This window comes from Pinus tabuliformis, chromosome 9 (genome assembly GCF_031772625.1).
Source record: "Pinus tabuliformis cultivar Carrire ecotype Pingquan chromosome 9, CPIR1, whole genome shotgun sequence".
NCBI lineage: Eukaryota > Viridiplantae > Streptophyta > Pinopsida > Pinales > Pinaceae > Pinus > Pinus tabuliformis.
In genome coordinates this window covers 1,952,241,344-1,952,385,522 of record NC_142307.1, presented here as the reverse complement: position 1 = coordinate 1,952,385,522, position 144,179 = coordinate 1,952,241,344, and positions in this window count along the sequence as shown.

Sequence of the window (144,179 nt, the reverse complement as noted above, 5' to 3'; positions counted from 1 at the left end):
GAATCTTGTCTGATATGTAGGTGGCATAGTCATAGCAGATTGGTGACTTGCCAGGAGCAAACATAAGCATCATTACCAGCACAGTTGAATCAATATGCTCAATTGAACTGTATCCCAAGATGGGAGAAATCATATCTGCAAGGTCTCTGCCTAGTTCATTGAGATATACATGAAGAATTGGGGGGCCCATCACAATCTTAGTTTTGATGTATAATTGATTAAATTTAACAATTTTAGCATCTGTGAGTTTATCCCCTTGTTTTATCAGGTTTACCAGTGACAGAGGAACCAACTTCTTCTGAGGGTTGAAGCAAAGCATGTCTCTGATAGCTTGAGGGGTAACATAAAAAAGTACTGAACCAGATGGGTCAGCAACAGCCCTCTGAGAGACATCATATTGTTCAGCACAGAGGTGGATTAGCTCAGGGAACTGGTTGACCTGTGGGAGTTTGAATGTAGGGAGGGAAGACTCCCATAAGCCCAATACATCTGTCCCATTTTCATGCTTGGTTTTCAACTCATTCAACAGATGAAGGTGGAATTTGCTGCCCATAAGCTTCTCTTCTGTAATTTGGTAATCCATGTCTGCCAAGGCTTGCCATTTCAAGTTCTTTTGAGGGGCATTCAGAGGTTGAACATTTAGTACTACAGGTGTCTCCATTGCACAGGAGGATTTTGAATCAGGTACAAAGTGATTTTGATTGAGCAGAGCAGTACAGAGGAATGCCTCTGAACCAGGGAGGTGAAATTATCAGGAACAGAGAGTGGTTCTAGGAAATAGCAGTTGAAATACTATTTATAGTGCAACTAGGACCAATGTTTGGCCTTTCCTTATCTCTCTCAGTGGTTGAATTTGGTTTAAATGAGTCTGCCGCGATTGCGCAGACAGAACTTAGTTTTTTAATGAAATGTAGGTAAAACAAGGCTCGGCTAGTGTTTTTGGAATTCACAATTGTAAATGGGGTGCTTGCAGAGGGAAATTGCCGGTGAAATTGTGAGTTTCCTCGTTCCTTAAGCTCTCTGAGTAATCTTATAGACAACTGCAGGCATACGGAGGACAGAAGATGAAAAATACCTGGTAAACAGCGAGCAGAGGTCGCGTATGCGGGCAGGATTGGTACTCTGGAGGTCTCCTTGGTCGTTTTTAGCAGGTTGGCGGAGTTCAGAACGTAAATATCATGCAGCAGAGAGAATAGAAAATAAACGTAAAGGACGTAAAAACCGGTATTTTGGCCAAAATATGGACCTTTTGGGCAATTTGGCGCCTTTTTGTGATGACGTCAGCATGACGTCATTGGTGGGGTCAAGGTTGGATGACGTGGGTGACGTGGCGGGATGCTATTGGTCCATGGGGGACGGTGCGGTGGCAGCCACGTCGGCGGATGGTCGGGCGCAAGGGTTGACGTGTAGGCATGGTGGCAGTGACGTGAGGTGACGGGGAGCTGACGCAATATAGGTGGGATGAGGGAAACCGGAAACCGTCGGCGGTTTCATATCGCACCGGTTACGGTACGGGGGAGGTATGTGTCAGGCGTACCTCCGATGAATGGTGGTGGAGACGCGTGGCTACCGAATGACGTACCCAAAATACGGCCATCGGAAGATAACTTTCGGATGGGAGATCCGCTCCGATGCAACGATGGTCGTCAGATCTGGGGGGTCTGATCGGACGGCTATCGGGGAACTGATGTGACTGGGGAATAAGGCGGGTAAACAGTGGACGTCGGAACAGCTCCGCTGCGAATAGAGCCGTTGGATCTTCAATCTTTTAATCGGACGGCTGTCGGGAGGATGAAATAGTCAACGGATATGGTGGGGGGCGGGGATTATTTAATGATTATTTTCGGCATATGTGCATAAGCGGAGAACATTGGACTTATGGGTTTTGTGAAATTTTTGTGACTACGCGCCCGATCTTTGAACTTTGGGTAAGGGGGAATAGGTGGGTTTTGGTGTATTTTAGCAATTTTGAGCGGGTAAAGGTAGAAACAAGGTTTTATAGGTTTTATGTGTAAATGGGGGCCAAAAGTGAGAAAATGGATTTAAAAGGGGAAAGAGGGTTTGGCTTAGGTTTGTCAAAATGACCAGATGTCATTTGATCCCTAACATAGGACTTATTGGCTATAATGCCAAGGGGGGGGTATTTATACAGAATTTGGGGTTTATACACCATGGTGTTTAATACTAGTAGGGGAAAGGTGATATAGGGATTTACATAGTAAAGTTAGAGTTAATATGGATGGGGGGTGATCAAAGGGGGAAAGCATTGAATTTGTTTGCAAAACACTTGGTTTAAAGAGTAGATCAAAATGAAAAGATTTTTACACAAGAAATGTGGATTTTGAATGAACAAGAACCACCATGAAAACATGATCTTCCTCCATGAATCTCAGCTCATAAGGGGATGTTAGCAATGAAAAGAAAGGGGGGAGGAGGGAGGTTAGTCATGCTTCTTGCTGTAACTTGATGAAGATGAAAACCTTGTCAATTGATAGACTTTGCCTTGGTAAGCACAGTTAACACATCTGCAATGGTAAAGATAACCTTTCTGCAACCCCAACTACTTACCCAACTACTTGCCTAGCATTTTTTATTTCTTCTTAGAGGGTGCACTTGGACTTGCAGACCCTTACTTGCCTTTTCTTTTCTTTGGCTTTTTCTTTGTTATTTCTATCTACTTCTACCCTTATCTCATCAAAGGTCCCAGATTAAGCTGTTGGGAGCCTTTTCTTCTCTACCTGAACTACTTGTCTGCCAAGATTAAACAGTTTGGACAGACTCCTTTCTCTATTCTACAACTGCAAATTTAAACCATGGAATGATCCAGATTAAGCAGTTGAATCATCCATCAAAATTTGAAGCTCACACCAAGCTATAAGCATAGATTGAGTTCTCTTGGAAATATGTGATCTTTGAGTCATCAAAGCAGAACAAATTTGGACCTTCCATAGCTAATCATGAAATATGAAACCTATTGGTATAGGTATCTAACAGACTTCATGCTTGTTAAAAAATAAACATAAGCAAGTGAGCAAGCTTCCCCCCAGAGTTCAAGCTCATCCAGAAAAAATGAACCGGTAAATAACCATTTGAGACCGTAAATTCATCAGCCATAAAAGCCTTGGTTGTGTTTGTGCATCGTCACCTCCACTTTTCATTTGGCCGATCATTCACATCCACTTGATTGTTTACCTATTTTGAGGAACAACTGCGAAGAATGATCTCACCTAGCCATCCTCGTAATACTGCCGTGATTGGAAAATTCCAACCTGTACCTGGAATCTGCAGCTATCCCTGTTTATCACTCGTTCCTCAAAATACGAGTCTTCTTTGAGCTCTTTTCACTGACTCGTAAAATATGAAAAGTTTGCCGAGTTTTGGCCTTCCAGCTCGTTAAAAGGACTGGAAGAGATATCCCTCCTCTAGATTTTAATCTTTTTGGACCTGAGGGATTATTGCACAAAAAGAACGAGCCCTTGTCTAGTTCGGCTCGATAAAGCTATCGAACATTCATCCCTTCTGTATTGTTTTATACTTTTTCGGACTTAAGGGATTAGATGACGAAAAATGGCCTTTGGAGTTAACTTTATGTACCTTTTTAGACTCTCTAAAAATGAAAAGGACCGAGTTGTCTTTGTCGCTAGACTCGTTAAAAACATTAAATAGCGACAAACTTGTCTTTAGACGAGAACGAGTTTCCCTATCGCTAGGCTCGTTAAAACATAGCGATGGGTTTGCCCGAAGGGCAGGTTATAGAACAAGCATATGTTATCCTCCTCAAGCTTGACAAAAATAAAGAGGTACTGGTCAGAAATGACTGGGGAAAAATTGGGAGAACCTCAAAGCTTAATGGTAGCAGGTCGCTCTTGAACATGACACTTTTGCCTCCGTAAAAATCGGGTTGGGTTATTATCATTCACCGGTCCCTTCACCATGGTCTCGCCATACCATCCATACATGGGGTAATGCTACCGATCCATCACATCAGTGTCGTTATATGTTCAAGAGATGTCATTCAGAAAGTGTCAACCAGGTCCCATCCACTACCATACATCATCTTTCATCCTTCCATGACCGCCACCCTGAATCATATTTCACAGATCGTTTTCACCATCATCACTAGCTCCGTTACGTGTCACTGATGTGGGATTCATTAAGGCCCTCCTTTGACGGATCACTTCTTGTCGACATCAGCTCACTATCCAAGAAGTTGATCTAGGAACACCCCCTCAGTACTTTGAAGCTTGCATGCCTCAATGGCAAGTTTCTCACTTCCGGCGATAGGTATACATTAATGACCTTCGACCAGGAGACTTTGCGTGGTGTTCGACGTCAGATCCTATATTCACACCACGTGAATTGTGCTGCAGTACCTTGAGGGTCATCATCATTATCGGTGATTCCTCTCGCGCTTGTTAACAGTTTACATTATTGACTGGTAATCAAGCGATGTCTTTCCATGTTCGACTTCAAGAAATTCTCACATGGATCGACTTGTACTTAGTGTGAAGATCGAAAGTTTGAAGACCCCGGATCTAGTTTCATCCATCCGGGCTGCGATATATATTCAGGAGATAAAGACATAGACATGTGCAGCAGATGATCATCCTACTAAAAGGATGATAATTAAAAGCAGAGAATTATCAGTCTACTATCAGACGATCGTCTGTTTATGTACAACAAATGTATTTATAAAGCTGAGCATGGGAAATGCCCGCATCAGCTAGATCATGAAAAGAAAGTATGAAAAGATAATGTATTGTATTGTATTTTGTTACAGGTCACCTCCCGACGGTTGAATGAACTTTGGATCCTCCTAATAAAGCATTTCACCCGATAAATGACCTCATACTTTAGGGGGCAACTGTTATAGACATTTTTGTGCCTTACAGCATGGAGCATGCAATGTCAATAATCTAAGGGATCCAAAGTCCCTAAACATGTTGTTCTTACCCTTGGAGGAACAAGGTCAGCAAACCACAGCATTGCAAATCAGTTCTCCACTGAAAAACACTCAAAAACAGGTCAATTTTGGATCAAAGCAGCTGCTCCACTAAGCATTTGTGCTGCATAGCAGGTGCAACAAAGGCTACCTGCGTTGCATAGCAAGTACAACAAGGGCTACCTGCGTTGGGCATACTTTGACATGTGGAGGAATCTTTTCTCAATGTGCCAGTGCCCAGGAAGCTTCCAAAATGACACTTGGATCAAAAGATTCGCCTAATGATGAGTTAAGAGCTTCTAAAACTTCAAATGAAAGGTAGAAACTCCGAGTGGACTCAAGGACTGAAGAACAACTGGAGTTGAAGAGGACAACAAGTCACACATCAAGATGACTTACCTTCACTCCAAAACTCTATATAAGGATCTCATCCCATGGGATCTGGAGGCCGGAATTTGGTGCAAAGAATCGCTGTTGGTTTACAGCTGAAGAGTATTGGGTGATTGCTTGAGGGAGGTGAAGAAGAGATTTCTCTCCGTCGGGAAGGTGATGCTGGATTGGACCTCTCATGGTTGTATCACCGCCTGAACCTTACTTCCATATATTAATAAAGCATTTGAGGTTCTTCTATTCGCATGTGTTTCAATAGTGTATTGTCTTACTTGCGTCTTTGATTTATGCTAATCCTTGAATCGATTATGAATGCATGCTTCTTGTAGTTTCCTTTTCTTGTCTTATTTGCAGGATCTCGTGTAGCTGGGCCCGTGAAAAGACTTGGAGCTGGGAGCAAGCGGCAAACAAAAGAGATTGGATCGACCATTTGCGCAAGACATCGGTAAGTGGATCTCTCCCTTTTATCTCTTGCATGTCATAAAGAAGAAACTTTAGATAGCTTTGCTTTCAGCTGTTGCTAAGGAACTGTCACCCTTAGAGTGGGTTAGGGTCATTCCGAGTTGGATACTTTCCCCCGCAACACCTACCACTCTTTGGAGAATGTGATCCATCTTGGGCAAGGGAAAATTGTCTTCGAGGGATACTTGATTCAGATTTCTTAGATCTACACAAAGCCTTATTTCACCAGTTTTCTTTCTTGTAGGGACCAAATTTGAAATCGAATCAGAAAACCTGATTGGTGCTATGATTCCTGCTTTATACATTTTTTGCAATTCCTTTTCAATTGAAGGGAGGAGCATGGGATTAATCCTTCTCAATTTTTGTTTGAATGGCTTTTGATTAGGCTTGAGAGGGATAGTATGCTGGATGACAGAGGTGTCATAGGATTTTAAATCCTCATAACCCCATGCAAAGACATCCTGAAACTCTTTGAAAAGGTCAATGTATTTGGGTTTTTGATCGGGCGGCAAAGATGCAGATAGCTTTATTATCTTGGGCTGGTCAACAGTGCCAATGTTGCATTCTTCAATGGCTGCATTTAGGGGCTGCAATTTTGGTTTTCTAGGGATGTCATTTGAGTCAAAGATGTCTTCCAATGGAGTTAGTCCTGTTGGTAGAAAATTGTGTTTCAGCTCTATGATTTCATCCTCTACAACGGCTACTTCTTCATGATTGGTTTGTTGAATTTGTTGTATGTTCTCCTTGTTGAAAATAGTTGGATTTAGCATTTGTTTTGTTGTTTTGGGTGATATTGGGTGGTTAGTCTGTTCAAACTATATTTGTGATTGACTTGCTCTTTTAGGTATTTGTGATTGACTTGCTCTTTCTGTGTCAATATTTAATCCTGCAAATTCTTGTTGCAGGGTCAAGAAGTTGTTTATTTGTGCATCATCTTCAAATACCTGCCAGTCTTTGACATTGTTTGGAACAGAAGGTCTGTGTTTTACCTCAGCTGTAAAACAGTGGTGGGGCTCAAAAGGTAGCTTACAGGTACTTGCAAATGTGGCTAAACTGTGGGCATGCAAGTTATGGGTTCTGGGAATCTTAGTAATTTGAAATTCAGTGAAGAAGCTTAGTGTTTCAGCCACAGCAGACCTATAAGACCTCAGTCTCTTGTCATTGGTGACAAAATTTCCCTTCACTTGTTGGATGACTAAATCTGAATCCCCCATAATTGAGACTTTTGTGGCTTGTAAGAACTTTACTAGCTTGAGGCCTAGTAAAAGGGCTTCATATTCTGCCATATTATTAGTACACTTGAAATTCAGTCTATAGGCTCGGCCTTCTGCATGACTGTCTTGTTTATTATGTATCCAAACTCCAGCTCCTGCCCCTAATTTGTTGACTGACCCATCAAATTCAAGAAACCATAGGATCTCTTGTTCCGGGGAGAGCTTAATGACCTCCTCGTGTGCTGGAATTGTAAGTTGAAGCTGTGGTTTACCATCTGGTTGGTTTTCTAGGGCAGTTTGCTCACTTGATGGCACCTGTTCGCTTTCTTGAACAGCAGCTGTGTTTAATGTTTGCTTAGTCATTGTTTCTTGGGTAGCAGTTTGCTCATTGGTGTCTTCCTCTTGTATGAGTGTCTTGGGTTCAACCTCATTATCTGAGAGAGTTGTATTATTATTGAAGAGAATGTATGAGTCTATGTCTGAATGGACAGCATAAATGGGAAAGTTTTGAGGCTTTTCTTCACTGCTGACCATGTATTTCATTAATGTTTCCCTGTATAATCTCTTTGGCTGCCCAAAAATAGTGATGGTGGCATATGACATATCTAACTACAGGGAACCTTGAAGTTTAGCTCCCCATGATCTTGATAACAGCATCCCATACTTGGCTGGGATTGATGAGCCCCAATTTTTGGTATAATTCGGGCTCATTTGGCCTACTCGTTTTGCTCAAACCATTCACTTTTTACTGCTTATGCATGCATTTCTTAGATTATTCGTGTTGTTTGTAGGAAGAAGGGTAGACACTTTATCTACGTGACTAATGCATTATGATTTCAGGTTTTTGCATTAAAAGGGAGAAAAGACCATGTGAAAAGGAGACAAGGAGACAATGAGGTGGCACTGCTGGTTTTTAGGAGAGGATGTCCACAGTCTTGGGACCCTCCTCGTGATTCCCACCATAGCTCTGAGCTCCAATCCATCTCCCCACCGAGCTTAGAAGCAGCCAGCTGTTCTACAGGAACAACAGTTACAACTGTTCTACAGGAACAACAATTATGACTGTCCTACAGGATCAGCAAGTTAAACTTCAGTTGGACAGCCGAGCTCCTAAAATCAAGGACACTTGTTGGATGATCGTTTTGCATAAGTATGGAGGCCGTAGCCTTTGTTAGGTTGTTGAAACTCTCGCATTACTATTGTAATTTTTGAGCATAGCTCGGTCTTTGTTCCTTTTTGTAAGCCAATTTGGCATGATATCAGATTATGAATAAAGAAGGCAGATTTTGATCTAGTTCTGAGTTTTCTCAAGGAGCTATAGCTCTCAGGTTAGGGCCCAACCTGAGAGCAATAGATCTCCTCAGTGTTGTAATGTGATTGCATTTCGTTCCAGCACTTTGAGTTTGGTTATTTTTACATGCAATTCGAATTCACAATTTGGTAATTTAGTCGTTTTCATGAGCATAGATAGGACTAGTTTATGGTTGAATTGCTTTCGGTTGTTTAGTTAGATTAGCAGGTTGATAATACATTGGAGCTCCAGAAAAAAAGGTTGAGAAAGTCTCCACTGCCATCTCTATTTGGAGATTGGAGTGCAACCTATACCAGCCACAAAAATACGCAGTTCTTCACGTTATACATGCTGCAACATAGTCTTGTTTATGATAGATCTTTCCATGCACTTCACTCTTGCACCATACACCTTCATCACCACTTCATGCACATTCCTCTACACGCTTTATCTTGTTGTTCATTGAGTTCAGGTAGTTTAGGTTAATGAATTTTCATCTTGGTGACAGTCATAAGCATTTGTTTCATTTACACTGCTTTTCATCATCCTATTACCTCCTTCTTCGTCTTGATCACGCATACAACCACATCCTCGACCTCTGCTCCGCTCTGTTATCTCCTAAACTCCTCCACTCCTCACGTAACTTCATTCTTTAGACATTTTGTTATTATCACCTTTCATCCATCAACCCACTTCATACACTCGTTCTCCATCCTACTTCTCCACTCCTGAGCCATCACCAGCCTTATTCCTACCTTACACATCTCCCCCTACCATTCCATCACTCCACCATCACTTCAAACACCCACGGTAGGCCATCCTGTAGCAATTTGTAGACTTCCTGTAGAAACCCCTGCGTTTCCTGTAGAATCCCCTGCAGACATCCTGTAGGAGGCCACTCACTCGGTTGCTGAGCCTCTGAACGTGAGGAACCTCTGTGGACTGATGCTAAGGATCTCTGGGGACCTCTCCTAGCCTCTCCAACCTTTCCCAAGCTTTCCTTCCTTCCGCATCACATCTGCACAACCAAACCCTAATAAGCACAAAATCACAATCACTCCATCCACTTAAAGAAAAAATACAAAAACATGTCTTTTAAGATGCAAGTAGATTAGATTCATGCATTTTCACTTATTAGAGGTAATGGCATCATTGGTAGAAGTTTCCTTCATATTCTTTGCATCATAGAGGTTAGACTAGTTAAATTAGGGTTTCCTAGGGCTTCCATGTTTTGATTTGCTTTCAGTTCATTTTTTCCAAGTAGAGTAGTCTTCTTTGAGCTAGCTTTCATCCATCATTGATAAAGCTTCTTCTGTGAGCCTATAGAAGTTGGCTTGAGCCCTAGCGGACTTGTGCCAGCTGACCAAGTGACAGCTGCGACAAGAGCTAGTACTTGTGCATACAACACCGTCGCTTCCAAGTTTGTACGAACTACCGGGTTGATATAATTAAGAGACAGGAAGCCCCAGGAGTTGTAGCATTATTGCTACAATATTGGAGCTCACCATCTTTTTGGCGCCGTTGCCGGGGAAGCGGCAGAGTATTGGTAATTGTTGCTATTCTTCTATTTTCTACTACAACCTTCTGCTAAGTAGTTTATTTCATTTCCATTATGCAATTTCATTTATGCAAAAGTAGATTAGCATTTCTTGCTTTCGTAGATTAGCATTTCCTGCTTTCATAGACTAGCATTTCCTTTCTGCAATTTCATTTAGCAAAGTAGATTAGTTCTTTCCTGCTTTCAGTTAATTTTGCATCTTTCATAGTTAGTTGTAGATCAATCTGTCTCAGTTTTGCAGGTACCAAAAGAAAAGCAAAGCAAAAGCAAGCAAAAAGAAAAAGAAAGTCTTTTCCATTTCATGCCTCGTAGGAACCGAGATAGATCAGGAAAATTCCTACCAAACACCCCCACCACATCACTGAGTCACCCTTCTCTCTTCTTTGGTGACAGTGACCCAGAGGAACCTATAGGTGAACAACCTGAGATATCCAAAGACCCTATAGTAGAAGAAGAGTTAAAGACCAATCCATCTAAAGCTATGGCTGACAATAGAAGAGAAGACGAGAGAATAGAAGGTGCCTTCCCCATCCGAGAGACCAATGGAGAGATGAAAATGAAAAACATTAGCCCCTCTGCCTTACCTCACTTCCATGGGTTGACCACTGAAGATCCAGATACCTTCCTATTTGAGTTTGCTGTCCTTTGTAGAACCTATGACTATACTAAAGACGAGCAAAAGTTGAAACTTTTCCCTTCCACTCTCAAGGATGCAGCACTACGCTGGTTCATGGGTTTACCTGGGAATAGTATCACTACTTGGGCTTAGATGCAGCAAGCTTTCAACACCAAGTACCGGGATTACTGTAGGTCCAAGGAGACAAAGGGGGAAATCTTTCGGATGTCCATGGGAAATGATGAGTCCTTAGAGGATTATGAGGAGAGGTTCCAACTAAGCTATAAGCGGGCCAGGTGCACACTTGACCCTGAATCCCTCAAGTTGGTCCTACTCCGAGGAGTTCCTGAAGACCTCTTAGATACCCTTCACATGTTAGCTCGGGGGGACATTTACCAACTGCCTAATGAGGACATCAAGACTGTATTTAGAAACCACTCCAGGGCAGCTCGGAAACGAGGTAGAGGAAACCACCTCTCCACTAGTGTCCCTTTCTCCAAACATGAGCTTGCGAACCAATTAGAAGATCTTAAGAGTGAGGTGAGACAAACCATTGCGATGCAGCTTGATACATTCAGGATTCAGCAAAAGAAAGAAGAGGCTGAGAGAGCCTTGGCTGTCTTCTGTCCTAGGTGCACAACGAGGCACCCTAAGAACAAATGTCCATTACATTCGGTTGAAGTGTGTTTCGTTTGTGAGGAGGACCATCCCACAAATCAGTGTCCAACCTTACCAAGGTTTAAAGCCATGTACCAAGGGACTGAAGCTCCCATAGAGCCTCTCTATTACCTCAACCAAAGGAGGCCATAAGGATCTAGACCTTATCAGCAGGGGATGCAAGGGGCATCTCAAGCTTATTACAACCCCAACCAGTCAACTCCTATGCCTTCCTGGGGTCCCCCTGCTCATCCTTCATGGTCCATGCCTCCTCCATGGTCTTATCCACCTCAGTACCCCACTCAACCTACTTCTCATCCATATCACTCACATACCCAGCCACAACCTCAGTGGAATGCACCACAGTCGGGGTGGAGGCCCCAATACAACACTCCTCCTGCCATTTTTCCTCCACCACTAGTGCAACCTCAACCATTACCTCCTGCTCCTCCAAGGCAACCTCAAATGCCTGCTCAACCGAACCCGAACCCCAACAATAGACAGGCCCAGCAGGTATACACTGGGAAACCTCATGCCCTACCTATGCTGTGGAGATCCAGGAGATCAACCTTAGATCTGGAAAGACTCTTCCAGATCGCCAGCCTCCTCCCCCAGAGGATGAGGAAAACCATCAGGAGAGTGAACCAAAGCCTATTCCACCCTTTCCTGAGAGACTAACAGCCACCACACAACCTAACCTAGAAGAAGATGAGCTTTTGGGTGAGCTCAAGCAGTTGTGTGTAAAAATCCCACTTCTCCAAGCCATCAAGGATGTGCCCATATATAACAAGCTGGTTAAGGAGAAGTGTTTCAAACACCCAGGCAGACGGAAGAAAGATGCCTCAACTATCAATGTCATAGGACAACTGTCTGACCTTATGCTAGGACAAGTCATCTGCCCAAAGTACCTAGATCCTGGAAGTCCTGTAATAGATGTTCACATCAATGGCACCATTATCCCCCACACCTTGATTGATCTGGGGGCGGCCATCAATGTGATGACCAGGGATACCATGCTTAAACTCAATCTTCAGGGTTCCTTGAGGAAGACCTCGACAGTACTGCAATTAGCAGATCGCTCCACCGTGACTCCCGAAGGGATTGTGGAGGATGTCATGGTCTCCATTGATTCTTGGGAATACCCTGCAGACTTCCTGGTTCTGCAACCAAAGGCCAAGCTTACTAGATATCCTCTCATTTTGGGAAGGCCTTGGTTAGCTACTGCAGATGCTTACATCAGTTGTCGGGCAGGAAACATGACCATCAAAAATGGTCCCATGTCCAAGCAACTAGTCCTATACCCTCCTGCCCAACCTTCTTTAGAGCATGACTTACCACTCTGGTTGGAGGAAGGAGAAGAAGATGAGGTGTATTCAGCACCTCTGTGTACCCTAGATACCACTAGAAGAAACCCCCCAACCGAGGATGACTTGATCGAGGACTTGATCCAAAACCCACCTACCAGTGCACTACCCTTAGAGGAATTGGTGGAGGATGCCCAAGCTAGCACCTTAGTGGATCTCTGTACAACCAACCCTGTTACTCCCAGAGTCAAGAACGTGGAGTTCGGCCCTGAGAGAGCATTGAAAATCAGCTCCTCCTTATCTCCTTCCCAGGAAAAGGAGCTGTGTAGTCTGTTGGCCAACCACCTAGATGCTTTTGCTTGGAGCTATAAGGAGATGAAAGGAGTCCATCCTTCGGTCTGTACTCATCACATATATATCAAAGAGGACTGTAAACCGGTTAGGCAATCGCAGAGGAGAATGAATCCTGCCCTTAAGGACATTGTCAAGGAAGAATTGCAAAAACTGTTGGATGCCGGATTCATCTACCCCATCTCAGATAGTGAATGGGTGTCCCCTCTAGTGTTGGTTCCCAAGAAGAATGGGAAGTGGAGAATCTGTGTGGATTACCGTGAGCTGAACAAAGCTACCAAGAAAGACCATTTCCCTCTACCTTTCATAGATCAAGTGTTGGATGGACTGGCTGGAAAGAAGTTCTTCTCTTTCCTGGGTGGGTTTAGTGGGTACAATCAAATCCAAATCAGCCCGGAAGACCAAGATAAGACCACCTTCACTTGTCCTTGGGGTACCTTTGCCTATCGAGTCCTTCCCTTTGGGCTATGCAATGCTCCTGCTACCTTTCAGAGAGTTGTCTTAAGCATCTTCTCGGAGATGGTCCATGATGCAGTGGAAATATACATGGATGACTTTACTCCATATGGGGCCAACTTCCAGGAAGCATTGTCCAACCTGGGGAAAGTCCTAACCAAATGCACCGAGATGAACCTGTCCCTCAGTCCTGAAAAATGTGAATTCCTGATGACTGAAGGGACCGTGCTAGACCATACCATTTCTTCCCAAGGATTGCAGGTGGATCCTAACAAAATTGCTCTCATCAAGAGGGTTCCACCTCCTCAAAAGGTAAGGGATGTCCGGAGTTTCTTGGGATTAGCAGGATACTACCGGAGATTCATTAAAGATTTCAGCAAGCTAGCCTCGCCATTGTTTGGTTTGTTGGCAAAAGATGTGGAGTTTAAATGGACTCACGATTGTCAGAGGGCTTTAAATGAGTTGAAGGACAAGTTGGTGTCAGCACCAATCTTGAGAGGTCCAAACTGGGCCCTACCTTTCCACATCCACACTGATGCCTCGAACAAAGCCATAGGTGCAGCTTTAGGACAAGTTGAGCAGAAACTTCCATATGCCATTCACTTTGTTAGCAAAAACTTGTCCAAAGCTGAGCTGAATTACACTGTAACCGAGAAGGAATTATTGGCTGTGGTCCATGCATTGAACAAGTTCCGACATTATATTACTGGTTACCAGACCTTTGTACATACTGACCATGCTGCTATTAGATATTTAATGAATAAACCAGATGTGAATGCTCGTATCATTAGATGGTTACTTTTATTGCAGCAGTTTGATCTAACCATTGTTGATAAACCAGGTAGAGAAAATGTTGTTGCTGACTTCTTGTCTAGATTGGATTTGTCTGCAGATGAAGATGGGACGGTGGATGACCAGATGCCTGATGAGCATCTGTTTGCTATCTCAGTACTCTCTCCATGGTTTGTTGATATAGCAAACTATCTTGTTTCAGCACAGTTCCCTCCGCACCTCTCTTCAAAAGAGAAGAGCAGAATCATCAGAAAAAGTGCCTCATTTACTTGGATCGGGGGCAACCTGTTCAAGCTTGGCCCCGATCAGATCCTAAGGCGTTGTGTAAGGGAGGAGGAAGTCTTTGATATCCTCCTCACTTGTCATGATGGGCCTTGTGGAGGGCATTTTGCAGCAAAGAGAACTACCTTCAAGATCCTGCAGGCAGGCTACTATTGGCCCACACTTCATCAATATGTCAGAAGATATGTCAGTCAGTGTGACCAATGCCAAAGAATGGGGAAATCGACCCAAAGGGATGAGATGCCTCTCCAACCTCAAGTGACTCTTGAGCCATTTGAGAAGTGGGGCATGGACTTTGTGGGTCCAATCAATCCCTCTTCGAGGCAAAGATCCTACATCATTGTGTGTACTGACTATTTGACAAAGTGGGCAGAGACCAAAGCAATAAAAGCAGCAACAGAAGAGAAGGTGGCCGAGTTCCTAAGAGAGAACATCTTCTATAAGTTTGGCTACCCAAGAGAGCTGGTCGCCGATCAAGGGAGCCAGTTCACATCCAACTTGGTTGAAGATATCCTAGCTCATCACAAGATCAAGCATAGGACTTCCACTCCCTATCATCCTCAAGCAAATGGGCAGGTGGAAGTCACCAATAGAGCATTAGAAGGGATCTTGACCAAAGTGGTGAGCAGCAGCAGAAAAGATTGGGCAAATCGCCTGGTTGAGGCCACACGGGCCTACAACACCACTTGGAAGACCACCACCGGTTTCACACCATATGAGCTGGTCTATGGGAAGAAAGCTTTGCTGTCCATTGAGTTTGAATACAACACCTTGAGGATGGCAGCTCAGCTGGACCTAGATCTTAGCCATGCACAACAAGAGAGGCTGCTACAGCTGAATGTCCTGGACGAGCACCGCATGTAGGCCCTCCTTCACTCAGAAGTGGTTCAACTTCAGAGGAAGGTGTGGCATGACCAACATCTCCATGACAAGCAATTTCAGCCGGGAGATTGGGCCTTGTTGTATGACTTCAGGTTCAAAGACTTTAAGGGGAAGTTGAGAACCAGATGGCTAGGACCGTATGTAGTGGAACAATGCCATGACAATGGATCTGTCCTCATTCGAACCATTGATGAGGAAGCCATTCCCATGCTTGTCAATGGGCATCGATTGAAGATCTACAGGAGACCTCTCTCAAGACAAGAGTTGATCAAAACTATGGAGAAATCTGTATTGGTCATAGAGAAGGGTTCTGCCTCTGCCTCTGGCACACCCTGAAAGAAGATCTGAAAAAAAGAAAGAAAAAATAACGATCCTTGGGTGAAAACCTCTCTGAGGCGCCCAAGGCAGGTAGTAGGGGTGAAAACCTCATTGAGGCGCTCCTATTGCTTTTTCAAAAAAAAATAAAAAATAAAAAATAAAAAAAGAGAAAAGGTTGAAAAAGATCCTTGAGTGAAAACCTCTCTGAGGCGCTCAGGGCAGGTAGCAAGGGTGAAAACCTCTTTGGGGGCGCCCCTGTTATCTTTCAAAAAAAAAAGAGAGAAGAAAAAAAAAAAAAAAAAATAATAAGCACAATATGAAAAGTGCATGCAGGTTGCAGATGTTCTATGGAGGAGAAGAAGCCTCTCCAATCACAGCCAAGGGTCCTTATCATGTTGTCGAGGAACCTCATCAGTACCTCCTCCAAGAGCACCCATGTTTTTCAAGGTATGTGCAATTTTATCATGGTTTGAATCTTCTACAGGAAGCTGCTGTCTTTCTACAGGAAGGCACAGTCTTTCTACAGGAAGACGCGGATTTTCTACAGGAAAGTGCAGAATTTCTACAGGAAGGCCGAACTTTCTACAGGAAGCTCTGTGTCTATAGGAAACTTCCTGTAGAAGTTTGGGACGGCCAAAAATTTGTTTCAAACGGAGATCTAGCGGCTGAGGAATGGGTAGGATGCATGCATGCCACTATTGGCACCCCTGAACATTGCTGTTACCTCGCTCCACCATCCTCGTCGCCATGCAACCAAGATCCCTGCACCAGCAAACCAGATCAATGAGTTCTCGTGGTAAAGCCATGTGTCAAAGAAAAACAAGCACCGAGAGCTCATACCACATCCATGTCGAGCATCAGAAGCTCCGGGAGCGTGATCAGAAGATTGTATCCATCGTCGTGCAGCATGCACCCAAGGAGGCGAGACTGTTACAAGGCACCCCGCGGGAATCCTGTAACAGTCAAACCCGCATGAGTGGATACCATTCACAACACCGCCCTCTGCAAGCAAAACACGGGCGCAGGCAACCAGAGCATCCACTCCATCGCCAGTATCCTGTAACCATGAGCCTCCGGGACTGTGTAAGCCGCATGCAGCAGGTAGATCCGCTCCCCGTCGTCCAAAAACCGAAAAATCGTGTGCAGCCGCGCGCAGGTAAGTGTCTCCACCCTTCCTTCCACCAAATCGCATGAGTATTACTTTGATTTGTTTGCATGGCGTAGAAATGAATGGTTGAGCGGCCGTATGGCCAGTTGACTGGCCACGTCAGCCAGTTATGGTATAGTCGGATGCTTGGGTGGTAGCCACGACAAAGAAAATACGCAGCACGCACGTGAGGATAGTCCCGTCAACCGAGAAACGAGTTTAACCGAAAAGGGCGGCGGCAGATCTGTGGGAATGAATGCGGCAGTGAGTGAATATGCAGGTGAATGATGGGTGACGTCGCCCAACGGTCCAGCGGGGGACAGCTCACCCCCCGCGCCACGAGCTGCGCCGATTCAAAATCTAATCGGCTAGATTATGCGCATGTATTCATCAACCTCCACTTCAAAACTCGAGTGGCTCTTTTGATTTCCTCTGCACGTTGATACGCCGAGCTTTCAGCTACCAGAACGCCGGTGAAGCACATCTCGACCGCTGGCCAACTACAGTCCTCCCCGAAGTTTGCACACTGCTCCTACAGGAACAGTTTCTAGAGGAACGCAGTCCTACAAGAAGCAGTTTCTATAGGAACGCAGTTCTACAGGAAGGTGAATTCCTCACGTAAGAAAAGGTGGCAGAAAAAAGGTAACCCTGAAACTCCCTCCGCAATTGGCTTTCAAAGGTGGCAAGATAATTATTCACAGTCTGGTCATAAAAATATCGGATTGCTGTGCCTATACTATCGCTTCTACAGGATAGCAATATAATTAGACTGTGTTTTGTGAATTGCATGCATGCTCTGCCTAAAATAGACCGAATCTCCTTTGCATTTGTCACCTTTAGTCAAAACCCCCATGTTCATCATGCCGGGCGGGTTTATCAGGCGGGAACCCACAGATTCCACCAAATTAAGGAGAAACCCGGCAGTGGTAGAGCTCTTCACCAGAGCACAATGGATGCCTTTCTGTGATAAGCTGCAGGGCTACGATGATGAAGTAGCCGAGGAATTCTTGCAGGTTTTGAAGCCTAAATCCCATACACTGGCCACAATAAGCTTCAGAGGTCTAAGCCTCAAACTCACCCCAGAACATATCAGTCGGATCACAGAACTTCCTATGGGTTTGCCGTGGGACAAGGAAGAACGGAAGCAGAGCCAGCAAGCAAAGAAAGAATTCTTTCCACCTGAGGAAGAATTCTCGGAGGATAAGAATGGAGTACGAAGGACCAGTTTGTTACCACCTTGGAATGAAGTCAGTTTGCAAATCATGAAATATATTACTTGTGAAGGCCGGTTCAGCATCATATATGCATATCACTTTCGGCTACTCACTGAGTTGAGGCATCGAATTGACCTTCCTGTAGAGCAAAAACTGAGCATCCCTTATTATCTCCTGCAGTCCCTAATGGAGTGTGCTACAAAGCTAAGAGAGGGCATACCTGATCAGATAGCCCACCATGGGTTAATAAAACTGCTTGTGGAAGATGCATTGCGCTCATATAAAATCCCCCTCTCCTGGGAGTCATTTAGGAATCTAACACGAGATGGGGACATAAAAATGCTAATAGAAGATAGTGGCTCCTCCAGCAGTGAAGACAAGCAAACAGTGGCTGAGGAAAAGAAGGACAAAGAAAAGGGTGGCACACCTATTCTGTCAGCAAGGGAAAAGAGGATGAAGAGCAGAATGGACAAAGCAGAGGCGGCCCACGTCAGCCCAAGTACCTCAACAGCACCTGCACCCAAAGCAAAAAGCAAAAATCAAATAGGCCAGCAAGCGGAAGTGGAGACACCTGTGTCTACAGGAAAGCAAAAACAGGCTTCTACAGGAAGCCCGAAAACACAAACTCAGGGTTCTACAGGAAGCCCAAAAATCATTGAAAAACAGGCTTCTACAGGAAGCCCAAAACCAAAAACAAAGGCTTCTACAGGAAGCCCGAAGATCAGTGAGAAGCAGGATTCTACAGGAAGCCCAAAAGCAAAGACCAAGGCTTCTACAGGAAGCCCGAAAATCGCTGGAGAACAGGCTTCTACAGGAAGCCCAAAAACGGAGACAAAGGCTTCTACAGGAAGCCCGAAAGTGCAACCATAGGCTTCTACAGGAAGCCCGAAGACAGAGACAAGGGCTTCTACAGGAAGCCCGAAATTGGAAAAAGGGGCTTCTACAAGAGGCCCGAAAGTCACTGAGAAAAAGCCTCTTACAGAGAGCCTGAAGACAGCGAAAGAATCTTCTACAGGAGGCCTGGAAGTGGGCAAAGTAGGGTCTTCCACAGGAAGCCCGAAATCTGAAAAGGAGGGGCCCTCTACAAAGAGCTCTGAGAGAGAAAAACGCAAGAAAGAGAAGGCTGGCATTCTCGAAAAGGAGGCAGCAGCGGCACTGGCTGCCCTCAGCACACCTCCAAAACCAAAGGAGAAAAGGGAGAGGGAAACCCCTCTACCATCTGAAGCTAGGAGAAGCAAGAGGATGACCACGGGCAAGCCACAGCCTCCACCCAGCAGCCAAACCACTTCAGGGGACATCCCTACTTCACCGAGTGCAAGAACCCCCTCTAAAACATTAGCCACCCCCAAAAAGGGGAGCACAAAAATAACTTCCTGGACACGAAAGATAGGCCAGTCGCCTTCCGAAGCCCGACTCAAGGAAATAGGAAAGGAGAAGGAAGCATCACCTTCATCACCACCAGGGGCAGCAAAGGCAGGGCCGCCAGAAACGGGAAAGGAAGAAGTGCCACCCTCGGCAGAAAAGGCAGAACCACCAAAATCAGGGGAGGAAAAGCATGTTCTGGGCTCTAGTTCTCGACCAAAGACGAGGAGCCAGGGCAAAGTTGCTCAAGGATGAGCAAATAGCTTAGCTGGGGGGTGATGATGAGCCCCAATTTTTGGTATAATTCGGGCTCATTTGGCCTACTCGTTTTGCTCAAACCATTCACTTTTTACTGCTTATGCATGCATTTCTTAGATTATTCATGTTGTTTGTAGGAAGAAGGGTAGACACTTTATCTACATGACTAATGCATTATGATTTCAGGTTTTTGCATTAAAAGGGAGAAAAGACCACGTGAAAAGGAGACAAGGAGACAATGAGGTGGCACTGCTGGTTTTTAGGAGAGGATGTCCACAGTCTTGGGACCCTCCTCGTGATTCCCACCATAGCTCCGAGCTCCAATCCATCTCCCCACAAAATTAGAAGCAGCCAGCTGTTCTACAGGAACAACAGTTACAGCTGTTCTATAGGAACAACAATTATGACTGTCCTACAGGATCAGCAAGTTAAACTTCAGTTGGACAGCCGAGCTCCTAAAATCAAGGACACCTGTTGGATGATCGTTTTGCATAAGTATGGAGGCCGCAGCCTTTGTTAGGTTGTTGAAACTCTCGCATTACTATTGTAATTTTTGAGCACAGCTCGGTCTTTGTTCCTTTTTGTAAGCCAATTTGGCATGATATCAGATTATGAATAAAGAAGGCAGATTTTGATCTAGTTCTGAGTTTTCTCAAGGAGCTATAGCTCTCAGGTTAGGGCCCAACCTGAGAGCAATAGATCTCCTCAGTGTTGTAATGTGATTGCATTTCGTTCCAGCACTTTGAGTTTGGTTATTTTTACATGCAATTCGAATTCACAGTTTGGTAATTTAGTCGTTTTCATGAGCATAGATAGGACTAGTTTATGGTTGAATTGCTTTCGGTTGTTTAGTTAGATTAGCAGGTTGATAATACATTGGAGCTCCAGCAAAAAAGGTTGAGAAAGTCTCCACTGCCATCTCTATTTGGAGATTGGATTGCAGCCTATACCAGCCACAAAAATACGCAGTTCTTCACGTTATACATGCTGCAACATAGTCTTGTTTATGATAGATCTTTCCATGCACTTCACTCTTGCACCATACACCTTCATCACCACTTCATGCACATTCCTCTACATGCTTTATCTTGCTGTTCATTGAGTTCAGGTAGTTTAGGTTAATGAATTTTCATCTTGGTGACAGTCATAAGAATTTGTTTCATTTACACTGCTTTTCATCATCCTATTACCTCCTTCTTCGTCTTGATCACGCATACAACCACATCCTCGACCTCTGCTCCGCTCTGTTATCTCCTAAACTCCTCCACTCCTCACGTAACTTCATTCTTTAGACATTTTATTATTATCACCTTTCATCCATCAACCCACTTCATACACTCGTTCTCCATCCTACTTCTCCACTCTTGAGCCATCACCAGCCTTATTCCTACCTTACACATCTTCCCCTACCATTCCATCACTCCACCATCACTTCAAACACCCACGGTAGGCCATCCTGTAGCAATTTGTAGACTTCCTGTAGAATCCCCTGCAGACATCCTGTAGGAGGCCACTCACTCGGTTGCTGAGCCTCTGAACGTGAGGAACCTCTGTGGACTGATGCTAAGGATCTCTGGGGACCTCTCCTAGCCTCCCCAACCTTTCCCAAGCTTTCCTTCCTTCCGCATCACATCTGCACAACCAAACCCTAATAAGCACAAAATCACAATCACTCCATCCACTTAACGAAAAAATACAAAAACATGTCTTTTAAGATGCAAGTAGATTAGATTCATGCATTTTCACTTATTAGAGGTAATGGCATCATTGGTAGAAGTTTCCTTCACATTCTTTGCATCATAGAGGTTAGACTAGTTGAATTAGGGTTTCCTAGGGCTTCCATGTTTTGATTTGCTTTCAGTTCATTTTTTCCAAGTAGAGTAGTCTTCTTTGAGCTAGCTTTCGTCCATCATTGATAAAGCTTCTTCTGTGAGCCTATAGAAGTTGGCTTGAGCCCTAGCGGACTTGTGCCAGCTGACCAAGTGACAGCTGCGACAAGAGCTAGTACTTGTGCATACAGCACCGTCGCTTCCAAGTTTGTACGAACTACCGGGTTGATATAATTAAGAGACAGGAAGCCCCATGAGTTGTAGCATTATTGCTACAATACTGGAGCTCACCAGGGATGTCAGCAACTACCACATCCATTAGAATTGTTTTGTTTGGGTACTGAACAAGAGACACACATAGATCCTTTATTAGGCCTAAGCACTTGACTTGGCTGGAATCAAAGGAGAACAGGTCCTTGTATGGTCTGGTAATATCCAGGTTTAGTCTTTCCATGACTGATTTGGGCATCAGGTTGTGAGAGGCACCCGATTCAAACATTGCATTGTGTAATATTTTGTCATGAACATGCAGGCTGACATAGAAAGGTAAAATGCCTACACCTGCTGTCTTTCCATCCACCTCAGGGCCAAAAAGTAGCTCTGGGGTATCATCCAACACATTAACATCATATTTGTTGTTAGTAAGTTGAAGGGACTTTTTGATTTGTTGTTTATACATTTCATGCTTGGCTAGTTCTGAAAGAGGAATAGCTACCTTCAATTTACTAATTTCAGTTTCTAGGTCAAAGGGTTTATCGGATTGGGTCTTTTGGCTGTGGATGACAGTTCTTTCCTTGTTCACTAAATCTTCTTCTTGATTCTTATCTTGATCTTGAGGCTTACCCTTCTTGCTCATCTCTTGAGAGGTGTTACTTTGGTTGGGCTTCAAGGATGAGGGATCTACTGGCTGCTGTTTTGAGGAAAAGGTTTCAGCTATTTCCTCAACGGTTACTTCATCTGTGTTTGGACCAATTTTGTCACTTGGTCCTGTGACAATGGTTCTTTTGGGCTGCTGGCTGTCCTTTGTCTTTTCAGGCTGAGTTACATTTACAGTTCTACTCCTTAGCTTGTATTGCTTATGGACTTCATAAACAGCTCTGTCATAGCCTTGTTTGAAGTCAAATGACTCACCTGATCTGATTGGGAACAACTTGATTACATCATCCTCATGGTCTTCTTGTGTCAAAAAGACTTGAGTTTCACCATCTAGGCCCATTAAATTAATCTGAGAATCTTCATTGGGTTCACTTGATGTGGAAGTTTCAGTATAGTTTTCTTGGAAAGGGGGTCTTATGTCTTGGTCAGCACTGGGCTTGCTAACGCTTGGGTTTTGAGTTCTCCTAAAATTTGGATTCCTAGGAGGGTTGTTTTGTGGTGCTTCCCATGATGATTTCCTCTCAACCGATTCCACTCTATCCCCCAATATCTTCATACCAGTGAGTATTGCATCCAGTGTTTGATCAAAGGCTGAGGGTTCTTCTTTGAAGGTGTTTCTATTTTCCAACCTTGCTCTGTTTCTTTTGGCAATCAGGTTAGCTTCCACTGTGACAACAACCTTTTGGGCATCTGCAAGGGTTTGAGGGTCTCTCTCCTTTAACTGATAGGCCATATCTGGGTCAAAACCATCAGGAAATTTGTACAAGGCCAAATCAGGGGGAGGTCTTAAATTTTGTGGGATTGCGTTATATACATTGTTAAATCTTGCACAATACTCCAAAACAGTCTCTTGGGGACCTCTTTTGATAGTGTCATATTCACCAAGTATGTGCAGAGGATCCTTCTTCTTCTCCCATCGGCTAGTAAAGGCTTGATAAAGCTCATCAGGAGTTGTGATGGAATTTGCATTCAGGGATCTAAACCAAGTTCTTACATCCCCAGTTAGGCTTTGAACAAACATCCTCATTCTCACACTGTCATCATCTATTTCATAGGTCTCAAAATGGTCTTGCATCCTTTTGGCATGCTGAGTAGCTGTGAGATGACCAGTGGAGTCAAAATATGAGATTTTAGTTTGGTAGTCTTGGGGTAGAGCTGCAACATTAGCTGGTAACTGCAAGGGTGCATATCTGTTAGCCATATTCACAAGGTTTGGGGGATTTATAGGGGCAACTGGGATAAAAGGAACGGTGTGTACTATAGGGGTAACAGGTGCAGGAGCACCTAGAGTGTTGTTCAAGGGGATATGTGTAGTGGGTGAAGATGTGTAAGGAGGGCTTTGAGATGTAGATGGTGAACTGGGGGAGACAGGGGTAGACCTAAATAGAACCTTGATTGGGGTTGGAACTGGCTCAGGGTGGGCTGTCCCAGGAGTCACATTAGTAGGATTTTCCTGCCTTTGCTGCTTCCTAATGATTCTAGGGATTATATTAGGATTCTCAAACACAGCTGGTGGATTTGGGTCACGGTTTGACCTAGTGTGCTTGGCTTCCTTCTTATATGTTACTCAGCGCCAGAAAGGATATCCAAATGACATCGCTGGTGCCATCTATGTTACTCAGCGCCAGAAAGGATATATATATTCAGTTGTATATATATCATTAGAAATGTTGAGGGCCCTGAGGTCGGGTCAACAACAAGGGGGATACCCACCCGGTCCGGAACCTTGTTGGCGGCTCCTTGCCCGTTTGGAGTAGCGGGTCCGACTGGGGATAACGGGACCAGCTTCCCGATGCGTGGGATGTGTGTGTGTGTGTGTGGAGTTTGTTTATGTTAGTTCTAAAGACATTCTACAACTAATGTAAATCTGACTTGCAAACTGGAATCTAGGCTACTATAATTTAATGGAAATAACACACAAGATCTACACTAACCCGGGATATATATTTCTTCCATCATGCAATCTAAAAAGATTTCATACAATGACTGGTAATAAAGATTATTCAGCCATTATAAGAATATAAACCTTTCAAGATGAACTGTTCTGCCTAAGAAGTTAAACAGAACAGTTGTGAATAGCATATCGCATAATCAAATCATTCGCATATCAAGCATAAATTGATAAGTCCACCGTACAGAAGTGCCAAATGATAACCCATGTGTTCATACATTAACATGCAAACAATATCAGCTATATATCGCTCTGGGAATACAAGCAGAAATTAATCAAGAGATAAAAGTACCATTTATGACTAATTCTTACTCAGACTTCAAGCAATAACGATCTATCTCTACTTGCTTCTAACATCTACCAAGAGTACAAAAGTGCAACATCTGTAGCAGACATTAAAAATACAAACATAAATAAATCACGATCCTTCCATTCATCAAAACCTCCTCTGAGGGTGCAGAAGTGCATGTTCTGAGGATAATTTTTTGACAAATTTCTGGACTATGAGGGCCCCGAAGTCGGGTCAACAACAAGGGGGATACCCACCCGGTGCGGAACCTGGTTGGCGGCTCCTTGCCCGTTTGGAGTAGCGGGTCCGACTGGGGATAATGGGACCAGTTTCCCAATGTGAAGGGTGTGCGTGTGTGTGTAGAGTTTGCTGATATTAATCTAAAAGGTTTCTCTGAACTAGTCTTAATTCTAACAGCTAAACTACTTCTATACTAATGTGATCTAATGAAGAGAAAACAATACATCTAATCTACGCTAACCCGGGGTGTTCTCTTTTGTTATGCGATCTAGAAAGATTTCTAACAACAGCTGGTAATAAAGATCATTCAACTGTTATCAGAATATAAATCGATAAAGATAAACCATTCTGCATAAGAAGTTAGGCAGAGTATTTGTGAACAACATATCGCATAATCAGTTTTCTATATGTCAAGCATAAATAAATGACTCCACCATACAAAAGTGACAAATGGTAATACAGACATTCATACAGTAACATATAAAGAACTCAGCTGTATATCGCTTTGGGGATACTAGCAGAATTTAGTCAAGAGATAAAAGTACCATTTATGACTGATTTCACTAATAAACTTCAAGCAATAATGATTTACTTCTACTTGTTCTAATATCTGTTAAGAGTACAGAAGTGCAACATCAGTAACAGACATTAAAATGCAAACATAAATAAATCTCGATCCATCCATTCATCAAAAACCTCCTCTGAGGGTGCAGAAGTGCATGTTCTGAGGATAAGTTTTTTGACAGATTTCTGGACCCTTCTCCAAATGCCATGAGAAGGGTTAAATAATACTAGCTAATTGATATTAATTACACGAATCTAGGGAATCGGATTCAAATGACCGCCCTTCACTAAAAGCAAATTTATTTCTAAAACTTTAAATCTAATTTCTGACTGTTTCTGTATATTCTCTTTAGTGCTGTCAACTGCGCAACGCTTTCCTGGGAAGAGTCGGCTGACTGCCTTCTTCTTTTGCTCGGGAGATAAAAGTGGAAATAACAAGAGCTTACACCTCCTTCTGACAGACCAGAAGATATTTTCGAAAGCCTTTCTCTAGCTGGGTGTATTCGCTGCGTGTATACTCAGCACAACCCAGGTTCTTCTCGAACTGATTTTTTGTTGCTGTTTCGGTTTGTGGTCATGCGAATGACTGAGTGGGTTAGGAGATGCGCTGTATGGACAACCCTCTGTTTCGAGAATTGTTTCCGCTCTTTGTTCTAGGCTTTTCTGGAGCGTCCCCCTTCTTTTGCGTTTCTCTTTCTGCTTTACCCAGTCTGAGCTGTAAGATCTTTTGTGAACACGCTGCTTTTGTGCGCCTTTGACTCTGAGTCCTGGATAGTCTAATTTCATTAGTGCCGGTTGCCTGATAGTTGGAATCCGCGGTCCTGCTGCATGCAGCATTCGTTTGCGGAAGCATATTCTCTCTACTATTTAATTGGCGCTTTCCCTTTTCTCTCAGATGTTTCCTGCATATAGATTTATATCAGTTGCGTGTCTTGCAGTCTACGCAAAGAAGAAGGGAAATGAAAAGATTGACATAAAAGCATTAAACTCTAATGAATGCATAATCCTGACATGAATCATGACTTGACTCTTCGATAAATGCGATGCAATCATTTCTTGATACTCAAGCATGCGGTCATTAATTTCCTTTAAGGCGCGCGCTTGGTTTTGGGTTTATCGTGTGATGAGTCTTTTCGGATCGCAGATCGCAGTTTAGTGATATCGCAGTTTACAGATATCGCAGATCGCAGTGATCGTAGATCGCAAATCGCGGATTTTATTCAATGGTTCATGGTGCCATAGCGTGACGTTTGCGATGTGCGATGTCGCATATCGGCGATCGGCACTTCTTGGCGGTCTTCCTTTTAGAGCGCATGCGAGATGCATGCGACACGATGAACTTTGCGTCGCTCTTTCGCAGTTTTACTTTTCGCGCTTTAAGTAATGCTTCGGCCTTTCTTTGCGATGCGATTTAAGCCTTAGGGAAAAAATACAAAAATTTAACAAAATCTTTTTTGGGATTTTTTGTTCAGGGTCCCCCCTTTGCTTGACGTTATTGCTAATATCAAGCAAAGAGGGGGGGTTGTTGGTGACCACAACAATGGCGATTCACTGTGAAGAACCAGTTATCTCTGCTTGTTCTATTGCATTTTCACTTCCAAAATAGAAAAATTTTCTTATGTCTAAATTTTGTTATGGACGGATAGAGTATTACCCCTTATCCTGTCAATGATGTTTCGTCACAACTTTTTATTTCATTCCGATTGTTTGCTTCCTCTGGGTTATTTCTTGTATTCATACCTAGACATTACTCAGTCTTTTCAAAGACAAAAATAAGGTCTTCTCTAGGTACTGGCTTTGTAAAGTATGCTCATTTGTCGTAGGTAGAGCCTCTGCTGCCCGCAAGCGTCCATAGCCTCGACAGGGTTACCATATTATCTAGCAATGATCCTTTTTCCTGCTTGAGTTTATCTACAACATTCCAGAGAAAAATCCTTTTGACACTTTTCTTTCTTTTTTGATTTTAATTTTTTATATTCTCTAAAGAACAATGTCTTGGTTTGGTGGCCAAATTATGACACAGTCATTCACTTGATTTACACTTTTGCTGAACAAGCTGGCTCGCGATGAGACCCCTTGTCTTTTGATTGCAACAATCTTGAGTCGTTTCCCTGTTTTGATAGATAGTAGTGGCAAAGTCAGCAAGTTATAATATCTGTGATCATGATAAGCCGGCTCGTGATGAGACCTCTTATTCTTTGAGATATAGTGTTTTCTTGGATTGTTTCTCTGGATGCTGCGATTTTTCTTAACAGGGAGGAAGTCATTGTTTTTCCTTAAGAAAGCTCTGGACGACAATAATAGAGTTTAAGAACAACAGTTTTGCAGAGAATACTTATTTTGCTATTGATGATACTTTTCATTGCGTTGGCATAAAACAATTTTTTGCCAAAAGTTACTTTCATCCCAGATTTCTTTGTGAAGTTGAAACTAACATCATATTCAGGCTAAAGTTAACTCTATCTGTCAATAATAAAAGTCAGATTATTCGAAAAGTTTTACTATTTATACAAGTGAAATCAAAATCTGATAGAGAAATGGTATATTCTTCATAAACACAATTTATGATCACTCACAACCAACCTTATTTATGAAAAATAAAACTAAAATTATCCTACAAAAATTAGAAGGATAACCTTCTATGGAAAATACATTTTGAGGATTTGTCCATTTACAGGCAGAGAATCTCTTCTGCCTGTCAAGTCCTGCAACACGAAAGTCGACGGGCCTATGACCTCTACAATCTGAAAAGGACCAAGCCACAGCTTCTGGAATTTCGTATGCTTGCCCTTTTCTTCATGTGCCTTATCCCACTTCAAAACTAAATCTCCCATCTGAAAGTTTTTTCTAGTTATTATGTTCGAATCAAAAGAGGATTTTATCAGCGCTTGGTGGTGAGCATGGGTTTTCTTGGCCTGTTCTCGTTGTTCTTCTAGCTTGATTATTTCCGTTTGCCTTAGTTGTAAGGGAGAAGTGGATACTTCATCAATGTATTGTACTAAGGACAAGGAGGGAATGACTAAGTGAGTAGGAAGAACTGCTTCTCTCCCGTAAACTAAATTAAAGGGAGAAGTGCCGATAGAGGCTTTCTTTGTAATTCTGTCTGCCCATAGGGCGTTTACTAGCGCTTTATGCCAATTGTTTTGGCTTTGGTCGACTGTCTTTTTGATAATCCTGATTAGGTTCTTGTTCGTTGATTCAGCCAACCCATTACCTTGCGGATAATAGTTGGCAGAATACTTCAGTTTGAACCCTCTTTTGAGCGCGAACTCATTCATGGTGTTTCCAGAAAAATATGAAGCATTATCGAATATTAAGGCCGTTGGCAATCCAAACCTAGTAATGATAAACTGATCTATGAATTCAATAATATTTTCAGAATTAGCTGTCTTGAGAGGAACTGCCTCTACCCATTTAGTAAAATAGTCAGTTGCCGTGAGGATATACCTATGCTGTTTAGAGGAGTGAGGAACGATCTCACCTATTATGTCCAGGCCCCATTGGCTGAACGGCTGTTCGATGTTAACCCACTGCAGTGGCATGGATGACTTCTTTTGTTTTCCTGCAGCAGTCTGGCAGACTTGGCATTTTCTTAAGTGATTGTACGAGTCTTTGAACATCGTGGGCCAGTAGTATCCTGCACGTAAGATTTTGTGCACGGTGGCTTCTCCAGCATAATGTCCACCTGCTGGTCCATCGTGGAGTTCCTGCAAAACCTTTTCGGCTTCAGTTTTCTCAAGACATCTAAGAAGCACAGAATCATAATTTCTTTTAAACAGGACATCATTCACGAGTTGGTATTGTTTGGCTTTTAATCTCAGGGCTCTCTTCTTGATGTGATCCAGGTGAAATGGAGCATGCCCGTTCTTTAGAAAATAAATGATGTCAGCATATAATGATTCTGCGTCGTTTAGGCTTACCTCATACGCGTGTACCTCTTCAAACGATTCTTCGGGGATTTGCGATGCTCCAGCTAACATCTTGCAGAAGCCTTGGCCCCGAACGATGTGTGTCGGCTTGATCTCCAGGTCGTATTCTTGCAAGGCGGTGATCCAATTCGCTCTCTTTTCGCCCACATCCTTCTGTATCAGGAGATTTCTTACCGCTGGGAACGGTACTATGACCTTGGTATGGGCTTTTAGCAAGAATGGTCTGAAATATTTAATCGCTTTAAAAACGGCATATGCCTGTTTCTCTACGTCCGAATATTTCAGCTCAGCACCTTGTAAGTTTGAGCTAAAGAATGCGATTGGAGCTTCTACCTTTTCTTGATTCGCTTGAGTCAAGATTGCAGCATAAGAATTCTCTGAGGCAAACGTATACAAGACAAAAGTTTCTGAAAAGTTTGGGGTTGCTAGAGATGGAGCGTTGATGATGGCTTGTTTGATTAAGTTAAAAGCTTCGTGCTCGTCTAGACCCCATTTAAAGTTTGAATTCTTTTTTATCATTTTTTGTAAAGGAGAAATAATACGTGAAAAATATGGGACAAATCTTTTGACAAAATTGATCTGTCCTAGGAAAGATTGCATGGTCTTTTTGTTATGGGGCATGGATATCTCGGAAATTTCTTTGATTCTGTCCGGTTCAATGTGAATTCCAGATTTGGACACTATGAATCCTAGCAATTTTCCTTCACTCAACGCGAAAAAATATTTCTTCGGGTTAAGCGAGATCCCATATCTTAAACATCTCTGAAAGATTTGCTTCAAATCTTTGAGGTGGTCGTTTCGGTTCTTGGAGTACATAGTTATATCATCCAGGTAAATCACTACCGATTTGTTGACTAAACCTTTAAACGCGATGTCCATAGCTCTTTGAAAAGTCGCGGCGGCGTTGATCAGACCGAACGACATTTTCCGATACGCGTAGGTACCCCATTTAGTTCGGAAGGTGGTTTTTAACTGATCATCTGGGTGTACCAACACTTGGTTATATCCTGAAAATCCGTCCAAGAAAGACATTAACTCTGAGCCTGCGACTGCCTGTAATATTTGCTCCATAGGTGGGAGGGGAAAATTGTCTTTCTGACAGGCTTTGTTGAGGTTCCGGAAGTCGATGCAGATTCTAATATCTCCGTTTTTCTTCCTAACGGGTACCATATTGGATACCCATTTGGAATGTCTGACCGGGAAGATCATTCTGGCTCTCAACAATTTATTCAGCTCAGTTTTTATCTGACTTTCCAGGTTGGGGTGGATTTTCCTGAGCTTCTGCTGGACAGGTTTCTCGTTGTCAATCATGGGGATAGTGTGTTGAATGATAGAAGTGTTGTAGGTCTTCAGCTCATCGTAATTCCAGGCGAAGACGTTTTTGTACTGTCGTAGAAGACGGATATATGCTGATTTTTCTTCAGGAGCCAGGCCTTGGCATAGATTAACGTTTTGCGGCTTCTCATCGGTTCCTAGGTTCACTGATTCATAGTTCAGAGTTGAACTGTAAAGTTTGGCATTAGCTGACCTTTTGAACCGACTTTTCAAGTCGTATAAATCTTCTAGTTTGACCACCGATTTGGGTATAGCATTATCAGTGCTATTTTGTTGTATCTGGTGGTCATGATAGTCTTCGTCGATTATCTGGTTTGAGTAGGATCCTTCGGAGGTGAGGAAACTTACGATGTCTGGGTCGTTGTTGAATACTCTCCAGTTAGTGATGTTGTCAGGGATGGACGGTTTAAAAATCAATTCTATCGAAAACCTATCTGGACTAAAGTCTTCTGAGGGAATGAGTCTGGAGGCTACGTTAGCTAACAGGTCTGCGCTTGCGTTGTGAAGTCTCGGGATTGACGAAATATTGAATGTTGTAAAATGTGCAGTGAGGTCTTGTACTAAAGATTGATAGTGCTTTAAATGAGTAGACAGGCAGTGTATGGTGTTACGTACCTGTTTGACGACGATCTCGCAATCTCCAAAGACTTGAAGATATTTGACGTTGCAGCTGATTGCTTTGTATAGGCCTTGCACCAAGGCTTCGTATTCCGCTGTGTTGTTCGTGCAATCGAACTCCAGTCTGCATGTGAGCATGGTCTTATTTCCGTCAGGGCTAATCAAAACGCATCCTGCTCCCGCTCCCTCGTTGGATTTAGAGCCATCAAAATATAATTTCCAAAATAAAGAAGTATTTACAAGGTTATCTAAGAAACTAACACATTTTGAATCATCAGTCTGGGAAAAGTTTTCTACTTGGGACAAAACTGAATTTTCTAAATATGGTGATATGTGAGCATTGAAATTTCCGAGGAAAGAGTCTACCGAATAGTTGCCTATGATGCTGCTGTTGTATGCTATGGCTTCGTTCTCTCCTTCCAAATCCGTCACTATGTATTTTTGGTGCAATTCTCGTTCAACCTTTATTTGATTTGGTTTCCCGTTGAAGGGTAACCACATGTGCGACCAGTCGGTTGAAAAGTATCCGTGGAGTTTCTCGGACCAGTCCCTGCTAAGAATCAGGCCATAAAATTCAGGGATGTCAGCCACTAGGATGTCGATAACTTGGCATACCTTGGGGTTAGACGACAGTCTTATGGTCACTTGATTCAGTTCGCCTATCACTTCGACTTGTGATCGATCAAGTTGAACTATGCGCACTGCGGATTTTTGCGGTTGAACGTTGAGTTTGGCACATATTGACTTGGGTAGAATATTGGTTGAAGCACCAGAATCAACCAAGCAGTTGTGCACGTTTCTGTTAAAGATTTCATAAGTGAGGAGGAAAGGAGGAGTATGAGATCTAGATCTCCCTCCAATCAAAGCGATGTCATTTGGATCGATTTTATTGATCGTGTTGATTGGAGGTCTTCCTATATTATGGGAAGCTACGGCTGTAGGTAAAGGCGTAGTAGGTACAACATGTAACTCTTTCATCATGATTTTCTGTTGATGTTTCAATGTGCTCAACTCGTACAGGGTGATATTAGCCCTAGTCTTTTTCATGTCATAGATGATGTTATACTCCATTTCATCCGACACTATTAGTGTCTTTGATGGAGGCGTTTGCTCTGATTGGACTAGGCTAAAAGATGTCGCTTTAGTAGTTGTTTTCTTTGGTGCGACCCTTTCTTTTGCTGCAGGGCTTGCGCCCTTCTGTTTTGGGATATTCTGGGGAGGATCAAGCTGATTTCTGCTTCGTGTGCTGACCGGAAGTGCTTCTTGATCTTCCTCTTGTGGGAGAATGAAATCCCACATTCCTTGCAGTTCCACCACTTCTTCATCGTCGGTCTACGTTTCGATGGTGCTCTCTTCTTCTTCTTCTTCAGATTCAATGTTTGAGACCACGTTGGGTGGCTTCGTCTCCATAGGAGGATTTCTCTTAAAACTCCTAAAAGGCTTTCTTGGGGACGATTCTGCTACTTGTTTCCTTATATCAATCATCTCATTGGACATGGCTTTTAATACCTTTTGTAATCCTTCCATGTCGAAAGGATCTTTCGTTTGCTTCTTCTTGGTGTCTTCTTTGAAAGAGATTTTCTTAGATTTACGCTCTTCGATTATAGATCTCTTTTCTAGGGCTACTACGCGTCTTTCAACTGCCAACGCCTCAGCCAAATTTTCGACTAAGTTTGTCTTGCTCGCCCTATCTATGAAGATGGCCAAGTTTGACGGTAAGGTCGTGATGTACCATTCGCATCTTACTTCCTCGCTGGGTTGAGAGGCAGCGGGGATTTTGTTGAGGATCTTGTTGAACCGTAAGTTAAAATCTTTAATGGGTTCTCTAGCCTCAGCTTTGAGATTGGATAAATCATTGATTAATGTTGCTGTCGATCTATCATCGCCGAATTTGGTGAGAAATTGATTTTGAAAAATGTCCCAGCTGGTGATAGATCCGGAGGGCAGCGAAAAGTACCATGACCCGGCTGTCCCTTGCATTGTATAGGGGAAAAGTCGGACCACAGCATCTTCGTTGGTAAATCTGTTGAGATTAACAGAAAGCATGAAATTATTGATATGTTCTTCAGCTAGCATTCCTGTTTCCGGATTGAATTTCGGCAGCCATTTCTCAGGATGGGCAGGTATTGGACTTAGGGGTGGAGGCATTAAAACCGCCCCAGGATTGTTCCATGGAGATTGGGCCATCGCTGAGTGACTAGTTAACAAAAGTGCAGAAGAGGATCTTTGATGTTGAGAAGATGGAGATGTTACGACCTTCGACGATTGTGGAGGAAGGGTTGTAGGAGATGGATGAGTGTTTTGAGGTGACGACGTGGGTGGTAGACTTCGCGGAGAGGGAGTTGAGATGGACGAAATGGATGAAAGAGTCTCTCTGTCAGACTCTGGGAGTGCTTTCCTTACTCTTTTCCTAGTAGGGAGAGGGGTTTCAGTTGGCTGGATGCCAAACTTTTCACTCTTCAATCGGGTCAGGGGATGAGCAGGGTTGTATTGCGAAGTCAAGCTGCCTTTAGATTTATCAGACTTGTGGGTGAAGATAGAGAATCCCTGGAGTTTACGGATCAAAGTTTGAACTTCAGGGGGATCGATAATAGGACGGTCTGATGTATCGGGGTGTATAGCAGCGGTGGATGTCCGAGCGACTTCTAGTTCCGAGTTTAGTCGTACTGGAGAAGTCGGGGAAGTTGGTGAGGGTGATTTGCTCTCAGAATGGTATTTGGATTTTGAATTATGTGCCATTCATAGCTCGAGCCCTCCTTCTAGCGCCAGAAATGTTGAGGGCCCCGAAGTTGGGTCAACAACAAGGGGGATACCCACCCGGTCCGGAACCTGGTTGGCGGCTCCTTGCCCGTTTGGAGTAGCGGGTCCGACTGGGGATAATGGGACCAGTTTCCCAATGTGAAGGGTGTGCGTGTGTGTGTAGAGTTTGATGATATTAATCTAAAAGGTTTCTCTGAACTAGTCTTAATTCTAATAGCTAAACTACTTCTATACTAATGTGATCTAATGAAGAGAAAACAATACATCTAATCTACGCTAACCCGGGGTGTTCTCTTTTGTTATGCGATCTAGAAAGATTTCTAACAACAGCTGGTAATAAAGATCATTCAACTGTTATCAGAATATAAATCGATAAAGATAAACCATTCTGCATAAGAAGTTAGGCAGAGTAGTTGTGAACAGCATATCGCATAATCAGTTTTCTATATTTCAAGCATAAATAAATGACTCCACCGTACAGAAGTGCCAAATGGTAATACAGACATTCATACAGTAACATATAAAGAACTCAACTGTATATTGCTTTGGGGATACTAGCAGAATTTAGTCAAGAGATAAAAGTACCATTTATGACTGATTTCACTAATAAACTTCAAGCAATAATGATTTACTTCTACTTGTTCTAATATCTGTTAAGAGTACAGAAGTGCAACATCAGTAACAGACATTAAAATGCAAACATAAATAAATCTCGATCCATCCATTCATCAAAAACCTCCTCTGAGGGTGCAGAAGTGCATGTTCTGAGGATAAGTTTTTTGACAGATTTCCGGACCCTTCTCCAAATGCCATGAGAAGGGTTAAATACTACTAGCTAATTGATATTAATTACACGAAGCTAGGGAATCGGCTTCAAATGACCGCCCTTCACTAAAAGCAAATTTATTTCTAAAACTTTAAATCTAATTTCTGACCGTTTCTGTATATTCTCTTTAGTGCTGTCAACTGCGCAACGCTTTCCTGGGAAGAGTCGGCTGACTGCCTTCTTCTTTTGCTCGGGAGATAAAAGTGGAAATAACAAGAGCTGACACCTCCTTCTGACAGACCAGAAGATATTTTCGAAAGCCTTTCTCTAGCTGGGTGTATTCGCCGCGTGTATACTCAGCACAACCCAGGTTCTTCTCGAACTGATTTTGTTGTTGCTGTTTCGGTTTTCGGTCGTGCGAATGACTGAGTGGGTTAGGAGCTGCGCTGTATGGACAACCCTCTGTTTCGAGAATTGTTTCCGCTCTTTGTTCCAGGCTTTTCTGGAGCGTCCCCCTTCTTTTGCGTTTCTCTTTCTGCTTTACCCAGTCTGAGCTGTAAGATCTTTTGTGAACACACTTCTTTTGTGTGCATTTGACTCTGAGTCCTGGATAGTCTAATTTCATCAGTGCCGGTTGCCTGATAGTCTGGAATCCGCGGTCCTGCTGCATGCGGCATTCGTTTGCAGAAGCATCTTCTCTCTGCTATTTAATTGGCGCTTTCCCCTTTCTCTCAGATGTTTCCTGCATATAGATTTATATCAGTTGTGTGTCTTGCAGTCTACGCAAAGAAGAAGGGAAATGAAAAGATTGACATAAAAGCATTAAACTATAATGAATGCATAATCCTGACACGAATCATGACTTGACTCTTCAATAAATGCGATGCAATCATTTCTTGATACTCAAGCATGCGGTCATTAATTTCCTTTAAGGCGCGCGCTTGGTTTTGGGTTTATCGTGTGATGAGTCTTTTCGGATCGCAGATCGCAGTTTAGTGATATCGCAGTTTACAGATATCGCAGATCGCAGTGATCATAGATCGCAGATTTTATTCAATGGTTCATGGTGCCATAGCGTGACGTTTGCGATGTGCGATGTCACATATCGGCGATCGGCGCTTCTTGGCGGTCTTCCTTTTAGAGCGAGTGTGAGATGCATGCGACGCGATGAACTTCGCGTCGCTCTTTCGCAGTTTTACTTTTCGCGCTTTAAGTAATGCTTCGGCCTTTCTTTGCGATGCGATTTAAGCCTTAGGGAAAAAATAAAAAAATTTAACAAAATCTTTTTTGGGATTTTTTGTTCAGGGTCCCCCCTTTGCTTGACGTTATTGCTAATATCAAGCAAAGAGGGGGGGTTGTTGGTGACCACAACATGTGCCTGGCTTCCTTCTTAGGAGCCAGCTTCTGAATTTGTTTTTGGTATTTTCTAAGGTATTTTAGGATTGTTTAAGGGACTGTTTAAGCTTTTTTTTTTTTTTAGAACCGATGTCTATGGATAGACAATGGTTTGAAAATTATGCTTGTTCCCAGTGGAGTCGCCATTTATGTTAACACCCAGGTTTTTCCCTATGACTCCCAAGGGAATACGGCCGGGGTAACCACTAACCAGTCTTTGGATTTCAGCTTCTAGCCAAGCTGTAATCAGAGAGGGCTCTCTCTTTAAAGTTTAGCTCTGTTTCAGTAGTATTTTAGGCTAGCTTTGATGTTCAGGTTTTTTTTTTGAAATGTGTTTGGTGATGATTCCAGTTAATATATATATAGGTATGTAATAGCATGTCTTATTCCATTGGGCATGGAGTCAGAGGTCCTTTAGTTTGTCTGATACTGTGTAATACCTTAGTGATGCTGCAGAGCCAGGTTTGTGTCTGAGGAACAACGTTCATAATAGTTATTAAGTGAGTGTATTCAGTTTATGTAAGGCAATTAAGAATCTCACAGAAAACTGCTGAAGAAAAGACAGTGGGAATGTCAAACTAGAAGCAATGAAGAATTTCCAGTTAACATTAACACATATAGAATTAATTAGACACATGAGCAGTTAAGAATTCATGTATATCGTTAATCCTGAAGATAAACATTCACAGCAGTAAAAATTGAGCACAAGGTGTAATGAAACAAATCATGTACTATTCTTTTTCTTTACTGCTAGCTTAGAACAACATAAGTGTGGTTTGATAAACATAAGAAAACAAGAAACAGAGATTTGAGAAAAACTTGTTATTTCATCAGACAGCACAGGAATTCTGCATCAACACATCAAGCATCATCCATACATCAAATACTTTAGGAAATCTCTGAGCTGGTCCAGCCCTCTGTATTAGATAAAACTGAAGGTATACAATAGATCCTCCTTGGAGTCAAAATCACCAACCCCTTATGCGTTATTAAGGGGGGTATTTATACAAAAATTTACATGTAAAAATATCAAGAAAGGAGTTAATGGCTCATAAATGTTATGCCAACTCCTGGAGCTTGGCAGCTTAGAAAGTAAATGATGCAATAACTTTTTATTGCTTTAGCCGTAAAAAATAGTCAGAATTGATGACTTAGTGGGTGTTGAAGTCGGCTGAGGCTAAGCTGTCCAAATATGCGCATTTGCTTATCCTTTAGGCTAGCTGTCATTTTTCCTGTGCTGAGTCACCCTTTCAGCTGCCTTTATTGCTAACTTTATCCTGCTGTTTGTTTTGTAGTGACCTGGAGTTGGCAGTGGCCGAACAATTGAGGCTATCGTGGCAAAATCTGGAGCATTGCTTGTCACCAATCCTCCTTGGGCATTTGATGTCTCCGAAATTTTATCAAGGTCTCATCGGCCTCTGTATACCTTTAAAAGTTAGGTGGAGTTTCAAACAGATGATTCACCTCATTTTCAATGAAGAACGAGCCTTCAAGTTTATCATACAAGCTCTGTCCTATGGGGGGTCTTGTTTGCTCAAATGTACTGCCAGATGCAATAATTTGATTTTCAATGGTGGTTGCCATTCTGTTGGCAAATTGATCTCGAGAAATCAATTTTCCTACACCACTTAGGAGGCTGGGTAGTCCCTTTGCTTGCAGTACTGCCATATTAACTTTATATTCCTCCACCTCAGCTTGGATCTCATAGCACTTCCTCTCCACAGTTTGTACATAATTTCTGAGAGTTAGCACCTTCTTAGCAGTGAGGACGGCCTCAGTTCTGTTGGTAATGCCTATGGCTGCCAGTTCCTCCTTTTCTTGCCTGTTCAAGAAGTCTATCATCCTGTTGGCCTGTTCTGGCTTTTCTCCCAGTGTTGTCTTGGCCTTATGGATTTCTGCTTGTGCCTGGCCCACTAAGTCCATCTGTTCATGTATTGCTTTGATAGACCTCCACTGTTGACTGATGGATTGGCCAATCTTGGCCCATAGAATCCTCTTTATGTTGGCCATGGCAGTCTCTAGATTCAGCTCCTTCTCCAAGGCCTTTATCTTGTCTTTTAGGGCCTTTATTTCTCTGCCCTGCTCTGCTACAGTCATTTTTGACTTGTCATATTTAGTATCCAATTCTGCCAATTTTTCCTTGGCCTTCTTTATTTCATTTGCTTGGAGCTCCATTTCCTTGATGGCCTTAGTTATTTCTTCTACACTTGCGCTGGCATCTGGAGCTGCTGCTGTTCCTGCTGTGGGGGCCACTGCTGCCCCTGATGTTGTTGTTGTTGTAGAAGTAGTTGGAGGAGCTTGGGAAGTGGATTCTCCCTGTTTATCCTGTAGTGCTCCTTCCAGCTCTTTCTCCAAATCCATGATCCTCTGGTCTAGCTGCATTATGAGGTCCAATTGATCATCAAACTGTTTTTGCTTTTGAAGCTCTGTTGTTTGAGGGTGCTCTGTGGGCAGCAGCTTGAACCTCTTCTTTAATGCATTCAGATCATCCTCTTTCTTCTTCATAAGGGCCTTCACACCCTTTGGATCACTAGGATCATGTCCTAGATCAATGATGATGCCCTCAAGAGACTTTATTCTATTATCTTTGGCCAAGGAGGACATTCTTTCAAAATCCAACTGTGCGTTGGTGTTTTTCAAGGATTCTTTTAGCTCATGGGCCATGGTTGCCCTCTCCACCAAGGTTGCATAAACCATTTCTCCAGTTTGCTTGTGGAGTTTGATCTGGTCCATGGGAAGGATGTCTTTGGCCATGACCTCTACCCTTGTCTTCACAAAATCTGCAGCTGACTTAGGTTGCGGTATTGTAGGCTTGAAGTGACTGAGGATTATCTTTTCCTCTTTAATGTCATACACCGACATTAGCCTTTCTTGCTGGGCTGGTGTTGCATCTATAAATTGTTTGTAAACCTCAGCCCTCAATAGATCATTCTGAGCTTTGATTTGTTTGAAAGAAGCCTTAGTGCTCTTGGGCTTCTTGCTCTGCTGGGAGGAGGAAGACACCTCCAAACCAAGTTGCAATCCTTGCTCCTGCTGAAAGAAGCTTGTCCCTGTGTGCTGGCTGCCCTCCCTGTTTTTCCTTGAGCTGTCAAGGAATTCTTCAGTGATGTCTTCTACTTCTGGGGAGTCTAGCCTTTGCCTTTTGGCTCCTGGTTGTTGGGAGGATCCACTAATTGGAGTGGACTCTTCTCTATCTCTTTTCATACCCCTTTCTTCATGTGCTGGGGTCTGCAAACTAGGAGCAGTCACTGGCTCAGTCTGTGGAGGTGGAGTTTGCATTACTGGAGTTGCTGGTAGCTCCGTTTGTTGAGGAGCAGTCTACTCTTGCTGCTGTTCTGTTTGCTACCCTTGTTGGGGCTCTTGATGCTGCTCATTTGCAGGGGCAGGCTTTTCTTTCACTGTTTCCTCCTCTGCCCCCATTATGCCTTTGCCTTTGTCTACAGCTGGTGCTGCTGTGGAGGGTGCTTGTGTTACTGGTACAGTCCTTGAGGCCGAGGTCCCTTCTCCTGTTGAATAAGGCCACTTGAAAGGTACCTGCTACACAGAGTCTAGGTCAATGGTTTTTTCAAGCCCCTTCATATTCTTTAGCATTATTTCTTCTTCAGTTAGCTTTTCAACTAGAGTACCCTGTAGCCATTCTTGCTGGTTGGCATATTTCTCAATGTGTGGGTATTGGCAATGCCCATAACCTAGAAGCCTGCATTTGTTTCTCCTGGTAGTAATGAAGCCCTCAGGGTCATAAGGGACCCACTGGAAACTGTATGATAGTTTATATTTGTCCTTGAGGATGAGGTCAGCATCTTCCCATCCTTCCTTTTTGTTCATGATGAAGGGGCCCAACTGGTGTTTGAACTTGAGGTGGGCCTTCTTTCTGGAGCTGTGGAAATGGGTGAGGTCAGACTGAATCAACTGCCTATAATATTCCAAGGAGAATATCCTCATGGGCACATACTTTGGGAGTCTGTAAGGACAGAGCTCACAGCCATAGACTCTGATGAATGTGTGATCCTCATATAGGTACCAATCACCTATTTTACATTTTTTGGAAAGCTGCAGAGCCTTCTGTATCTCAGTTGACATCCTGGGAGGAGGGGACCTCATCAATAGGCAAGAGACTGGATATACAAATTGGTCAACAATCTCACAATAGGAATAGGGTGAGTTTGTGACTTTGTGGTAGACAGAGGTCCAGAAGATAACAGACCTTCTTTCCCCTCTATAGTCCAGCTTTTTGATATAGCATGGAAAAGCCTCAGACTGATAGTACATAAAGAGGTGATAGGTATAGGCCGAGTATTTGAAGACCCCCTGCCTATCCACTGCACCCAACTGATCGTGGATTTTGTTAGCAATGAACTTGGCAAAGTTATATTTGCGGGCAGGGGGTTGGCCAGGGCTGTAAACAGCTAGTAATACTAGCATTGTCTCATCCACATGTTCACTGGTTCTGTATCCCAGCACATAAGCTATCATGTCCAGGAGTAATCTGCCTACTTCAGTGAAGTAGACATCTAAATAAGGAGGTGGCCCTGCAGGCTGGCACTCAGGTCTCATGAATGTCCTGGTAACCTTTTGAATCTCCTCACTGGTCATCTTGGCACCAGTGTCCAGTAGATAGTTCATGGAGAATGGGATTAGGAGCTCTATCTGATCAAAATGTAGCATTTTGTTGATGGACTCAGGATTGATGTAGAAGAGGATCCTCCCAGATGGGGTGCTGATGGCTCTGTGCTGTACATCATAGTTTTCAGCACATAGGCGAATGATTTCAGGAAACACATTTACAGAGGGGAGACAATAGTATGGCAGGTTAGACTCCCATATGCCATATGTATCATGTCCATTCAGGTAGTCCTCTCTCAACTGCCTGAAGGTCTGCAGAAAGTCCCTGCTTACCACACAGTCTTCAATAAGGTAGTCCTTGTCAGCAAGAGGCAAGGACTGCAGGTCTTTATTGGGTGGATTTAATGGTGAAACACTGAGAGCTGTGGGTGCAGGGGCAGCCATGGTATGATTTGATGCTGAAGTAAGATGAGTGCAATGGTTTGCAAAGGTACTAAGAGATTGAATGACAAATCGATTGTACACGAAGTCTGAAGTGTTTTTTGCAATGGGAAAGCAGGCTTGCTTCTACAGTTTTTTGTAAATTCACAGAGGTGTGAATTGCTTAGAGGTAAAGTGCAGAGGGTATGAGGTTTTCTTTAGTAGAGACTGCAGCTGGTCTACACCCAGCAAAAGGGAACAATGCTGGGCACCTTGGGGAAGAATTTACAATTTTGGTCCACGTTTTAACTGTTTTCTGTGTTGAATTATGGTTCTGGGGTGATGTAGGTCACCTTAGCTCACCTTTAGGTATTAGACAGAGCTTGTATGGAGTTTTGACAGGTGCTTTAATGGTGAATTTTACAGAGAAATGGTATGCATGGGCCAAACGGAAGGATTACGGTGAATACCTGGTAAAACGCTTGAAAAGCCTTCGGGCAGAACTGTGGAGGCACGAGGTAGCTGAATTGATAAGCTCGGGCGGCACAAATTCGAATTTTGCAGTTTTAGGAACAATCTGGTGCGGAAGCAGCAGCAAGAGCTTAGTGTATTTTCGCTCAAAAATGACACAAAACGGCTATTTCAGGCATTAATAACGGCAATTTTGGCAAAAATGGCTTATTGGCGCTTTTCCACCAATGACGTCACGGCGGGCCCGGGTACGGAGGTGACATGGACGGTGAGGTGGCGGCCAGAGTGGCAGATGCGGTGGCAGGGGAATGCGGTGGGCCACGGGCGCGGGGGCGGGAGATGATCTGACGTCATGATGACGTGCAGGTGATGTAGGAGGGAAGGTGGTAACGGGGATGGTGGTAAGCGGTCTCCCCGCACCACCTTTGGGCAAAGGCGGTATCGGGGAGGGGGGCTCTGAACAACCCCGCCGCCTGCCACGCGTCCCTTGTACGGGGCAGAAAACCACCGTTCCCCGGACGTTAAAGGGAGGCAGGTCGGGGCGCGAAAATGACCGCCCACTGTTAGATCTGGGCGGTAGAGATCGGACGGCTAGCGGGCGATGCCGACGGTCGTGCAGCTTCTGGGTTGGGTCCCGCCCATTAAAATATTCCATTTAATTTTTATATGCGCGGAACCCTAGGAAAAAGGGTTTTAGTGGGTCTTCAGGGATCTTTGGATTTTTTCAAGGGCTTTTATTAGGAAAAGGAGGTTAGGAGTGGGTCTAGCAGGGGGAAAGAGGGTTTTATATGGCATTTTGAGCAGCGGGAAGGTGAGGTCTTAGGAGGAGGTTATCATTCCAACCAGAGGTTGAAGCAATCCCTTCATAGGGCTGACCATAGCCCCTGTTGGACTAAAGTTCCCCAAGACTTATTTATTCAGCTATAGTGCTACAAGGGGAGGATATTTATATAATGCTGGGATTTATACACCATGGTGTTATAATAGTAGGGAAAGGGTGACATAGGGGATTTAAATAATAAAAGTAAAGGTTAATATGGATGAACAGGTGAATGAGGGGTGAAATCATTGAGTTTATTTGAAAACCACTTAGCTTTAAGAGTAGATCAAAATGAAAAGATTTTTACACAGGAAATGTGGCTTTTAAAGGCATAAGAATTAGCATAAACCTCAAATTCCTCCATGAATCTTAGCTGATTAAGGGATTTTAGTAAATGAATGCAAAGGGGGAAAGTGGGAAGTTAGACATGCTTCTTTGCTTTGCTGCAACCTGGTAGAGAATAAGACCTTCTTAATCCATTGATTTTGCTTTGTGAAAATAGGTTAACACACCTTCAATTGTAAGGAATGACACTTCTGCAACCCCATCTGCCTACCCATCTATTTGCCTAGCATTTTTTGTTTCTTCTTGGAGGGTGCACTTAGACTTGCAGACCCTTATTTGCCTTTTCTTTTCTCTGGCTTTTTCCTTTTGATTTTCTATCTAATGCTGCCCTTATTGCTTCCAAGGTCCCAGATTAAGCAGTTGGGAGCCTTACTTCTCTACCTAAGCTACTTTCCTGCCAAGATTAAACAGTTTGGACAGACTTCTATCTCTATTCTACAACTGAAAATTTAAAACATGGCATGATCCAGATTAGGCTGTTGGACCATCCATCAAAATTGAGTCTATATCAAGCTATATGCAGAGCTTGTTTTCTCTTGGAAATATGGGATCTTTGCATCATCAAAGCAGAGCATATTTGGAACTTTCCTTGCCAATCATGAAATATGAAACCTATTGGTATAGGTAGCTAACAAAACGAAAGAGGTTCCTCACTGGAACAGATTCTCCGAATGCAACAGAGCAGTCCTCTCGGCCCGAAAGCAGTCAGAAACAGCAAATCTAGGAAACGACAGCCGCATGCAGTTCTACCGGCTTCAGATTTGGATCACCAACGGACGCGGCCCTCAAATAGCTTCGATACCATGTAGGAATTTACAGGGTAAGTTCCTTAGAAAGAACACCAAAAGGACACCTCTCACAACCAGATCATAGATCAATACACCAGTATTTTTGACGTGGTTAAAACCCTCAAAGAGGGAAACAGTCCACGGCCTGCGCCAACGTGGCTACTACAGGCAATTTATTAATCAAAGAATGAAAATTTACATAAGCTTCTCTCATGCACGGATTACCCGAACAATGACCCTCCATGCGCTTTAAATAGAACTCATGGACCAATCGGGTGTCAAGCCACGGATCAAGTGTCGGTAATACCGAGGAGAGAATGAACTGTCGGATCACTACATATCGTGACCGTCGGATTGTAAGTTACAAAATGTACAACTGTAAAGAAACACACTTTACCTAACTCTATAACTAACTCTACACTAGACCAAGTTGAACTTAACTATATCCTATGTGTCGGAATATCCTAACAATAGGCTCCCCCTGAACCTGTTCCATCTAATCACTGTCAGATGCATATATCAGGAAGAAGTATCAAGGCACCATCATCATCAAGTTAGGATCAAAAGCACTTCTAAACAAAATCTTATGAATACCAACACGTTTCCACACATCATCAGCAGATTGTAACCATTATCAAACAGAGCAAAAAATTGACTGAACCATATCAGACCCTTTTTCCTGAGTCTGTCCCACTGTTTTTCCTCAAACCAACATATATGCCATTGTGCAAAGTCAAACTCACGTATACATGCACCTTGCCTTTATGAAACTTGCATATGATATTTATAACATTGAGGTTCCACACCTTCAACTCCCTCTGAGTCTGTCATGTCTGTATACTCTGCTATGCCACATCTTTCTGACTGTACTTCCTTTTTCTTCCATATCTTCGATTGTGATGATGTTTTCTCCTTTTGGTATGGTGCCCAAAATCTTCTCCTGCATTCCTTTGCTATATGTCCAAGATTGTTACATGGATAACATCTCATATGTTTCATATTCCTTCTATAACAGTAAATGGCTTTGTGACCAAACATATTTCAAGCAAAACAATATCCCTTAAAGTACCTGGAACGTGATGATCTTTTTGTGTGATGGTCTTGAACCATTCTACTTCTTCATCTGGCTGTAACATAATATTCAACATTATTCATCGGAGGAAATAATCGTCTATCACTTCCACAGTTAGGAGAAAAATATTTTCTTTGAAGAATTTCTTTCCTTGGTTGTTGATGGGGTTGACCTCTCATCTCCTTGTTGAGCATTTCAGATTTTGCATTATAGTTCCTTGCCTCACCTTGTGAGCTAGATTCACCTTTAGCAGATTCATAAAAACCAAGACCAGTTTTGATAGCAGGTGACCTCTGCCTACTAAGAATATCATCCAAAATCTTAGTAATATCTTGAAATCGTAATAATTTATCTTTTTCTTCTAATTTACCTTTCAATATATTTACCTCAACTTGATGGTGTTCTTCCTTTTCCCAGATATTGCTTCTTCAAGATTTCTTCAGACTTTCTTCCTTCTTCCACTTGTTGCCTTAGTTTCAGAATCTCATTTTCTTGTTCTTCATTCTTCTCCTGCAACATTTGACGTACTCTAAAGGCACACTCCAACTGAGCTGTTAAGATGATAACTTCTTCTTTGAGGGCACACTCTGATGCTTGTTCATCTTCAATCTGAGGTGATTCAGAATCTGAATACTTACTTCCACCTGATGGCAAGATGTCGTTGTTCTTTTGAGCTGTCTTCTTCTTCTAACGTGCTTTCTTTCCCATTGTTATAAGGATCTCCTTCAAGCGATCAAGCTTCTACCAAAGGACCTGCTTTGATTCCAATTATTGGAAATAATATTGAGAGGAAGGGGGGGTGAATCGTTATTGGCAAATCAGTAATTTTTCATTTCCATACTCAAATTCATATATGCTACTTCAGTTAAGGGAACTCGCGTATATATGCAACTGTGTTTACGGAACCTAGCGTATATCCAGTAAACTTATGATTCAGTTAATCCATTATAAGTTGATCTTTAATTAGTGCATCAAAACTTCATTAACCATATAAACAATAAACAGGTGCAGTAAAATGGAATAGATCATCACACATAAGAAACACACATGAACACCATGATATAAGGTGGAAACCCAATGCGGGAAAAAAAACACCTGCTCCCATCTTCCTTTAATATTAGAAAAATCTGTTTACAATCTTGTACTGGTGCAGAATCATACCAGTACGTAGGCACCCACCTGCATAAGGCTACAACCTTCTCTTGTTCTCCAGCTACTACTGGAAGGGAGCTATAACCCCCTAGCTCTTGTAGTAGCTTATCCATTTACTAGTACATAGGCGCTGGCCTACTGAAGGCTCCAACCTTCACTCATTTTCCAGCTGCTACTGGAAGGGAGCTCTAACCCCCTGGCTCTTGTACTAGCCGATATGTTTACCAGTACGTAGGCACCAGCCTATAGAAGGCTACGACCTTCTCACTTCCTCCAGGGACCACATTTCATAAATTTTCATACTGGATACTCCTGAAGCACAACACCATAATCTGAAGGCCATGTTTCATCCAATTTTCATACTGGACCCATCAACAACATTGAAGAAAAAAATTAATCACCACTGCAATACACCCATCAATTACACCTGCATCATCAATCTCTGAATCACCCAATACTGAAACACTGAAACCCTGTCAACAAAACACAATCACCAGAACACAGAGTAGACCACAGAATTCTGCAACAACAACCAGATACAACTCCAACTTCAAATATCATGCTTTATACTATATATGTGACTCTGATGAGCCGAACCCACGTGTATACGCACTTTTACCAAGGCTAAACTGCGTATAGATATGCAAATATTAACTCAGAACTTTGCAGCTATACCAGACATCAGTCATACCCAAATCATAACATTTATACAATAAAACATGCGTCAATAATTCAAATCTAGTCTATCCATGATTAAACCACATAATGATAATACATTCCAAGCCTTATGATCCCAATCCATCATCCATCATCAACCGCATAGGTGCATCCTTGGTTCAGATCAAGCAAAGCATCACAAACCCATAGTCAACATACTAGATCTCACACTTCATCAGGTATTCATCACTTGCACCTTGGCCTAATGATCTTATTCTCCTTATATAGGTTTCGGCCTCTCTCAATACCATGGACCAAAACCACGTAGGACCAATACCTTGGACCCAATACCCGGGGTTAATACCTCGAACCAAATACCATGGTCCAAATACCACAGACCAAAACTTATATTTCCGACATGTACGCGCCTTTCCTCCTGTGAAAGTGTTTGTGTACGTATATACACGACTTGGTATATAGTAAACCTATGTGTATACGTGACTTGGTATATACTGAACCTGTGTATACCTTTCTTTCTTCATTTTACCTACTGTATTGTGATCTATCATCTGAGAGAGTTGCCATCAAGGACAACACTTATGTCATACCTGTATCATAATGTGAATAGACTTCACGGTTTGCCTGCCTCTGAGTGACGCTCATCATCCTGCTACTTCTTCGTTGTCTCCTACAACGCTTCGTCCAACTCCTATTTTGTTGTTTCTACCCATACTTGCGACCGATAATGCTCATTCTGCTCTGCTCGGATAACACAGAACACCCCTTCCTAGGATTTTAGCTCTAGCAGGGAAGCCGCATACAGGACCTTCTTGTACCACCGTAGCCATTTCCGGCCTTCGTATCTACTCTTCGCACTGTCTGTGGCAGCTTGTGTTGCAATTTTGCAAGACCTGTGCTGTTATCCGCAAGATCCCAATCCTCAAGGTCTGTTAGAGACGACTTATTAACTTCGTTTCTACCCATGGTCTCCGTCTTTCCATCCTTTCTCTGTATTGTTGTGGTTCATCGGCCTGCCCCTGGGCGGGGCGATGACATCCAGACCAATTCTACTTCGTGTCTCCTCTTTTATGGTACCTCCCCTAATATGGATGTTGCAATCTGCGAGATGCCGACAGTTGTCAACACCACGATCCTTAGAGAATCCTATTGCTTCAACGGCCATATCACCACCCTCGGGCTTATTCCTTGTGTAGAGATAATGAACAGCTCCATATCGATACTCAGCATATGTTTTCCAGAAGTGTAGTTCGCCCGGTGGATGCCCCTCAGTGATTTATAAGCGATTTGAATTTCAATTTCACTGATTCCCGCATATTCTAGTGTCCCCGTGTAAATCTATGGCAACTCATTCCATATTTGGCTCGTACTCCTTCTCTTATTTTCCCATTGCCCTTTCCCTTTCGCCATAATGCAGACATCTTGTCATGAATAGTGACATGAACGGTCACCTTTGCTCGAAGCAACGCAACAGCGTACTTCGGACCGCACGACCGCGGTCTTGGTGATGGGCCAGATCGACGCATATCCTGGTATTCATGCCACTTTCCCCCAGACTGCTTTACCATCTCACACTCTCTTTCAACTGGCTGGAGCGATGAGACTTTCCTACAAACAGTTAGTCAGGCTATCGGCCTGCCCGTATAGAGCTTCAGGCGACTGCCAATCACTTGGCTCGGGAATGGGTCTCCATTGAGTTTGGCAAGCTGAACTGCGCCCCCATCGATAACTTCTTTGACGATATATGGTCCCAACCAATGCATTCAAAGTTTGCTAGGGGATTTCTCGAACTTACTGTCGTATAGCAATACTAGATCATTCTCCTTGAAGGTGCGCACCTTGACATGGCGATCATGCCACGATTTCTCGTGCTATTTTTGTACTTGCTGATGGAATCCGGCCAAAAACAATTCCTCCTCCAGTTCCTCTAGCTGCATGAGCCTTTCCTCCAAAGCCCTGCGGTCTGCCATACCTGTGATTGCTATGATCCGCAGACTAGGCACAATATATGCCATAGGCATAACGACCTCCTTGCCATAGACTAACCGAAAAGGTGTCTAGCCCATCAACTTCTTGCACGTGGTTCGGTATGCCCATAGCATAGCAGGGATGTGAAAGTCCCAATCATTTTTTCGTGCATTATAGACCTTGGTCAACGCTGTCTCCAAGATTTTCTTGAATGCCTCAATGGTCCCATTCACTTGCAGGTGGTATGGCGTACTATGCTGGTGATATATTTGGAATTCCTCGGTGAGTGCGCTGATCGTTTCATTGAAGAAATGCATTCCCCGATCGCTCATGAGAATTTTGGGACAACCAAACCTTGTTAGGACGTTCTCAAACAAAGACTTCACAACTTTCACAGTCGTGCAATCCTTAACCAGCTGTGCCTCTGCCCATCGGGTCAAATAATCTGTCGCAATGATGATATAGCGCGTGCCCGTCTTCCCTCATGGCTCGATAGGTCCTACGAAATCGATTGCCCACTTCTCAAATGGTTGTAGCGTCATCTGTGGTTGGAGCGGCATTTCATCTCTCCGCGATGGTTTCCCCGTCCGTTGACATACATCGCAGGCTCGGCAGTATGCTTTCGAATCCTGATGCAAAGTGGGCCACCATAATCTTGCGCGAAGAATCTTCTGGGCTGTGGCACGACCCACATAATGTCCACCAGCAACCCCCCCATGTGCTTCGGCCAGGATTTGTCCTTGCTCAAACTCCGGGACATATCTACGCAATATTTCATCATTGCCCATTTTGTAGAGGTGTCCTGCAATCACGGTGAAATCTGCTGCGCGTATCACCAATTCCTTCTTTTGCTAAACAGAATATCCCTACGACGCGGTTCCTGTAGTTAAGAAATGGATTATATCCTCAAAGTGACCATCCGCTACGCGCACCGCATATAGCTGTGCATCCAGGAGTCCATCCTCTATATTTGTGGGTTCTTCGCCGGTCTCAATTTAGGACAGGTGATCGGGGCCTACGTTTAGATGTCCCGGCTTTACGACGACCTCAAAATCATACTCCTGGAATAACAACAACCATCTACAAATGCGCCCCCCCAACACAGGTTTGTTCACTAGGTATTTTAACGCTGAGTGATCAGTATACATCTTAAAGTGACCTCCAAGCAGATAGTGGTGGAATTTTTGAAGCGCGTATATCATCGCTAATCTATCGCGCTTACTAGTGGAGTAATTCTTCTCAGCTTTTGACAACCGACGACTTGCGAATGCAATCGGGTGGTCAATTCCTTCTTCCCTTGGTTGAGTAAGTACCGCCCCCAATGCGATACATGATGTGTCGACATGCACATGAAATTTAACGTCCCATTTCGGAAAGATGAATATAGGGGCTAATTCCATCTTTTCCTTAAGCGTCACTTGACTTTTGTTGCATTCCTCATTCCAGCAAGAAATAACATCCTTCCTCAGCAACTGTTCCATCTGAGCCGTGATCTGAGCGTAGCTTTTGATGAACTTCCGATAGTAGCCCGTGTGTCCCAGTGTGGCGCGTAATTGTTTAACACTTCGCGGCGCTTGCAGATTGAGTATGACGACAATCTTTGCCAGATCCACCATTTGGCCTTGTTTATAGACCACATGGCCTAGCAGGTTCCCAAATGGGACAACGAAAGTACACTTCTTTAAGTTTAGTGCAATCTGATGTTGGCAGCATGTATCCAGCATCAGCCGTAAGCTTGCTATGTGCTTCTTAACCAGTCCAAACATGGTCCAGTCATCAAGATAGACCTCTAAGAACTTGTGGATAAATTCTTTGAATGCCTCTACTACTATTCATGGAAATATCGCAGGCACATTCTTTAGTCCAAAGGGCATCACCATGTACTGAAAGCAATCCCATTCGGTGGCGAACGTTGTTCTACTCCTATCCTCTGGCGCAATCTTGATCTGGTGGTATCCTAAGAACCCATCCGTGAAGGAGTAGGCTTCCTGCCCCCCCCACATTTTCCAATACCTCATCTGTAAACGAGGTTGGAAATGGGTTGTTAACGCAGGCATCATTCAGCTTCCTGAGATCCATGCAGATATGAATCTTACCCTTCTGTTTCTTCTCTTGCACAACCATCGGACTTACCTAGCCGGAATCCTCAACTGGTTCAATGATTCATGCTGCCAACATCTTGTCCAATTATTCGCGGACCTTTGCTTTATATTTTGGATTGAATCAGTAGGGTCGCTGCTTCACCAGTTTCACGTCTGGCTTCAACGTTATCTTCATCATTCCCAAGTCTCCTAGGATCCCTTTTAGCTCCATGATCTTTGTTGGGAACAAATCTTGATATTCTCAAAGCAATTCGATGACCTTCTCCACTGTGGCGTTGTCCGAATAGTCCCCCAGCATTGCATTCTTTGGCTCTTCTTCGGTTCTGATATTGACTTGTTTCATTTTTAATGGTGTTGTGATATCTAGATCTTCGATTTCGGGTCCACGAACCTCACAACACCCCTCTGATTCCGGAATATTGACATTTCGTGGATCATCCTCAGTCTATCTAGACATTATAGCATTCAAGGGCCTGGCTTAGCTGTCGCGACCAGTCGAGCTGCACAGTTTCCTCTGGTTCTAGTGGTGCCTTGAAAATGGTGACCTTTACCAGCTGTAATGCTTCGTTCATGGGATCCATTCATTGATCTTCGAAGAGGAATGTTGATAGAGACCCTGCGCGCAAGATATCCCATTCGCCTGTGTCGTGCCAGAGCTCCGCTTCAGTATACCAATTTCTAGGAATGACGTCCAGGGTGTGATAAAATAAGTGCACCCATTCTGGCTGAGGTTCCTCTCCATAGCCTTTGATCCATCTGGTAAGGTGCATGCGCAGGTCATCACGTCCATCGTATTTCTCCATTATGCATAGTTCCAACTTCCCAAATATGATCTTCATCATGCGCCTGCAGCCACGCCATTCGTCGAAAGTCCCTTCATGTGTGCCCCACCATCGCGCAGGCGTCACGTGCAACGCCCATCTCAATGCATCAAACTATTGGTGCTCTGGTACTGCGAATTCAAATTTGGTTAGAAATTCATCTATTATTGTCAGCCCATCATATATCGGTAATTTGCGATCCTGGGCCCTTACACAGTATGGAGATTTAGTCATCATATTACAGTGTGGCGTAGTCACTTCATTCAACCTATTACGCCATCGCTCATCTTCTTCATTTGAATCAATGGTGCAAGATTCTACATAGCCCCGTGATATTCTTCTATCCTCCATTGTCTTGCCCCATTCTTGCCTTTGTGCAGCTATTCTGTAGATACCATCTAATTCGTCATCGCTCTCTTTGTTGCACACGGGTTCAATACAGCACAGTCCTTCAGCTGGATCTACCATAAAGACTACGCGGAGTGACTTTGTTTCAAATATTATTGTCCGCTTCTTTAAATTAATAACCCCATTCATGTCGGTGGCCCAGTCTATTCCTAACAACGCAGGATAAGGTGTACTTTCATCCATGAGTTCAATCACTTCAAAGTCTGTCCGAGTACTTGCGCCGTCAATATCTATCGTAATTCCTTGCAGCCTTCCCATGGGCAGGACCTTCTGCTGATTTTCCATCTGCAATGGGATAGGGGACCATTGAAGTGTAGGCTTACCCATGCGCTCCCAAATCTATTTACGCAGTACGTTGGCATCTGAGCCCAGATCTAGAATGACCTAATCCATTTCATAACCATCGATCTGTGCTGTTAGTCACATTTCCCTCCTGGTCTGTGACACATGTCTTCCCAACTTTTGAACGATGCGAGGTTCACTCCATCCTGCGCACCTATTTATCAATTCCTGTAAGCCTTTAACTGCCCTGTTGTCACGAAGCAATTTTATACATGTCTCTAAAAGGTAGTCATCATCGAGGGATCCCTGTCCAGCTCAGGCTGATCCCTATTACCTAGGGTAGAGACCTTCGCGAAGCTTTCCCTAGCTTCCAGGTTCGTCTCCTTACCAACCCCTGCGTCTTCCTTACTTAAGTCCCTTTTATCCACTCCTGTGGCTGTGCCACTTCTTAGTACCATGTTTACTTGGGGATCTTCCTCGCGGGGTTCGGACCTCATCATCTACACGTTCTGGGTCGTTGTTGGTTGCGCGACCCTTTTTTCATGAATCTGTGCTATCAGTGTAGGGAAATCTATTAGCTCATGATCAAATTTCTCACAATAACTGCATGAAATTCTAGTCAGGTTGGTACAATGCAGTTGTAGCAGATTAGCTACCCGCGACCCCTTCCTGGCCCCATTCCGCCCCATCCTCGTCCTCGGCCCTAGAACCCACCGCGTGCGATCGCAGAGGCGGGATCCTGTCCTCGCACCTAAGTCTGCATTCTGTAAGCAAGTGACTGATCCATGAACAATTGGTAGCTACGACAGTCTCTTTCCTCGTGGCCTACTGACCTGCAAAAGTTGCAAAATAGCTATTGGGGGCTCTGGTTGTATTTTGACAGCAGATCACAGTTATCCGTGTTGTGCTTTCCTCCCACCTAACAGATTGCGCACCAGAGCGGGGTTGTTGTGCTCGGCCTTGCCTCTTGTCACAATGGTGTTGGTCCCCTCGTTGCCACATAATTCACTGAGACTGGGTCGTGATATTTATTGTGCCCCTGGCTCCTACACCACACTTCCTCCCGGACTTCTGGTCAAGGTGCCTGTTCTTGTTTTAACTTCTTCATTTCCAAACACAAATTTTGGATTTGCTAAACTCCCAACCCCGGGTCTTGTAACGGAGTGTCGTGCAACCTCATCGCTATCTCTAATGCTTCAGCCTGGGTTGAGATCTTTTGTTATGACAGAGCCATCCTCAGATGTGGTGTTAATGATTCCATAAACCAAGCACAGTGTTGCACATCTATCAATGTCATGTTAGCCTCGCGAATAGTACTTTTCAGTCTTTGGTCCAAATCCCACAGGGTTTCACCAGGCATCATCACGATATCTTTGAACCCTATAATCAACTGTGTTTCTGACTTCATTCAGCTAAACTCCTTCTTCAATTCGGTCTGGATTTCTGCTGTCCCCACTATTGGGTGACCGCTTGATTACTTTATGTACCATGTCAGTGCTCGGTCCTGCAGCGCGCTGACTAAGGTAGCCTTTCTGATATTATCATCCACAATTCATTGCGCATTCCATACTGATGTTAACACAAACCAGAATTGTTCTGGGTCTTCGCCTCCAGCTCCTTTCAATACCGGTAACTAGATCGTGCTCGTCATTGTTACCCTTGAACTACTATTGTTTCGGGTCCCTTCGATCCTTCAATTTTCTTCTATCTAGAGTCCCTACATTTCACACCAGAGACCCCTTAGGCAGATCCCGGTCCTGTCAACGAAACCATTTGTTGGCTTATATGGGCCTGACCCAGGTTTGGAAGAATTATTTAGCCAAACAAATCCCACAGCTACCAGCCATTTTGGCAACAGTCCGTGGAGCGTGAACCGAGGTCTCACCCGAGGTAGTAGGGGAGGATGCTAGAACCAGGTTTCTGCACCCTTGGGATGTCTATATGTGATCTAGAGGTTTCACACACCATTCCACAGTGTCGCACTGCTTTGTTTCGCGTAAATCCGTTCCCAGAATAATCTTTGCTAATTTTTAGCACGCTATTTATAGATCTAATCTATTTGATGAAGTATTGTAAATCAGATCTACTTAGCAGGGTATTTAAGCAAACATTTATTAGATTTACCCAGTTCGCGCACTTAGATTAAACATAGATTCACATGTATTCAATATGTAAGCATATGCGCATAGATCAAACAGTGATATTAACCATAAAAAGCTAGATCCGCGATGCTTCAGATTTAACACATAATTACCAAAGCAACTTATCTTTATGTACTTTCTTCACCAATACATCTAGATCCGCCCTGCACACTCAGCTGCAGGGGTTCACACACACAGTTGTGGACTCTTCTAGGCCTCTGCGCACACAGCTGCAAAGCCTCTATCCACTACCCAAACCCCAACTCGGACTTACAGATGCTTTCATATTGTTTTCCTCAAAAACCCATTACATTCCAGACCCCAGATCATACCCAAAAAGGAACTGCCTTTCCCTCATAGAGTCGCGCTCTATTTATACCTTCCTCTGGTCCGCAGACCGACTTACTTCCTATTATTTTATATTATTTCTTGGGCGGACAACCCTTTGACTCGACCTTTTACATTTCGCGGTCTGCATATTTCGGAGGTTTACAATATTTTTATCCTACTTTCTAGGCTATCAGACCCAAAACTCTTACGCGGGACCTCTGCTACCCAACAACACCTAAACTAAAATTGGATGCAATTATCTTGGTTTCTTTTAATTTAAATGCTTGATATACGTGAGATATCGTCCTTTTGAGCTCTTACCAAAGGATAAAAATTGGGGTGATGTTATGAAACCAGCTCAAGAAAAGATAGAAAAGATAGATCAACGCCTTAAAATTCATCCTCTTCGAGGGGGAAACCTCCTTTACATTACATAAATGAAAAATTCTTGGATGATACAAATGACAAAACCTCCTTTCTATATATAGGAGTCTAAGGAGTCACAATATAATCCAGCTGACCTAACAATAATAATATAAAGCCACAAAAATAACAATAGAGGGATTCTATGGGGAACAGAAATAACAATATGGGGGTAATAGGGGCACAAAAATATAAATAAGGGGTATAACTACAATAGTAATGGGGTAATCACTAGTATTATAGGGACCCAACATGCCCCTCTCCTTCAAAAAAGTGTTGTCCTCAACGCTTGAGTAGTTCTGGATACTTCTGCATAAAATTCTCATCCTCCCATGTGGAATCTTCAGCGGATAAGTTCTTCCACTTGATAAGATACTCTGAAATTGATCGATTTCGTAGCTGTCGAGTTCTTGTTTCTGTGACTGCTTCCGGTTCCAATATAATTTTTCCTTCCTCGTCAAGTTCTGGCAATATTGTTTGAATTGGGAGCTTGTCACCTATAACCTTCTTTAAACATGAAACATGGAAAACTGGGTGCAATCGAGAAGCTGCAGGAAGCTCCAATTTGTATGCCATAGTACCAATCTTTTGCAACACCTTGTATGGACCATAATACTTTGGTGATAATTTATTATCCTTCTTAGCTTGCTTTAGGGACATTTTCTTATATGGTTGTAGCCGTAGGAATACCCAATCACCTACATCAAAACTTCTTTCACTGCGATGTTGATCTGCCTGTTGTTTCATTCTATTTTGTGCCAACACGAGGTTATCCTTTAAGAGTTGGAGGACTTGTTGTTGATGTTCGATGTGATGTTCCACTGCCTGAACCTTAGAATTTTCTCTTAAATATGATGTGATGGATGGTGGTTGATACCCATAAAGTGCCATAAATGGGGTCATTTTTGTTGCTGTATGGAAGGAAGTGTTATACCACCATTCAGCCAGAGGCAACCATTTGACCCATTGTGTCTGTTTATCAGATACAAAGCAACGAAGATATCCTTCCAAACATTTGTTTACTATCTCAGTTTGCCCATCAGATTGAGGATGATAAGATGAGCTATGAGCTAACTGAGTACCAAGACAAGAAAATAATTATGTCCAAAAATTTCCAGTGAAAATGGGATCTCTGTCACTTACAATAATCTTTGGGTTTCCATGTAGCTTTTGAACTGTTTCCATAAATGCAGTAGAAACTGTACTGGCTTTAAATGGATGTGATAATGCACAAAAGTGTGCATACTTGGTAAGTCTGTCAACTACCACCATGATGACACTCTTTCCCTCAGACTTGGGTAAACCTGTGATAAAATCCATTGAAACCTCCTCCCAACGTTGGCTTGGAATGGATAAAGGTTGTAATAGACCCGGTGTCTTAATTGTTTCAACTTTATTTTGCTGGCAAACCAAACATTCCGCCACAAACTTTTGAATATCTGATTTAAGGCCATCCCAAAAAAATTCCTTCTTAACCCTGTGGTAAGTTTTTAAAAATCCTGAGTGCCCTCCTAAGGGAGAAGTGTGCAATTCCATAAGAATCTTTTGTTTTAGCTGGGAATTCTTACAGAGGTATAAGCGATCTTTGTACCATAACGAATCATTTTGCCAGCTAAATGTATCAGAAGTACTGGAATCTTGTTGTAGCTTTCGAATAAGTGCCCACACTTCTTCGTCATTCTTCCATTCCTCCCTTGCTTCATTTATCCAATCTGGTTGGATAATAGAAATGGCACACAACAATGCTTCCACATCCTCATCCTTTCTTGAGAGTGCATCTGCCACCACATTTTGCTTCCCTTTTTTGTAGATGATTTCAAAGTCATAACCCAACATCTTTGTGACCCACTTTTGTTGCTCTTCAGAGGATAATCTTTGTTCTAAAAAGTATTTAAGGCTATCATGATCCGTTTTTACCTTGAAGTGTCTTCCCATTAGGTAGGGTCGCCATTTCTTAAGTGCATGGAGTATTGCCAACATTTCCTTCTCATAAATAGCTTTGCTTAAAAACTTTCCCTTGATTGGACGACTTTCAAAAGCAATGGGTCTTTCATCTTGCATTAGAACAGCACCAATTCCATTTCCTGAAGCATCACATTCCACAATAAAGGTTTTTGTGAAGTCCGGTGTAGCTAAGACCGGTGCTTGGCACATTGCCTCTTTAAGATGTTCAAAGGCCTTTGTTGCTTCCGGAGTCCATGAAAATGAATCTTTCTTCAATAATGTTGTTAGAGGTGCTGCTATTCTCCCATAATTCTTAACAAACTTGCGATAATACCCTGTCAACCCAAGAAATCCTCGCAGATGCTTTATGGATGTGGGGATTTTCCATTCCTTAATGGCTTTAATTTTGCTAGGGTCTACCTTAACTCCTTCATGAGATACAATATGACCCAAATATTCCACCTCCTGGACTCCAAAGAAACATTTGGATCTTTTTGCATATAATTGTTTCTCCTCCAATAGTTGTAGCACCCTGTCAACATGTTCAACATGATCCTTCCAAGACTTGTTGTAGATTAGTATATCATCAAAAAATACTAACACAAATTTTCTAAGGAATGGTTTGAAAATTGAATTCATCAAACCTTGAAATGTTGAAGGTGCATTGGTAAGGCCAAAAGGCATGACCAAAAATTCATAATGACCCTCATGAGTTCTAAATGCCGTTTTTGGAATGTCTTCAATCTTCATTCTGATTTGATGATATCCCGAACGAAGATCCAACTTGGTGAAGTAAATTGATCCATGCAATTCATCCAGTAATTCATCAATAACAGGAATGGGGAACTTATCTTTAATAGTGAGCTTGTTGAGCTCCCTATAATTCGGACACATGCGCCATGATCCATCCTTCTTGTGCACCAATACTACTGGAGCTGAGAAAGAACTTTGACTCGGTTGAATTATACCAGCCTCTAGCATTTCTGCAACCATACGTTCAATTTCACTTTTTTGGACATAGGGATATCTGTACGGCCTGATGTTTGGAGGAACACTTCCTGGAATCAGATGAATAGCATGATCATGATCACGCATAGGTGGGAGACCTTTTGGAGTCTCAAATACCTTGGAATGATTGTCCAGGACTTTTTGGAGATCTGGAGAAATAGATGATTCCAATGTGGAAACATCTAGCGAACATAATTGTGCAATTACACCTCTTTGCTCCTTTTTTAGAAGCTTTGTCATGCCATTAGAGCTGATTATCTTTCCTGGTTTCCCTGCAATACCCCTTAATTCAACTTCCTTTCCTTCCATAGAAAATTTTATGAAAAGTTCTTGAAAATTAAAAGCTATTGTACCCAAGGATTGTAGCCATTGGACTCCTAGTACAACATCAACACCTCCCATTGGAATGGAAAGCATTGGGCTAGTCAATACATATTCTCCCATGGATAGCTTGATATTATGGCACTTTCCAGAGCAATTTATTGTTCCTCCATTTGCAATCATCACTTGACACTCTGGTGCTGGATATAGGAAGCAATTCAATTCTTTTGCTACCCTACAATGAATAAAATTGTGGGTGCTTCCTGAATCAATCAACACTATTACCTTTTTCTTCTTGATTTGTCCTTCTATCTTGATGGTTTGAGGAGTGGTAATTCCTGCCAATGCATTACAAGATATGGTCGGATTTATTTTTTCTTCATCTAGGCTTTGTTCTTGGAGTATATCTTCTTCTTTTGACCTTTCTTGCTCCTTTTCTTCTTCCTCTTCACAATCTATGTAGAATAATTTCTTCTCAGCACACTTATGACCTTTAGTGTATTTTCTATCACAACTGTAACAAAGCCCTTTTGCTCTTTTTTCTTCCAATTGTTGTGGTGTCAACCTTATAGGTTGTGGAAGACTAGGGGCAACAACACTTCCGTCTTTATAGTTGTGAGTGGTATGCTTCCTGGTTGCCATAATTTTGCTTTCCATTTTTCTTGCTAACCTGAATGCCTTCTCTAATGAATCAGGTTCCCAAAGGTGAACATCATGTTGGATATTATCCTTTAAAGACCCTATGAACACATCAATCCTATGCTCCTCTGGAATATCTTTTACCCTTATGTTCAATTTTTGGAACTCCTCAATGTGCTCCATTACTGAACCCTTTTGTTTGAGACTTATCAATTGGCTAAAAAAAGTGTTGCTTTTTGTATCTTCATAATGTGCTATCAATTCTTCTATAAAAATTGCCCAAGTGATAAATTGTTTACGAGAGCAAAGCCATTGATACCATAAAAACTGATTTGGTTCCAAATATACAGTTTCCATACGTACCTTTTGTGCGTTTTGCACATTATTGAGATCGAAGAATTGCTCCATCTGTAATATCCATGTGGCGGGATCCTTGCCATCAAACTTCCTCATATCGATTTTTGGAATATGGTGATTTTTCGATCCAACATTACCGTCTATGGAATCATGATTAACATTTCTTTTGTTCTCATCATGAGTTTCCTTTACTACCTTTTCACCATTAGTGACCCTTTCTTGTAGCAACTTCTTCAATTCTTCCATGTCTGTCTTCAAATCTATCTTCAAATCTGCCATGTCTCTCTTCAAATCTGTCTTCGAATCATCCATCTTAGCTTCCATGCCCTTTATCTTAGATTCCATGCCACTTATCTTAGCTTCTGTTAGCTTTTGTGAGCATGACATTTGTTGCACTTGTTCTTGTAATTTTGATATATCATGTAGCATTTCTTCCTCTTCTTCATGAGTCATGCTAGAGCTTTCAGGTTCCTTACTAGGTGTTTGCATATTCTTTACTCGGGGCATTATTTACCGATAATAATGCTTTACTATGCCCTTTGAATTCCGTTAAACCAAGCTTACACAAAAATTTAAAAAAAACTACACACCTTTTTTCACTTTATAGAAGCCTGATATTGAATCTGATGTATCTCTGTAATTTCAGATCATCCAGTTCTGAAATTGATACCTATAGTAGCCTTCTGCGTCCTCTTTCCAATGCCACAAGTCTGAGCCAAATTGGATTCTCCAAGGAAGAGTTATGTGAAATCTCCCACAGTGACTTGCTTTTAGACTGGTTCAGTAGAGCGAACTTGTACGATGTGCCCCGAGTCACTGTTTCAACCTTTGAATCTGAAACACACACACAAGAAACTACAGTCTGTCCTCTTTCTGTACCTTCTTACGAAATTTCAATCCGATCCCCAGAGAGAAAGTTATGACGATTTTCCCCAGGTCACCTGTTTTGAATGTATTTCAGGAGTCTGCAAAAAGACCAACTTCCTCAGATCATATCTCCGCAAATATCGTGCAAAAAGCTCTGAAATTCGGACCCAAGGTTTAGCGCGATTTCTTCGCAAATGGGGTTTTTTTGTGACTTTTGAAACGTCACAGAAAAAAGTTTATAGCGCAAATGCCACGATGAACTGTTTGGAGCAGCGAAACCCTAGAATCCAAAGCTCTGATACCAAATGTTATGAAACCAGCTCAAGAAAAGATAGAAAAGATAGATCAACGCCTTAGAATTCAGCCTCTTTGAGGGGGCAACCTCCTTTACATTACATAAATTAACAATTCTTGGATGATACAAATGACAAAACCTCCTTTCTATATATAATCCAGCCGACCTAACAATAATAATATAAAGCCACAAAAATAACAATAGAGGGATTCTATGGGGCACAGAAATAACAATATGGGGGTAATAGGGGCACAACAATATAAATAAGGGGTATAACTACAATAGTAATGGGGTAATCACTAGTATTATAGGGACCCAACAGGTGATCGTAAGAAAGAGGGGGCGAGGACATGGTGGTGTCATTAACGATACATGTCCGCTGATCTTACCAGTCAACGTGTGCCTTTGTTCCTACAAGGGGACAAGCCATCTTGATAACTGTAGGGTCACACGCCTTTACCTTACTTTGTACCAATTGGAATAACTTTCCAAGTAATTATATTCCTATGATTTGTATCAACCAAGCTTATGCTTGGAGGTTAATTTTTAAAATGCAGCTAAATTATAATTTCTACTATGATGTGCAAGTGAGGTTTTCTATATGTGAAAGATTGTTTCAATTAAGTATGCTCCACAAGATTATTTCTCAAGTAAACACAAGATGCATAAGCTTCATAAGAGTTTTGAGTTGCTAAAGATGGATGATGAACAAACTAAAGCAAATAAAGCTTGTAAACTTTCTCAATGTAAATTGAAAACACTTTGAAAATAAAATAATATTTATGCCTATGATAACTTTGCAAAAGAAACTCTTAACTTGAGAAAATGAAAGACAACTTGCTTGACATGAAAGTAAATGATTGCTTTGAATGATAAATTTTCCCAACAGACAATGCTCCAAATATACTCAAAATGTAGAACAACTATAAAGTATGAATGATTTAGGCAATAGTTAAGCGAATTATATCAAACTTTTCTAAAATAATGGAAATTTTTGCACAAAGTGAGAGAAAATTGCTTTACAAAGTAAAATGTAAATTTGAGTCTTGTAGCAACAATTGTAAATGTTGGGTGTGGAGCATGATTATCATCCTAATTCAGAGGTCTTTGTTTTAGCCGGATGTATACCCTAGGAAGATTGTACACCCCTCCATGCAGGGGGGTGCGGGGGGGATTTGTCCCCCCTCCGAGGGTTCGGGGGGGGGGCATCTCCCCTAGCTCGGGGTTCGGGGGCCAGCGGTACCTCGGTGGGGGTTTCGGGGGCAGCACCCCCGAAGCTAAAAACAAATGTAAAATTACCTTGTAAAAGTATAGTAATTTCTAGTCAATCTAGGCCATTCATTAGGTGGATGATCTGACGGTAGAATTTATGTTTAGTTTAGGGTTTTTTTCCCTAGAAGGCAACCCCTCTCTTTATATGAGGGTATTTTATTGAGGCTGTGGAATATATGTGTATTCTCAAAGAGAGAAACAGAGAGGTGAGACTATGAGAGAAAACAAAGGATATTACAATAGATCTGTTGTAGGTTGTGTCTCTTCATTTTGCTGGATAATAGAAAGGAAGGACTGGCTGTTTGGGTGGACGTACCCCAAACTGGGTGAACCACGTATATCTGTGTCTCTCTGGTTTTATGTGTTTGTATTTTTCCGCATATTATATGTCTTGCATTTCTTTATCATATATAATATTTTTCTAACAACTATTAGCAAATCTGAAGGTCTATTTGGCTGATAAACTCGCAGGAAAGAAGGGTTTCTCATTCGAGTGGGAGTAATGGCGGAAGATGGTAATTTTAGGGTCGAGAAATTTAACGGCCAAAACTTCCCTCTGTGGAAGATGCAGATGGAAGATTCTCTGTATCAGAAAGATCTGTACCTACCATTGAGTAGAAAAACAAAGAAGTCGATGGCTATGACAAATGCAGAATGGAACATTCTCGATAGAAAGGCACTTGGAATAGTATGGTTGTGCCTCGCAGCGTCAGTCGCCTTCAACATTTCAAAGGAAACAACGACATAGGGTTTGATTCAAGCGTTGGCTAAACTATATGAAAAACCCTCGGCCTCAAATAGGGTATTTCTTATGAAACGATTATTTAATATGAAGATGTCGGAAGGTGGATTTGTTGCAGACCATTTAAATGATTTTAATACAGTTACAAGTCCGTTAAGTTCTGTAGGGGTAAACTTTGATAATGAAATTAGAGGTTTTTTATTCTTGTGCTCATTGCCCGAAAGTTGGAATGGTTTAGTAATGGCCATTAATAACTCTGTTTTTGGATCTAGTACTTTAAAGTTTGATGATGTTGTCAGTGCTATCCTTAGCAAGGAAATGCGACGGAAAAGCTTTGGTGAGAAATTGAGTAATTATTTGAGTGCAGAGTCTAAGGGAAGAATAATGGAAAGAGGAAAGAGCTCAGGATATCACAGTAAATCAAGGAAAGGAAGATCCAAGTCTAGATCGGGGATAGTGTGCTGGAAATGCGGAAAGAAAGGACACCTAAAGAAAGACTGTAGATCTCGCAAGGGAAAAGAAGGAGATGCACAACAAGAAAACAATCATGAAGCAAATGTGACGGGTGAGGTGTTACAAGATGTTTTGATTCTTTCTTTTGAAAATATTATTGATTCCTGGGTGGTAGATCCAGGGGCCTCATTCCATGCCACACCTGATAAGAAATATTTTCATGACTATGTTCAAGGAGATTTTGGACAAGTCCGTTTGGGTGATGATAAACCCCGTAAAATTGTTGGAATGGGTAAGGTTCTTGTAAAATAGCAAAATGGAAACCAATGGCTACTAGAGGAGGTAAGGCATGTTCCAGATTTGAAGAAAAATCTGATTTCAACAAGGCAGTTAGGTGGTGAAGGTTGTGTGACAACTTTCACAGATAAAGCTTGGAAGGTCACCAAAGGAGCCCTGGTAATAGAAAAAGGCGAAAAGGTTGGTACATTGTATTTATGCAATGGTATTTCTAACTCTTTTAATGCTTTAACTTCCAAAGGAGAATATGCACCATTATGGCATCATAGGCTCGGACACATGAGTGAGAAGTGGATGAAGATTCTTCACTCAAGGAATTTGTTGCCGGGTTTGAAGAATGTTGATTTGGACTTCTGTAAGAATTTCATTTATGGAAAACAGAAGAGAGTTAGATTTCTCAAAGTTGGGAAAGAAAAGAAGAGCGAAAAATTAGAGCTTGTGCATACAGATGTATGGGGACCTGCTCAGGTGTCATCTCTTGGTGGCTCTTGTTATTATGTTACTTTTATTGATGATGCAACTAGAAAAACTTGGCTTCATTGTATTCAGAATAAATATGATGTATTCGATACTTTATAGAAATGGAAAGCTTTGGTTGAGATTGAGACAGTAAACAAATTGAAGCGTCTCAGATCAGACAATGGAGGTGAATATTGCAGTAAAAAGTTTGACAGGTACTGTTTAGAGCATGGAATTCACAGAGAGAAGACAGTTCCAAGAACACCACAAGAAAATGGTGTGTCAGAAAGGATGAATAGAACAATCATGGAGCGTGCAAGGTGCATGAGATTGCATGCAGGATTGCCTTTACAATTTTGGGCAGATGCTGTAGATACTATTGTTTATCTAATAAATAGAGGGCCTTCAAGTTCCTTGGATGGTGGTATTCCAGAGGAAGCATGGATAGGTAAAAAGTTAAACTACTCCTTTTTAAAGCCTTTTGGTTGTGAGGCCTTTTTCCATATTAATAAAGAAAATAGAACAAAGCTTGAGGCAAAATCAAAGAAATTTACCTTTATTAGATATGGTGTTAATGATTTTGGTTATCGCTTATTTGATTATGAAAATCACAAAATCATTAGGAGCAGAGATGTAATATTCAATGAAAAGGTCTTGTATAAGAATCAGTTGTAGGAAAAGAAACAAGAAAAAGAAAACAAGGAATACATAGTTCTTGATGGGATCATTGAAAAAGTAAAGGTGCTTGAAAATAATAATAATCAACAACCACAACAACAACAACCACCACAACAGCAACAGGCACCCCAAACACCTGAAAGTGGTGTTAGAAGATCTACCAGGATAAGTATACCCCCTGAACGATACTCTCCTTCATTATATTATTTATTGTTGACTGATTCTGGTGAACCCGAATGTTATGAAGAAGAAATGCAGGTTGAAAGCAGGAAGAAGTGGGAGCTAGCCATGGAAGAAGAGATGGACTCCTTAATGCATAACCATACTTGGGACTTAGTCAGTTTTCCTGCAGGTAAAACTATATTGTAGAATAAATGGGTTTACAGGCTAAAGGAAGAAGATGGAGGAAAACAGATGTACAAAGCTAGACTTGTGGTGAAGGGGTTTGCACAGAGGAAAGGTATTGATTTTGATGAAATATTTTCTCATGTTGTTAAAATGACTTCAATCATAACTATTTTAAGTCTAGAAGCAGTTGAAGATTTGCATCTTGAGCAGTTAGATGTAATGACAATCTTTCTCCATGGGGATTTGGAGGAAGAGATATATAAGCAACAACCACAAGGATATGAGGTAAAAGGGGAGGAGAAACTAGTGTGCATGTTAAAGAAGAGCTTGTATGGCTTAAAACAAGCTCCAAGGAAGTGGTATCTAAAATTTGACAAGTTTATGTCTGAACAAGGTTATACTAGATGTCACTCTGATCATTGTGTTTATTTGAAAAAGCAAAATGATGGCAGCTATATTATATTGTTATTGTATGTAGATGACATGCTTGTTGTAGGGTCTAACATGTAGGAAATAAATTTACTCAAAAGAAAATTGGCAAATTCATTTGCAATGAAGGATTTGGGAGCTGCAAAACAAATCCTTGGTATGAGAATAACTAGAGACAAGAAAAATCGCAAATTAACATTGTCTCAGAATGAGTACATACAAAAGGTGTTGAAAAGATTTAATATGCACAATGCATAACTAGTTAGTACACCTTTTTCTAGCCATTTCAAACTCAGTAAGGAGATGTGCCCAAAGACCCAAGAAGACATGGATTATATGTCTAAAGTTCCATATGTATCAGCAATTGGAAGCTTAATGTATGCAATGGTCTGCACAAGGCCTGATATTACACATGCAGTGGGAGTTGTAAGAAGGTACATGAACAATCTAGGAAAATAACATTGGATGGCAGTGAAATGGATTCTCAGATATTTGAGAGGTACCACAAATCAAGCATTATGCTTTGGTGGTTCAAACATTTCTCGATAGGGATATGTTGATGCAGATATGGCAGGTGACAGAGATAACAAGAGGAGCACTACAAGATATGTATTTACTGTAGGTGGAACAGCTATCAGTTGGCTTTCAAAAATCCAAAGTGTTATTGCACTTTCAACAACAGAAGTAGAGTATGTTGCTGCTACAGAGGCTAGTAAAGAAATGATTTGGTTACAAAGGTTTATGGATGAATTGGGTAAGAACCATGATATGGGCACATTATACAATGATAGCCAAAGTGACATTCATCTTGCAAAGAACTCAACATTTCATTCCAGAACTAAGCACATACAACTCAAGTACCATTTCATACGATCAGTGTTGGAAGATGGAGAGTTGAAGCTGGAAAAGATACACACTAGCCAGAATCCTGTAGATATGCTAACAAAAGTTGTAACCAGGGAGAAATTGAGAATATGCTCAGTTTCAATTGGTCTTCAAGGATGAAGATGAAGATGAGAAACAGCCAGGTCCAAAGAGGAGTCATTGTCTAGCAACTAAAGCACCGATGGATTTGCTACAATCATTCTCCCAAGTGGGAGATGTTGGGTGTGGAGCATGATTATCATCCTAATTTAAAGGTCTTTGTTTCAGTCGGATGTATACCCCAGGAAGATTGTACACCCCTCCATGTGGGGGGGTGCGGGGGGGACTTGTCCCCCCCGCGAGGTTTTCGGGGGGGGGGTCCAGGGGCCAGCAGTCCCCCAACAAGGGTTTCAGGGGCAGCGTGCCCAAAGCTAAAAACAGATGTAAAATTGCCTTGTAAAAGTATAGTAATTTCTAGTCAATCTGGGTCGTTCATTAGGCGGATGATCTGATGGTAGAATTTATGTTTAGTTTAGGGTTTTTTTCCCTAGAAGGCAACCCCTCTCTTTGTATGAGGGTATTGTATTGAGGCTATGGAATATATGTGTATTCTCAAAGCGAGAAACAGAGAGGTGAGACTGTGAGAGAAAACAGAGGATATTACAATAGTTCTGCTATAGGTTGTGTCTCTTCATTTTGCTGGATAATAGAAAGAAAGGACTAGTTGTTCGGGGTGGATGTAGCCCAAACTGGGTGAACCATGTATATTTGTGTCTCTCTGGTTTTATATGTTTGTGTTTTTTTGCATATTATATGTCTTGCATTTCTCTGTCATATATAATATTTTTCTAACAGTAAATGGTGCAAGCAAATTGTAGTGAACTTTGGGAAAGAGAATGTGATGTGTAGTTATGTTAATTTCCAACTTAAAGCATGCATGAGATGTCCTCAAAACTGGAAATGTCAAAACTAACAATCAATCTACCTACAAGCTCTCTCAATAAATGGAGAGATAGGATTCCAATGGGTAGAACCCACGCTCCCACAAAAAATAAATAAATAAAATTATTATTATGGTTTACAATGAGGTTAATGGATATTTGACAACTACCCAAGGAATTGATGGAGGTACAATATGAGATTTTGAGGCCACAAGGAAATTCATTAAAGTATGGAGCCTCAAGAGAGATGAAGATGGTGCTACAATTAGGAAATACAAGCTCCCAAAGTCGTACACAACCTATCCTTTTTTGCAAACTCTCCTAATGCCCATGACCTCCTTGGAAATTGAACTTGAACCTTGAGAGAACCTAAATAAAAAATGTTAGGGATGCAAAACTAAAAATCAAAGTTAGTGTGAAAAAGAACAGGAAAAATGAGTGATAATGATACAATATAATATACCAAAACTAAATAAAGTGATGGGAAAAGACCCCATCATTTGTCTAGCTTATAATAATCTCTTAATTAGCTAGATAAGAAATGAAAGCACAAGAGTTTATGAAATAAATTTGAAATATTGACCTATGCACAAACTATGTCAAAAGGGACCATGCAAAACAAAACACTTTCAAAAGGTAAATTTAGGAAAATCAAATAAAGATAGGAGCTACTTGAGAGCTATGCCGAGAGTGGGTTGGTCTCTTGAAGAATTCCTGTCACACCTACTAATCGATCCAGAGATGTTTCCTACAAAACTTCACATGCACAATAACTCATATGGATTTAAACAATACAGAATGGTAAGAAAACTCTAGAATTTGTATGAAAATAAATAGAGTTCTCTAGCCTGGAGCATATCAAATAAAAAATTGTAAACGTAAGATAGTTGTACATTCACAACTCTATAAAGAATATGAGAAAATGGAACAAAATAAAGCATAACTAGATAAGTATACCATCATTGAACCAAACACAACCTCCAAGAGATAAACACCTATGAATGAAGCCCAAAGTATTTTTTATTCATATAAAGCACAAGTGTACATAAGAGCAGAGTCTCCCCAAGCACAATAGCTAGTGCAAAAGATTACATAGTGAGAGAAAAAATATCTTATTATATAGAAGCTTGGGATCCAATCCCAAAGAAAATGGTGACAATTCCAAAACAAATGGGTGACAATCCCGAAGCACCTTCAAGCAAATTTGAATTTCCCAAGTGGCATCAAGAATCCTTCAAGCAAAATCAAATTCCATGATGAAATGACAAGTGTATATGGGTGGGAACCAATGTGGGGATAACTTCCCATAAAAATATCTGCCAAATATTCTCCCAAATCCTCCCAAATGTGCATTAATTCCACAAATTCGAATTTCCCAGTCAAAAGTTGTTGCATTTACGTCAAGAAATTTGATTTCCTTGAGCACATATCCATTCCTTGATTTTAGGAGTCCACAACACCTTGGGACTTCACTTTAACTCCTCCACGATTTTTCATCTTATTTTCCATGTCATTTAGCACGTGTGGATATTTATTTGTCTGCAGTTATTTAATTATTGGTTTAATTTATTGTCAAATTTCCCACTAAACTTAGGAAAAATGGGTTTTGAGGGTCTAGAATACATTTTTAACACCTCAAAGTGTGTTACAATAGAAATTTGAGGGTTAGAGGTGTAATTTTTATTACTCATACCCCATACAACTTCTCTAGACAACACTTATTACATTTCATATATAAATTTTATTCCAATTTCCGCCTTGCGGGAAATTTTAAAAATTATAAAATGACCCCTAGACCTAATCAAATTCCACGAAATTTTATATGATCTAGTATGGTAATATACCTTTACCATATAAACTAGGACTCACCCAAGGCCTCACCATCAAGTCGTACTCCGTCTTTGGGGTATATTTGGAAGAGAAAACTTAATTAATTATTAATTTTTTGTAAAGAAGATGATAATTAACCAAGTTAAAAAACCTCTCAGAGTAATACTCACTTGATGATAAGATCTCAGGCTACCTAGGATTGTTACATGACTCGACTCCTCATACTAGTATCACTTTTACATTGTCCCCGTAGGGATTATGGAATTTCAGTACAACATAAAATGATAAGAAGAAGAAGTAGAGTTTAAAAACTCTAGTAGTATGATGATCTTAGATGGTACAATCAGCCTTTGGTACATCCTTAGGCATGGAGTCTTCAAAAAATATATAAGTTCCAATCTAGTGGTAAAAAACTCCAATCACCTACCTTGCACCATCCTGCCACCCCAAAGAGATGACAGGCTAGGTTTCACAATTTTCAGACTTGATCCCCCTATCCTCTGAATCAATATAGTAAAGTTGTAAGGAAGATGTTGTATATCTATAAAATCCTGGTGGCCACTGACCATTGAACAATTAAAATGATCATTGCACAATGCTACACGTCAAAGTCACTACTTAACTTCACATCACTGTCACTGCTCGCAAAGCTCACTACACACCATAACCGAATTGTTGCACTGCTCACCATCAAGAGATAACAACATGGACTACCTAATCCATATCTCTTAACTTCAAGGATGCATTTATAATTTCATATAACAGAGAATATTAACCATGCAACTTAAACCACATGACCAGAAGCAGAAAAACATACACAAGCATGAGATCAAGACACAAAGATTTGATTACGAAATTCACCAAATGTGGGCTACGTCACTGGGCCCTGCTCAAAAGTGGGGAGGCCTTCTTTTATTAAGTGGCATAAAATAAATCAAGTACAAGAAACATTACATAAATGACCCTTATACCTCCAATCTGGAAGATGGCTTGAAAATAGAGAGCCCAACTGCTGAAATTGACGTCACCACTAAATTCCTGGCAAAAAACTGCATAGAAAAGACTATAAACTTTTCAAATTCTAATAAATTCACTCCTAGCCCTCTAGGGAATCTTCAACGAATCTTTTTGATACCCCTACTCAGGGTTCCGAGCCCTTGGGCCACTCCTAGTTCCACCCAACATGGTTCCACCTCTCAGTTCTGCTCCTCATCCAATGGTTCCTCCCTTGTCGAATGAGAAAAGGAAAGTTTAAATAGTGTAGAGGTGGCAGACTTCATAAACCGCCCCACCTTGGTGCATTGGTTAGGGTGGAGAGGTTGAGGCGGGGAGGTCAGGGGTTTAAACCCTGCCGACCCCCCACATGTGGCAATTCTTTTAATCATGTATTAAAATTGGCGGGGTTCGTTGTTACTGCTAGCATTTGTTTTAACCGCTGAAACTTTATAAGCATTGGTTATTAATATAATTTATTGTTGGGTGGAGATTTGAGACCGCTCGGCAAGGACCAGCCACATGGGCTAGGTGGGTTTGAACCCCACCGGTATTGGATTTTGGTTGGTGTTTGGTGGAAGGGGTCTGCACCATGTGGCCCTGACCTAACCTTCATATGGCATATATACTATGCGGAGCGGGGGTGGCGGGGGTGACATCCCGCCCCCCCATAAATATTTTTTTTTTGTTTTTATATAACCAACTGATTTTGTCCAATTTTGTTGATTTTAGGGGTTCATAGAAAAATTAACCATCCTACAATCTCACCCATTCTTGGGAGATGAATTTCATGTGCCGGGTTGCGGTCAATTTTTAGCCTCCTTAAGCCTACCACTTGTCCACTTTGACCAAAAATTTGACTAGCTATGTTTGAATCATACGAAATCAGATTTGAGTGTCGATCACATCGTTGGAATCAAGGTGAACACGTCTAGCACACTGCTTGTGTCTTCGTCAAGCCAGACTGTCATCACCTGTATTGCATGCAAATCTAGTTCATTCTTTGCAACCACATAAAAAACCACACATGACTCAAACAACCCCATACTTTCCAAGAGTTTATAACGCACTCTTTGGTCAAGTTTACATCATAATAGAAACCAATACCCCAACTACTCACAAAAGGCCAAAACATCATCGTTACTTTAGTAATTAATGGAAAACACATCATTACTTTTACAATTTATTCGCAATGCATGATTACAAAAGGCGGCCTATTAGAACCATAAATTACTTAATAAAGAATACCACCATGAATGTGGTGGATTCATTTGTTGAAAATTTTCACCTGTCGGATTCTTTATCGACGCTTTTTGGGCATGGAGCATTTGGCACATGGCTCTTTGGTGTTCAACCTCGTTGCAGTGATTGTTGGGTGCAGGAATTGTGGTTAGCAAACCCCTTCAACACTTAATTGTCAACCCGGGTATTTCGTAAACTTAGAGGCGAAGCATAGGAAATGCCATAAATGATATGAACTTTTCCTAACTATATTCCTACTTCCTTAATTACAATCTTGCAGAATCGAAAAGAAAAGATCACCGGACAATTTACACCAAAGAAACTCTAGTGATGGAATATGAAAGAAAGTACTTTTGCGGAGAAATAAATAAAAGGAACTTTCAAACTCTTGTAAGCAATCCTGATTAATTGAAATGGAAATCTATGTCCATCTTCAATATAGTTGTATGCCAGATTAATAATTGGACCCTTGAAGATATCTGACTTCTTTATAGATCTTTCTCCCTGCATTGAGTTTTTATTCTTGTACTCCTGCAATATTCTTGCACTAGTATCGGAACAAAGTTTATATGCTGGAAGTATATTCTACACTTGTACTGAAGATTTTTGTCCTCATTCAGGGGCTTTAAGTCTTAGGACTAGAGCACTTTGTTCCTGTATCAGGATATTGATTCCTGTACCGAAAGAGAGATTCTTGCACCAAGTTTTCAAATTTTTTTCATAAAAGAATAAAGAGTGTGTTAACTTAAGAAAAGGATTTTCAAAGGTGAACAAAACTTTGAAATAGCTTTCACAAATAGAAATATGCTTCAACCCAACTTAACTTCAAAATAAGAATTAACTTCGAAAGTCAAAGCACACTTTTCTTCAATCGGGGAATTCTTTCATGCAACTAAAGAAATCATCTAATTATGACAACAGACTTTATCCCTATAATAGTTATTCAGATAAATATGATCTTCCTTATTAATCTTTGAATTCAGAAAGGTTCACTTTGTATAATTAGATGTGGAGTTCAATCCTTTCCTTAAAAGTGTAAAGTCCAGGTATAGATTAATGCGTTATAAGAACGTTCATTCCTTAATTACCATATTTAATCCAGAATATCAAGAATACTTCTAAAAGATGAAAACTCACTTGCAGAAACGCATCAAGATCCTTATGACAGAAAAGAAAGATACTTCGCTATAATGAACCAAAGAAATCAAATTGCAGAACTATAAATGCACTAGTGCAGGAAGAACGTGCTTGCATGATCCAGGCATAAATAATACTAAGCTTCGAAAAGAAAAATTACAAAAAGGTAAAATCAAACTTAGTTAAGCATGCACACCACGAATCCGTCACACAATGGCTATAAATGTAATCGAACCTCAACTTTGTGAAAGAATAGAAGCATCTACTTAATTCATGCCTTGCATTAAAAAAAAAATCAACACACCTTTAATGAGAAAGAAGAATGTGAGGGAGAACGCGCTGCCAACCAACTCGTTTCCATGTTTAAGAAACTTGGAAACTTAGTTCTCAGCAACACATCAACATAGAAATAAACACACGATTGAAATAACATGGCACAGTCGCTTTATATTAAATTTCAGAATCAACAAATGTCAATGATGAAATCGAATCCAACCCAGAATGAGGGTGATACCAACAAAATTACAAAATACCACAGTTGCAGTAGCATTTCTATCGCTCCATTTCCTATCTGAATCTTACATTATATACATCCCTTTAGGCCTGCGGCCATAACAAAATTACATTTAGAGTTACGATCTAATCCTTTTGGCTGTAACGAAATAACAAAAACATTACATTCTAAGCCTTTCGGCTAGAACAAGACACTAAACTTAAGCATCCAGCCAATGACCTGATCTCTATCATATCCTTGACTAATCTCTGCTTTGATCCCAACTCGAGATGACCGATTCTGAATGATATGTCTGCATTAGGTAGTGAGATTTCATGGAAGTTTAGGATTAGCCAGCTAAAGAAATGATTAATATGTTTCTTAAAAAATACTTTAGGAAAGAAGATATTAGTTGCAAATAATATTAAAGGTATAAAATCTATGAAAATAATTAATTAAGTACATTTGTAACCCCTAAATATGAAATATAAAGCTAGTGCAGGAAAAGGCATGATTCTTGAAATAATGCAGGAATAAGGAGGCAGCGAGGTTAAAATAGAGGTATAAGGTTATGAATTTGAAGTAGGAAATGGGTTAAAAATGAACAATTTAGCCTACCAACATCCTTCACTCCCTATGTTGTTGTGTGTCCTCACACAACCTTTACCTGCTGCAAAAAAACCAAAACAAAGGAGCCTCCCTTCAATCTTGAACTTGTATGCTGATCCTTGCTTTCACAGTCTTTGACTTCTTGCCTCGAGCCTTCTTGAGTTGCTTGGTTACCTTTTTAAGACGTTTATAGCACTTTGAGTCTTGGAATTTCCATATCTTGACTTGTCTTTTTTGCTCTTTCACTTTTCTTGCCAAATCTACATTTATCTCCTTCTGCACTATATCCTACTCTTTCATGGCTTGGTTTAATATCTCCAAGTTGTAAACATGCTGCTTGAGCTCTTTTATCTCAGTTTTCAGATAGAGGGTGGAGTTTTCTACTCCCAATTCATCTGGTGTGGACTTCTCTACAGTCGGGTCCAAACATGTGGCAACATAATCACAGTCAAGGTTATCCTGGCTACCCAGTTCTTGCATTTCAACATCGTCAACGGTTTCAATACCTGGAATTTCAATGTCACTAAGGGTCTCCTGCACGTTCATCTTACCAGGGATTTCAATACCTGGTACAATCCCTACAGGTGCCATTTCTCTGTTTGAATTCACCCAATCTCTCTCTAAAACTTTGGAAGAGTATTACAAATGAAGAACTCAAAGCTTTGTTGAGGGAATTATGATGGTTGAGCTATACATACGCCGCTATATTAACCACCTTCCAAACGGTCATGCTCCATCATTAAGATTACACTCCTGGGATGAATTTGAATACGAATTGGTTCAAGTACAGGCAGGTGATGATGATTGGGAAAGGCAACGGTTTAGATAATGATTCGATGTAATGGTCATGCAAGGTCGGATATGAGGTAAGTCCATCATTGACAGGTGATGAGTCTTTTCAAGAAGAGGTAAGTATTGGATTTCGGGAGAATTGTACCATCCCTCATTCACTTCATGATACACATAAGGTGTACTCAATACTCATTAAAAAGATGAGATTTCATAACCTAAAATATTTTGTACTTAAATGATTTCTTCCTAATTTAGTAAATGATAAAGCAAAGTGTTAACCATAATACAAATTGTTGAATGCCATGATCTACAGGTGGTGCAGTCATTCTACCTGTACAAGAAATTTACGAAACAAAGATAAGACTTTCAATACACATTTTTACACCAGGTGTTCTTGCACTGTATTTGCATTGAGACCATTGTTCCTACACCAGAACATGTGTTTTCATAATTGGGTAATCAACGATGCAGATTCTTGTACTAAACATGCCTGCATTGAACATGCTTACACTGAACATGCTTGCACTAAACATGCTTCCACTCGAACACACATTCATGCACCAGGGATATTTGTAGCATATCTAGAAAGAGAAAGGGAACCGAAAAAAAAATCTGATAGGATATAATTCATAGGCTGGATTTGAAAAAATTGTTGGATATACAAGGGAGGTTTTATTTGCCAGTCTTTGGTGTTGATATATGCCTTCCAATCTGACTTGTGAGTTCACATCAGATCCTACAATCAATCCATGAGGGAAAAAAGAAGTGGGAAAATGGGTAAATTTTAGAATGGGAAGGAAATTACGACAAGGAATTCAAGAGTGAGACCACCAAGAGGGACAAATCGTAAAGGGATTTTGGGGAAAAATTTTCAAGAAGAAAAGAGGGAAATACGAAATTGGATAGGGAAAGTTTCTTTGAAGAAAGGGATGGTAAACTTCATGGGATAAAAAGAAGAAAATAAACAAGATTTTTTTATGAAAATGTGAGTAGAAGAAGGGCAGAATTTCACCTAAAATCTTCATGTATAGTGCTGATCAGAAAACTAAATGCAACGAGAATTGAGTGTTGCTTGGATAAAAAATTTCCATGCCAACTATCCCAAACTTGGATAAGGGCTTGTTCCTGCACTTGAAACTACGTCTTCTTGGTGATATTCAACACATCTAAAAATCGAGCAACATTCCCATTTTATTAGAATTTGATCTTCCTGCCAGCAAGCTGGTTTTCCAAGTTGATCCTTCTACAATCATGTCCGTAAAATTGATTTTCACAATCATAGGAAACAAAAATTCTTTAAATTTTTATTTATTTATTTATTATTATTATTATTATTATTGGATTTCCTTTAAACTTTATTTCGAGAGAGAAGAAATCATATCACAATAGGCCAGCATAGCCACCTACCAACTGAAATTCGGACTACTGCATGAAATTTTCCTTTGTGAGGGGCTGAAAGTATGCTTTAAGCCTATGCCCATTTATAAGGAAAATTGAATTTTTCCCATCAATAGTTTTGACTTCTACAACCCCATTGTCGAAAACTTGAATTACTTCATACGGTCCCATCTAACGAGTATGAAACTTCCCTTTAAAATGTTTAAATCTAGAATCATAGAGAAGTACCCAATGAGCTGGTTGGAACCGTTTCTTCTTGATAAACTTGTCATGCCACTTCTTGCGTTGCTGTTGCACTAAAATATTCTGTTGAACAACATCCCTTCGAAATTCATCCAACTCGTTTAACTGCAATAGACGTTGTTGGTGTGCTTCCGAGAGATCTAGACCCAATTGAACTGTAGTTCTGAAAGTCTTTATCTAAAATTCAATCGGCAAAAGGACTTGTTTTCCATAAACCAGCTCATATGGTGTATGTCTCGTGTTGTTCCTCCAAGTGGTTCGATAAGCCCATAAGGCTTCAGGAAATCGGCTGGCACAATCCTTCATGTGCATGTTTACTGTTTTGGTGAGGATGGATTCGATCACCTTGTTTGTAGATTCCACCTTGCTATTTTATTGCGAGTGGTATGGTGTAGATTTCCTGTGCCGAATCTTATATTGATTCATGACTTCCTATACCAAGTTAGAAACAAACTATGATCCATTGTCAGAAACAATTTCTTTAGGAACACCGAATCTAGTAGAAATTTCACTAAATAGAAAATCAACAACAACTTTCTCAATTGCAAAAGAAACAGCTTTAGCCTCTACCCATTTAGTAACAAAATCGGTACAAGCCAATATATGCTTTTTATTTAAAGATGTGGGGTTTATGGGTCCTACAAAATCAATAGCCCATTTTTCAAAGGGATCAATCATAACTTGAGGACATAAAGGAATTTTATTGGCTTGAACAGGTTGACCCATCCGTTGACAACTATCACAACGCCTAACATATTACATGGCATCCTTAAATAAGGAAGGCCAAAAATAGCCAATGCGTAAAATTTTATATGCAGTTCGTTTATCAGCGAAGTGGCCATCGCAAGGTTCATCATGGGCAAATTTTAAGATATCAAACATTTCTTCCTCTCTCACACATCTACGAATAACAAGATCTGGTCCAGTGTAAAAGAGGTCTCCCTGTATCCAAGAATACAAAGCACTTTTCTAAATGATATTCCACTTTTCACGAGCGAATAAGTGAGGTGGTATTTTTCCTGTGACTAAATAATTAGCTATGTTAGCAAACCATGGGGATTTTGCTGACATAGAAAAAATATTAAACAAAGTCTTTCGGTAGAAATCACATGAGAGAATTTTTTGGCCGACGTGTTTCAAACCAACAAGTGTGGTTCATCATCAGGACCAGATGAAGAGGCAGACCATGGCAAAGGCTTAAATAGAGAGCAATGTAGAGACATAATTTCAAGTAATGGCTATATTTGAACAATAATGTTTAAATTATAATATTAATTTATTAATATATTAAAAACAAATATTATTAAGTAATGACTATATTAAATGGCTAGTTTTTGAAAAATATTTAAATAATGATATTATTTCATTAATTTATTAAAAATGTTAATAGGTAACGGCTATATTAAATGGCTAGTTTTTGAAAAAATATTTAAATTAATTGATTAAAACCAAATATTACTAGTTCTTGAAAAATAATATTTAAATAATGATATTAGTTTATTAATTTATTAAAATATTAATATGTAACGACTATATTAAACGGCTAGTTTTTGAAAAAAAAATTAAATAATGGTATTATTTCATTAATTTATTAAAAATATTAATAGGTAATGGCTATATTAACGGCTAGTTTTTGAAAAATAATATTTAAATTAATTTACTAAAAACCAAATATTACTAGTTCTTAAAAAATAATATTTAAATAATGATATTAGTTTATTAATTTATTAAAATATTAATATGTAACAGCGATATTAAACAGCTAGTTTTTGAAAAATAATACTTAAAATGAGATATTAGTTTATTAATTTATTAAAAACAAATATTAATAAGTAACCACTATATTAAACAACTAAAAATAAATAAATAATCAAAGTCAAACTTTAAAGGAGGGGAGTCAAAAATTATAAAAACGAGTGAAGACCCTAATCGAGACAAGATCATTTGATAAATTAAATAACTAGTGGAAATAAAATAAAATAAATTAAAAATAAATAATGGAAAAATAAATAAAATACAACACAAATATACACAAGTCAAAATAAATATATATAAAAAAAATAATAAAAAAAATAAATAAATAACATAAATATATATATCCAAAGAAAAATAATCAATAAATAAAACGGGGTCAACAATAAAATATGGGGCTCCGGCCCATTAAACAAATAACAAAAATACTAAAAAGAGTTAAGAGCGAATAAGATGAAATAAATTAATGAAATAATACCATTATTTAAATAATTTTTCAAAAACTAGCCGTTTAATATAGCCATTACATATTAATATTTTAATAAATTAATAAACTAATATCATTATTTAAATATTATTTTTCAAGAACTAGTAATATTTGGTTTTAATAAATTAATTTAAATATTATTTTTCAAAAACTAGTCGTTTAATATAGCCGTTACCTATTAATATTTTTAATAAATTAATGAAATAATATCATTATTTAAATATTTTTCAAAAACTAGTCGTTTAATATAGCCATTACTTAATAATATTTGTTTTTAATATATTAATAAATTAATATTATAATTTAAACATTATTGTTCAAATATAGTCGTTACTTGAAATTATGTCTCTACATTGCTCTCTATTTAAGCCTTTGCCATGGTCTGCCTCTTCATCTGGTCCTGATGATGAACCACACTTGTTGGTTTGAAACGCGTCGGCCAAAAAATTCTCTCATGTGATTTCTACTGAAAGACTTTGTTTAATTCATTATGGATCACAGAAGATTGAATACAGAAAACAGAAAAAATATGTTCGTCGGGGAAATCATCGTCAACAAGAATTACTTCACCAAGATTATTTAATCTATAAAGAAAATCATCTACAACATTAGACTTTCCTAGTATATCAATATTGTAACATTGAATTCCCGTAATAAAAGCAACCAGCTGGTCACTCTACCTCTAATTAAAGGTTTATTCATTAAATATTTTATAGCAGAATGATCAGTATGCACATAAACTTTATATCCTGTAATGTAATGTCTGAATTTATTAATAGCAAAACTAACAGCGAAAAATTCTTTCTCAGTCATTGTATAGTTTAATTCGATAGGTGAAAATTTTTCGCTGATGTAATAAATAGCATAGGATTGTTTATTCTCCTCTTGTCGTAAAGTTGTGCCAATGGCAGTGTCTGAGGCATCGAAGGAAATGTGAAATGGCAGGGACGAGTTTGGTCCTCTCAAAACTAGTGCATGTACTAATTTTTCCTTCAATGTCTCAAATGACCGTTGGCAAGCTGTGGACAAGGAGAATTCACTATCCTTAGCTAATAATAAAAAAGGGGGGTAGAAATCTTGGGAAAATTCTCATTGAATCTCCGGTAATAACCAGCATATCCCAGGAAGCCTCTCACTTCCCTTTGTGTTTTGGGCGCAAGAAAACGAAAAATAACTTCGACTTTAGCGGGATCTAACTGGATACCTTTGTCAGAAACAAAATGACTAAGAACCACTCCTGCTTTGCACATTAACCTACATTTTTTACCACTCAAAGCAAGATGAGCCTCTTGGAAATGTAAAAGCACTTTTTCTAGATTTTTAAGAGCTTCATCAAATGAGTTACAAAACACAAAAAAATCATCCGTATAAATCTCAACACATTCAAGATCAGCAAAAATAGCCTACACAACCCTTTGAAAGGTGGCGGGTGTATTACACACCCGAAAGGAAGCACTCGATAAGAAAATGTACCCCAAGGGCATGTAAAGGTAGTTTTGCCTTGATCTGAGGGTGCGATATGGATTTGGTTATACCCACTAAATCCATCTAAAAATGAAAAGTACTTTTTACCGGCAAGGGTATCTAGCACCTGATCGATGAAAGGAAGGGGAAAGTAATCCTTGAGAGTGGCTTTGTTTAATTCTCGGTAATCAATGCAAATATGCCATCTCCCATCTTTATTAGGGACTATCACTAATGGAGAGACCCACTGACTGTCAGAAATGGGATAGATGAAATTAGCGTCTAAGAGTTTTTGTAATTCCTCTTTAACAATATCTCTTAGCATGTGATTCATTCGTCTCTGGGGTTGTCAGATAGGTCGGGCTCCCTCTTGGATATATATATGATGAGTACAAGTCTCAGGAGGAATTCCTTTCATATCTTCGTAACTCCAAGCGAATGCATCTAGGTCATCTTGAAACAAGGTAACAAGATGATCTTACTAAGATGAATCCAGGTCTAAGCTAATGTGTAGATATTTTCCTAGACTAATTTCAACGAGAGTGGTCTTGGGCTCAAGAGTACAGGAAGATGGTGTTGTAGTATGGGATGAGGAAGGTTGGGAATCAGAATTTTCTTGAAAATCTAGACTAAATATCTGATGAAGTGTGTCAAAGTTAGGCATAATGTCTAAATTGTTCAAGAAATCTCGTAATTCACCCCCCTGGGTAGACTCAGTATGATGATGAATCAAAGAAACAAATTGTGTCTCCTCATCATTGCTGTCATAATCTAACCATAAAGTGTCCTTGAGTTCTCGAATAGGTCTAGCAGGTGGATATAAGGTCACATTTTTCCTAGAGTCTCCATGTGAAATTTACATATCACCGGAGCGACATCCAATATAAGCATCGGTCGTGGCAAGCAATGATCATCCCAGAATCAAAGGATGTCCTCCCACTGGATTCTTTGGCTGAAGCACAACGAAATCTGTGGGTTATTCCCATGAATCTATAGAGACAACGACATCATCCAATACTCCATCGGACTTGAGTTTAGATCTTTCTACAAGTTCAAGCACGGTGGGTGTAGGACGAATATGGTCCAACCCAAGTTGTTCCATGGTTTGCCTGGTCATAACATTGATGGTCTCCCCTAGGCCTATTAATACATTAGAGACAAGGATATCACATATATGGACATAAACAACTGGGTTTCCAGGATCTGTATATTTCTCCATTGATACGCATCATGTCATTAACTCAACCGCTCTACCAACTAATTGAATGGTCTGAGGTTCTACTCTCATCCTCCCTGGATTTTTAAGACATAACTCCCTAATGATATTTGTGTAGATGAGAATTTCTCTAATATCCTGAAGTAAAGGAACCTTTATGCAAAGATTCCTTAACTCTGAAGTTAGAACACTCTCCTTCAACTACAACTTTCAATCCAAGTATGGAGGGGCATTCCTCAGTGGCATGGTTCTTTGCACAGATCACACATTTATTGGCACTCTTTATATCAGCAGGACACTCTTAAAGGATGTTTTTTCCTACATTTTGGACAAAAAATAGACAACGACTCTTTTTCTTTTTCTAGTTTTTGCTAAAATTTCAAAGAGTCTATTTGTTTTCTAATAGTATTCATTATTTAAATTTTCATATTGTCCATTTTATTCTCCAAGCCAATAATCATAGCATCTGTAGATCCTAGTTTGTTAGTTCTGCTTCGACCTCCTCTAGTGGATCTAGATTGATTTCGTGAGAACTTCCTGCACAAGTCACAAATTTGTTCAAAAGTTTTCTGAGCAATATCTCCTTGTCCTAACAAATTCAAATTATGTCTAGAATCCTCAGTAAGCCCTCGTGGGAACAAGGTTCAAATGGTACTTAAATCAAATTTGTGTTTGGACCTTTGGAGTATATTCAAAAAATCTCTCTAAGTAGTCCTCCAAAGTATCATCATCACCTTGTACAATGGTGAAGTTCTCGTCTTGCATTTCTCTAGTTTTACAATATTCCTGATATTTATTTAGAAACACTTTCTTCATTTTCTCCCAAGAACTTATAGTGTTTCCTCCTAGTCCCATGAACCAGCGCAAGACTGAATCCTTGAGAGTTGCAGGAAACAATTTTAATTTTTGGGCATCTGAAGAATAATCATCACTCCTACATAGTATATCAAACTAAAAAGGAATGAATCTGGGTCTTCATGCACCTTACCATGAAAATGTGGAAGAGATGACAATGAAATATTCTTCATTTGCACATTCGCTTCAAAATTCACTATTGGAAATCCAAAAGTGGACTGCTCTTCATTTACCTGATTCTCGCCAGTCCCCTTTGCATGGTCTTTATGATCAACGATTGTTGTGCCTCCAATTGAACCACTTCTAGAAGATGAAGGTTTACTATTGCTGAATTGGACTTTCCGATCATCTTTAGCCGCCTTCTTCCCCTTCTTGGGTTGTGTCACACCTAAATCACTGTTTCCAAAATCCAAGTGGACCGTTCCAATGTGATGAGTATGGGTATGCTTGGACCTTCTACTTGCGAAAGAAGGTCCAATATAAGAAGAGTTTTCAGATTTTTCAGTGTTTCATTGACCCGTATTGGGCTTTGGACCCCTACCTTTCTTAGGCATTCATTTTAAAAATCAAACCCAAAAAAACAAAATTCAAATGCTGTAAAGAAAAGAATCAGTCAACTGCTGCAAAGAATAAAAAAGCAGCACTCATAAAATCCTTAAAAAAATAGAAGCATACTACAAAAAAAATAATAGCAGAGTTACCCTTATTACAGAAAATGGAAATTTCTTACCAATTTCAAATCGCCTTCCCGGCAACAATGCCAAAAAGTTGGGTGCGGGAATTGCGGTTAAGCAGACTCCTTCAACACTTAATTGTCAACTTGGGGGTTTCGTAAACTTAGAGGCGAAGCACAGGAAATGCTAGAAATGATATGAACTTTTCCTAACTCTATTCCTACTTCCTTAATTACAATCTTGCAGAATTGAAAAGAAAATATCACCTCGCAATTTACACCAAAGAAATTCTAGTGCTAGAATATGAAGGAAAGTACTTTTGCTGAGAAATAAATGAAATGAACTTTCAAACTCTTGTAAGTAATCCTAATTAATTGAAATGGAAATCCATGTCCATCTTTAGTATAGTTGTATGTCATATTAATAATTGGACCCTTGAAGATAGTTGACTCCTTTATAGATCTTTATCCCTGCACCGAGCTGTTATTCCTGTACTCTTGCAATATTCTTGCACTAGTACTGAAACAACGTTTATATGCTGGAAGTATATTCTACACTTGTATTGAATATTTTTGTCCTCTTGCAGAGGCTCTAAGTCTTAGGACTAGAGCACTCTGTTCCTGTATCAGGATATTGATTCATGTACCAGAACAGAGATTCCTGCACCAAGTTTTCAAATTTCTTTCATAAAAGAATAAAGAGTGTGTTAACTTAAGAAAAGAATTTGCAAAGGTGAACAAAACTTTGAAATATCTTTCACAAACAGAAAGATGCTTCTACCCAACTTAACTTCAAAATAAGAATTAACTTCGAAATTCAAAGCACACTTTTCTTCAATCGAGGAACTCTTTCATGCAACTAAAGAAATCATCTAATTGTGACAGCAAGCTTTATCCCTGTAATAGCTATTCACATAACTCTGATCTACCTTTTTAATATTTTTAAATCAGAAAGGTTGACTTTGAATAATTAGATGTGGAGTTGAATCCTTTCCTTAAAAGTGTAAAGTGCAGGTACAGATTAATGCGTTATAACATTGTTCATTCCTTAATTACCATATTTAATCCAGAATATCAAGAATACTTCTAAAGGATGAACACTCACTTGCAGAAACACATCAACATCCTTATGGCAGAAAAGAATGAAAGACTTCACTATAGTGAACCAAAGAAATCAAATTGCAGAACTGCAAATGCACTAGTACAGGAATAACGTGCTTGCATGATCTAGGCAGAAATAACATTAAGCTTCGAAAATAAAAAATACAAAAAGGTAAGATCAAACTTAGTTAAGCATGCACACCACAGATCCATCACACAATGGCTATAAATGAAATTGAACCTGAACTTTGTGAAAGAATAGAAGCATCTACTTAATTCATTCCTTGCATTAAAACGAAATCAACACACCTTTAATGAGAAAGAAGAATGCAAGGGAGAACAAGCTAGGTTGGTTGGGCCTTAGCCAATCAGCTCGTTTCCCTGTTTAAGAAACTTGGAAACTCAGTTCTCAGTAATGCATCAACATAGAATTAAAACACAAGATTGAAATAACATGGTGGAGTCCCTTTATATTAAATTTCAGAATCAACAAATGTACATGATGAAATCGAATTCAGCGCAGAACGAGGGCAATACCAGCAAAATTACAAAATAGCACAATTACAGTAGCATTGATATCGCTCCATTTCCTATCTGAATCCTACATTAGATACATGTTGGCATTATGATTCAAGTGTTGTCCTTGATGGCAACTCACTCAGAGGTTGGTACAGGTGTTCAGAGGTTGGTACAGGTGATGGCAACTTAATCAGAAGACAGATCTTAGTACAGCATGCCAAGGAAGTTCATATACGCAGGTTCGTTAAGCTCAAGTCGCGTGTACACGCTAGTTGGATTCAGAAAAAGCGCGTGTATGTGAAAAGTACCTTTTGGTCCATGGTGGTTAGTCCTTGGAAGTTGTGCCTATGATTTCGGACCATTGTGTCTCGACGGGTGTGTCGATCCCTAGTTTTGAAGTTGATGGTATTGTGTTACTATGGTTTTGGCTCTTGGTATTGAGCAAGGCCTAAGGCTATATAAGGAGAAGAAGATCATTAAGCAAATACATCTTTCGACAAGGCTTGAATATCTAAGAGAGAAAGAGATCTGATATGCAGGTGCTGGGTTGCTTGATCTAAGCCAAGGAGAGATCACATCGGTTGATGGAAGACTAGATCTAAGGATAGATCGGGATCTAATGGTTTGAAATGCACTATCATGATATGGGTGATTATGCGTATTTCTAGATCTGCATATTGTCGCAATGTTATGTTCTGGGTCTAACTGATGTCTGGTACAGCTGCAAATTGAGAAAATTTATTTTTAGATCTGTACGCAGGTTGGCTTCGGCAAAAGCGCGTGTATACGCGGGTTTTGCTCATTGAAGTAGCGTATATCTTTTGAAGCTTGATTTTGGGTTTACAGTGGGGTCTGACTGTTATTGCAGAGTTCTGTAGTCTGCTCTGTGTTCTGGTAACTGGTGATTGACAGGGTTCAGTGGTTCAGTGATTCAAAGTTTGGTTGTTTTATGCTTCAATGATCTGTTGTGAAAATTGAATGAATTGGGGTCTACAGATTGTAATGTTGTGCTTCAGGAATATCCAGTCTGAAAATGTATGAAAGGTGGTACCTGAAGGAAAGAAGATTGTAGGTCAGCACCTACGTACTAGTATCTTGGCTAGTACAAGAGCAAAGGGGGTTGGAGCTCCCTTCCAAGGAAGTTTGGAGAACGAGAGAAGGTTGTAGCCTTCTGCAGGTTGTAGCCTGCGTACTGGTATAAGGCTGCACCAGTACAAAAGATTGTAAACTGAAGTTTCATATTAAAGAAAGATAGAGACAACTTGCAGCAGGTGGTTTTCACCCACATTGGGTTTCCACCTTACATCTTGGTGTTCATGTGTGTGGCTTTTGATCTATTCTGTTATACTGCACCTGTTTACTATTAATGTGGTGAATAATGTCCTGATGAACTTAACTGAAGAATAAGCTAACTAAATTATGAGTTTTCTTCTTATACGCTGTTTTGTTTAGTCATAGTAGCGTGTACACGCTGGTTCACCTAACTGAAGTAGCGTATATGTTTCTGAGCATTGAAAAAGTTTGATTGATCTGATAATACTGATTCACCCCCCCTCTCAGTATTATTTCCAACAATTGGTATCAGAGCAGGTCCTTCAGAGAAGCTTGATCGCTTGAAGGTAGATCATTCATCATGAGCAACTACGAGAAAGAAGCATCAATCAGGCCACCGATTTTTGATGGGACAAATTTCAATTATTGGAAGGTAAGAGTTACTGCATATCTTCAATCTCTTGGTACAGAAGTTTGGAATATTGTAGAAACAGGCTATGCTTTTCCTTAAGCTACTCCTACAGATCCAGCTGAGAAAAAGCAGTATGAAACAAATGCAAAAGCAGTCAGTACTCTATTAGGAAGTATATCCCAAACAGAATTCATGAAGGTCATGCACTTCAAATCAGCAAAAGAGATATGGGACAAAATGATCACTAGCTATGAAGGAGATGAACAGGTAAAGCAAGCTAAACTTCAAACTCTCAGGATTCAATATGAGACTCTCAAGATGTATAATGATGAAAGTGTGGCTAATTATTTTCTTCGGGTAGATGAGATTGTTAATTGCATGAAAAATTTGGGTGAAGAAATAAAAGAGACTATAGTAGTTCAAAAGATTCTAAGATCATTATCCCCCAAGTTTGAATCTAAAGTATCTGCAATAGAAGAAAAAGAAAATCTCCGTGTTCTCACTATGTCTCAGCTACATGGAATTCTAACTGCTTATGAAATGAGAAAGGGAGGTCCATCTGACAGAAGGGAAGCTGCTTTTAAGGCATCAGGAAAAGAAGATTACTATGAAGCAAGCCATGTTCCAGAAGAAGAGGAAGAAGAATCAAATTTTGTCAGAAATCTTCAAAGGGGTTCTGGAAGGTTCAGAGGTAAGCTACCTTTCAAATGCTTTGCTTGTGGAAGAGTAGGTCATTATGCTGCAAAATGTCCTTATAAGGATAAAGGAAAAGAACCTGCTAGATGGAACAAGAAACAAAGTGCAAATAAGAAAAGCTACTACACCCATGAAGATAGTGATGGCTTATCAAACAGTGATGAAGATGAACAAGGTAATAAATATAAGCTGTTAATGGCATTTGAAGATGATGATTATGAGGATGCTGTAGATGTGGATAATCTCTATAATGAAATTACTAGACTCAAGAGATGCATAGAAGAAAAGAGTGTGATCATTGATACTTTGCAATTTCAAATTGATGAAAAGGAAAAACATCTTGAAAAACTAGAAGGTGAAATTGTTGGTCTCATAAAAGAAATTGAGAAAACAAAAACTATTAATCTTAAGTTTGTCAAAGGATCTGAAACTTTGGATGAGATTATCAATGTGCAGCGGTCTCCTCTAAACAAGACAGGTTTGGGCTATAATGGAGAAACCTCTCAAGCATCCACCTCAAAAAGTTATCTTGATGCAGCAAGAAGAAATGAGCAGAAGAACAATGAAGATAATCAGGTAAAGCAGGGACGAATTACAAACAGAAACTATCAGGGACAATCCTTCTTAAGGGTGAACAAAAGCTACAACCAACCACAGGTAAAATCCTCTCAGTTTGGCTCAAGAATAGATGAAAATAGAAATTACAATCAGTTGGCTGGTAGATTCAATAACCGCAGAAGCTTCTTCAATGGACAATGCTTTTCTTGCCATAACTTTGGTCACAAAGCAGCTCAGTGTGTTGCATATAAAACAATCATGACTAGGGAAGCTCAAAAACAAAGAAGTATGACAGGGATTACAAAGAGGACCTATAACAACTTTTCGGTTCTTGAAAATGAAGTTGAATGTTCTATTTGCAATAATTTTGGTCATAAAGACTCTGAATGCAGGAGCAGGTTTCAGGAGAAAAAGGAACAAGCCACGAGCACCAAAAAATGGAGAATAAAGGAACCTCAGACAGAAAGATGTGGGATAGCTTTTTATGCAGAAGGACAGGAAAATCTATGGTACATTGACAGTGGATGTTCGAAACATATGACAGGTGATAAAGAAAAACTTGAATCTTATTCTACTTTAGAAAAGGGAAAGAAAGTATCTTTTGGAAATGATACTCCTGCAACTATAAAAGGAAAAGGTATTGCTCCTTTGAAAGAAAAGGTCAAGGCTGGAAATGTTTTGTATGTTGATGGATTGAAGCATAATCTACTAAGTGTCAGCCAGATGTGTGATCAAAAAACCGAGGTTATTTTCAGATCGAATGGATGTCTTGTTCGTGATCTTGATACAGGTAAAACAGTTCTCAAAGGCAAAAGAACTCCAAATAATCTGTATATATTTGAAGAAGGACAACAACAATGCTATCTTAGCAAGGATGAAGAGCACTGGTTATGGCATCGAAGGTTGGGACATCTAAGCTTCTCACAAATAAGGAAAGCATGCAAATATCAGGCAGTTCGCGATCTTCCAGATATCAAAATTCCAGACAACACCATATGCAAATCTTGTCAGTTTGGAAAGCAAACCAGAACTAACTTTCCAGAGAAGGAAGGATCAGCTAGCTTGCCTCTTGAGCTAGTCCATACAGATGTATGTGGTCCATTTAGGAAAAGGACACCTCGAGGAGAAGAATATCTGATATTATTCATTGATGATTTCTCAAGGTTTGTTTGGTTAGGGCTTATGAAGCACAAAGATGAAGCATTCGAAAAATTCAAATCCTTCAAAGCATTGGCTGAAAATGAATCAGGACACAAAATTAAGTGCCTCAGATCTGACAGAGGTGGGGAGTTCACATCAAATGAATTTTTCGATTTCTGCGATGAACATGGGATAAGAAGAGAATTCTCTACAGCTAGAACTCCTCAGCAAAATGGGGTTGTGGAAAGAATGAACAGAACTATCCAACAAATGGCTCGTGCTATGCTCGATGAATCAGGTACTCCTGCAACCTTCTGGGGTGAAGCTGCACATGCTGCTGTTATTATTCTTAACAAAACAAATGTCCGAGTAAACAGCACTCAAACACCTCATGAGCTTTGGAGTGGTAAAACTCCTTCCGTGAAGCATTTCAAAATCTTTGGGAGCAAATGTTATATTAAGAATACTGATGAGCAACTTGGCAAACTTGAACCTAGAGCAGATGAGGGCATTCTTCTTGGTTATTCTCCACATAGCAAAGCATACAAGTGCTACAATAAAAGACTTGGCAGAATTGTTGACAGTATTGATATAGTGGTTGATGAGAAGGGATATATTCCTAGGCAAGTTCATCATGAAGACATTGAAGAAGATGAAGGTTACTCTCAAAGGCGAAATGATGTAGAAGAAGAACCTCAAGAAGAAGAAGAATCTCAAGAAGAACCAGAGGAGCAGACAAGAATAGAAGAGAAGACTCCATCCAGATATGTCCAAAAGAATCATCCAGAAACTCAGATTGTGGGGCAAAAAGAAGCAGGAGTACAAACAAGAAGGACACTTGCAGAAGCTTCAAGCTACTTGGCACTACTCTCCTCCACTGAACCACAAAATGTGAAAGAGGCATGCAAAGATGAATGTTGGGTCAAAGCAATGGATGAAGAACTTGAGCAAATCGAAAAGAACAACACTTGGGAATTAGTTCCTAGACCAAAAGATAAGAATGTAATAGGAACAAAATGGGTCTTCAAGAATAAATTAAATGAAAATGGAGAAGTAATTAGAAACAAGGCCAGACTTGTTTGTAAAGGGTATGCACAGCAAGAAGGAATAGATTTTGAAGAGACCTTTGCTCCTGTGGCAAGACTAGAGGCCATCCGAATGTTCCTTGCTCTCTCAAGCTTTCAAAACTTCAAGGTATTTCAAATGGACGTGAAATCAGCCTTCCTGAATGGAGACTTAGAAGAAGAAGTATATATTGAGCAGCCAGATGGCTTCATTCTTGGGAATGATCCAAACCTTGTATGCAGATTGAAAAAGGCACTCTATGGACTCAAACAAGCTCCAAGGGCTTGGTATTATCGGTTGGACAAATATCTTCACCAACAAGGCTTTTCAAAAGGATCAGCAGATAGCAATCTCTATATAAAAGTTGAAAATAACAAATTGCTAATTCTTGTTGTTTATGTAGATGATATTATTTTTGGCAGCAATGAAGAGACTATGAGTCAAAACTTTGCCTTGGTTATGCAGAAAGAATTCGAAATGTCACTTCTTGGAGAATTGACATATTTTCTTGGATTGCAAATCCAACAAAATGAAGGAGGTATCTTCTTGTCTCAAACCAAATACCTCAAACAGATCTTGAAGAAGTATGGCATGGAAGAGTCAAAGCCAGTTTGTACACCCATGGTTACAGGATGCAGCCTCAGTGCTAATGATGAATCAGCAGCAGTTCACCAACCCACTTATAGATCCATGATTGGGAGTTTGCTTTATTTGACAGGTACTCGACCAGATATTACACATGCTGTAGGAATGGTTGGAAGATTTCAAGCCAACCCAAAGGAAACTCATCTTCAGGCAGTCAAAAGAATCTTCAAATATCTTCAAGGGACCCAAAACTATGGCTTATGGTATCCTAGAAATACAGATCTCACTCTTCATGCTTACACAGATGCAGATTGGGCTGGAAGTGTGGATGATAGGAAAAGCACAAGTGGTGGTGCTTTCTTCATGGGTTCCAGATTAGTATCTTGGTTCAGCAAGAAACAGAGTTCGATTGCCTTATCTACAGCTGAAGCAGAATATGTGGCTGCGGCATCTTGTTGCACACAACTTCTTTGGATGATGCAGACCTTGCAGGACTTTCAAATCACTTGCACTCCACCAGTTTCTATCTTATGTGATAATACTAGTGCAATCAGCATTTCAAAGAATCCAGTCATGCACTCAAAGACCAAGCACATACCAATCAAGTACCATTTTCTCCGGGAACAAGTGCTTGAGCAGAAGGTCAAGTTGGAGTATGTTCCTTCTAAGGAACAAGTTGCTGATATTCTCACAAAACCACTGCCCAGGGAAACTTTTGAACATCTCAGACAAAAGCTGGGAGTAGTTGATGCTTCATCCTGCTGTTGAAGCTTGTCTGTTCTACAGAAAAGTTGGTATACGCAAGTTACGTAAGGTATATACGCGTATACACGCGGATTTATGCTGGGAAAGTCGCGTGTAAGGTGTACGCTTGTTGCAGGATTATATCCGCGTACATACGCTGTTTCATGCAGGAGAAATCGCGTATATGAAGTTCTGAACAGCAAGGGCAAACTCTGGAGTTCTGAACAGCAATGGGTATGTCAGAATTCTTCAGGCACGGTTTCAGGGGGTGCAGCAGGCACAGGTTCAGGGGGAGCAGCTTAAAAGTCTCATAAAGCATTGTTGGCATTCAGATGTTTTGGTTGTTGATTTCAGGAAAAGGAGCTCAGAAAGAAATCCCGGTTGCTGATCTAAAAAGATGTTTATCATATGCTGCTGGTGACTTTCATAAGTCTTGGTCTAGATCTGTTGTCTCTATGTCATGTATCTCTCGTGCGATGTCTCTTTTATGGTGTCAAGGTCATGTAACGGCCTATGTTGGTTTCCCCACTATGCCTGGGATGAATGCTGTAATATAATTGGTTGTTTCTGTTATGTCCCCTCTTGGTAGGGAGTCTGGATGTATGTATTGAGTCTTTTGGTGATAGGAAGGTCCCTTATGGTGTATAAGTCTTGGTTCTTGTTGAAGAACATCTTTTGCAGATCTGGCCTACTTTCAGGGGGAGCATGAGTCAGCCAAGCAGAGGTATCAGCATGTCCTCAGGGGGAGCACAGCCCTTTGCCCTTGATGTCAAAGGGGGAGAGTGACTTGGTGTGGTGGTTGCCATCAAGTCCAAAGGGGGAGATTGTTGGCATTATGATTCAAGTGTTGTCCTTGATGGCAACTCACTCAGAGGTTGGTACAGGTGTTCAGAGGTTGGTACAGGTGATGGCAACTTAATCAGAAGACAGATCTTAGTACAGCATGCCAAGGAAGTTCATATACGCAGGTTCGTTAAGCTCAAGTCGCGTGTACACGCTAGTTGGATTCAGAAAAAGCGCGTGTATGTGAAAAGTACCTTTTGGTCCATGGTGGTTAGTCCTTGGAAGTTGTGCCTATGATTTCGGACCATTGTGTCTCGACGGGTGTGTCGATCCCTAGTTTTGAAGTTGATGGTATTGTGTTACTATGGTTTTGGCTCTTGGTATTGAGCAAGGCCTAAGGTTATATAAGGAGAAGAAGATCATTAGGCAAATACATCTTTCGACAAGGCTTGAATATCTAAGAGAGAAAGAGATCTGATATGCAGGTGCTGGGTTGCTTGATCTAAGCCAAGGAGAGATCACATCGGTTGATGGAAGACTAGATCTAAGGATAGATCGGGATCTAATGGTTTGAAATGCACTATCATGATATGGGTGATTATGCGTATTTCTAGATCTGCATATTGTCGCAATGTTATGTTCTGGGTCTAACTGATGTCTGGTACAGCTGCAAATTGAGAAAATTTATTTTTAGATCTGTACGCAGGTTGGCTTCGACAAAAGCGCGTGTATACGCGGGTTTTGCTCATTGAAGTAGCGTATATCTTTTGAAGCTTGATTTTGGGTTTACAGTGGGGTCTGACTGTTATTGCAGAGTTCTGTAGTCTGCTCTGTGTTCTGGTAACTGGTGATTGACAGGGTTCAGTGGTTCAGTGATTCAAAGTTTGGTTGTTTTATGCTTCAATGATCTGTTGTGAAAATTGAATGAATTGGGGTCTACAGATTGTAATGTTGTGCTTCAGGAATATCCAGTCTGAAAATGTATGAAAGGTGGTACCTGAAGGAAAGAAGATTGTAGGTCAGCACCTACGTACTAGTATCTTGGCTAGTACAAGAGCAAAGGGGGTTGGAGCTCCCTTCCAAGGAAGTTTGGAGAACGAGAGAAGGTTGTAGCCTTCTGCAGGTTGTAGCCTGCGTACTGGTATAAGGCTGCACCAGTACAAAAGATTGTAAACTGAAGTTTCATATTAAAGAAAGATAGAGACAACTTGCAGCAGGTGGTTTTCACCCACATTGGGTTTCCACCTTACATCTTGGTGTTCATGTGTGTGGCTTTTGATCTATTCTGTTATACTGCACCTGTTTACTATTAATGTGGTGAATAATGTCCTGATGAACTTAACTGAAGAATAAGCTAACTAAATTATGAGTTTTCTTCTTATACGCTGTTTTGTTTAGTCATAGTAGCGTGTACACGCTGGTTCACCTAACTGAAGTAGCGTATATGTTTCTGAGCATTGAAAAAGTTTGATTGATCTGATAATACTGATTCACCCCCCTCTCAGTATTATTTCCAACAATACATCCCTTTAGGCCTGCGGACGTAACAAAATTACATTTAGCGTTATGATCTAAGCCTTTTGGCTATAACGAAATAACAACAACATTACGTTCTAAGCCTTTCGACTATAACAAAATACTAAACTTAAGCATTCAGTCGACGACCTGATCTCTATCATATCCCTGACTTATCTCTGCTCTGAGCCCAACTCGAGATGAACAATTCTGAATGATATGTCTGTGTTAGGTAGTGAGTTGTCATGGAAGTTTAGGATTTGCCCTACCTGCACTCGACCATGCTAAAGAAATGATTAATACATTACTTACCAAATACTTTAGGAAAGAAGATATTAGTTGCAAAGAATATTAAAGGTATAAAATCTATAAAATTAATTAATTAAGTACATTTGTAACCCTTAAATATGAAATATAAAGTTAGTGCAGGAAAAGGAACGATTCTTGGAATAGTGCAGGAATAAGGAGGTTGTGAGGTTAAAACAGAGGTCTAAGGTTATGAATTTGAAGTAGGAAAGGGGTTAAAAGTGAATCAATTTAGCCTACCAATAGTGACCATAATGATTCTTTCTCCTTGAAACTTTTCGGGTCGTCTTGGATCCCTTTCCCCGGGTGTGCCTCTGATAAGTGTTTGTGGAACCCTCACTATCGTTGAAATGTGATGAAGTGCTCTCATCATTTTTCGTTGGTTGGTCACTAGCTGTTTTGGAGCATTCCCCAACTTCCTTTCTGACATACCCAAGTCCTACATAATGAGCCAATTCCTCTACTTTGATGGGGTTCATAATGCCTTGGACATTAATGTCAAGGCCCTTTCCTTGATACCCCATTTTCTTCAAAACTTTTGATCCAATTCCTGTAGTATGTCTCTCAAAAGCAGCGAAATCATCATCATGAAAAGTACATGAAATTGAAGAATCACTGTTTACTTTCCATTGGTTATGATGCAACTTTTCCGAGGCCTCCTCCTTAGCTTGTAACTGGAATTTCAACCTTTGTTTCTCCTTCTCTACTTCTTGTAGGAGTCTCCTTAGTTCAACATTCTCTACCTAAACGCTTTGGTTTATTTCTTCGAGTTCTTTTGAACCATGCCGCATTTGGTGCCCTTTTAATCTTTGGTACAACACCTACTAAAATTTTTGTCTCATCGCATAAATAAGAACCTATGTCGATGGGTCCATTTTTTGCGATCCCAAAAGCTGCAATCTTCATTTCGTCACCTAAATCTCACCCCGGGTCAATTTGCCCACCGCTTGCAAATCCCGCAGTTGTGACCTTCTCATCCTCCTCTAATTGACTCTTGATCTTCTTGCATGGTTGCAACTGTCTTCTGCTTCTCTTTTCTGTCGTTACTCTTAGGTCTCAATTTTGGGTGCAATATCCATCAATACTCTTCAGCATGCCCTTCTTTCTCACAATGAGTACAAGAGGACTTTTCTCCTCTTCTCTTAGCTGTTGCAACCCTTTTTGGCTGGTCATCTTGTTCATGCTTCCCCCTCCTTTTAATATTCACAAACTTCACACTAGCATCATCAAGAGTTTTAGTTTCAAGCAATAATAATGAATGACAAATTATCATGCAAAGAGCCAATATATTTCATCTGCGTCTTAGGAGTGTCTAGTGGAACATTCAATGTTAGAGCTTGTTTCCTAAACTCCTCTATAAAACTATGAACATTTTGATCTTTACTTTGTTTCAAATGTTTCCATTCCATCATGGCTTTCTGTTTGTATCGCAATGGGTAAAACTACACCCTTAAAGCAAAAATGAACTCAGACCAAGATGAAGTACGTTTATGACTATTGTTACCACCTTGTTGCAACTTGCCTTCCCACCATCCAAGAGCGGTACCAGTCAATCGAAGGGATGCTAGATGGATCTTGAATTCATCCTCTTTGATTTGTTGTATGCAACAATACACTTCAACCTGTATTATCCAATTATCTAGATTTTATCCATTAGATTCTCCGGTAAAAACAAGTAAATCAAATTTGACATCTAGTTAAAAAATTTGATTTTTAGATGTTTTCCTATTATGCATGTTAGAGTGATGAGAAGAAGAAGAAGAAGAAGAACTATCACTAGAAGATGGAGAGGGGGGAGGCCCTTCTCCTCCATGATTTTCCTATGCATGGTCATCTGGCTCTTTCTTCTTAGGCTTGATTGTCTTCTCATACTCAGCAAATAGCTTATCAAATTTCTCTGCCATGTTGTAGAAAACCTTGTGATAGTTTCATTCTTCTTCCCATCGAGCTTCCTCATATTCCATGTTTCGTCTTCATGGTGCACACCCTGCTTCACAATCAAAGGACTTAAGTTTTCCTTCACCTCTTTGGAGCTTGTTCCTGGTTAACATTCACTCACGCAACTTGCATCAAGTAGACCTTCTCTAATACCAAACTTGATCCAGATCTCTTAACTTCAAGGATGCATTTAGAATTGCATATAACAGAGCATATTAACAATGAAACTTAAACCACATGAAAAAATAGGAAAAACATAAGCAAACATGAGATCAAGACACAACGATTTGCTTACGGAGTTCACCCAATGTGGGCTACATCTCTCGGCCCTGCTCAATAGTGGGGAGGCCATCTTTTATTAAGTGGCATCAAATAAATCAAGTACAAGAAACATTACATAAATGGTCCTTATACCTCCAATCTGGAAGATGGCCTAAAAATGGAGAGCCCAGCTACTAAAATTGACATCACCACTGAATTCTTGGTGAAAAATATTGCAGAAACGACAATAAATTTGTCAAATTCTGACAAAGTCACTCTTGGCCCTCTAGGGAATCTTTAGAGAATCCTTCTGATACCCCCGCCCAGGTTTTCGGGCCCCTGGGACGCTCCTGATTCTACTCCGCGTGGTTCCTCCTCTCAATTCCGCTCCTCGTCTGCTAGTTCCTCCCCCGTCGAATGAGAAAAGGCAAGTTTAAATAGTGTAGAGGTGGCAAACTTTACAAAGCGCTCCACCTTGGTGCATTTCTTAGGGCAGAGAGGATGAGGTGGGGAGGTCGAGGGTTCCAACCCCGCCGAACCCCCACCTGTGGAAATTTGTTTTAAACATGTATTAAATTTGGAGGGGTTTGTTGTTACCACTGGCATTTGTTTTAACCGCCAAAAATTTAGTTAAACCATTGACTATTAATATAATCTGCCTTTGGGTGGAGAGTTGAGACCGCCCGGTGGGGGCCAGTCACGTGGGCTAGGAAGGTTCAAGCCCCACTGGTCTTGGATTTTGGTTGCTATTTGGTTGGTAGGGTTCGCACCATGTGGCTGACCCAACCTTCATATGCCATATATAATATGCAGAGTAGGGGTGGCGGGGGTGGCAGGTGGCCCCCCCCCCATAATTATATTTTTTGGGTTTTTACATAACCAACCCATTTTGTCTAATTTTGCCGACTTTATGGGTTCATAGACAAATTAACCACCCTACAATTTTTCTCATTCTCAGGAGCCAGATTTCGTGCATTGGCTCTCAGTCAATTTGTAGCATCCTTAAGCCTACCACTTGTCCACTTTGACAAAAACTTTGACCAACCATATCTTGACCATACAAACTCGAATCTGAGTGTCGTTTTGATCCAGGTCCACCCACCTATCCCATTTGGACCCCCACAACTGTCTCTTTCAACTTTTTCAGTTTCCTAAATTGTAGCACAGTTTACTATTTTTAGCAGTTTTTCAGGTCCTCAACTTCCGGAGCCATTTTGAGGCCCTAAACGACGTTTTTTGGGAAATATGGGGGATAGATATTTCTAACGAGCTATTGTACACGTCAAACAGAGATCGTATGCCAAAGTTACGACCCCGGGAAGTTGATGTACCAATTTACCCAAACGGGGCCCACAGTTTGGCGTTTCATCTCCTAAGGTTAGGTTTTGGAATGTTAAGGGATTTCCATTGTTTCTCAACAATAAATAGGCCTTCGAGCTCCATTGTAACACAATTCAGAGGCATGTAGCCACCACATCTCTTCTCAGAGATAAGCTACCATCGCCCTAGCTGGTTTATTTCCATTTCTGGTTGTAAGCATATTTCAGTATTTTCCATTAATGAAATGAAGTATTATTTTTGTTGCATCTTTGTGTATATGGTTATCTCTGTAATTTGTTGCGTTCCTGTTTAAATCCGGATCAGTGGTATCAGAGCGGTCTACTTTTTCCTTATTTTTCTTTGCATGTCCCCAACAAGGTCGGGATATAAGGAGTTAGGGCTTGAACTGGTTGAACCTTTGCAAGACCAGCCTCACAAATCCCGACGGCCTCCCATGGTGGATGAGAAGAAAGACGAGGGGGCAGGAGATCCCATCAAAATCTTGCTCGAAGAAGCGCTCGACCGGCAAAGGAACGCGATGATGGATAGCTTTGTGCAGATCCTTCAGCGGCTACCCAGAGGCGATGCATCGGCTTCCAACAGCGACTCTGGAAATGCCACACCGTTTAAGGTACAAGTTAATTTTGAAATCCCCATCTTCGAGGGTCAAATAGACACAGATGCCGTAGATAAATGGTTGAATCTGCTAGATGGGTATTTTTTTGTTCACGAATTTTCAAGTCGGGAAAAGATTGTTTTCGCTCTTCTCAAAGCAGCCCCCCACGTCAAGGACTGGTGGGAAACCTACTGCGAGCAGAAGGATGAAAGTACTGGCTCACTATTTTCAGCCGCACCCACTTGGAATGACTTCCAGGATGCCATCAAGGAGCAGTACTACCCTGTCGGAAGCTATGAGGACAAATACATCAAATGTACCACACTGCGGCAGGGACGAGACCAAGATGTGCCGGAGTTCACAAAAATTTTTCATACCCTTCGCACACAGTTGGGTATCAAAGATTTTGAGCTGCATCTGGTACTCAAATACCGCGGCTGCCTACACAGATACATCCAGGAAGAGATGGGGTTCTTGAACATCTCCTCACTCGGCACAGCATACCGATACGCTGTCAAAATCGAGCAAAAGTTCAAACAAAAGAAGCGAGACTTTGGATCTGCAAATCCGAAGCCCAAAGGACAAAGCCAAGGCGGGGTGACGCAAGACAACCCATCGAAGTCGCAAGAAAAGAACAACACCACGAAGCCGAAGAAGGACACAAAAAAGTGGTGTGAGTTCCACAAGAGTCCCACTCATAACACAAGTGAGTGTCGGACCAAGCAGTCGTTGGTGGCCGAGTTGAAGGCTTCTGAATCAGATGCATGTTCTGACCCTGAGCCAGAACTTGACAAGAGGAATGGGAAAGGGATGCAGATCATTGATGCGTATCCCAGCGCCACTGTTGCCACTGCCAAGATCCAGAAGAATGACGCTGCAGATCCAGAAGAGGGGGAGCATCTTTTCCACTCACAGATGTGGGTGAAGGGTTCGCCACTGCAATTCATTGTCGACAGTGGCAGCCAAAAGAACCTCATTTCAGCAGAGGTCGTGAAGCAGTTGGGCCTACTAACTACACCGCACCCGCAGCCGTACAGTATCGGGTGGCTTCACGAAGGACGAGATCTGAAAGTTCGCCAGCAATGCCGCCTTCCCTACAGCATCAAACCCTTCACAGATGAGGTATTGTGTGATGTTACACCTCTAGATGTTTGTGATGTATTATTAGGCCAGCCATACTTGTGGAGGCGACATGCTGTGTATGAGTCTAGGCCTCGTCCTGTCATTATTTCTTTGAATAATTCATTATACAGGATACCGGAGGTAGCCCCACCTACCGCCACATCTTTGATCACTACTAAGAAAGGCAGAAAGCTCATCTCCCAGACTAGGAAATTCATCTATCTGGTTCACTCCCAAGGTAAGGGGAAGATCATTGTTACATCCATTACCCCTACAAAGTGTTCCTCCACGCAGCAGCAGCAGCAAAGGGATACGGTCATTACAGAACACAGGAACAACTTCTCCTCACCCACAGGGGTACCACATAAGTTTCAGGTGGGCAACAAAGTTTGGTTACATCTGCAGAAAGAATGCCTTACAAGAGCCTATCAGAAGCTCCGACCACTCCGACATGGTCCTTACACCAGTACCAAGGCTACGGGAAACAATGCTTTGAAGCACAACATTCCTCCATTCCTTCGCTTGCACCGAGTGTTCATTGTGGACCATCACCGACCATGCTTCCCACCATTTCTGGTCACAATAGAGATTGCAGAACAGCTCACCAGAGACCCAGCTCAGCAGAAGCTTCATCATCTCAGGGAGGAACTCAACGCAATGGGGACCATTGCTTCCTAAGGGGGGAGGAATGATCCAGGTGGATGTTGGTGGCCACCCACCTATCCCATTTGGACCCCCACAACTGTCTCTTTCAACTTTTTCAGTTTCCTAAATTGTAGCACAGTTTACTATTTTTAGCAGTTTTTCAGGTCCTGAACTTCCGGAGCCATTTTGAGGCCCTAAACGATGTTTTTTGGGAAATCTGGGGGCAACATGGGTCCCTTCCCAAAGTGGTAGTGCTCGGATAGATCTTTCTAATGAGCTATTGTACGCGTCAAACGTAGATCGTATGCCAACGTTACGACCCCGGGAAGTTGATGTACTAATTTACCCAAACGGGGCCCACAGTTTGGCGTTTCATCTCCTAAGGTTAGGTTTTGGAATGTTAAGGGTTTTCCATTGTTTCTCAACAATAAATAGGCCTTCGAGCCTCATTGTAACACAGTTCAGAGGCATGTAGCCACCACATCTCTTCTCAGAGATAAGCTACAATCGCCCTAGCTGGTTTATTTCCATTTCTGGTTGTAAGCATATTTCAGTATTTTCCATTAATGAAATGAAGTATTATTTCCGCTACATCTTTGTGTATATGGTTATCTCTGTAATTTGTTGCGTTCTTGTTTAAATCCGGATCGCGTTTGCACCTTTGGAATCAGGGCAACGAGCACTACGATTTGGTCATGGTTTTTCTTCCATCTGAAGACTTTTATTTTTGAGCTATTTTCAAGGCCACTTGTATTTATGGATCCTCCCAGATCAGTACCACTACACGTCACTTTATTGAACTGCTCATGAATGAATAAGCATCAGGGCTGACATGTAGCCAATCATACATCATGCTACTTCCATGTTCCAAACTACTCACAATGTTGTAACCATCTAGCACTGCTATCAATTGATGGCATAAAAGAAGGCGCCTCATGTCATCCCTATGGCCTGCTACCAATTCTCTCAAACTATGCCCTCAAAGAGCTACCAACATACGTGTAAACACTACTGCTCAGCTGGTCAAACCCTGCTATCCATCCTTACATCAATATGTTGTACAACTAGAGGATATTTCCTTCAAAACCTACGTCCCTTGAAGAAAAGTGCAGGGATAATTTAGACCAACAATAGAAGCCATAAAGAGATTCGAGAATCTTAGTCAACAACCACAGGTGAAACCAAATATACGAACCCAAAGTGATGTCTAAACATTTCACTGTCTTGCCTTAGTTGACCAAGAGTTTCAGAGCACATAAGATCAAATGTAATGAGAATTTTTGTATGCTTGAGAGGTATTTTGGATCTTTCTTTTATAGGCATTTGTGTGGACTAAAGAGGGAATTCATGTAAACATTGGAGGAGGAATTTTAAGAAATGTAAGCATTTAATTGTTGCAACTTATTTAATTTGCATTATATATCAACCTAGACCCTAAGCAAAGCCCATGTACCCTTTATACTTAGGAATTAAGTTATTCAAGGGTTAAATTGTCCACTCAATAGAATAAATAACCTTTAATAAACTTATTTAAATATTTGTTTTAAGGATTATGCCTAGAAATATTTTTAATTCTACTACCATTTGAAATCAATGATTGGCTTAGTGTATATGGTCCTACTTGGTTGTGAAGTCAATGATTGGTTTATTGTCTTTGGTTCAAATTATTCAACTTATACATAATGAGATTGCAACGAGAATCATTGTCATATATTAATAGCTATAGGAGGATTAATCATAAGGTGTCATGTCACAACCCCTTGGGGTTTTAGCCCACAAAGTTGGGTCTTCAACTTCAAATGTGAATATTTCTCAAACCAGGAGGAACAACAAGGCGTACCACATATATAAAAAATCATCTCTTCGAAGAGAATCTAATGACCTAAATCTCCAACCTAAACTCAATGGTTTGATATTTCAAAAACCCTAGACAAAGTTGGGGTACAACTTCAGTTCAGGGAACCCAAAACCTAGGACTTGGGTTTTCAACCATCCAACAGTGGAGCTGCCAAATTGATGTAATATGAAAATTACTAGGAAGCATTCATTAACCATTTGACATCAATAACTGAAGTTTTTAGTCAAAGTCAAACTTGGTCAACTCTAGGGGTTGACATCAATGACAACACCATCCTACAATAACCCCCTTTGTCATTGATGGAAACACACATACTCCTTTTGTGAGTACAACTCCCCCTGACATCATGCTTCATCTTCTCCTCATTATTTCAATCTTCTTCTCAGGTTTTTCTCTCCCCCTTTGACATCAATGGCAAAGGGTGACTCCCCCTAACAATCTGCCTACTTCTTGTGGAGATGTTATCTACCTATGCTCTCCCTGATGAGAAGCCTTCTTCTGACACTAGAAATCTCTTTGGAACTATAATCCTTTAACTGTTCTGCTCCCCCTAAACCTATTATACATTTGACACAATTGTCTTGTAGCTATTATCTTGTCCATGTTGTCTATTTGTCAATGGTAGACCTATACCCCATACTACTAAATGGACTCCCCATATTCAAAATTCAAGGAGCTGTTGAGCTAGATTGTTCAAAATAGTTTGTGACCCAATGGGCCATCTTTACTAGTGTCATTATTTGAAGCAACTGCTAATTCCCCATAATCTTTTTCTTTTACGAACCCTAAAATAATAACTGTTGAGACCTTCTTATCTGCTTGATCTTCTTCTTGTGTCTATTTCATTTTCCAGTTCTTCCTGCAATCTCAAGACATGTGCCCATAGTTATGACACTTGAAGCATTCAATGTTGTCCATAGCGATTCCATCTAATATCTACAATCACGAGCTATATGGTCATAGTTATGGCATTTGAAACATTCAATGCCTAAGCCATCTGGCACAAATTCTCTACTAACAAATACATCATGAAACCTGTCTCGCCATCTTGCAAACTTTCTTTGCGGATGATAATGGTACCTTCCAAATACTTCACAATCCCTAACCATATGTCCATTGTTAGTACATAAAAAAAAGTAACCATTAAATGAACATGCATACCTGGATGATTCATTCGGAGGTGGTGGTCCTTGATAATTGTACTTGTCAACATCTTTACAATCCCTAACCATATGTCCATAGATAGGACATGAAAAACAATAACCATTAGATGGATGAACGTACCTGGATGATTTTCTATACTCATTCTTCTTTGGAGGTGGTCGCATAGTCTTTTGTTATTCTTTTTCCTTGACTGCTATGGTATCATTTTTCAGAGTTACAACATTCTTCTTTGGTTCAGTCTTCCTCTTAATCCCTATGTGCAAATATATGGAGCTTGTACCTCCATAAATTGGAGCCTTACTTGTTCTTTTTGCCAATTCTTTATCTGTCCCATCCATAACCTGTCAATGGTCCTTTTCTTTGAGCTTGTTGATCTCATTAAGCACTGCATCATGTTCTTCTTGCTTTTGAGTAAGATCTTCTTGAAACCATATTTTCAAGAACTCCTCCTTTTTTCTACCTCTTTAACCTGTAGCTTGAGAAGAGTGGTCTTCTCTACTTCTCTATTGAGAACCTGTATCTATTCCTTATGCTTCCCATTTTCAATCCTGAGCCTGCTTATTTCTGTTGAAGATGTTTCTAATTCCTTTTGCTTCTGGTCAACTACGAAAATGTACCTTTGATTATATTCCTTTAATTGGTTTGCCAATACTTTCTTTTCCATTTCTGCTTCCTGTACTTGTTTCTTAAGCCTATTAATATCTGTCATGGTTACGTCAAATTCTTGTTGCTTTTGATAGAATTCAATTTTTTTGTCTTCTTCCAGCTACACTCTAAGACTGTTGATAATTTTTTTTTTTTTTTTTTTTTTTTTTTTCTAGATTGTATGCTTCTGTGATTCATGATATAATGATCAGATCTTTAGGAGAAATCACATAGATAACAAAGATAACATGGAATTTATTGTTGCATTTCTGGGATTTATATATTTTTGGTCTATTGATCTTGCTCCTCATCGTGGTCCTAACGATGAACCTAGATCTAGGTTCGAAATGCGTCGACCCTTTGTTATCTATGTGATTTATCCTTAATATGTGAGCATTAATTTCATTTTTCTTATTGATTTCTTCAACACATTCTTTTGTTGTTTCCAATTTTGCTTCTAGAAATTTTTCCTTTTCCCTTTGAATTTTAAGTTCTTTATTAACTCTGACCACTTCATTTTGAAATTTGGTCTTACTCATTTTTTCAACTTCTTCACTATCATCATTAGGATCCACATGATATTCAAGATCCATCACTTGATCTACATGCTTCTTTGAGTAGAGATTATGAAGTATTTCCCAAAGAATTTTGGCTATTGAACATTGAACAATTTTTGCTTTTACAGAATTTGGAAGAACATTAAGAATGACATTCATGAATTTTGAATTGCACCTTTTAGCTTCGTCAGTAGACATGTATCTAGAAACAACCGATTTCCATACATTATGAGCTTGAAAATGGACTGCCATTCTCGATTCCCATATCCAATAATTATCTTCATTAAATTCGGGAGTTGGTGCACCATACTAATTTTCTTTAGATGTTATTGTACCTGTACCTTCTCTTGCATCCTTGGAATTATTGGCAACTTGCTTCTTTGAATTTCCCATCTCTATGCTAGGATATCTGCCTTCTAGCGGTTAATTTGTTACTAAAGGAACCATGCTCTGAAACCAATTGTTGGAAATACTTGGGGGCGAGGGGGGGGGTGTGGGGTGGTAGTGAATCAATATTTCTTAGCAATTAACACTTTTTAATCCTCTTCCAAGCATCAATTAATCTTCAGTTATTATTATTGTTCTTCTTTAGATAATCATAAAAAAATATCCACAGTAGACTACACCATACAACAATGCAAAAAGACAAAACAATGGACATAAATATTTTTAGTTGGAAAACCCCCTCTGAGTCAAAAACCACCAAACACTTCTTTAGTAATTGTCTTCTCCTTGTTAAAAATAAATTGATTATATCAATATTTCAGCCGCAACGGAGGGAGGCGTCAACCCCCTAATTTACATTCTACAACCTGTAATATGATACTAAAAACTAATATCCTGTTGCAATCAGAAGGATGCCCCAACGCCTTGTAAGTCAAGCCACAACCAGACGAGTTCCCTAACACTTTGTTTACTAGCTGTTGTCAAAAAGGATGCTTCGTCACCTTGAATTTTATTAGCCCAAACTTAAAGGACGCCACAACACCATGTGTAGGCTATGACGTTCCCTAGCACCAACCTACCACCCTGAAGTTTTCTCAGGCCACAACCTAAAGGTGACTCCAATCACCTTCCTTGCACCATCCTACCACCCTGAAGAGTCAGCAGACAATGTTTCATAAATTTTCAAACTGGATCCCCTATGCTCTGAATCAATATAGTAAATTTGTAAAGAATATATTATATATCTTTCAAATCATGGTAGCCACTGACCACTACACAATTAAACTGATCACTGCACAATGTTGCACATCAAAGTCATTTCTCAACTACACGTCATTGTCACTGCTCGCAAAGGTCACTATGCATCATAACTAAACCACTGCACTTCCCATCATCAAGGGCTCACAAAACTGGATACCACTGCATGTCACTATACTGAACTTCTCATGAATGAATAAGCATTAAGGATCATATGCAAACAATCATACATCACGTTGCTTCCTTGTTCCAAACTTCTCACAATGATGCAACCATGTGGCACTATTATCAAATGATGGCACAAACAAAAGTGGCTCAGGTAATACCTATGACCTACCAATTCTCTCAAACTATGCCCTTAGAGAACTACCAACATACGTGTAAACATTGTTGCTCAATTGGTCAAACCCTATTATCCATCCTTACATCAATATGCTTTACAACTAGATAATATTACCTTCAAAAATTGCTTCCCTTGAAGAAAAGTGCAGGGATAATTTCGACCAACAATAGAAGCCCTAAAGGGAGCCAAGAATCTTAGTAAAAAATTGCAGGAGAAACCAGAGTTCCAAACCCAAAGTGATGTCTAAACATTTTGTTTTCTTACCTCATTTGATTGAGAGTTTTAGAGCACATAAGATCAAATCTAATGAGAATTTTTGTATGTTTGAGAGGTGTTTTTTATATTCCTTTTATAGGAATATGTGTGGACTAAAGAGGGGCTTCATGTAAATGTCGGAGGAGTCCTTTTAGGAAATGTAAGCATTTAATTATTGTAACTTCTTTAATTTGCATTATATATCAACTTAGACACTAAGCAAAGCCCATGTACCCTTTATAATTAGGAATTAAGTTAGTCAAGGGTTGATTTGTCCACTCAATAAAATAAATAACTCTTAATAACCTTATTAAAAATATTTTTCTTAAGGATTATAATGCATATAAATATTTTTAATTCTACTAGAATTTGAAATCAATGATTGGCTTAGTGTATATGGTTCTACCTGGTTGTGAAGTCAATGCTTGGTTTATTGTCTTTAGTTCTTGAAGCTATTCAACTTACATGCAATAATTTTGCAACAATAATCATTGTAATATATTGATAACCATAGGAGAATTAATAATAAGCTGTCATGTCACAACCATTTGTGGTTTTAGCCCACAAAGCTAGATATTCAAATTCAAATGTGAATATTTCCCAAACCAGGAGGAACTATGGGGCGTACCACATATCAACATAAACACCCAATTCATTGGGATCTTCGTATCAGTTCGGATCGTTAAGAAAACGACAGATGGACAGATCTCTATTTCCTATACAATATCCGAAGCAATATAAATACTCTAAGAAACCGCTATATCTTCGAGGAGAAAATAATTACCTAGATCTCCAATCCAAACAAAATGGTTTGATCTTTAAAAATCCTCGTCAAAGTAAAAGTACATCCTTAGTCCAGGGAACCCAAACCCTAGGACTTGGGTTTTCAACCATCCAACAGTGGAGCTACCAACTTGATGTAATTCGACAATTACTAGGAAGTGTTCATTAACAATTTGACATCATAACTGGTGTCTTTAGTCATATTCAAACCTAGTCAGCTCGAGGGGTTGACATCAATTTCAACACCATCCAACATCATGGTGCATATATATTACATTATTCTATATTTTGACTTTTTAAAGTATATTTTTTGGTCATTTTTTGAAAGTATATTTCAACTAAACCAAGCATTGCAGATTTTTTATACGACTGTTTCATTCAACTCCACGCTTGGAATAACTTTTTTTTAAGATGTCACACTTAGAATAAATGATAAAGAGAATATGCACATTGTTATGAGATCTTAAGATTTTTCTTTCTGAATTTATTTCTAACACATATTTCTATACTCTTCATTCAAAGGAATTGCACAAATTTTGCAGGGTTTACCAGTGCGCTCAGTCATGTATGACAATTCCACATAATATTGTTTTCTATGTCAAAAGGCATTTATTTCTTATGCACAAACTTCAACCTCAAGTTTCTGTTGGAGTTCTTGGATTTGTGTCTTAACAGACTATTATGCTAACATTTCTTCAAACTTTATGTTAGCCTTCTTATTTTTAACATCTTATAGCCTATTTTCAACTTTTACCATATCTTCCATCACCTGCACCACTGTAGATATTCTTGGTGAAGAAACAAAATTATGGAAGAGTGATATTGAGAGGTTGGTTATTGTTTGTAGGAATCGTTATGAAATACCATGTTTTTCCAATTTTCAATCTAACAAACCCATGTGGCTCTACGACTATTAAGAATGGTGTCCCCAATATGCAGTCAATAAGGATATTTGACACTACAAAATTCATATTTATTTAATAATCCTTAAAGCAGAGGGTTTCTTGTCGCACCTCATATTGTAGATTCAACCGTTTATCCCTGATTCTAATAAATTCTTTGTTTTAATTATTCCAATAACTAGCAGGTATTTCCTTTTTGTTCAAAGCATTTTATGTCAGAACCACTATCAATTAATGTTTTAAGAAAAAACTTCTTCCCTTGACTGACAAGATTAATCATAACATGAAATTGTTGGTGTTGGATGGTGAGAACTCTCATAGAGTTTAAACTTGATAAATCATTAGCCTCATATATTTCAATATTTGGATTCTTGGCTGAGTAGAGAGATCCCATTTCAAAATATTTAGTGGTTAAGACCTCTTCAACTTTCTTTCCCTTTCCTATATCTACAATTTTCTTCTTCAATTCCACAATTTCCTTTTACAACAAATTGATTTCATTGCCTAGATCACTTAAAGTGAGCATCTTAGGTTTTTCTCTTCTGTTATGTCTGATAAAAGATCTAATATTTCGTTCAAAAGAGGCATCTACAAACAAAGGTTTGCTATCATCTGGCTTACCTGAACTTGAAGAAGTGTCAGGGTGTGATTTTAGCATTGTCTTCAGGAAGGTATCCATAAGATTTTGCTTCACCTTCAGGTAGAGCTTTAATTCCTGCTAGAAGCTTTGCCTCATTATCTCAGCTTTAGAGGCCATAAGGACTTTTAGCTTTCGAGGAGCTTCTACTTCTTCATCATCTATAGATTATGTAGAATAAAATTCTGTGTATTCATTGTTACAATTATAAAAATTAGGATCCTCGCAATCACATTCAATAAATAGAACTACCTGTCTAGGATCAGAGGAAAATTCTAAACTAAAACTTGATGTTTCAGTATTATCTTCACAACACCCACGGTTTAAAATATGAACTTCTTATTTAACTGGAAATGGTGCATTCAGACAATTATTTGTATTATGGTGGGGTGATTGGGATCAGTTTCATTTGCAATGAATTAGTTATGATGATTGTGGTTTTGTTTGTTGTGCTTTCTGAACTTTTTCTTGGGATTTCTTTCCATTGTGTTTTTTGGATTCTTCCCCTTAGGGACAACTTTGGAGGGAGTGGATTTCATTTGTCATATTTACAATTGGTTTTTTTAGGGTTCATGAGTTTCACCCTTCTCATATTTATATTTATATTTATTATATTTCTTTAATTTAATATTTAATATTTCTTTATATATTATTAATTTATACAAGTTTGTAAAAATGTCTTTGATTTTAAATAATTTTAATAATAAAAAAAATGAAATTTAATATTAGGTTTATATATTAAGTTGATATCAACCACATTTATTAATGTGGTTGTGCTAGTTTCATTAAAAAAAATTGAGGTAAAAAATGGGTCTTAAAAAACAAAAATGTACAACAAAAATCAATTTTATAAAAACCAACAGGATTCAATATGATGATGTCAACCATGGGTGACGATTTACCATTTTTCGAGTAAAAAGGTTAAAAGATTACCAAAAAAAAACTATTTTTTCAACTTGTATTTTCAACATATATCCCTACGATTTTACTCAAAGTTCAAGTGGGGGTACTCGTTGAATGCAAAATTTTAATTTTGCATCTAAGGAGTACTCACGTTGCATACTTTCGATGAACCCTATTACACAAAAAATGTGAAACACAGGAAAAAAAAACATGATTGCAATTACATTTTTTCATGTATGTCACATTTTTGTAATATATTTCACATTTTTCGTGTAGTAAAAAGTCCATCAAAAATATGCAACATGGGTACTCATTGGCAAAGTCACATGGTTCAAATTCAAATTCAAGTTTGACTACGATTAAGTTTGATTCAAATTCAATTTTTTTAATAAAGTTCACCATTAAATTCAAATATATATAATGTTAAATAAATTATAATATAAAATAATAAACCATATATACTTAAATATTTATTTATTTATATAACTTAAATAAAATTATTTTCGAAGTACATAATTTTTTTAATAAACTTTACCAATACTAGAAATATGAATTTCAATTTCAACTATATAACATAAGTTATATGATGTGTTAAAAGTATACGAATTTATTATATTTGATATTTATGCTCGAGAAAGATGAGCCCATCAAACACCTAGAGCCATTATGTTAAGTTATATAAATACAATTATTTTTAAATTATACAATTTAATTCGTACACACTTTACGAATAATAAAGATAATGAATTTTAACTACACAACGCAAAGGTATATGTACGTTAAGGCTAAGCTTTTATTTTCGAAAATTTCAACCTCTCTTTATCTTCTATTGATGATGCATTGAGAAATGAATGAAATGAAATGAATGATTTTAATGATGTCAACGATGTTGAGCAGCTTAAGGGACTAAGAAAATAACAACCTTAATTCATCTTATATTCTTTTTGATGTCGGATTTTCTGCTATGAGTCTTGACTAGAAGGCTAGCAATTTGATTGATCTTATCTTTGTCAAATATATGGTGCATGTTATCAACCTTTAGATTGTTTTCATATTGAATGCGGATATCCTTATATGCTATACACTCTATTACAAAGTGTCATTCCGTCTCCACCACACCCTTCTTGCAAAAAATGCAAGTTTTCTCTTCCCAAACTTCCTTGGGATCTTCCACCTACTAGTTTCACATCTAAGGTGATGTGACCCTGTCCTCAACTGTGCCACTAACACCCTTGCTTTTCCTTTAATAATTACTCCTAAATATGTTTTCTCACCATGGTCACAAGTTGGGTTGAACTCTTTGATGTAGTATGCTTTTTTACGACCATTGTGATTGGTCCACATGACAGTCCTAAATTTTTCCATCACAATTTTTTTTATTTCTTCATTGGTGCTAGGGCATTCATGCAACTTGATATTCCAATTACTCCACCACTTTTTGTTTTGCTTCATCCAAGTTTTCTGCTTACGATCTAATCCCTCTTCCATAGCTATCTTGGGGCAAGGTTGGTTATCCATGTTTCTAGCCTTATTTAAAGTTTATTAACATGATTATCATTGTTTCCTCCAATGGAAAAGTACCTGCTTTAACCAAAAGGGTTCCATACAAGATTGAGGCTTTAACTTTGAGATTACTAGTAATAGTTGTTTCTGTATTATTTCTAATTGCATCCAGCTTCCAGTTGACAAGCTACTTCCCCATACTTCACAACCTTAGAGAACAACCGGCGTAACCAACAAACCAAAAAGGGTTTTCTTGGAAAGCTATTTATGAGAAGGAAATGTTGGCAATACTACATGCACTTAAAAAATGGCGACCTTACCGAATGGGAAGACTCTTCAAGGATGAGGATGTGGAAGCATTGTTTTGTGCTATTTATATTATCCAACCAAATTGGATAAACGAAGCAATGGATGAATGGAAGAAGGACGAAGAAGTATGGCCACTTATTCAAAAGTTGCAAAAGATCCCAATTCAAGCAATATTGCCAGAAATTGAAGAGGAAGGAAAAATCATATTGGAACCTGGAGCAGTCACAGAAACAAGAACCCGACAGCTACGAAATCGATCAATTTCAGAGTATCTCATCAAGTGGAAGAACTTACCCGCTGAATATTCCACATGGGAGGACAAGAATTTTATACAGAAGCATCAAGAACTACTCAAGCGTTGAGGACAACGCTTTTTGAAGGAGAGGGGCATGTTAGATGCCTATACTACTAGTGTAACCCCTTATTGTTATTAGTATAACCCACTTATTATATTGATGTACCCATGTAGTGCCCATATTGTTACTATTGTGCCCCATAGAAGCCCACTATTGTTATTATTGTGCCCTTACATTATTATTGTTATGCCGGCTCTCATTATGTTATAACCCCTTAGACTCCTATATATAGAAAGGAGGTCTTTTCATTTGTATCATCGAAGAATTGTTCATTTATGTAATGTAAAGGAGGTTGCCCCCTCGAAGAGGCTGAATTCTAAGGCGTTGATCTTTCTTTTCTATCTTTTCTTGAGTTGGTTTCATAACATTTCTACAGTTATTTTGGAGTAAGTATGAGGCTCTCCATCCTCCCTGAATTCTTTCGTCCTACAAGTCTCCAAAATGAGCTTCTGTTGGAACTCAATCCTAAGATATTTGTATTCTTTCACTATCTCTAGAGGACTACCTTTGAAAAGAAAAGTGTTTAGTTTGTCTTTTCTACTTAAAGAGAAAATCATGTTTTTGGTCCTGTTAATGTTCACTTGCATCCCAACCTATTGACAAAAGTGTTCTAAGGCCTTTAATTGTTCCCTTAATCCATGCATTGTTTTTGAGATTAGGATAAGATCATCTGCGTATAGAAGAAACTTTGCAACATAGCTTGCTAGATGAACCCTTTCTCCATCCGCTTTACTTAACCAATCTTCTAGCTTATCAATATATAAACTGAACAAAGTGGGGGATAGAGGACATCCCTGTTTAACACCAATATCGCTACCAAAACATTCGTACATTCCTTCACTTTCTCTGATTTTAGCTCTAACCTTCTCATAAATCAATATATAAACCGAACAAAGTGGGGGATAGAGGACATCCCTCTTTAACACCAATATCGCTACCGAAACATTCGTACATTCCTTCACTTTCTCTGATTTTAGCTCTAACCTTCTCATAAAGTCTATGCACTGTTGGTCTATACTATACCCAACTCTTCCATCCGAGATACCCAATTCTTCCATCCCATTCCATAATTTGTCTCTAGGCATTGTGTTAAAGGCTTTTTTTAAGTCCACAAAACAAAAATAGGTTATTTCACCTTGCTTGTCACAAACTTTATCTATCAAATGTCTAAGGGTGACACAATGGTCATTGGTAAAGTGTCTAGGCATAAATCGTGCTTGTATTTTGCCCTTCTCCCTTTACTTTCTTCCCAAACGCTATTCTTTTCTCTATCATGCTCCCAAAAATCTTGCCCATGAGGGGTTTGACCATAATAGTACGGTAGTTAGAGGGATTATTGATATCTCCACTCTTAAAGAGATGAATAACCACATTAATAATCCACTCTCTCAGAAAGCCATCTGAATGATCCCCTTCAAAAAATCATAATCCTTCACTATGGTTTCAATAAGCGTATTACAACATACACATTTTGTTGTGATAGTGACACGTCACATTCATAGCAAAGGTATTCACAATGAGAATTTACAGGAAAGAGATATTAAGAAGAGGTGTATTTCTAGGGAGTTGTCTTTAGTGCGATTTTTTGGACTTTTCAGCGCTGAAATCTAGCAGAAAAATTTGAGGTGAAATCTTGATTTATGTTATTTAAACTGGTTTTTTGTCTGTATATATGGATTCAACATCCTCAAAAACCTAAGACACTTCAATTGTACAAGGGTTACCTATCAAATAAAAAACCACTTTGAAAAACTTCCAAAACAATCTCATTATAAACGTCTAGTATTTCTACTGGTATTTCTGGAAGCATATTTCTGTGATAGCGACACTCCATGGTCTCCACGGTGGTGTCCATCTGAGTGGATTACGGTAAGCCATGGCTTCATATGGATGGGTTTCATATCAAAAGTATGAAAGAGACGCTTGCGGGTGAAGGGAGTTTTCTTCTTTCTATCTATAGGTAGGGTTGAAGACACATAATTAGGGCCTGTTGGGGACTTAAATAATGAGGCAAAGGGATTTGATAACCAAGCAGAATCTGCTTTTGCAGGGCCGAGCGGAGCATGGTGAAAGAAGTGCAGGGGATTTTCTGGTTTTTTTGCTGTGAATATGGCTAGTGATCCTCATTCTGTTACTGTTGAAGGCGATACGGCGGAAGTTGTTCGTCTGCGACAGGTATATACTGATAAGCAAGAATTGGAAAAAACGGAGCATCGCAGGTCAATGGAATGGCGTCATCTATTTGGAAATTATCCTGGTTTTTTTGGCACTCTGTGGCGGTTGATTGTGTCTGTGTTGGTCAGTTATGTATATGGTTCTTTCATGGAATATGTGGGTGGAGTCATATTTAGGGATAAATATAACGATTCGTTGCTGTGTTGTTTGTATTCTTATAATTGTTCAGGATGTTGCAGGTTGTGTGTTCTGTATGTTGTTGCAGGAATGTTTACTTGGTCGGTGGTATCGATTATGTTTTTTCGCCTTATACGTTATCATGAGTATCGTCGTCGTCGAGAAATATTTGCAGAGAAAACTGTGTAAAGACACTCTGCTATGGCGAATTTAAATTTTTGGCCGTTGTCTAACCATTATATATTTTGGAGTATCTGGTTGGAATCCTGTGAAATGTTTTTGGTCTATAGTTTAAATCAGTTTTTCACTTGAAAAAATTTTGGGATATTTGAAGTGTGGAAAGTTTACAATTCAAGCTTGTAATTCCAGTAAATCTCTGCTGAATTCTGGATAAATTACATTAAAAAAAAACATGTTAGAAAACCCCAAAACATATAACAAATAGACTAGTGCTAAAAATAATTGTTTGTATGTGTCTTCTGTGATTTTTCAGGTGTTGATTAAAACAAAGCAGAGTGCCTTTCTACATATTCTCTGCAATTACAAAATTACCTTAATACAGTATCAGTCACAGAACCATAATCCTTAACAACATATTACAGATGTGCTCAGAAGAATTATGTTAAAGTGGTTCAGGTGAATTTGATTTGGTTAAAATTAACAGTGGTTTTCTAGCTTTACAGAACTCATGGTATTCATGTAGAATATAACTTATATAAAAACAAAAAAACTCCAAATAAATTTATCTTAATAACCATTAAAATCCCAAATAAATTTATCTTAATAACCATTAAAATCCCAAACGACTGTCTTTAAAAACTACCACTACCACAACCACTCCTCTCCGTTTCCTGATACTAACGAATTTCCACATTCTTCCCATATTAAAAAAAACAAATAACAACTATTTTCCAGCTGAAAAATCCTTCAAACTCATCTGCCCCCCTCCCAATAAAAACTTTATTCAGTCTGAAATAGTCCAACTTCGCTTTCTTAAAAACATTTCTGAAGTTTGACTCCCTCAGCCACAGAAGAAAACAAACATCTCCAAAGAGAAGAACCAAATCCATCAACAACCTTATAGTTTGTGTTCGTTGAGGGATTTTGTTTGTAAGTGGAAGGATATTTGAGAGCAGAATGCAGTGATATATCAAATTGGTGTTTATTAGGATGTTTTAGTTGCGTTGTTGCAGTATCCAGAGATTTAATTTCTGTCAGAATGATGAGTTGTCGCAGATAGTTCACTGTGTTTTCTATCATATGTATATGTATTAGCATGATAGTTGCAGGGTTGATTTTGCCAATATGTAGTCGTTTCTAAGTCTATTCATGGAGGGGAATCTCATGTGTAGTCCTCTATTATCTTATCCTAAAACAGCGACTTTTAAGCCTATTTTGATTTTGCAGATGGAGGAAAGCGACTCCTAATGGAATATTCAAAAATAGCGTTTAGGGTCGATTTCCTTAAAAAAATTATTATTTTCTTTTCGGTTGTTGTTTTCATATCACATTGGGAGTTGGTGCTAGTGGGCATGCATTCTCCATTATTATTTGGAAGGGTTTATTCCTAAATGTTTGAAAGAATGACCAATTTAATAAATTTTTCATTTCAGGGCTAATGGTTGTCATTTTTGTCACAGGTCATATATATAACATCATAGTTGTAAGAAAAACTAATACTTTTGAGTTGATAATGTTATAAATGTGCATGAATGGATTGGCACAATATTTAGTGAATTAATATATTTTATGTATTTAAGTTGTTATTTGATTGTTATTTTATATTTTGTATTTTTTTTTTCCATATTATTATTTTGTAAGGGAAAAAATTTATTTATCTTTATAATTAGATTACGAAATTTTGTATGGTGATAATTTTAATTAGTAATTATGGTTGGGATAACATTGTTATATGTATTTTTGGTTATATTATTTCACAAATTGTATGGTGATAGTTTTAATTAGTAATTATTGTTGGGATAACATTGTTATATGTATTTTTGGTTATATTACTTCACAAGTAAATCTAGAAAAATATTCAGTTTTCTTAAATAAGTACAACCTTATATAGGTTGCATAATTTTATAGTTGATTTTGTAAAGATTGTTAGTTTTTTTTATTGTCACTCCTACGAACATATAGTCAATTGTACACAAAATTATTTGAATAAAATATGGCGCAAGAAATCCCAAGTGTCCGTTTCTTTAAGTCATCAAATGGGTGGACTTTGGCACATGAAATGAAGTCTGATTGTGTTGATGGAGAGGAGATTCAAGGGTTTCATGTAAGCTTTGTAGTGGAAGATATGTCGATTCCATGGATTGAGGAGACTTGGAATTAACATTCATACCACAACTTGGTAGATGCTTGCTTAGACTCTTTCTCCCCTTCATTTGATATGGAGCTAATTGAAGCATCTAGAGGTATTAACTAAGGTTCTTTCATCTTTATCCTTCTTTTGATCATATGAAGCATAGGAATGGAGAAATCATTGCTTGCAAAGTGGTAAGGAAAGGAAAATTACAGTGAATCTAAGATTAGGGGTTTTTTAAGGCTCAATGGATCTAGCTAGTTCAGTAGCCTTCTTTGGATCCCACTGAGAAAAACCCATTAAAGAAGCTTTGGCTCCATCCTCCTCCTTAAGAAGTGGTTCCGAGGGTGGAGGTCCTGATAATCTTTAGCCTCGAGGCCTTCCCCTTAAGTTCTCAAACACCTCTAAGGGTCGTTATTTTTTTAGTTAACATGTTATTTGCTTAGTTCAGTTACTTCATTAGCCCATTATTAATTCCATTAATCCATCAGCAATCACATTAACCATTATCATATGATAGTAATTGATGAAAGAACATCAAACATAAATGCAGAAGACAAACCAAGACAAAAGGACACCAAATTTGGCGGATGTCATGGAAAAACCCCATCATGGGGAAAACCATTTGATCAATTCTTCTTATTATTATGTCAAATGTTCAGCAGAGAGAGAGAGAGTGCAAAAGTTAAAATTCACTGGCCAAATCAGATTCAAAACAACCCTGTCAAATCTACAGTCAACAACAGTCAAATTCTTCCATAACCAAAAAATTAACAATAGTCAACGCAGTAGCAAACAATCATCTATGGAGCTCAGTTAAAGGCAATCAAACTTGACCTTCTAAAATGATCAAAGTCATCCAAAAACAATCATGAAAACAACGGTCAAACTTGGTCAAACTTTGTGGTAAGGTCTGTGGTCAACCTTGCAATTGGTTTGCGATCAAAGTTAACAAAATGCTTTGGTTCTTGAGCCAATAGATGTTGCCTGCCAAAAACGAAATTCTGGTACAAAAACAACAGTTAAAGGAGGTCAAGCCATCCCTGGTCAACATTGATCAAACTTGCAACAATCTCTGAAATTTCGGCTTTGTAATTTGTCTTGCAATTCATCCTTATGTTGCTACATGTGTGAGGAAAAATAAATGCCCAATAAGATGTACGAACCAATCAGATGAGGAAAGAGAAGGATGTGTGAGTGAGTGAGGTGTCAAATGAGGTTGGAGGTTTCTCTTATTTATACAAATCGTTGAGGGTGAAGTGACATGTCTCTTGGGCTTCATGAGCCTACATAAAGATGTAGCCGACCTTGACAACTTGCACGTGTGGGCATATATTCAAAAACACATTTCTGCTTGTCCAAATTTGATGATATTTAGGCTGATTTTGGTCCTCTCGAAAAGTGGAATCCAATGCAATAATCATCCATTAGGGGATTTTTTAGGTCTAAAATGGGGCTCCTAAGGAAATTACAAAATAATGGTGGAAATAATATTTGATTATATCATCAAATTTTAGAGGGAAAAAAGAAAAAACTATTTTTTCAACTTGTATTTTCAACTTATCTCCCTATGAGTTTACTCAAATTTCATGTGGAAACACTCGTTGGATGCATAATTTGATTCTTCATCCAAGGAGTACCCATGTTGCATACTTTCGATGGACCCTGATACAGGAAAAATGAGGAATACATGAACAACATTATTGCAATCACATTTTTTCATGTATTTCTCAATTTTTGTGTAGTAGGGTCCATCGAAAGTGTGCAACATGGGTATTCCTTGGATGATGAATTAAAATTTTCATCTAACAAGTACTCTCGCTTGAAATTTGAGTAAATCCTTAGAGAGATAAGTTGAAAATACGAGTTGAAAAAGTAGTTTTATAATTTTTATTAATTTTTAATCTTTTTACCTTTTTACTCCAAAAATGGGGAATCATCCCCCATTTTAGACCTAAAAATTCCCCTAATGCTCCATCAAATGTGTTGTCCAATAGTGTAATTTGGCCCGAGTTTCCAATTTTAACACTCCCTCTCAACTAGGGAGAATTCCACCAACTAATCTATCCATCATCATGCCATCCTGTCATCATATACCATCTTTGCATCTCGTCTCTACTCTTCTATACACTTATGTAACAAAGAAGAAGAATTTATCGAGAGTGAGTCATAATACCTTGCCACTCGCCACTGACAAAAGTTAGTCGAGGGGTAGAACCCCAATCGGATTTGATCCCAAATCAAGTTTTTGAACACCATGCATCCTAGTCATAGGGAGTACAATAGTACACGATGCGTCCATCGGTAGTGCTATGGTCCATAACCACTTTTCCCAACTCATTGGCTAGATGAGAGGTACTTCCCATATGTCCCGAACTACAAGGGTAGGATTATGTTGGCCCAATAGCAGGGAAAGAATAATCACATCTTGCTCGCAACCAAACGTAAGGAAAGGATAAACCACATCCTACAGTCACATGTCACAGCCATTGTAGGGAAATATAAACCACATCCTATGTGCATGCAAACCATCGAGAGTAGGGAAAGGATGAACCACATCCTACATGCATGTCAACCAACAATTGCAAGAAGGATCCTACGCATGGGGAAAGGAAGAACCGTGTCCACCACGATGTCAACCATCGATGGTAGGGGATGAGCATCCTACATGTGGGGAAAGGATGAACCACATCCCATTGACATTTCCACATATGACAACTGACAGATGCTTATATGCATCTCTCACTAGGGTATCCACATGAGGAGGTGAACCACTCATCCTACTCATATTCCATAGGAGAAGTTGAACCACTCATATTATGCATATATCATCTTCTATAGGGGAAGGTGAACCACTCACCCTATGCTCTCATATATCATCATGGAGTATCACAGGGGAAGATGAACCACTCACATTGTATACAACGCACCTATAGCTGAAGGTGAACCACTTATCGTATGGTCTTACATAACTCCAAGAAGTACCCCAAGCCCCCAAGAGCTCCCAGAGCTCAATGTTAAACTGAGACGCTCCTAATAGGGTTTATCCATGACTCCCAACCTCTCTCTGAAGAAAGATAATCTTGACCTTACCAAGAGGCTATGTAAAGATGACAATAATCTACTCATCCAACCAACAATGATGGAGCTTGGTAGCTCTCCAATGTACCATATCAAGATAGAGTGGTACCTAATACTTGGAGTTGTAGTGGAACATGGATTCTCTGAAAAAATGAATCCCACTCAAGAATATCGCAATATACAATGATGGTTACCAGCACATGCTCAAATGGCTAACTGGAGAACTTCCTCAACCAATTGGCTTCATAATAAGCCATACTTCCTGCTATGTACATTCAACCTCATTAGTGCTTCCATAGCAACCAAATCAAGAGATATAGCACTAGATGTGCTCTTTCCATCCATCACACTTCTAACCGAGCCAACTGTTGGGTGTGACTTTTATACTTGTTTTCTAGACTTTCTTTCCCTAATTTTGATCCTCTTTCTCTCCAGGCCCATGAAACTTCACATGTTAATCACCCTTTTCTCATTTATATAGTCTATTCTACTGTCATGTTATTTTGCCATGTTTTGTAGAATATTATGATACAATATTCCTTTTTGTGGCTAACTGGGGTAAGCATTGGAGAAGTATTTTGGAACCTCTTCTCTTTTTCAGGTGTTGCTTGCGGGGATGAGATTATGGAGTGAACAGGCCGTGATGATCGGTTTCAAAGAAAGGTAGAGCATATTGTTGTTACACTCTGTATGCTGTTACAGGTTGTTGTTACACATTGTATGCTGTTACAAGTTGTTGTTACACCACGTGCTAATACAGATGACCGTTGTTTCACCAAGGATGTTGTTACCCAGTGATTGTTGTTACATCCCGAACTGTCATTTGACTGCAGGATGTTGTTGCACCGTAGCTGGCAAAGTCGTGGGTACTATTCCACACAACAACTGTGGGGGTTTATGAATTATTTATTTAGAAGCAATAGATCGAAGCGGTTGTGATTTTAACCAATGTATCTCAGAGGCACTTTTATTTTGAAATAGTTTATAACTACTTCAATTTTATGATCAGCATGAGAATCGTGAGATTCTCATGACTGACCTATTCCTGATTTCGGGTATGTAATAATTATAAAAGGAACTCGGTTTCTCATGTATAGGGACGACATATAAAAAAGAATTGTTACTCTGATCTTATAACTTTTATTTTTAATATTGAAGTCACTATGGTGATGTTGTTACTACTCCTCATCTGATTCTTTAACTAATCTTGTGTTTATTCCTGTGCCCCTGCTAGGGAGGAAGGGCCCTCCTCTTTAGCAGGGATTGTAGTGGTAGAAATAGTTGTATATTATTGTTTTCTTTTATTGTCATATGGTTTTCTTGTTGTTGCTGTATAAATTGTAAAATACATCCATTTCATTTCCAGATTTTATTATGTTGTTACACTGGTTTGATTAAACATAATGATAATGACTAGCTGGTGTAGTCATTAGTTCATTATGTGGCACACCCTTGTTCTGGTAATTGTGAAGTGTGATTTCATTTATGTGGAGTGTTTTAATTTCTCCATGAATGATTTAATTTCTTCAATTAATTCAACAACATCACTTACTGTTTCTTTCTATTTTTCATTATTGGTTGTAGTTTATCGGCACTGAGAGTGCAAACTCCATTAAAACAACAAGACCTACCTTGGGTTGACAATTAAATGCTGCAGTCTTGGTCAATTAGAATTGATTAAAACAACACTAAATTTTGGCGTCATTGTCGGGGATGGCAGTTGACGATACATTCAGCCAAGTTGTTTGTTTGATGATAGAGTGTTCCTAGTCCATAATCGTTGGGCGGTAAGATGAGAGGTAAGAACCTGAGCATCGCTCTAACACACCTAGGCGAGCTCACTGTTGTGATCACTGGGGCACTTAGGGTGTGGCATTTTGGTGTTTTTTAGCGTGTCTTTAGCTCTTCAGTTGTTGGGCGGTAAGACGAGAGGTAAGAACCTGTGCATCACTTTAACATACCTGAGCCAGCTCACCACTATTGAAGATTGAGACACTTAGGGCACGAATCAATACACATAGGGTCCATGTGTGCAATTGTAGGAATTATAGAAATATCAAAATTACCCCCACTCTAATTAGTCATAGGAAAAATGGGTCGTAAAAAGGAAAGGAAGAGTGTAGATTTGGGAAGGAAAACATTTATCCAGGAACTGATTGTTGAAAATGGCAACAAGAAATGCTAAAAATGGCACTGCAATAAATAGCAGTTCAGGTACCAGTGTTGGACATAGTAGCAAGGAATGAAAAATGGAAGTGCTATAAATAGCAATTCGGGATGGATTCCAATTTTAGTTAGTCCTTGAACTAGAATTGAGAAATAAAATTCGAATTTGATCTTAGTAGTTGTTTATAAAATAATTAATTAATTCATCTTGAGTTAATTAGTTGTAGGAAATCAAACATGAAGTCTATGTGAAGACATGCCACAGTTTTTCCATTGATTGAGGAATTTATCCATCAGTTAAAGAGATAAGGATGAGTTTTAATATTGAGTTGTAATTAGTTGGCTCAGTTAACTGAGTCAAGTCCAGTTAGATTAGTTCAAATAGTTTGTTGAGCTAATTGTGAGTTTAGTTAGTTAATGCATGCATGCATGTAACTGCTGCACTTCAGATCACTGAATATTCTCTCATAAATAACTCATGCATGTCAGTTCAGTCAGAGACCCAGTTGATATCAGAGGAAGGACAATGTACTATTAGTTGGAGGATTTTTCCTATATAGGAAACTTATCCATGCAGAAGGAATTATCTCCTTCAGGATTGCACAGTTACTACTGGGTCAAGTGAGCAGTGTGAGGTGGGAATTCACATGTGTGGAAGCACTGGACCCCAAGAAAAATTGTGCAAGGAAATATGAGGCTTGAGGGTAGAGAAGAAGGTTTGTGAGAGGCCTTTGACTGTCTATAAGTAGCAGAGGGATTATACTGAGAGCTGGTTTGCTTCCAAGCTAACGCTTTGTGTAATCTGTAAATATTTTCCACTTGTATGATAATACAGAGATTGGGGTTTTACGCTGAGGCTTTCCCCAAGTTATTTATTCTGTGTTATGTGTGATTGATTTCTCATTCTCAGTTATGTGTGTTCTCTTGATCTTGCTCAATTCAATTAAGCTTCCGCAAAGTGTTGTAGAAATAGATCTTGTATTGTGTTTTAGTATCTTGCATAATCTGTTGATCTACAGTGGGAATTTCTACACTGATATCCAAGGCAGAAAAAGAACAATCAAGTTCTCTAATTAGTCAGAGGAAAAAAGGGCCACAAAAAGATGTTACTCCCATAACAAGGATAGAAACCTCTGATTTCTCTATCTCGGAGCCATACCATTCTAAAGCTAGCAAACATACTCCAAAGATTAAGCATCCAATTCAGGAACAACAGGAGGAAGCTAGTAGCTAGAACTTTAGGACCAAGGGACATGGGGAAATTGAAGGGGGTTATCAAAAACATGAGATAGGAGAGCACCTATTGGTTTATCAATATCTGAATTCAGGTAGTGTAGTGAAACAACCAGCCCTGAAGTCACCTGAGCCATCAAATCCACCTGCAAGACAATCACAAGAACAATTTGAAGAATGCTTGTTACAACAAGGATTAGAAGGGTTAGAAATGGGGGACAACAATGAAAACAATGCAAAAAAAGATGTCATGTCACCACCTTTGAGTTCCCAATTGGGGATATCAGAGACGAGGCTCCCATGAAAAATACTCTCTTATCATTCTTACCATCCATTCAAGGAATGACTGTGGAAGACCCGGACACCTTCTTATTCGAATTTGATGTCTTATGCAAGAGTTATGATTGTTGGACACCTAATCCTCTAAGGGTTAGTGTGAAATCTGAATAGACTAAGGAAGTCCAAGAGACCTTGGGATGTGGAACCCAACGATCACACAATGTAATATAAATGTATATCATTTGTTAATAATAAATGTACTCTCATGTTTTATCTTTCATACTCTTTCTGCCATGTGTGTGTTTAACATGGTATCGGAGCAGGCGTATTCCTACCTTGCATAATTACTTTGAGCCATTTGTTTTATGGCCTTTCTGTGCAAGTCATTTCTGCCATCAATTCTGCCTTTCTATGTGTCAAAATTGCCATTACTATTCTTGCTGCATCTTTGTCATCACTGCCCCTTGAAGGAACCGTTACAACCTTTCTGCGTACTGGTGTCACTGTTATATTCCTGGCTATAACATTTAGTTTTGTCAGCCACGCCAGGCTAGTGTTGTGGTGTAAGACACAAGCAACTCGCATGATTAAGGGTTGTGCAACACTGAACGTTACCTCTTTTGCTGTGACTAAACTTCTTTGGCATGTTCAGTTGCTCGTTCTGTAATACAATTTATAAACCGCCTTTATCAGACTGATATGTGGTGCGTCCAACCATCATTCGCATGATGTGTTGTGCGTTGAAATATCATGGTGTGTTGTGCATTGTTTGAGGTGGATTTGATCTGCATCTTGTTATTCGTTGTCTGAGGCCCTAATGTGTGTTGTGCGTGGTGGAGCACTGTGTCATATTATAAGGTGGAATCGATGTATTGAACTCCATATGTGTTGAACTCCATTTTCAATAGTATCTCCCTCTTGAAGATTGAAATGATGAATGGTGGAGGAGAGGTAGAATACTTTCATGTCTCTCTAGACCTAAAGATAGATGGCGAATATATTCAAGCTGGCCTGATATATGCCTATAGTTTATATAATAGAATGATGGCTTCGATTGAGTAGCAAATTCATATTCAACGGCAAAGCTTACAGAGTATTTCTCTTGCACGGGTAGCAGAAACAAACCAAACACATCAGAAGCACCTGAGTGACAGGGAAATTGCAGCAGAACCATTTGGAACGAGGAAGCCAGATAATCTAGAACTGTCGTTAACTTAAAGCCCTCTCCATTCTTCTGGAAATCGAGCGAAGACGACCAAATCACCTCCACTGAAGACCATGACTGCTGCGAAGGGAAAACAATGACAATCACTTTGTGTGTTGCTGTGTAAGGAAAGCATTCCACCAGCTTGTGAGACTAGACTATAGTGCAGCTACAGCGTTTTCCAGGCTTCTGGAAACTACGCTTGCATTCCCAAAGCCATTATAAGAAGAAGAACTGTTATTGAATGTTTTTGTCAAGGCCAGCATTTCAAGTCCCAGGAAAATGTTTTTTGAAAGACCAAAGAATACAACATAGGACGCATTTTAATACAAAACAAATGACTTATTCGATTTGGTGCTACGTTCTACCGAGAAATGCATGGATTCTCTCCACGAATTTAAGCTCAGTGAACCATTTGAAGAGGTCAACTTTTCAATCAAGCCTATCAGCTCTTCTCGTTCTTTAACGGCTTCCTCGAGGGCCTCAATGATGCTTCTAAGGTTAGACATGGCGTTGTGAAGATCCATTTTCCTCTGGCTCGATATTGACGTCTTTAGATATTTACTCTCTTTTATTATCAGGCATAGAAAGTTCTAATTTCATATCATTCTCTGAGGCCGATTCATCTTGCTTAGGAAACTCACTTTCAGCATATGTTGTATTGCTTGTTTCAATCTTTGCTGCATCAGAAACTATTGCAGCATCAGTAACTAGAATAGATTGAATGGTTAAGTCTTTAGCAGGATGGATTTTGGTTTCTACACTGAGGGAAGTAGATAATGCTGAACCAATAGATGATCTCCGAGAGAACTGATTCAAAGTAGGTTTGGATGACACTTTCACATCTTTACTTGAACCTTTTTCTCTATTATTTGATGTAAAAGCAGAAGTCAAGGTAGCCAGTGCAGAAGATTTTCGAGTTAAGCCACCTTTTCGAAGACCATTCAAACTCTCAGGTGTTTGTTTTGTATTTTCACTGGATGTAGCATTAATGTTGTGTACTTGGCTTTTAATTTCTCAACAGCTAGAATAGGCTTTCCTTGGAGAATCACAAGTTTCTTTTCAAATAAATTCCCCTAGACCACGACCTTGAAAGAATCCCATGCAAAATATCTTGTGAAGAAAGATGGTTCATTTCCCTCAGTAACTATGTAAAGCGGAGTATCTAGAGACAACCCTTCAAACACCGCTGCACGCTCTGTGTATTTTTGTCCAATATCCAAAAAAAAAAATTGTTGCTTCAATTTAGAATTTGCATGCTGACCAATCCAAATGAAAACCACGCTATGAGTATCCAGTACCATGATATCCTCCGTCAACAGGTCATCTTGAGTAAATTTGAAGACTTCTGTAGGCTTCAATATTCCTTTTTCAAATGCACAAGCATACAAAATTACCATGCCAAATGAGAAGTGATGTCCTAGTTTGCAACAAGAAGCAACAGGTAGAATTCAAAGATGCTGCAACCGGATCAACTTGAATTTCTTTACAGTAATTGGTACTTGCTGGTTGCATACTGGTCAATTGGTGCACATTTATAGAGGATATTGTTGTGTCTTTGTACTATGAGTGGGTGTTACTTTTCCACATTGGGTCATAGTTGTGATCAGTTTCTAAAAGGTGTAATTTTGACAATGGAGAATATGACTCAAATTATTGAAGTATTAGAATTATTGAAAACTTGATGCATTATAATGATCATGATATAGTGAAAATTAGCAAGAACACTCTCTGTGATATTAAAACCTATATGCAGTATACACAAGAAAAGGTAGAATTTTTGGAGCTTGAACCTCAGCTTCAGAAAGAAGAATTAAAACAGAGGAGTCATCATTCTGAACCTGTTCAGAACATTGAGACAACCACCCATCAGCAACAAGTCAATATTTTTGAAGTTGATTCAGATCTAGTGCCCAATGAAGTAGCAGAATTGCATACAGATGCGGAAATTTAGCCAACACTTCCCAAGCCAATCATCAGACCTTGGGAAGAGCTTGTCCACAACAAGCATAGAATCGGTCTTGGATATGACAAGGATGTGTCCTTTCATATTCTAGACTACTCCAAACTAGTCCAGTTTCAAAGTGTTGGATTCATTCATGACAGTTCACCTGCTCTTCATGAAAGTTCACCTTCAGCTATTCTAGATTCTGCTCCTCTTCCACAGCAACAGATTGTGAAATGCCAACACTGTGACCGAGTTGACCATCATCACTGTTTTGATCTTCATCCATGTAAGCATTGTCATAAAACCAGTCATTCTTCAAACAAATGCTTCAAAAACAAATCTCTTGCAAGGACAAAGATTTATCTTGGATGGATCGCTTCTTGGCAATGGGCATCAACAGCCAAGAAGATATTCCAGTCACATGTTAGAACTTGTTCTAGAGTATTGAACAATCTTGCAGTTGATTTTTCTCCCTCATCTCACCTTGTATCTGACAGGGGGGGAAATGATGGTCATCTAAAAGCTTCAAAGACACATCAAGCAAGCCTGAGCCACAACCTGCCATACCAGATTCAGAGTTGTAGCCAGAGATAAAGATGCCCCTGAGCATGCCTTCAGTTGGTAATTTGGGACACTTCGTCTAGCAGAAGACTTCAGCTTCTTGTCAATTTCTGAAGAGTTCTAGGAATAGAATTTGGGACACTTCCTCTAGCAGAAGACTTCAGCTTCTTGCCAGTTTCAGAAGAGTTCCAGGAATAGAATTGGGGACACTTCCTCTAGCAGAAGACTTCATCTTCTTGCCAGTTTTGGAAGAGTTCCAGGAATTGCATTAAGCATTCCAGAGTTGGTGGTAATCCTTAAACCATCACAGGTTGAGACCTCCCTTTTCAGGTTGAGATTCTCCCTTTTATGCAAGGTGAGACCTCCCTTTCATGGTTGAAGGTTTCCCTCTTCAAAACATTAGGAGCACTTCCTCTAGCAGAAGACTTGAGCTTCATGCCAGACTTGGAAGAGTTCCGGGAACTACACTAAGTGTTCCAGAGTTGGTGGTCATCCTTAAACCATCACCCTTATACCAACATTTCAGAGAGCACATTCAGCCTAGTGCTGCCATGCATTTTTTTGCACGTTTTGTATTACAGCTCTCTTCTTGGACTCATACATAACCCTTCGGATTAAGGGGGGAAATGTTGGATACCTAATCCTCTAAGGGTTAGTGTGAAATCCAAATAGACTAAGGAAGTCCAAGAGACCTTGGGATGTGGAACCCAACGGTCACACAATGTACTATAAATGTATATCATTTGTTAATAATAAATGTACCCTAATGTTTTATTTTTCATACTCTTTCTGCCATGTGTGTGTTTAACAATGGCTATGTTTCAGATGCTCAGAAATTGAAATTATTTCCTGCTACTCTAAAAAAAGCAGCCTTGAGATGGTTCACGGGGTTAGGATTTGCTTCTACTAAAACGTGGAGCGATATGAAGGAGACATTCTTATCAAAGTATCAAGACTATTGCAGAACCAGGGACATAAGGGAGGAAGTATTCAGAATGACACAAAAGGAGGATGAGAGCCTGGAGGACTATGTAGAGCGGTTCCACTGTAATTTGCAGAGGTCTAAACACAGTGATTTAGACCATGAGATCTTGAAGACCATATTTATAAGAGGAATGAGGGACGACTGCCTTGATACCTTGAACCTACTAGGAAAAGGGGACATATCTTAGGAACCATTCGTTGAAATTGTAAAGATCTATTGAAGATGTTCTAGAGGATCATCTAAGGAAAGAAGCTCAATCTGAGATGCCTCTACCTAAATACAAAAATCTGCAGGCGGAGGAGTAACCAGAGCAGATATCGGGAATTTATTTGAAAATTTCAAGACCGATATCCTCAGTACTCTATCTGCCCAGATAATGACAACACGGATCAAGAAAACACAAGCAGAAGCTGATACACCTCTGGTTGTGTTCTGCCCAAATTGTCGGAAGAAACATCCCTTGAGGGAGTGTGAAATGAACAACATCATCTTGTGCAATATTTGTGAGTTGGAACATTTGACGGGTCAATGTCCAGAGCTTCTTAGGCTGAAAGCAATACTTAGAGAATCGGGTGAAGACGTGCAGTCCTCTTATTTCATTGCACCTAGGAGACTATGGTAGCCACGACCTCTAGGTATGTCCCAAGATTTTTCTTCTTTCAATTCATGGAACAATGCATATAATACTCAGCAATATCCATGGAAAATTCTGCTCCTTCTTTAGCACAGTTTCCTTCACCCTGGAACCAGTGGTCCCCCTCTTCCTCTACCCAATATCCTCCATCTCAACCATACCCTTGGAATTAGAACTGGAGGGGGGATGCCCAGAATACAGCTTTACCTGGATTACCAATGCAACAACATATACAATTGCCTCGTTTCCAAACTCCTACTCCTACACTGCCTGTGCGACCCCAACTACCTGTGTAACCTAACCCTAACCCGAACAATAAAGCATCCCAGGGCATAGAGGCTCCGACTACCTTCCAGACTTACCTGATTACCCCCGTGGGACTTAATGCAATTTAATTGCGATCGGTAAGGTAAACCAAATCACTCCCCTATCATTATCGAGGAGGAATGTGAACCTTCTAGAGGAGATATCGTAGATCCTAAGGCATCTGTTACACCTATAACAACTGATACAGAGTAAACTGTGACGTCTGTAATAGCCAACCCGCAAAGGACTGTTACTCTTGTAACATCCAACTCGGGTAAGGCTGATACACCTGTAACAGCCGACTCAACTGTTATAACTCTGAATCCTCCGTATCCTCAGAGATTAACTGAGCATGGAATGGCCTCACAGCCTGAAGCTGATTTTCTTAGGGTGTTGCAAAATTTTCATGTACAAATTCCTCTGTTGCACGCTGTTAAAGAAGTACCTATTTATGCTAAAACAGTAAGATATTTGTGCATTAAGAAACCTAGGAGGAAGCCTAAAGACCCTGCTACTATACATGTGATGGGGAAATTGTCTGAATTAATGTCTGCTCAACCTCTTCTAACCAAGTATAATGATCCAGGAAACCCTATGGTTACTGTCTACATTAATGACCAGCCCATAACTAACACATTGATCAATCTTGGGGATGTCATTATGTGATAACAAAGGATATATTTACCACCCTGGGGCTACATGGGCTTAGACATACTCCTACTGTACTTGAATTAGCAGACAAGTCCCGTGTTAAACCTGAGGGGGTGTTGGAGGACATAGTAATCACAATAGGCTCCTGGAGGTATCCAGCTGACTTTCTTATCTTATAGTGCAAATCCAACTTGGGGGGACATCCTTTGATGTTAGGGAGACCTTGGATGTCCACTGCATATGCATTTATAGGATGCAGATATGGATCTATGGTGATCTCAGATGGCTAGGCTACCAAGAATCTTAATCTCTACCCCCCAAAACCAAATGTGGATTTACGTAACCCCTGGTGGGATGAGTTTGAGCCCAAATCAGATCTTTCCCTACTGCTCCTCACTCTGGGGAAATCCCAATATTTCAAGGATGAGATAGAAGATTATATCATCAATGGTTTTGTTAGTAACTCGCTTTCTGTCGCTTCCATTGAAAATTCAAAGGAGGAAGAGGAGGTAGAAGATATAGATTTTGAACAAATGGGAACCACTCTGAATACTGATAACAGTCCAATTGAAATAGAACCAGGAAAGTTTCTGAACATTAACCCCAACTTGACTGTTGAGCAAAACCAACTGTTTTTACAACTGTTACAAAAATACAAAAAGGCATTTGCATTGGACTATGCAGATATGAAATGGATTCATCCCAACCTGTGCACTCACCACATTTATTTGAAATATGTTTGAAAACTAGTTAGACAACCACAGCGCTGCATGAGCCCTGGGAGGTAGTGAAGGAAGAATTACAAAAACTCCCTAGTGCTAACTTTATTTATCCGATATTTGACAGTCAGTGGGTGTCTCAGTTTTTCATCATTCCTAAGAAGAATGGCAAGTGGAGAGTCTATGTGGATTACAGAGAACTCAATAAGGCCACTCAAAATGATCATTTTCCTTTACCTTTTATAGATCAAGTCCTTGACACCCTTTCTGGAAAAAGTTTTTTTCATTTCTAGACGGGTTTAGTGACTACAACCAGATACAGATTTCCCTGGAGGATCAAGATAAAACGAACTTTACTTTCCCTTAGGGAACTTTTGCATACAAAGTACTCCCTTTTGGGCTCTGCAATGCACCAGCAACCTTTCAGAGGGCAATACTCGGAGTTTTTCTAATTTGTTGAATGACTGCCTTGAAATCTCCATGGATGATTTTACACCTTATGGTGATGCTTTTGAAACAACATTAGCTAATTTAGAAAAATTGTTGGAATGTTGTGTACTGAATAATGTTGCTTTGAGCACTGAAAAATGTCACTTGATGATGACTGAAGGAATCGTTCTATGACACTACATTTCTGTTGAACGGATCAAGGTAGACCCTGCTGAAATAGAGGTAATTCTAAAAATTCCAACCCCCAAGGTGCAAAAAGAGGTACGTACTTTCTTGGGACATGTAGGGTATTACATAAGATTTATAGAAAACAAATTCAAAAATTTCATCGCCGTTATTTTCTTTGCTCATGAAATATGTTGACTTTTTGTGGACAAGAAAGTGTGAGCAAGCCTTTTTTAAGCTAAAATGTTGTGTATCAGCAGCTCCAATTTTGTGAGGACCTAATTGGGAACTGTCGTTTCACATAGCTACAAATGCATCTGATATTGATGTAGGTGTTGTTTTGGGCCAACTGGAGGACATGAAACCTTATGATATTCACTACATAAGCAAAACTTTGACTCTAGCTGAGCTCAATTACACAGTGACTGAGAATGAATTCTTAGTAGTAATGCATGCCATCAATAAATTTCGACGTTATATCACCAGGTATCAAGTATTTGTATACACTGACCACTCTGTCATTCGTTTTTTAATGAATAAGTCAATTACCAATGGTAGAATTACACGCTGGTTATTATTGTTACTGAAATTTGATATCACAATTGTTGATAAACTTGGAAAATATAATGTAGTAGATGATTTCCTTTATATGTTAGCTATTTATGAAAATCTCATTCCCACTAAGGATTCTTTCCCTGATTAATATCTCTTTGCTATTTCTACTGACTCACCTTGGTATGCAGATATAGCCAATTAACTTGTTGCAGGGAAGTTTCCACAATACTTGTCCTCCAAGGAGAAGAGAAAGATCATACAATAGAGTGCTACCTATACCTGGATAGATGGGAATCTCTATCACACTGGACTAGATTTCTAGAGCAGACATTATGTTAGGGAAGATGAGATCATTGATATCATTAAGGCTTGTCACGAGGAACCTTGTAGAGGAAACTTCGCAGATAAGCAGACAGGATACAAAGTCATTTCGATAGGGTATTATTGGCCAACAATATTTCAGGATGCCAAGAAGTTCGTGAAAGGATGTGGTAGTTTCCAAAGAATGGGATAACCACTGCAATCAGATGAGATGTCATTACAACCTCAAATCATCTTAGAACCTTTTGAGAAATGGGCCTTGGATTTTGTGGGACCAATTAATCCTTCATCCAGATAGAAATCTTACATCTTGATCTGCACTGACTATGTGACAAAATGGGTTGAGGCAAAAGCACTAACTAGAGCCACGAAGTAGGCTGTTTCAGACTTCCTATTTGAAGACATCTTTGTCCGTTTTGGTGTACCTAGGGAGATAGTCACAGATGGAGGGCCCCAGTTTACATCCCATATGATCAAGAAGTTGGTTGAAAAATACAAAATCCATCATAGAATCACAACACCTTATCATCCACAAGCGAATGGCCAAGTGGAAGCACCAACAAAGTCATGGAGGGGATTCTTACCAAGAACGTGGTCAATCACCGAAGGAATTGGGCCGATAAACTTCCAAAAGTGTTGTGGGCATAGAAGACTACAAGGAGGAATGCCATGGGATTTTCACCATATGAACTTGTTTATAGTAAAAATCCTTTATTCCCTATTGAGTTCGAAATCAAGACATTGAGAACAACATTGCAGGTAAATTTGGATCTGGCTACAACACAAAGGAAGAGGTTGAACCAGCTTAATGAATTGGAGGAGAAACTACTAGCTTCTATCCAGCAAACAAAGATTATCCAACAGCAGATAACTAAGTGGCATGACAGGTTCATGAAGAAGAAGTTCCAGAATGGATATTGGGCTCTCTTATATGACTCAAGATTCAAGGACTTCAAGGGTAAGCTCTGCACTAGATGGCTAGGTCCCTATGAGGTAGATGCAGTATTTGACAATGGGACTATAAATTTGGTTACCATTGACAGTGTGATGACATCATTGCTTGCAAATGGGAACCGTCTTTGGTTATATCATAAACCTGCTTCAAGGGATTCATTTGTCAACATTGTCATAAATTCGGATCTCCAGATTACAGGAGCAGGGGAAAACTCCCCTGTGCTACCAAAATTCTAGTTTTTCAATAAGTGTAATAGCTGAAAACCAACCGTTGTTGGTGGCTGTTACACCATCCTCAATAAAAAAAGAAGAAAAAAATCACATAATAAAAAAATTTGGCTATGAAAACCTTTTCCGGGCGCAGAATGACAAATTTTGTAGCAGTTGAAAACCACTCCGTGGCGGTTGTTACACACTGTGTAACAACAATTGTTATTTCAAAGCATACTCTACAATAATGTTGTTACATGACCTTTCTTTTTCTTTGTTTTTATCTTTTGTAAAAATTAATATTATATAACAGTCGTCTTGGTTGTTACATTTGTAACAACCGACGAATTCTAGAAATAATCTGAGTAAATTATTTATTGTAACGTACATCATGCATCATTGTGGTTCAGAAAGTAGTTTCCTTGACAGCCAGAATTAAGTTCGCACGCCTCACCACCAACGTCTTCTCCCCACGTCACACCAGGTACGTTATACAAAGGTAATATCGTTATCTACTTTTATTCAGTAAGTATGGACATCTAACGCGATATCCCTTTTGACGGTCGAGGTTGGCTGTCACATTTATGTTGGGGCGGGTGAAATATATGGTGACATGACCTTTGCATGACCTGTGAGTATTTAAAAGCCACAACCAAAGCATGATGATCTGGTAATCATTGTCACTTAATGATCGATCATGCCAAAAAAAGGAAATTGTACGTTCGACTAGACCTCCCATAACCTAACATTAATAAGGAAACATTACCGTGCAGTACAAATCACGATCGCAAATCTTAATTTGACCCCCTACTGGAGCATTGCATCCCCATTCAGAGTGCGTAGAGAAGTGGAGAAGAAAAGTTGCAAGTCTAAAACAACTGAGTAGTGTGTCGACTGCTCTAGAACTTCTAAAGGAGGGAAAAAGAAAGGAGAAAAACATTGAATTTGTGTAGTGATGGGTGGAGCAGCAATTTGACATGAACCAGGGTCAACAGAGGCTTTGGAGAACTACCCCAAAGCATGTCAAATTTTTAAAGACGCAGGTTGGTTTGATTTTTTCCAAAGGCTGGAAGGATCATACAGGGGAATTGCCATGGAGTTCGCGAATAATTTAGAGAGGAATCAGATGGAGGTCATGGGATTAAAGGTGGAGGTTATAGAAAGGGTAATTTCCCAAGTGACGACATTACCAATAGAAGGAAAAAGGTGGTTTAACAAGAAAGTGAATGACCCCTCCTTGAAGGAGGATTTTCTCTAAGGGGAGGACAAATTGGTGAAGAAGGGAAGGGGGATTGACAAGTTGTCACTTCCCCAACCATGGGAACAATGTCGCCCTTTACCTCATCAAGTATATCACCAGTGAGGGAAGGGAAAAAATCATATTCATTTACTACTTTCCATTGCTAAACCACCTTTGGCATCAACGATTGATAAATCTTCCCTATTTTTTGCTGGAAAACATCAAGCATATGGTCGCAGCCATAAAAATAGTTGTGCATCCAGAGACATGCGTCACAAACCATGGCCTCATTAAGCTTATTGTGCTGGATGCCCTAAGTTGTCAGGGCAGGAGTTGGGAGGAATTCATGAGAAAGAAGGCCAGAACTACCCACAAGAAACAAACTGGGAAGTTTGAGGAAGCTCCAACGGCAACGAAGGAGTAGCCCCATACCTTGAAAGTAAGGGTTGGAAAGAGGCTAGTTGACAAGCCAATTGGTGATAGGCGGCCAAAATAGAGAATAAGGGTTAGTGGGCACCCAGAGTCCCCATCCATGTCTAAGAAGAACAAGGAGACAACACAATACAAGGATGAAGAGTAGGCTCAATTGGAGGAACCTTCCTCACCTGGTAAAAACGAAACTCAATCCTTGCTGTTAAAAATTGAAAATTTGGAAAAAGAGAATGAAAAACTAAGGGAGCGACTAGCAGAGGAGAAGGTAGAGGCAAGGGCCCCAGGGTTAGACACTCTAGTTGAGGTTGTAGACAGGTTCAGGAAGGGAAATGTCCCAGGTGTTGTGTGCACGGCCTATGCTAAGAAGCTAGTGGAAGCGGGGTATAGAGTCTGTGCAGTGGACACCATCTCGAGGACAACACAAATCGAATCCTGGGAAGCTGACACACAAAAACACATTGAAGATGTGTTGTTACACAAGAACCAGTAGCTGAGATGGAGTAGTCCACAAAAATTAATTTGGCAGCTGATACACAGGAACCCTTGGTTGACACTGATGTTACATAAGAACTAGCAGTGGAGACAAAAGTCAACCAAAGGGAAGAAGGAGAAGTTGATATCCATGAACCTGTGGTTGACACTACTATTACACAAGAACCAGCAGTGGAGATAAAATATTACCAAGGGAAAAATGATACACAAAAACCTGTGGATGACATTATTGTTACACAAGAACCAGCAGTGGAAATGGAAGCTAATCAGGTAGAGAAAGAAATTGTTAAACAAAAATCCATTGATGACATTGATGTTATAGAAGAACCAGCAGCCGAAATGGAGTAGTTTCACCCTCGGGAGGTTGTTACACCCTCGATTGTTATTGCATGTGGGAGAATACCAGGTCCTGACAAAGCATGGTGTTCTAAAAGAATGTTGTTGTTACTAGAGTTACAGAAATGGAAGTAGTAGGCACTCTCTCTACAAGATGGAATGATCTTGCTCAAGGTACACAAAAGGATGATGGATTCACTCAGGGAGAAATTGTTAAAGGAAGAGTGGGAGAGAGAATGGGAAGCGCGGAGACATAAGGAATCCATGAAGAAAAGGACGAACAACTGCAGTTGTTACAGCGGCAGGTTCTGAATCTAACAAATGACAAGACGAAGCTTCGTGAGCTTGCCTTGAACTTGCTAGGATGCAGACAGACTTCCCCATCATATCCAGTGTTTCTCTAGGAATGTTATTATTTATTTCAGTTAAAAGTAGTCTTTGAGATAAGACCTTATTTGAATTCTTCTACCTGTACTTTTCTTGAAATTTTTCGTACTTGTGATTTTGATGAACAGAGCTTACTTTGTGAGCTATTTTTTCATAATATAATGTGTGAGTATTAGATATCATTTTGGGATTCAACTGCGTTAAGTAAGTCATTCACATATGACCATTTCCATGAGAGGTAGTCGTAACTGACTAATTTCTTATGATTTTTGAATAGTTCACTTAGCACTCATTGCATCGGGTGATGCTCACAGGGGTGAAGAAGTGGAATTCAAACTAGTGAAATGAATCACATAGCATCAATCATCACTTCCGGGGCTTGCACCCTGTAACCAGGACTTCCCAGGAGGTCACCCGTCCCAGATCTCCTCTGGCTCAAGCGTGCTTAGCTGTGGAGTTTTCCCCACAATCAAGCCCACTTAGCTTGCTACCCCATTTGCAAAACCTTAGCAAGTATTGTGCCTCATGAACCATTCAAGTAGAGATCCCTTCACTCTTTTTGAATTTAAGCATAAATATGGTAACAAGTGTCTTCTCCTATATGGGATATTTTCAGCTGCAAACTTTCCTTTCGTTTATGAGAAACCAAATCGAATGGAATTTTGCCATGAAATGAGTCGAAACTAATGAAGAAAGGGCAATATTATGGGTTAGAGCAAAACCAAGAATGGTTTATGAACTAAGGCGTGAGTTTAAGCTATTCCTTAGCACCTCGGGGGTCAGGGAACATTCAAACACTTATAGAAAGAAGATTGTAAGGATTTGCCTCAATTTGCATGCATAGATGAAAAGTCGAGCGCTAGTAGGGTGCCTTAAGCGCACTGAGGCCTGTAGCGCTGAATTGCAAGAAGGAGATCCTTTTGAATATAGAAATTTTGCGGTTGATGTTACACGGGTGCCCAAGTATGCTCGGGTAGTGCGGACAGTGGGGGCATTCTGGATTGGACTCGAATTTAACTTTCCTTTGATTTGGTTACCAGTCGAAGAATACCAGTTGGACTACTGCCTGTGCGACTATGAAGAATAATCCTGGCCATGACAATTGATGGCTATTCAGGGGCACAGGGCTCCGGTCAAAGACACTGCTCGTGCTTATAATTTTACATACTTGCATCGGGGGTATAACAAGAGAAGTTGAGGTTCTCCATGGGGATATGAAGTTTCTTCAGTTGGGGGGAGATGTTGGGTGTGACTTTTATACCCATTTTCTACAATTTCTTTCCCTAGTTTTGATCATCTTTTCCTCCAGGCCCATGAAACTTCACATGTTAATCACCCTTTTTCTCATTTATACAGCCTATTCCACTGTCATGGTATTTTGCCATGTTTTGCTGAATATTACGATACAATATTCCTTTTTATGGCTAACTGGGGTGAGCATTGGAGAAGTATTTTGGAACCTCTTCTCTTTTTCAGGTGTTGCTTACGGGGACGAGGTTATGGAGTGAACAGGCCGCGTTGATCGGTTTCAGAGCAGGGTAGAGAAGATTGTTGTTACACCCTATATGTTGTTATAAGTTGTTGTTACACACTGTATGTTGTTACAGGCTACTGTTACACCACATGCTGATACAGATAACCATTGTTACACCGAGGATGTTGTTACCCAATGATTGTTGTTACATCCCTAACCGTCATTTCACCACAGGATGTTGTTGTACTGTAGTTGGAAAAGTTGTGGGTACTATTCCACACAACAGTTGTTGGGGTTTATGAATTGTTTATTTAGAAGCAACAGATCCAAGCAGTTGTGACTTTAACCAATGTATCTGAGAGGCATTTGTATTTAGAAATAAGTTATAACTACTTCTATATTACGATCAGCATGAGAATCGTGAGATTCTCATGACTGATCTATTCCTGATTTCGGGTATGTAATAATTATAAAAGGAACTCGATTTCTCATGTATAGGGACGGCATATAGAAAAGCACTTTTACTCTGATCTTGTAAATTTTATTTTTAATATTGAAGTCACTACGGTGATGTTGTTATTGCTACTTATCTCATTCTTTAACTAATCTTGTTTTTATTCCTGCGCTCCTGCTAGGGAGAAAGGCCCTCCTCTTTAGCAGGGACTGCAGCGGTAGAAGTAGTTGTATATTATTGTTTTATTTTATTGTCGTATGTTTTTCTTTTTGTTGTTGTATAAATTGTAAAATACATCCACTTTAGTTCTAGATTATATTATGTTGTTACACTGGTTTGATTAAAACAATGATAGTGACCAGCTGGTGTAGTCATTAGTTCATTGTGTGGCGCACCCTTGTTCTGGTAATTGTGAAGTGTGATTTCATTTTTGTGGAGTGTTTTAATTTTTGCATGAATGATTTAATTTCTGCAATTGATTCAATGACATCCTTTACTGTTTCTTTCTATTTTTCATTCTTGGATGTAGTGTATTGACACAAATAGTGAGAACTCCATTGAAACATCAAGACCTACCCTAGGTTGACAATTAAATGTTGCAGTCTTGGTCAATTATGATTGACTAAAACATCGCTACACCAACATCAAAATATTTATGAGATCTTAGATTCCATCAGTGTACCTTAGATTATAGATAATAGAATCACAAAGATATCTCAATAAGAAACTATCCAATATATCAGGCTCATCCATAGATCGACTCAAAGTCTTGATAGTGAGGCATATGACTGATAGGGTGTTTATCAAGAACACTAGGGATCCCACAAGATATACATATGCATACTAGCAGCATTTCCATCTCATCATACCTATAAGTGCAGGGAATAATGCATTAAGGCTAGATCTCCTATCTTGACTTTAAAAGTAAACTCCCTCTTACATTGATAAACGATAGGGTCATCAATCAAGCATCATCAATAACTTCATATTTACAATCCAATCAACATGGTTTGTCCATAATTCCCTCTGAATATAGGGAAAGTGACCTTGCCAAAACATAATTATTGAGCCACCTATAACCTATCCCTTTCCTTAGGTCCATGTTCCAAAGTCATCAATCATAATCATGCAACTTCCATGCAGCCTCTCAAGTAATAGGGATATATCAAGGCATCATTAGAGTCATCATAAGCATAATCAACTACCATGACTTGCCTTCATCAATAGACATCGGGCAAGAAGAGTCATCAGGTCATATTGTTGGGGATTCTATAGCTCCCTCTGAAGCCTTGCTTCATGTGATCATTCTAGCTTTCAATCATGAGCTGCTCATGCAAGGATGTGACTTTCCACAATGCAAATGCAACAAAAAACTTCTAGGAAGCTTGCTTCAGATCAGAGAGTAAACTCTGAAGAATCATCATGGTCCTTCTTCAACTAGAGTGAAGAAATCATCCCATGAGATTGTCCCAAAATAACTGCATTTTCCTTCACTGTTAGATGACTGCAACCAATGCATTAAATCACCAAATCTATGACGGGGAGGGGTCCTTCACATCCAAACATATTATATATATAGTTATTCGGCAAGGACTGAATTGCATCTAGTAGCACTTCTTATTACTTTTCATTTGTCTACTCTATATTAAGTAGTGAAGGAAATATATAAAATTAAGGAAAAGTCTACCTCATGTTGGGCTATAGATCCAACAATAATAATATAAATAATATAAATGTTTTTAACATACTAAAATATATAGTAACATTTTTATTTCAATTATCTAAGTTTTTAATTAAATAAATTTTAATTAAAAATAAATATAAAAACATTAAAAAAATCAAAATAATTATAATATTGAATTTATATCATTTCATTTTGGAAAGATGCGTTTTTTTAATAAAACCATTAAAAAAAAATACTAATTATGAATGAAAATAAAAAATATATATTAACAAATGGATATTAATCATAAATTAGCTACAAAAAGTTCTTGTAAGAAAAGGAAAAGCTCATTACACCATGTAGGTTTTAATCCCGTACAGAAATTAGCTGCATAAAAATTCTAAAAACAAAAAAAAAACAATGGCGAGAGCATAAAACATAAAACATACATACACAAAGATTTTCCCCTAGATCCAAAAACCGAGACTACCATATTGAGTTTTCATTATGTTCCTTTCAATGTTACAATACATATATATACATGTCGAAGCATCCATAAACCCCAATCCATTAACCCTGGATTAGAACATAATCGTAGTTCCCTTGATAGGATCTACAAAATACCATGGACCGAAAACCATTGTGCCAAAAACCATGTGCGAAATCCATGCACAAAACCATAGGTAGGTCCGCCCACCTAATATAGGGTCCAAAAAAAAAATTCTCGAGGCGCTGCCCCGGACCCTGTGTAGGGGGGATATTGCCACCCTGCATACCCCCCTTTGAACCCCGGTAGTGTCTGACGCAACGTACAAGGGGGACTACTGACCCCCCTATAACTCCCCCACTGATCCAGGTCTGGGTGTGAAGAAGGACCCTTCTAAGACCTTTTATTTTCGTGATGTGTTAAATTGAATTTTTAAAAGAACATAAATGAATACATGTGCATGCTGTAAAGAAGAGGAACATGTCAATCATCATTAACATAAAAACAAAAGGCGTTGATAATGGAAATCGTCCAGGAGGGACTACATCTTCGGGCCCCGATGTCAAGATGGTGTAGACCGTTGCATTAAGTGTTGTCAATAGTGATGATGTACACAGGAGATGATGTCGCGATCATACAAGGAAAATTACCTCATGCAAGAGTGGCTCCAAGAGATGTTCCACTACATGAACTCTCAGTCAAAAGAATCCTATCAGTATGAAACAAAACTCATGCACGATGAGCATCCCACCAATATGGCACAAAAGGGATCTCAAAGAAAACATGCATGGAGACACATGAGTATCCCATCAACATACAACAAAGGGATCTCAAAACACAACATGATGAATCATGACAACAAGTACATCACATAGGCAATTCCGCGTCACATCAAGCAGGAATCATAAAAATGAGTAAGAAACAAGATCCCACATCAAACATCAACAAGGATCTGTGCAGCACAATGCATAAAGAAGAAGTACATGAACACAGCATATACCTCACAACCAAGGGCCATCTGAAGAAGTGGATGTCAAACTACTGAAGCTGTTCAGACCATCGATCTCACGACATCAATCGCATGGGGATGACTGCTCGCACATGAATGTTGACACATGCATTCCACTTAGAAAAATGGTTGAAGAATAGAATGAGAGAATGATAAATCTGAATGCACCATCATATTTGTGGCGTCGAATAGTGCAAAATCGACTATCCAAAATATGAATTCTGAGAAGTTGAGAATCTGGGGTTGAAGGAATCTTTTAGATTCCCCCTAGATTCCTCAAAGATTGTGCTCCATGGGTGGACTGGAAATCTGTAACTCCAAAGGTGAATCTGACTTTTCCATTGCGATCCCTGCAGAAAACCATGAAAAACAACTGTAAACTTGACGGTATTCCAACATGGAGAAAAATTACCTCCTCAGGAAAATTGCAAGGATCATGGTTCTGCTCCCTGTTTTTGCAGCAATCATGGTTCCATCCTCATACTGAAAATGGCTGAAAAATTTAGAACTCTAATGGAGACACGGACATGGCCATTGCATTCGTGGTGTCGAGAGGTGCTGAAACCGTATAAAATTTGTCAAAATCTGACAAGGTGAAAAAATTTCCCTCCTACAAAATTCTGCTAAGCCATGGTTCCACCTGCATAAAAATTAATTAAAAATTAATCTATCTCGGTTTCTGTGCCTACTCCTGGTTCCTCCATCTGGACTCTCGTGCACTGAAGAAATCTCGGGTTAATATAAAATACCTAGCGGATTAACCAAGATGACGGTTTTGGCTTGTTGGTTAAAAATTATGGTTTGTTGAGGAGGGGTCGGGTGGTCAAACCCCGCCCCTCCCATTTTTATAACATACGAACGGCATACATATTTTTTTGTTTAAAAAAATGGGTGGGTCGGGTCTGCATTGGGCGGCCCACCCATACCCTCCGCAACCGTTGCATTAACTGTTGGTTTTGATGCATTACGTTATATGGTATGGTCGTTGGTGTATTAATGGTATTGTTTGGTTGTATAGTTATGAGGGCGCCCGGTGGGCCGGCCCAGGTGGTCAGGCGGGTTCAACTCCTATTGGCCTCACCTTAGTTAATTCGTATGGTGAGTTGGGGGTGGTGGGTTTGGTGGCCCCCACCCCCTTTAATTATATTTTTTTTTTGTTTTAATACTAACAAATGCACCTTTTTAGAAATTTGAATTTTAGCCGTAGGAGTGCATGTAACGAGGCAAAAAATTTGCCCAGAATCTAGCTGGAGTTGGCTGGAATCCGGTGGCTAGAAAAAGTCCAAATTGTGGCCTCCTTAAGCCTGCCCAGTCATCAAAAAGTCAACCCAACTTTGACTGCTTCTAACTTTCGCATCCGAACTCGGATTGATGAATCGTTCACACCGCTACGATCAGGACGATGAGATCTACGCTCTAGTCCTAGTTCGAAAGCATTATGATCACTTTGATTTTTGAGCTTTCCTGAGTCCTCCTTGTCCTGTGTGTGTCTCTGGAGCCACCTAGATCAATCCTCTCCACTAAGGAGCTTTTGGTCCTCCAAAAGTATGAAAAATAATCTGCAACTTCTTTGTACCTTGTCTGCATCACAAGCATCTTGAAAAGGTCTCGATTCCATCTCCTTCACCTTTGTTCTTCAGAGCCTTAAGCGACGAGCCAACACCTGCTACCTCTGCAACCTATAGTACATTGTTTTGCAAATTACATGCTTGACTTTTATGACCAACTAATGACCCAAATGTCCCACAATTGCCACGAGTTTATAACACATACTTGGTGGTTAAGTTTACATCAAGATGGACGCAAGACCTCAGCTATGACAAGAAGGCCAAACTATCATTGTTGCTTCAACAAGTGATGGAAAACACATCATCACTGCAACACATGATTTACAAACATAAGGCCAAACAATATTGTTTTGACAAGTGATGGAAACATAACATCACTTTCATAGTTTAACATGCGACACCAAATAAGACTTGACATCATTGTTGTTGAAGAAGTGATGGAAAGCACATCATCACTTTTACATTTTAAAATGCAACAAATGATTCACAAAAGCACAACCATGAAACAACAACATATCTAGAAACCATTTTTCACTTATCAATTTGAATGGGTCTCCTCCTTGTGGCAGTTTTTCTTGTCGAAAAATTGCTTCACCTGGTTCATGCACCGACACTTTGTCTTTAAGGTGTTGCTCTGAATGTAGCCTCCAAAAAGTGGCTCTTTGATGGCCACTTCTATCGCAATGACTGCAATAGGTTTTCTTCCTCTATATCTGCTTAACCTATTTCTTTTCATGTTGTTGAGAGGGTCTTTCACGCCTCATCCTTTTGTGTGCTACCATTCTTTTCCAACACTTAGAAAATGTATGGTTATGTAATCCACAAAAGGTGCATGTTTTTTGATGCCATGTTTTACGTTCATTATTATCAACCTGATCATAATCGAAATGAACATTTGAATATCGAAACTGGTTATACCTTCCCTTGCTGTCTCTAATGTCAGTATGGCGATGAGATCTTGCCTCGGCTCTTTCCCTGCAATGGAAACTGCCATTGGATGATGGGGATGTGTTCCCATCATTCTCTTTCCTCGACGATTTCAACGATGTCTCGGATGACTCTGACACCTTCGAGCACTCTCCTTTAGTGTATCTCGAGCCTACAAAATAATGTTCGTACACAACCTCCAAAGGTTGATTTATGCCTTGGTTATTAACACCAAGTTCTTCTTTCTCCTCGTGCCTCATCCTTCTAAGGAGCCTCATGTTTGTCCCTGTAATTGGGATCTCCAAATCTCCCACAGAATTCATACTATGTGTAGATGAAACCGAAAGGAAATCAACATTTTTTACCTCCTCTTTCGATTTGGAAAGAACTGATGAGGGTTTCTCATCATCCATTGTTGGTGGTTCGCTAACTGTCATGGCGCATTCCCCAACTTCCTTTCTGAGATACCCAAGTCCTTCCTGACAGGGTAATTCTTCTACTTTGATGGGGTTGACAATGCCTTGGCCATTAACGCCTAAGCCTTTTCCTTCATACCCCATTCTCTTCAACAGTTTGGAGCCAATTCCCGAGGTATGATTTTAAAAAATAGTGAAATCATCATCAGGAAACATACATGAAGATGGACAACTACTTTTTACCTCAAATGGGTCTCGCTGTAGTTTTTCCAAGGCCTCGTCCTTTGCTTGCAGCTGTCGTAGAAAACTTTTTTTTTCCTCTTTCTCTTCATCTAGACGCATCTTCAATTTAGTGTTTCTTGTTTGAAGATTATGTTTGTTTTTATTCAATTCTTCCAGGGCCTCTTTCGTGGCTTGAAACTGAAGCTGCAATCGCTCCTTTTCCTCTGTCTCTTTCTGTAGAGTTTCATACATTACCTCTACCCTTTTGGAAATGTTGAGCATGGTCTCGTACATCGCTTTTTCATCCTCTGTCGCTGCACGTTCCATTGTTCACGCTGCAATTCACATCAATGCAAAGACCGCTCTGATACCACTTGATCTAGGGCCGGGTGTGACGAAGGACCCTTCCAAGACCTTTTACTTTTGTGATGTGCTAAATTTCATTTTTAAAAGACAATAAATGAATACATGTGCATGCTGTAAAGAAGAGGAACATGTCAATCATTAGCAACATAAAAACAAAATTCGTTGATAATGGAGTTCGTCCACGAGGGACTACGTCTTCGGGCCGCAGTTTCAAGATGGTGTAAGTCACTACATAGAGTGTTGTCAAAAGTGATGATGTACACAGGATATTATTTCGCGATCATACAAGGAAAATGACCTCACACAGGAGTGGCTCCAAGAGATGTTCCACTACAGGAACTCTCAGTCAAAACACTCCTATCAGTATGACACAAAACTCATGCACGATGAGCATCCTGCCAATATGGCAGAAAAGGGATCTCAAAGCAAACATGCATGGCGACACATGAGTATCCCATCAACATACAACAAATGGATCTCAAAACACAACATGATGAATCATGACAGCGAGTACATCACATAGGCGATTCCATGTCACATCAAGCAGGAATCATAAAAATGAGTAAGAAACAAGATCCCACATCAAACATCAACAAGGATCTGTGTAGCACAATGCATAAAGAAGAAGTACATGAACACAACATATACCTCATAACCAATGGCCATCTGAAGAAGCGGATGTCAAATTGCTGAAGCTACTCGGACCATCGATCTCATAACATCAATCGCATGGGAATGACTGCTTGCACATGAATGCTGACACCTACATTCCACTTAGAAAAGTGGCTGAAGAATAGAATGAGAAAATGAGAAATATGAACGCACCATCAGATTTGTGGCATCGAATAGTACAAAATTGACTGTCCAAAATATGAATTCTGAGAAGTTGAGAATTTGGGGCTCAAGGAATCTTTTAGATTCCCCCTAGATTCCTCAAAGATTCTTCTCCATGGGTGGACTGGAAATCTGTAACTCCAAAGGTGAATCTGACTTTGACATTGCGATCCCTGTGGAAAACCATGAAAAACGACAGTAAATTTGACTATATTCCAACATGGAGAAAAATTACCTCCTCAAGAAAATTGCAAGGATCATGGTTCCACTACCTGTTTTTGTAGAAATCATGGTTCCATCCTCATACTGAAAATGGCCAAAAAATGCAAAACATTGATAGAGACACAGACAATTCCATTGCGTTCGGCATCGAGAGGTGCTGAAACCATATAAAATTTGTCAAAATCTGACAAGGTGAAATTTTTTCCCTCTTGCAAAATTCTGCTCAGTCATGCTTCCGCCTGCATAAAAATGAATTAAAAATTAATCTGTCTCAGTTTCCGTGCCCGCTCCTGGTTCCTCCATCTGGACTCTCGTGCACTAAAGAAATCTTGGGTTAATATAAAATACTCGATGGATTAACCAAGATGACGGTTTTGGCTTGTTGGTTAAAAATTATGGTTTGTTGAGGAGGGGTCAGGTAACCCCGCCCGTCCCATTTTTATAACATACGAACGACATACATGTTTTTTGTTTTAAAAAAATGGGTGGGTTGGGTCCACATTGGGCGGCCTGCCCGTACCCTCCGCAACCGTTGCATTAACTGTTGGTTTTGATGCGTTGCGTTATATGGTATGGTCGTTGGTGTATTAATGGTATTATTTGGTTGTATGGTTATGAGGTT